At 41.9% G+C, this 123079-nt stretch overlaps 1 protein-coding gene across 1 annotated transcript; it reads left to right on the top strand.

Annotated features, from left to right (window-relative positions):
- The first annotated feature begins 11187 nt into the window (after window positions 1-11187).
- On the top strand, window positions 11188-119273 carry JAKMIP2 (janus kinase and microtubule interacting protein 2). The gene is made up of 22 exons (XM_030573443.1): window positions 11188-11366; window positions 72861-73131; window positions 76870-77367; window positions 83973-84182; window positions 85318-85416; window positions 90088-90234; window positions 93084-93224; window positions 94490-94546; window positions 96630-96749; window positions 98433-98561; window positions 99365-99448; window positions 100596-100658; window positions 102213-102311; window positions 104694-104792; window positions 105413-105466; window positions 106634-106699; window positions 107636-107704; window positions 108797-108874; window positions 110127-110330; window positions 111301-111366; window positions 113277-113349; window positions 118697-119273. The coding sequence occupies exons 2-21, from the start codon at window positions 73003-73005 to the stop codon at window positions 113325-113327; spliced, it is 2463 nt and encodes an 820-aa protein (XP_030429303.1). The 5' UTR covers window positions 11188-11366; window positions 72861-73002; the 3' UTR covers window positions 113328-113349; window positions 118697-119273.
- The last annotated feature ends 3806 nt before the right edge of the window (window positions 119274-123079 follow it).

The following is a 123079-nucleotide window of genomic DNA, read 5'->3' as shown; positions in this document are numbered from 1 at the left end:
AAACCCGCTGGCTTTCTCATGAGCGATCCTTGGCTGTTGTCTTAAAATTACTGCAATCATTATTACTGGCTTTGGAAAGTATCTACTGAGATGAGACAGATCTAAGTAGTGAGGCTGGTGTACTACTTTTGCTACTATGTTCATTCTGTCCTGTAAGTCTACTGTTGAAACCACGTGGGTCATTAAACAATACCATCCAGGCATCTGCTAAAACAGTAGTAGATCTCTGTCCACCAGTGGAACCTACATTTAGATGATTCAGAGAGCTATCCATTGAAAACGTACTGGAAGAAGTAAAGATTTCAGTTCAGAAGTTGACTAATTAGGGCACTTATATTAATTCCTTAAATGAAGAGGACAAGAAGTGGTTGTTAAGCCAGCTGAAAAAGTAAAGTGCACAGACTTGATTCTTACATCTCTACAACAGCAATTTATGGATTCTATCAACCTCTGTGTAGCTTTTATAGATGCCTGTCATAAAACACCAACAGCTGAGTGGAGTGAGGCAATGGAGCTGCCATGTGATCAGGACAGAATAAACAATTTGAACAGAGAGTGGAATACCATATGATGAACAAATGACGATTTGACTTCAACTTCTTCTTCATCATCACTAGTGGTTCAACCCAATTTTTGTGCTATGTTTCCTGGGATGAAAGAAGTAGGAATTCATCTCTTTCTATACCCAGTCACAACAGCTACAGTTGAGCATTCTTTTTCCTCATTGAATAGAATTTTGTGTTCTGAAAGAAGTCACCTTCTGCCTGATCATGAGCATATCATAAAGGACTGATCACATGAGAAGCTACCAAAAATGAATGCACTGCATTTGAAAAGTTCATTTACAGAGTTGTGCAAAATTACAAGAAGAAACCAAGAAGGATGTAGATATAGTGCTTCATAGTAGGCTTGCGTAGGCAACTTTAATTTGTGTGATGATTTCAAAACATGAGTTAAATCTAATAAAATGGTCGTGAAACATTTTTCAGTTTTTATTATGGTGTCATACATCCTACTTTTGCCCTAATGGTCTCACCCCACCCCCTGTATTTTTGAACACACCCCTAATTTCAATTCTGGGGAAAACACTGATAGTGATTCAGAACTTCCTAAAGATCAATGAAGAGCTCACCTCAGAGGTGTTGTGGCAGAACACCAACATGACAGTCACATGCTTTCTGACAGTGTAAGGAACTATCACTGTCTAGAAGTTCACTACTCCTGATTGCTACTGGTCAGTAGCTAACCAGTTTGGCGTTGGTAGATCAACAGTTTGTGCTGTTGTCATGGAGGTTTGTGATGCTCTGAGGAGGATGCAGCTGCACAGGTCATAAAACTTAGCAATGTGCAGAAGATTATTGGTGGCTTTGCACAGATGGGATTCCTGAACTGAGCAAGGGCTATTGATGGAGGACACACACCTAGTCTTTGTCCCCACACCAGGCCAAAGACTTTATCAACAGAATAGGATATTTCTCCATGGTACTGTAAGGCTGGTTGTTCACCAATATTAATCTGGGAGGTCTGGTAAGGTCCATGATGCCAGGATCAATAAAAACACAGGCTTGTCTGCTGGAATGAGCAATGGAATTTTTTCTCCCAGGATCCCTATGACCATTAATGGAGTTATCATTCCTCCTGTCATTCTAGGAGACCCAACTTACTCTCCGTTTCCCCAGCTGACGAAACCGTACACCAGACACTTGGACAAGAGAAAGAAGCAGTTTAGCTATCCCCTGCATAGTTGCAGAATGACAGTGCTGTATGCATTTGGAAGACTGGAAGGCAGGTGGCAGTGTCTCATGACGGGGCTGGATGTTTCTCAGCATTATGTACCTTGCATGACAAGTGCTTGCTGTATTTTTCACAACATCTGTGTGAGGGAAGAAGAAATCCTGGATGGAAGGTGGGAGCAGGGGAAGACTTTCAGAATGCTCTGGACAGCCAGAGAGGGTGCCTCTGCAAAACGCCCCAGGTGATGAGGGAAACCGGGTCAGGCAGGCATTGTCCTCCTACATTAGAGGCAGGGGCAGTAGTGGGTAATGAATGTGCTGTAACCAAAGAAATGACTGAAATGCATTTGTGTATTGATTTTTATTAGGAATTAATATGACAGACGGGATGTTATATAAATGATGGGGGGAGCTGTTCCTCAGTGAAATTTTTCAGCTGAGTTGTTAAAAAAAATGTATTGAGTTTATAAATAACAGAGGTAACGAGGCTGCTTGAATTTTAAAATAGTGAACAAGAACACAGCGCTAAAGCCTGTGGAACTGGGGCGTGCTCAGAGTGCGGAGTGCTCACAAAGGCCTGTAAGCTGTTCTCCATCTCTGGGGAGGGACTAGGCGGGGGGGAAGAGCTTGCTATTTGGTTGATTGAAAGGGAGGTCCCTGTATGGTCTCCATAGTTTGGTAAAATAGGGTGCTGGGCTTGACCTTTGTAGCAAAAGATACTGCATCACAGCTGTTTGATTCTGCACCATCTGCATCACGTGTGTCCCTTTCCAGGTCCATGCACGCCATTTTTTAGTGTTCCAGGAAACCTTCCCTTCACGTTTCTGCCTGCCCAGTCCTCTTGGGCTGCAGTTCTTTGAACATTTCCTCTCACGCCTCTTTTTTCCTTCAGCAGTTTGTCAGCCTCTCAGCGGGTGACAAGTCCCCTGTATACATGGATGGTGGCATTGCAGGTGCTAAGAGAAATTAAAAAAAAAAAAGAGTATGAATTGCCCCTGTCCTCGTTTCCATGCCAACAATGATAAAATGTTGATTTCACCATTTACATCTTCTCCTCTCACTCTGGGGATTGCTTCAAGATGGTAAGATGTTTTGAAAATTATTTCCCTCTCACATAGGTTCCCTGTAAAAATACTGGGGTAGGGGCTAAGTGGTTGAGGGTTTGGGTGGGCTTGTGATGATTTTGGGTGAGTGGGGGCCTATGGTTTGAGGTGGGTGGAGGGCTGGTGGGTGGCAGCAGCAGAAGGCAGGTTAGTAATTCCATGCTGCTGCAGGAATGGAAGCGACACACCAAGTAGATGGGCAGTCCTGGGTCAGCTGCGCTGCCTTGCAATGTGCATACCCACATAGAGCACAATCTTTGCTCTTAAGTTCTCCCGCTGATCCCAAGCATTTCAGAGAGCCATGAGTGTCTGATAATGCCTTAAAATACCTATGAATTTTGAAATGTCTCTGAAGCCTGATTTAGGTAACTTACACACAAAACCTCATTAGCTAAAAGCTGAGGGCACTTACGAAATTGTGAGCCAATTTACTTTTTCTATTACTCTTCTCATTCAGTTTCTGCTACTACAAGAAACATGCCTGCCATGCAATGCATTTGATTTGTTAGCCCCTGTGGTGCCAACATCTTGAACATGGGAAGGGGGTGCATGAGGGATGGAGAGAGCAAGGAGTGAGACAAAGCAGCTCGGGAGGGGGAGGGGGTTGGAGGCTATACATTTGGCTGCTGGTGGTAATATTGGTACTGCAGGGACATAAAACTTGATAGCTTTAGGGCTCCAGCATGGATGTCATTTTGAGCACCTCGTGGGGAAGAGGTTAAAAGCTGTATAGGTGGAGAGAGGCTCCTAGCTCCACCCAGCATGGCAATGGACAGCAAGTACTTGGGAAAATATTGTTGAAATCTCCCTATTCAGTTGTCTGTATGGGGTTCTTTCATATTCTCCAATTCTACCAGGTCATACAGTTCTTGGCTGCCCGGAAAAATCTCCTCTGGTTGGACCCTCTGATATAAGCGAGGTCAACGAAGCTTGTCATGGAGTCTTGGATGCTTTCTGGAAAACTGTTTACTATATCGTTCTTGGGTGCAGTGGCGACATTGCTTGCAAAAATGCAGCCTAGTTCCTCGTGTTTGAGCAGAGAGAGGGAGCATTACCGAAGGTTCAGTTCTGGTCCTTTGTCTTCAGATACTTTTGCTGGAACTCCTTTACTTTGACTTTACACTGGGTCCAGCTCTGGGAGTGCCCCCTTTTCTCCATTTGTTCTGACAGTGTCTTGTAGATGTGTGCCTTCTAGTGACTCTTCTGTAGATGGAACTGGATGTGCGGCTCTCCAAAGAGGGTAATGAAGTCTACGAGTCCTACAGGGGTCCATGCAGAAGCACAGGGGATCATGGCTGCTGTTATGGGTATGTGACTCTGAATGTGTGAACTCCCTTCTACCTGGTATTGAAAAGGGGCTGAGTGCCAGCATTTAAATGGAGACTTAAATGGAGAGATGACATCCGGTCAACATGATCCTGAGGCAGTGATTGTCATATGCAGACAATCCAATCAAAGTTTGAAGAAGTGCAGTGTGGGATAGCAATGGAAGGACTGCCAGCAGTGGAGTAGGTAGGAATACAACCAAACTCTCTGTGGAGTTACTCCTGTTCCAAGGAGGATGACTTACTGTGGCCTAAAATGCCAAATAATTGGCTTTAAAAATGATTGTGTGGGGATGTAAGGCACAAGAAGGAGAACGAACTGCAGTTACATCAGTATAAAAATCCCCTGTCTTGTTTTTCTTATGCACCTTCAGATGTCAGCAGCCTCTGCCACTTTGGGAATACTTCAACTTAATACTGCAACTCCCTGTGACTGTAGCCATCATTTCAGATCTGGTTACAATGATGGTAGACAAAGGCCTGGTCTACACTACGCGTTTAAACCGAATTTAGCAGCATTAAACTGATTTAACTCTGCACCCGTCCACACAACGAGGCCCTTTATATCGATATAAAGTGCTCTTTAAACTGGTTTCTGTACTCCTCCCCGACGAGAGGCGTAGCGCTGAAATCGGTATTGCCATGTCAGATTAGGGTTAGTGTGGCCGCAAATCGATGGTATTGGCCTCCGGGCGGTATCCCACAGTGCACCATTGTGACTGCTCGGGAAAGCAGTCTGAACTCGTATGCACTGGTCAGGTAGACAGGAAAAGCCCTGTGAACTTTTGAATTTCATTTCCTGTTTGCCCAGCGTGGAACTCTGATTAGCACAGGTGGTGATGCAGTCCCAAATCCAAAAAGAGCTCCAGCATGGACCGTACGGGAGATACTGGATCTGATCGCTGTATGGGGAGGCAAATCTGTTCTATCAGAGCTCCGTTACAGAAGACGAAATGAGAAAGCATTTGAAAAAATCTGCAGGCTATGATACAGAGTCCCCAGGCCAGTGCTGTGTGACAAGCGTAACGGAAAGCCAAAGAATCAAATGGACGCTCGTGGAGGGAGGGAGGGGGGACTGAGGACTGGAGCTATCCCACAGTTCCTGCAGTCTCCGAAAAGCATTTGCATTCTTGGCTGAGCTCCCAATGCCTGAAGGGTCAAAAACATTGGAGCCAGTAGTTCAGGGTATATGTTGTCAATTTACCCCCCTCCTTCCCCAAAGAAAAGGGGAAAAAATCGTTTCTTGTCACTTTTCAATGTCACTGTGTGTCTACTGGATGCTGCTGGTAGACAGGGTGCTGCAGCGCTAAACAGCAGCATCCTCTCCCCTCCCTTCCCTGGTGGCAGACGGTACAGTACAAAATGACTGATAGCCGTCCTTGTCATCATCCCGTGAGTGCTCCTGGCTGGCCTTGGTGAGGTCGGCCGGGGGCGCCTGGGTAAAAATGGGAATGACTCCCTGTCATTCCGGGCAGACAGTACAAAATGCTGGGTAACCGTCCTCATCATGGCAGCTGGAGCCTGAGCTCCATCAGCCCCACTCCCCCCTTTCATGTCTAAAGAAAAGATTCTGTACTCCCTGGACTATCATAGCAGCAGGAGACTGCCTCCCCCTCACTTTATCTCACTAAAAAGTCAGTGTTTCTTATTCCTGCATTCTTTATTACTTCATCACACAAATGGAGGGACACTGCCACGGTAGCCCAGGAGGAGTGTGGGAAGAGGGAAGCAACGGGTGGGGTTGTTGCAGGGACACCCCCTAGAATGGCATGCAGCTCATCATTTCTGCGGGATCTCTGGGGCTCTGACCCGGAGCAGCTGTGCTCTCTGGCTCTCTAGTAGACTTGCCCCATATTCTAGGCAGGACTGTCTCTGTTTTTAGACAAAACATAAAGAAGGAATGACCCGGGGAGTCATTCCAATTTTTGTCCATGCGCCCCCGGCCAACCTCAGCGAGGCCAGCCAGGAGCACCCATGACAGCAGCAGACTGTACAAAATGCTTGATAACCATCATCACCATTTCCCAATTGCAAACGGTACAAAATGATTGAAAACCATCATCTCATCGCCAAAGGACAATGGCAGACAGTGCAATAGGGATAGTAACCATCTCTGCTACCTTGCAAAGGCAAATAAATGCTGCTGTGTAGCACTGCAGTACCGCCTCTGTCAGCAGCATCCAGTACACATACGGTTTTACAGTGACAAAATGCAAAACAGGCTCCATGGTTGCCATGCTATGGCATCTGTCAGGGCAATCCAGGGAAAAAGGACGCGAAATGATTGTCTGCCATTGTTTTCACGGAGGAAGCATTGAGTGACAACATTTACCCAGAATCACCCGCAACACTGTTTTTGCACCATCATGCATTGGGATCTCAACTCAGAATTCCAATGGGCGGGGGAGACAGCGGGAACTATAGGATAGCTATGGGATAGCTACCAACAGTGCAACGCTCCAGAAATCGACACTAGCCTCGGTACATGGATGCACACCGCCAAATTATTGTGCTTTGTGTGGACGCATGCACTCGACTTTATACAATCTGTTTTACAAAACTGGTTTATGTAAAATCGGAATAATCCTGTAGTGTAGACATACCCTCAGGGTTTGATATGCCAGCTCTAGTCAGGAGTAACTGCACTGAAATCAGGGAGGTTACATTAGTGTAATCCTAATCAAGCCCTCAACAGAGAAGTATTCCTGGAGAAAAGGTTTTGCTCAGAACTGCAGCATCTGGGATTTTACCCCATGGTTGCTATGAAAGTTGTTAGTTAATGTGAATTAATCTATACAAAGGCTTTAAAGTGAAGTTCCATACAAATACTAAGTGTTAATGGGTAAAAGGCAGGGCAGAATTTGGGTTCCTGGCTCTCATTTATATGTTGGTAAATGTGGCAGATGCTGTTCTTCTCTTGGCTAGCTTGTTACTGTCAACAGCTAGATACGTAACTTTTTATGACCTCTGAGTCAGAAGTTTTTTGCACCAGGATTTACTTGTCACTAAATCCTGGTTGTTCTAAGAAGGATCATAATGGGGTGAATTTATTGGCAATGATCCATGTGGACCATGAGACATACATAAAGACAGAGACAGAAGCCACTACCCACTCTACCCAACAAGCTTTTCTGGTGGAAGCCGTTCTACCCTCAAGGCTGCAGAATTGTACAACTAATTATAGGCCCTTTATACAAAAAGTCAGAATTTAGCCCTGGATTCTCTTGAACCAATTTGACGTAACAAACTTCCCCATTCTGTGTATTCCTACCAATATGACTTTATGAAGTACGAATAGTGGATGCTATGTATGCAATAACCAAAAGGCTGGTTTCTCAGGTAAAAATCTGAAGTATGAGCCTTTGCTTTAGAGAAGTAGCAGTTCTTTAAAAAAGCAAATTGCAGTTCTATCCTGCAAAACGTTACCTTGGGACTGAAAATCCACAACAAGATGAAACAAATCTCTTTGGGTGTGTGCACCAGATGTACTTGCAATTTATTATGCAAGTTTCAGCTGCATGATTTCAGTCATGGTGTCTGATCTGATTCCCAAGATAGTCAATGGGAGGTTTTTCTTTGACTTCAATAGGAGGAGAATCAGGCCTCAAGTATGGCAGTGTCTTATTTTTCCACAGCAAAATTTGATGTTTTAGTACAGGGGTAGGCAACCTATTGTGTGCCAAAGGCAGCATGCAAGCTGATTTTCAGTGGCACTCACACTGCCCCGGTCCTGGTCACTGGTCGGGGGGGCTCTGCATTTTAATTTAATTTTAAATGAAGCTTCTTAAACATTTTTAAAACGTTATTTACTTTACATACAACAGTAGTTTAGTTATGTATTATAGACTTGTAGAAAGAGACCTTCTAAAAATGTTAATGTATTACTGGCACACAAAACTTTAAATTAGAGTGAATAAATGAAGACTCGGCACACCACTTCTGAAAGGTTGCCCACTCCTGTTTTATTAGTTTAGCCATATGGACTCCATGCTATGGGACTCCTTGAAAATTTACTCCGGGTCTTTATAGCTCAACTTCTTTTTACACCCAAGACCTTTTATTCAAAACAATAGTACTTGGGTCAAAATATACTCTGTTACCGTGTAAATCCAGAATAATTCCATTGAACTAATTTCTGAATTCCACTGAAATTGGACACTGTCCTTTTAGCTATAGGATTCTTTAGTTTACAGCTAGCAGTTAACAATCCGTATGCGCTTGGCTCATGGATGAATTACAACATCACATGCTGGACATTAATGCTCACTCCTTTACTCTTGATTTAATGTTTAATTAATTGTGTCCCTTATTTGTCTGTGAATTCTTAGTAAAACATCTTGTAAATGTATCAAGAGTCAGTGTATGAATGAATATTGTATAACATAATATGTTAAAAAATCCGTTGCTCAAAAGTAGAGACTGACCTGGAATAGTAAGAGTGCAGTGGTCACCATCAGAAAGTCAGTATTTTACCAACAGACACCCCTTGGTGATACCTGCGTTACTGTAAAATATGTCTGTGCTTAAAACAGGCAACAGCTAATGGTGTTTTAGATACCATAATATGGTACTTGAGTAAACAGTCACTTTTAATAGCAACCGCTGTAGTCAATAAAGAAAAACATAGAAAAAAATCTCTATTCAGAATATGATCTTGAATAAATATTGCACCCAAAAAACTATATTAAAAATGCTAAATTTGCAAAGTCAAGCTCTTAAAATTAGGAAATACCAGCATTAACGCTGTCTATTCAACCTTAATTTAATCCCTTTATGTGTATCTCTTATGAAACAGTTACATGATCATATACTACTTTTGCCACAGGACCTCTGCCTCATTCAGTGCCCAGGGCGGGATGGTGCTCACTGAATGGGTAGCTATTTCTTTTTATCCTCATCATTTAGTGTGTGGCCGCATTAAACATAGTGAGGGACCAACAAGCTAAACTGATGTGATTTATTCACCTAAAAATTTTCTTGCGACATGGTATATTTTTATTGTGCATTCCACTAGGTATTGTGCAGGGTGATGTACAAGTAAATACTGCATAATTCCAAGGCTTTTTGCTAACAAATGTAATAGGTTGGTTTTATTCTAAACTGTACTACTTATAAAGAGAGATTTTCCTGAACAAAAACCTTAATCTGAGTCTGACTTGCTCTCCTCACCCAAAGTTTGGAGTTGTTCTGATCCAGATCTGAACTTCATAGCTGCCTGGCTCCCAGAGCTGACTCTAATCTTTCCTAGATGGGTGTAAATCAGGAATACCACCACAGAAGTGAATGGAGTTAGACCAATGTAAGAGCAGCGCACAGGAGATCAGAATAATCCTCGATCTCTATAGGGTGAAAACAGAAGAACCTTAAAAATAAACTTTGGGGAAGTTTGAATCCAGATTTGGATTTTGCCTGATCCATCAACATTTCCAAGTATACATGACACAGCAAGGTCCTGACCCTTATCCTCAGTTGTTGCTGAGGAACATACAGGACATTTCAGAAAACCTGAGGGCAAAAACTGCCTTTAAGCCACCTGTGAGCTCCCTGAATCCCAGGGCCTGATACAGCAGCTGGGAGCCCTGCTCCCTTCATCCCAGTCCCATATGCACAGGGATATGAAATATCCCTGTCCAAAAAATACTGTAATCTGGTACTGACACCAAACACTGCACTTACTAAATTCTTACCTCAATGTCTGAGACTAATCATATTGAATATTGTGCTATAGCGGTTTTCAGAGTTTCCTGGTTCGTGATCCCCCTCCCACTCAGCAATAAATAAGGGTAAGGTGCTCATGACCCCCGATAATTGTTTGCAACCCACCCCACAGCATTGAGGGTTGTGATTCCTCGTTGAAAACCCACGAGTCTTTGTTAAGAAATCCTTAGTTATAAATAAGATCCAGCATCTGTAGTACTGGTCCCCACTTTGCACCTTACATGACAGAGGTTTTGGCCCGCACTGTAGAATACAGAAGTACTTCAGATTTTACTGATGTGGAGGTGGCATGTGGGACTGCCTGCCTTTTGCCAGGGAGAGGAGGTTGGCTGAGGGGGTTTCCTGCAACTGTGGGCCTATTTCTGATCCTGCCTTCGCTCATGTATCCAGGCAGAGTTCCTCTGGGCAGTGTCTGCTGGCTCCCTTAATGCCTTCGAGGAGCAGTGGGTGCTGTCCGGGGTTCTCTGCTCGGTGTCCCCTTCAGGTTCGGTTTGACCCTGTGACCTTCACACCTGCCCCTGTTAGGTTTTTGGTTGTCCCCCATAATTATTTGAGTTCCTGGACCTTGTGGATCCTCCCCACAGGCTAGGGGAGGGTCCTCTAGCAGTGGGTGGTCTTGTGCCCACCCACTTCCTGGGAGACACTATGAGGACCCTCTTGCAGCTGTCCAGCCTGACTTTGTTACACTAGATGTCTTACAGGTTGTCTCTCGCTATATATGTTTCAATAGCTGTCTCTCTGTTCATCTGCTTAATGAAATTGCCAGCTCCTCACTACTTTTCATGTCCTTCCATTTGACCTTTGCAAGGCTGCGTTTTCCCGCTGGCCTCCTCCATTGCACCTTCATCACCCGCATTTCCCAGTGCAGAACAGCTTGTTGTGGGCAGGCAAATACCCGCTGTTCCCTCTTGATGTGTGGGATTCATGCCCTTGACGTGCACACACCCAACCCCACAGACTCAGCTAAGGAAGCTCTCCGAAATGAGACCTTTAGTGTCTGTAGGGGGCCCTGCTTAGACCAGGGCAAACTTCAACCCTTTTGATTAGCTGTAATGGCCACTGAAGTGGTTCTCCCTTGGCTGAAGCAGCTTCTGGGAATAACCCTCAGTCTCTCCCTGCTCTTCCATCCCCCATCTCCTCCCCTTCCCTCCATCTTTTATGGCTGTTGCCATGGAGCCTAGAGAGAGCTCATCGCTGCAGCAGTGGAGGGAGGAGGAGGCAGCAGTGCCTTCTGCAATCCAGGTTCTCGCTCAGTGAGCTCATCACCCGCCTTCTCCTAGGAGGGAGGTGGCTGGCTAGTGCTGCTGCTGCTGCTGCTGCTCTGGGTGGGCGGGTGGTTTACATCCTCAGCATCACCAAGCAGAGAAAGGGGGGAGGGAATCCCAGCTGCTGCTGATGTTGGGCTCTGAAGCAGCCTCAGTAACAGGGAAAATGGATTCAGCTTGCACATCCCTCGCCTTTCAGCATCTTCTCCTGGTTTCAACATGGTGAGCAGCAGAGCCAGCACTGCCTTTATTTCTGTTATTCATTAATGTGGCGGAGGGTCATTATTCTCACCCTGATGATGTATTTTCTGATCTGGTTGCTCTGAGTATCTTCATTATGTTTGTGAAACAATGACTTTCATCTGAGCTATTAGAGAGAGCATGGGGGCTGGAGAGAGGGAGAGATGGGAGGGATGGAGTGAGAGAGCTGGAGATATAGAAAGATGGAGAGAGGAGAAGGTGATTAGGAGAAGTCTGAGTAAAACAATGTTCCAGGAATTCATCTTAGCTAACCTCATGCTCTAAATACACACCCTCCCTTTTTTTGTCATCTTCTTTCCTTTGCTGTTACAGAATGGGATGCACTGAAGATGGTTGTTAATCAGAAAAAGGAAGGTATTTTTTCAAAGGGCTTAGTTTGATCCTCAATAACTCACAGATACTGGGGTTGGGCCTTAGTGAAATAGCATTTGGTGTAGTAAGTGCAGCTAAGCCAAGAGCAGCATAGAAGGAGCCACTCTGGTTAATTTGTTTGCAGCACAGATTTACCTATTTTGTTTTTCTGTGGCTTTGTGTGAGGTTTTATTTTGAGACTGTCTTTTTAAAAATGTTTCTATATAGATCTTGTTTTTGTGGAAGGGGGGCTGTGTAAATATACTCACACATTGAGCTGCGTGTCTTTGTATGTACAGTATATGTGTTGTTTCACTGCCAGTAACTGAAGAAACATTCCAGTTGGGGTGGTGTATGATTTATTCTTCAGTTACTGAATTATTGTCCCTTGGTTTCATTATGGCACTTAGGATAGACCTATATCATGCATTTGGTCTGTTTTATGGCACTAAATACTAATTTGTTCCTGTCTTCATTTGTTTCTATTAATATAAATGGATGTAAGATACTGAACATATACCTTATGGCCAGGGGATGGATGCATAGATAGCTCTAGGTATAGATATTAAAAGTTTAAATTAAAATCTTAGGAGAAAAAATGTCAAACCATATTTTTAAACATGTGGGTTTGCACTCAGAAGTGTCCCATGCACCATTGTACCAGGAAAGGTCAGATTCTCCTTTCTAAATGCCCTGCATTCATTGCGCCAGATTCTGCCTTGATGTACACTCCATGCACAGCTTGAACTCTGGGAAGCATGTCAGTGTCATGTGGGGTCCATTTTGCCCAGTAATACTGGATTTTATCCTTCAATCCTGGCTCAGGCGAAATTCCCATTGTTCAGGCCTGCTGTTCTGTGTTCATTACACCAGTGTACAAATGCCAAGCCAAAATCAGCTGTGTTCTAAATGTTGACATGATTTACATGCCTGCCCAAATTCTGATTCCTGTTATGCTGGTATAAATCCATGGTAATTCCATTGACTTCAATAGGCTTATACATGGTGTGGGTGAACTCATATGTATATACATCTCTATCTCAATATAACGCGACCCAATATAACACGAATTCGGATATAATGTGGTAAAGCAGTGCTCTGGGGGGGACGAGGCTGCGCACACTGGTGGATCAAAGCAAGTTCGATATAACACAGTTTCACCTATAACGCGGTAAGATTTTTTGGCCCCAAAGACAGCGTTATATGGAGGTAGAGGTGTAGTAACGTAGCTTGCAGTGATTTGCAGTGGGCCTAAAAAGTGAGTCTCATATAAATGGATTTGGGGACTAACTTCAGCCCTGGTACAAGCAAGTGCAATTAAGTGAATGAACACTACACCCAGAATCAATCCCGTTTTCAAAAGGGGTGAGTCTGCACTTCTGGCAGGTTCACCCTCAGGTGAGAGCAGGAGGCACTTCCAATGGGAACAGACAACTTCATCTCTGTCGGGAAATTCGTGGGAGTCCCCCCAGCAGAGGTGACTAAGAGGAGTGCTGACTCGGTGCATCTGGTCATGCCCTTTCCCAGGACAGCCTTGTTGACTTTTGGAACTCCATCACCTACAAGTGGATCCTCTGGAGCTCTCCATCCCTGTAACCTCCCTCCTGTTGGACTTGCTGGCTTGGCCAATCTGGCAGGGCCTACACTGGTTGAGGCTGGTCCTGGCTTTGGAGTTGAATTTGTCCACCTGTTTGTGCAGTGCCCAACACAGCCCTAACTGGGATCTCTAGGTGCTATTACAATACAAAGAATAGGTAACTGCCTTGGGCTGGATTTGCCCCAGCATCTTTCAGTGTCCTCTGATCATATTTTCCTTCTGTGTCCAGTGATTATTTCTAGCTCAGTAAGCTTTTAAATACAGGTCTTCTGTCACCCTACTCTCTTTTGTTTCAGCCTCTACTTAATGGGAAGATAACACAGGTGCAGCACTAGAATGTGGTTGTGCGTAACAAACAACAGGCTGTTATCATTTATAAATGCATGGTGGGACCATCTTGACCTTTTATTATTATCAAAACTTTAATGCAGCTGGAAAGTGGATGCATAATTTCTCCATTGTTATTACAAAGGATAACTGACCTCATGGTATTCAGGTCAGAGAAACATTGTGTAACTCTACTGACAGGATGATGCCAGAGTCACTTTCAGGTTTCAGGTTCTATTACCCATTCTTTTCCTTTTATCCTGTTATGTGCCAATTAATATCACTGTTTACAAATGCATAAAATCATTCCTCTTACCATAAAAAGAGAATAGGCTAGATTCTGATCCTGCTAACGCTGGTTTAAATCAGGTGTAACTCTAATGAAGTCAGTGGATCTAACTGTGATCTCACACTAGTTTCACTCCCAGTATAATAGAGTCACTCCTGATTTACATCAGTGTAAATGAGAGCAGAATCAAGCCTATTAGCGGACCAATGTGGTCCAGTGGTTTAAGCATAGAAATTAGTAAGGAAGGAAGTTCTAATCCCTGAACTGATACCAACTCCATCTGTGGCTTTGGACATCTCATAAACTCTGCTGCCTGTGAAATGGGCAGATAACAATGACAAATTTACTGGGAGAACTGCTGTGAGGACTAATCAGCTAATGTGTACAGAGCGATTGAACACAGAAAAGTGCTAACTGTTACAGAGCTTGTGTATTCACTGGTTGTTTTACATACTGACATGGGGGTTGGTAAAACAATCAATTTATTTTGATTTGAATCTAGTTTGATTTGCTTGAAGATAATCTCTCTAGCGGGGCTAGTATGTGGAAAATTATTCTTCCTGTGACACACTGAGTGTGGAGTGATGTGTCCAGAGCATGCTATTAAGGGTAACCCATAAACATGTAATTTCGGAGGATGATTCATAAACTGACTCTGCTTAGTTCACCTAGGGGAATGCTGCAATCTAGCAAGTGAACCAGGTGAAACTGCATGTACAATTTGAACAATGCTGCTAAACCTGCATCTGCAGAGGACCTGCAGACAATGGGAACCCCAGGAACAGGATGAAATGCTAATGCTATGTTTACTGCATACATTCCAGTGTCACCTGGTGTGGAGTACTAGTGGCTTCAGGTTGACTGAGAGCTCTGTGGGGATAACTTGAGAATCAGGATATCTCCATCTTTACAGTCACCCTGGAGCCACTGCTCCCCATAATCCCTCCCCAAACACAGTAGTTCTTGACACATTTCTTGTTCTCCTCACGGGGTTCTTGGACTTGACCCTCACAACCCCATCTCCCAACTGGCAGGAGGAGGAGGGAAGGACACAGTGAACCATGACCTTGCACATGGGACCTCAGTCATACAGCTTTGCAGGCAAGACCAGATTTGCTCTTGATTCCGAAATGATTAATACGGTTGTCAAAGGAACAGAATAATCTGAACCCACAACCATTGTCTTGTATAAACATTGAAACAAATCTTGGCCTCTCTTCGTTAGCTTTCAAGGCTCCAATTGTAATTCAAATCTCATGTTTCTGCTGCAGTGAGGCCCAGGCAGAAATACTATGTATGGGAATTCTGCCAGTCCCTGCTGTGAAAGTGGAATGTGGGCAGGCCAGGCATATGGAGAAAGTACGACCTGGGAACAGGGGAGACACAAATTCACATCTCAGTGGGTTGCATCTACATGTTAGTAGCAGTTTCATCCCAGGTTCTACTGGTCCCTTGTTGTGTGTTAAGGGGAAACACTCATCACGCAGGTAGATGCCTTGGAAAAAGTCCCTTTACTCAGATTTTATTCCTGGAAACAGAATATGGCCCCTTTGTGACATCACAATCATTTCAATATGTTTTATCCTAAAGTGTGTTGGGATTGGATCCTAGCATATTGGGGATATTATTGTACAAGACACCACTGAAGAATCTGACATATGAATGCTGGCCTCCTCAGAGACACAGGAAGAGGATAAGGATATGCGCCTTCTGGGAACTCACTAGCAAATGTAGCAATGGATGCCCTGGTGCTCCCACAGACAGAGACTCTTTTTCATGCTGTGAACAAATTCCTGGAGTTCCATTGGGTCAGTGCATCTTTTGTATTTCCTCAGCTACTTGGCTCGAGTCTATGTAACCCACTGGTGAGCTTGTGCTAAAAGTCCGCCACTGTCCTTGATCCATAGAGAACATGAGTCTGTTACAGTCACAGTTAATGAGACTTTGCTCTTTGCTTCAAGTTGTAGGAGCTCCTGCTTGTTAGCTTTGGATGTCCCCAGTCCTATTTCATAGACTCAGAGACTTAAAGGCCAGAAGGGACCATCTTGCTCATTTAGTCTGACCTCTTGCACATCGCAGGCCACAGATCCTCACCCATGCCCTCCTGTAATAGACTCAGAACCTCTGGCTGACTTTCTGAAGTCCTCAAATAATTATTTAAATACTTCAAGTTACAGAGAATCCACCATTTATTCTATTTTAAACCAGTAAGTGACCAATGCTGCAGAGGAAGATGAAAAACCTACCAATCTGATCAGGGGAAAATTCCTTCCCAACCCTAATATGGTGATCAGTTAAACCCTGAGCATGTGGGCAAGACCCACCAGGCAGATACCTGGGAAAGAATTCTCTGTAACTCAGCACCCTCCCCATCTAATGCGTCATCTCTGCCTGTTGGGGATACTTGCTACTAGTAGTTCCAAATGGGTTACATGCCACTGTAGGCAATCTCCTCCTACCACCCCCCTCCATAAACTTTATCAAGCTCAGTCTTGAAACAAGTTGGGGTTTTTGCCCCCACTGTTCTCCTTGGAAGGCTGTTCCCGAACTTCACTCATCCGATGGTTAGAAACCTTCATCTAATTTCAATGTTCTTGTGTCAGCATTGGCATTTAACTTGTATAAACTCCTCTCCCTCCCTGGGACGTGTCCCTCTGATGTATTGATAGAGAGCAATCATATCTCCCCTCAGCCTTTGTTTGGTTAGGCTAAACATGCCAAGCTCCTTGAGATCCCACCACTTAAGGTACATTTTCAATTCCTCCGATCCTCCTAGGAGCCCTTTTCTGCACCTCTTCCAGTTTGAATTCATCTTTCTTAACCATGAGAGACCAGAATTGCACGCTATATTCCAGATGAGGTCTCACCAGTACCTACTGGTAGTACCTTGCCTTGGTATGTTGGTGGCTGTCCCATTTACCTGCCAAAATAACCCCGTATGGTATTTACAAACAGTTTTAGCACATGCTTTTAATGGGCAGCAGGTTTAAAACAAATAAAAGGACGTTCTTCACACAGTGCACAGTCAACTTGTGGTACTCCTTGCCTCAGGAGGTTGTGAAGGCTGGGACTATAACAGGGGTTAAAAGAGAACTGGATAAATTCATGGAGGTTAAGTCCATTAATGGCTATTAGCAAAGGTGGGTAAGGAATGTTGTTCCTAGCCTCTGTTTGTCAGAGGGTAGAGATGGATGGCAGGAGAGAGATCACTGAATCATTACCTGTTAGGTTCACTCTCTCTGGGGCACCTAGCATTGGCCTCTGTCGGTAGACAGGATACTGGGCTAGATGGACCTTTGGTCTGACCCAGTACAGCCATTCTTATGTTCTTATGTTATGTTTTATAATTTATCTATGGCGGAACTAAATATTATGTCCTCTCCTCTCACATGGTCTTGACTTGCTGGAGTTCAGCCGTGAACAGCCAGCAAGATGAGAGAGCAGGAGGAGTCACAGAAAAACTACACATTTTAAGTAAGGCTCCATCTTGTAGAATCTAATCTAAATTGGCGTCATAAAATATTTGCACCCAAATGAAAAGCAAATGCCCATATTACACCTTCCTTGCAGTGCCCCCATCCTACTTTTAGTTATAATTTTCTATATTAGCATTCATTTTATTGATTGACTTCATTTTTATTTACTACCAGTCACAACATGCAATTGACAGGGATCACAGGGCCAAAAGAGATTAACATAAAAGATGTGATACTTGTTATTTCAATGAGACATGTGGTACACGTCTCCTTCATAAGTGTTCAGTACAGTAAGACCAAATTGGTCTGTACTAAACAATAAAGAGCAAAATTTATTTTGTACAATAAAGAGCAAAACTGAAGAGATGAAAGCTAAGTAGCTTGAGAATGCAAATGATAATTTCCTCTTTTTTACCAAATTCAGGAACTTCTCACTTAAAGTCGTCCCAGTTCAAGTTTTTTCGATGTTAAGTTGCTGATCAATTAGGGAACGCGCTCTTTTAAAGTTGTGAAATGCTCCCTTCTAACCTTGTTTTGAAGCCTCTGTTTTGTCCACTGCTTGCAGGAAGAGCAGCCCGTTGCAGCTAGCTGGTGGGTGGTTGGAACCAGGGTGGACCGGCAGCCCCCCTATCAGCTCCCTCTATCAGCTCCCCACTCCCCTAAGTTCCCTGTGCAGCAGCTATCCCTCCCCCATTGCCATGTGCTGCTCCTGCCCTCTGCCTTGAAGCAGCTCCCAGAGACTCTTGCTTGCTGTACTGGCGGAGGGGGGAAGAAGAGGCTAATGTCAGGGTGTCCACCCCCCACTCTCCTCCTGCTCCTGCACCCCGCTTACCCCATCTTCCATAGAGCCGGGAGGGACACACTATGATGGAGGGAGCTTCTAGGCAGTAGCTGCGGGTCTCAGGTCTCAACAAGCTGATTTAATTAACAAGGCAGTGTACTTAAGCCTGGGGTCAGCTACTTAAAGGGGAAATGCGCATTTTTTCTCTCACATACAGGGTGTGTGTCTCTGTCTGCCCTCCCTCCTTTCCTGCTGCTTTGTAGAGTGTTCTGAGAGTTAACCCTTGAGGGCTGAGTCAATTACTAGTTCATTTAGCAGTAAGGCATTCCCTGGGAAATATCCAACCCTCTGACTCCTCCACCTCAATCAAGCTTCACTATCATCATCACTGTGTGCTAGTATTAAATTGTTTGTTTAAAACTTATACTGTGTGTGTGTGTATATATATATATATATATATATATATATATAGTCTTTTGTCTGGTGAAGAAAATTTCCCTGGAACCTAACCCCTTCATTTACATTAATTCCTATGGGGCAATTGGAATCACTTAACATCGTTTCGCTTAAAGTCACATTTTTCTGACATAATGGAGGAAGGCTTCTTTTCTGACTTGCCTCAGTTTTACTGTAGTGAAACTCCATTCATTGCAATGGACTTATGCCTGGTTTAGACTGGGTTGAGAGCAAAGTCAAACCTAAAGATTTGGATAAAAATATGCTGAATCAAACTCCACAAATGTTGGGAAAGCTTTTCTGGTAGTATTAAGGTGAGATAAAAGCTACTCATATGAGCAAAGGTTGAAGAATCGGGCCTCAAATGTAAGAAAGGAGGGCTGAAGTCACTATGATGCAGAGTAATAAGAATGCATAAATAAAATTGCAAGACAGCAAAATAAATAATTTAATACCAGGCTACAGCTGAATGCTTTGTGCATGAAATGTATTGGATCCATGTTCTGAACTAGTACTGTTGGTATTAATTAGCATTAAGCAATAATACTGGGAGACAGGACTCCTTGGTTTCATCCCTGCTCTGCTACTGATTTGCTAAAATTCACTCAATCACTTTTCTTTAAAATGGATATAATATTACTTCCCAGATTCATCTCTGTAAGTCTTAATTATTATTTGTAAAATCCTTGGAGGTCCTAGGATCACAGGTGTTAGGTAGAAATTATTATTATAATCATTACTTTATTTTATTATTGTTATTCATATATTTGTTTTAGAGTGAAGAGGGCCATATAAGAACCTAGGAAGCTAATTGTCTGCTATCAGTCTATTATTTCTCTGATCTAGGAACATATTTTTCATTCTTAGGTTACCATACTTTTATGTCACGCATAGATAAGCCACTCATCTTATATTTGAGCTGTTGTTGTATTGATGTTCTCTGCCTCTGGCATTGATCAGAGACAAACTGAATTGTTATTTTTGCATGATCAGTCAGTAAAATCTGCCATAATTTCATGATTCCTTTTTTAACAGGAGAAAATATATAATTCCACTAAATAATAAAAGCCTCAGTGTAAAATTATTTGTATACCGATTTTAAATGTAAGAACAGCTAAATTTGCAGACAGGGTTCAGCAATTTATAGCTAAAAGAGTGATTGCATTAATTAGTTAAGCTGGAAAACTCTTTAACCGTACAATTTCATTTAAAAGAATAGCTAATAAGCACTTCACTGGTGCAACTGAATAGTAAGTAGACACCCATCCAGTTTTACTGGTTAGCTTTACTGACCCAGTGACATTCATGCCACATTCATAGGCTTCTCTGTGAGCAGTTCCTTTTTGAATAGTTTCATATATTTTTTGTAGGTTACGGCATGACCTACGTGTTGCCTCTGTCTTAGAATATATGGTCAGCATCTGTGAGGTGGCCTGTATTACTATAGGGAACAAAATGAAGGTGTAAAGATCTTCTTTGGATATTGGTATAGGCTGAGGTACATAAACTTTGTTCCTATTTAAGTTCTTCTGTAGATATGTGGGAGAAGAGAATCATAGAATATCAGAGTTGGAAGGAACCTCAAGAGGTCATCTAGTCCAACCCCCTGCTCAAAGCAGGACTAATCCCCAGATAGATTTTTGCCCTAGATCCCTAAATGGCCCCCTCAAGGCATGAACTCACAATGCTGGGTTTAACAGGCCAGTGCTCAAACCACTGAGCTATTCCTCCCTACTTCCTGCTGCTGATGCAGCTAGCAAGAAAAAGTACATTTTGGGCACATGCAGCCTTTGTCTTGAATGCTTTTTAAAATTTGATTTTAGATGCTTTGTCACGACATGTATGGACCAGATTCTCAGTGGGGGTAAATAAGTGTTGTTCCATAGCTATGCTGATTTATGCCAACTGAGCATTTGACCTGTAATCTGTTCATAAGCTGCTCTTGAAGACTAAGACAAATCATACATCAAGTATCAGAGGGGTAGCCGTGTTAGTCTGGATCTGTAAAAGCAGCAAAGAATCCTGTGGCACCTTATAGACTAACAGACGTTTTGGAGCATGAGCTTTCGTGGGTGAATACCCACTTCTTCAGATGCATGTGGTGGAAATTTCCAGGGGCAGTATATATATGCTAGCAAGCAAGCTAGAGATAACGAGGTCAGTTCAATCAGGGAGGATGAGGCCCTGTTCTAGCAGTTGAGGTGTGAAAACCAAGAGAGGAGAAACTGGTTCTGTAGTTGGCAAGCCATTCACAGTCTTTGTTCAATCCTGAGCTGATGGTGTCAAATTTGCAGATGAACGCAGCAAAAAAACTTCAGGACCAGACTTCAAAGAGAAACTGCTGAGCTTCAGTTCATCTGCAAATTTGACACCATCAGCTCAGGATTGAACAAAGACTGTGAATGGCTTGCCAACTACAGAACCAGTTTCTCCTCTCTTGGTTTTCACACCTTAACTGCTAGAACAGGGCCTCATCCTCCCTGATTGAACTGACCTCGTTATCTCTAGCTTGCTTGCTAGCATATATATACTGCCCCTGGAAATTTCCACCACATGCATCTGAAGAAGTGGGTATTCACCCACGAAAGCTCATGCTCCAAAACGTCTGTTAGTCTATAAGGTGCCACAGGATTCTTTGCTGCTTTTACACATCATACACTGTGATCATCTACTTGTCTTTACATATTTTATAAATAACGCCACATGCTGTTAAGGATAAATGATTTGTAAAACCACTTCATTTGCCACTTTATATTATTTATTTATTTATTCGTTGACATCCAAATTGTGTTGGTCTTACTCACTAGATCAGGGCAATTGAGAGTGAGGATGGCATAATGAGGCACTGGGTTTTTCTCTGGTTGGACAATGAAATTGTACAAGTCCATTAGTTGAGTAAAGACTCCCTACTATCAAATATTTAGTGGAGGTCTTTTTCTGTGAGCTGCCTGTAGGGTGTTTGAAAAAAGTATTCCCTAAACAATTAAATAATTGTGAGCTATGTGGTGGCGGTGGCGGCAGCGTGGCTCGGCTCCAGCCGGGTGGCATGGCTGTAGCACAGCCAGCCACCAGTGCTCCAGGCAGCGCAATAAGGGGGCAGGGAGCAGTGGGGGTTAGCTAGAAGGCAGGGGAGTTTGGGGTAGTGAGGAGGGGTGTAAATAGGGGTCAGGGTGGTCGGGGGAGGAACAGGGAGTTGAACAGGGGCAGGGGTCCCAGGGGGCTCTCAGAAATGAGAAGAGGGGTTGGATGGGATGGTGTGGCTTGGGGGCTGTCAGAGGACAGGGGTGTGTGGGTGCGGCAGGGGTTTCGGGGAGGCCATCAGGGAACAGGGGGGGTTGGATGGGGCAGGAGTCCCGGGGGGGCAGATAGGAGGTGGGGGCCGGCCCTCCATACTATTTATGAAACACAATGTTGGGCTATTGCTACCATAGCATATCTATCAAAATCAGATGTAGTCAAAGTAAGAGTGTACATGCCCACTAAGGCTTGAGCTGAACGTTAGTTCTGTTATCATTTTGTTTGTGTCTTCATTAATAAAGCCAGAACCCAGGAAGGGGTTAAGTCAGTGACTTGGCATTATACGTGTTTTCTTTAGAGCAGGTTAGGAAAGACACCTGCTGACAGCTATTTGCAGGGCTGGCACTTCCATTAGGTGACCCTTGGCGGTCGCCTAGGGTGCCAGGATTGGGGGGCACAGCATTTTGTGCACTCCCCATGGGGCGCACAGGAGCTTCTGGTTCCGCTCCTGTCACGCCACCGAAGAAGGACCTTCTGCCGACGTGCCGCGGAAAGCAGTGGCAGGCAATTGAGCAGCTCAGTGACTGCCGCTGTCACCTGCGGCATTTCGGCGGAGGGTCTTTCTTCGGTGGCACGATGGGAGTGGAACCGGAAGCTCCCGTGTGCCCCGTGGGGAGTGCACAAAATGCCGCCCCCTGAATTCTGCCTAGGGCCCCAGAAACCCTGGCGCCGCTCCTGGCTATATGATACAGTAATAAATGACCATCGGGCCAGAGTGCACTCCACATAGGGGCCAAAAAACTCCACAATGTCACTTTTGTGGAGATTCCACTGCATCTTTTCATCAGGGATATGGGGCTTGGGGCTTGTTCCTCCTTCCCCATGGATGAAACCAGGGGTTCCATACCACAGATCTAGTGAATCCCTTTGGCTGTCCTTACAGAGTCCTCCACATTAGTTCTGGGCCCCCTCAGAATCTGACCCAGTTCTTGCTTAGCCCTTGGAAACCCTATTTATGGGGACGCTACAGCACAGAGCAGCCTTGGCAGGAACATACTCTGGATGTATTAACTTTCCTACAGCCGTTCTGCTGAGTGCAGGTCTGTGGATAATGTACATCCCCACAGCCCTCTCCCCAGCGTACTCCTGGCTTTCCACCTCTCTCTATATGTAGCACTTTTTTGAGCCTAGGAATAGGGATAGACAGCAGGGAAGGGGGAGAACCAGGAGCAGAAAGTCCCTTTTGCATGCAATAGTGCTGTCGCTAGAGTTTGGCACAGAAGAAAGAAATATGTGGAACCCTAATGTCAAGAACAGCCCAATTAAGTTCAAGTATCTTCCCAAGTACAGTGTCTTGATAAGCTAAGAATGCACCTTCAACAGGAGTTATGCAAGACAGAGTGATTTCTAAGCCAGCACGTCTTCTCATTTGCATAGAAATCACTCTTTTTGAATATAATTGAATCACTCTTCTTGAATCTAATTGCTGTATTTCTGCCATGTTTGTGACATTCCAGATGGTGGCCCCCACATTTTCCAGGCCAGGGTGATGTCAGATGGGTGACTGGAATAACGTCTACCAGATTATCCAGTCCCATGGTAAAACCCATGGGAGGAGATGGTTGAGGAGAAAATCACCCCAAAGATTCTCTAGAAGAAGGTTGCCCTGTCATCAAGGTTGTCCATAAACTTGGTGGTCCCAGGAGATCCATAGGATGCCAGGGCCACACTCATGAGTGTTCTGTGCCTACACCATGACTATGGCCCCCAGTAACCCATCACCACTACCACCTTCCTGACAACACAGCTCCAGAGACTCCTCTGGTTTCTGCTGCCTCCCAGGATCTCCACCAGAAGCTACACAAGGTGGATAATACAGTCAGCAGCTTTAGTTCTTTCCTAACACATTTCCACAGGCCCAGAATGAGGGTGATGTGCATCCACCTGGTCCCACCCACGCCCTGACCACTCCTCCTCCATCAGCCCACCCACCAGAAACAGGGAGGACCACATGAAAGAGTCCTCTTCCTGTCCTAATCCCAGCTGGACAAACCGGGCCTTGATTGGAGAATTTTAGAAAGATTAACCTAAAAAATTTGCAAGTATTCTCCAAAATTCTTTATAAAATAAACTAATCAATGTTTACTTGATGCCTGTGAATCAGCGAGGAAGGCAGATCAATAAACTCGCCACAAGATGTATGTGCTCTGCTGTAGCAGCACTAAACTCTCTTGGTGGTTGGTTAGATTAGTCCCATTAACTCTAAAGAACCTCAGTGTGATGACTACACTTTTACTGTGTATTTTAGTTCTAATGAAACTGACTTATAACACTGAGTAGAGCTAAGCAGGACTGTCATTTTTTTATTACAAAAAGCTGGAATATATTTTTTCCTTTCGTTTTTGTTCCACGGCAATGGATAAGTTCCAGCCAACATCCTGTCTTATCTGGGGTTATCCTAACAATTATTCACATGCTTCTATAACACTTTTCAGACAAAGAGGTTGAAAAACAAGATGTGGTTCAACTATAAAAAGGGATTCGGGGGCTAATCTTGCAAATCTTACCCATGAGAGGAGTCGTAGTGAGTTAGACGAATAGATTCTAAGGCCAGAAATGACCACTGTGATCATCTAGGCTGATCTCCTGCATAATACAGGCCACAGAACTTCCCTGAAATCATTCCCGTTTGAAACAGAGCCTCTCTTTTAGGGGAAAAAATCCAACTGTAATTTCAAAATGGCCAGTGATGGAGAATCCACCACAAGCCTTCGTAAATTGTTCCAATGAGGTCAATGGGACTGCTGACCCAAACAAGGATTATCTATGTGAGAAAGGGATGCAGGAAAGGGATTGCTTCCTAAGAGCAAATCCACTGTCCAAACACACTGGCCTCAACAGAGTTAAACAAGTGTGCATGAAGGCAGCATTTACCTGGATTATTTCTGATGATCCTTGATAAGGAAAGACACTAGCTTGACTCTCAATGCCTAGGTTGGGTTTGCAGGGCTGGCAGTTAAAAAACCCGCCCTCATTTGTAAGGTGAGCACACTTAACATGTAGTCAAGGAAAGACAAAAAACCATGGAGCTTTACTATGCCATTGTTATAGTCATATTTCAGACTAGAACAGCACGTCAGCTAAGCAAGCATCTAAATACTCTGTAAAGAGGAACATGTGCTTCTATTACACACATGAGGAATCTGGTCCAGAGAACTGAAGGGATAGCTTTTCAAAGTTATCTAGGTGCCTAAAGATGCAGATAGGCATCTCCTGGGCTTTTCAGTCGTACCTAAGCAACTGTGCCTAACTCCCATTGAAAATCTGGCCCAACGTGATTTCACACATGGAGTCTAGAAACTTTTTATTTCCCTTTTTGTAACCAATTCACATTTCTGTATGTTGAATGACTGTAGTCCACTTCTCAATATATCTAATGCTACTGTCACTGCCGGGTGGAGGAAGGGACCTGTGTCCAATATGCCCTCTGAAAAGATGCAGATAACATTTTGGCTTCTGTTTTATCCCCAGAGAATACTAGAGTGTTGGTTTAACAGATCCTTACTGAGTTGCTGCTAGTAACAATAATGCCTCTGCCCTCTTTTGACAGTTTCCATGGAGCTAGAAGCAACTTGGAAATTTGGTGTTCAAACTTTAGTGCAGGAGCCAATGGTAATCTTGGCATGTGTAGTAGGTCTGTGGCAGAGAATTTGTATTTGAAACTGTCTTCTTTAAACTGAGCCGTGAATTTAGTAAGAAATTAGACTACAGGAAGTTGTGAATTTGAAAGAACATTAAAGCATCTCAAGCACAGAACTGTTGCAATAATAATAATTAATAACCCGAAACTGAGGCTAATTAAGATTTTGCATGTTGGAGTGAGAGGTTGTGAAGATATACTTACTGAAGATCTGTATTTCTGCATTAGGTGATTAAAAAGTATGTAACCTGTAAACTCATGTAATTTGCCGGGTTCTGGGTATAATCTCCTTTAATTCCCTGTCAAAATCAAAACGGAGAACAGATTTGCCAAAATGTTTGCAGATCTTTAGAGTGACATTGGGCTGATTCTGGGGTGACCTTGTGGTACTGATTTATGGCTTCACACTGAAATTATGAAAGATCATGGTTTTATTCATTATATCCATTAATCACTTTATCACACTTTACGGTGAAAGATCAATACCAAACCAGTTAATAGTTCTTTGTCCCAATGTTCTGACAGGCTAAAGGCACCATTAAAGGCAAACATTATAAGGCAGAGCACATGTGCAGCGGGGTGTAGCACCTAGAGGTTGAAAGCAAATCCAGGTGAGATTTGGCAGTTTAGATTGAGTTTTGCTTTAGACTGTCGCTTCATTCAAACCTGACAATCAAATTGAAACTCTGGACATATGGACTGACAAAAATAAGCTCACCAACCTCCATGAATGTAACACTTCTGTCCACCAGTTTTCCAGAGTTCCAGATAGAACTCCATTGTCTTCATGATATATTTGTATTTGAGGCATTGGTTCCAAGAAGAACCTTTCTGTTACTAGTGGAATATTATACACCGGGGATGTTTATTTTATATAATAGTACTTTAGAGCCCAAATGAATGTATAAAACCACAAATCTGAGGTGGGGATTTATATAATGTGTAGGGCCAAATTCTTTGATGGTGTAGATTTGGGTAGCACCTCTGGCTTCGGTACAGCTGCACAATTGTATGCTAGTGGATAATTTGGCCCATAAAATGTTTAAATTTTAATATTTTTCAACTTATAAAATGATGCACCTTATACTAATGTCTGTAACTGCAGATGCTTAGATGTTAACATTTGCGTTAAGTGGCAGTGAGTTTATCAAGGATTAACAGCATTTGCAGCATGGAATGTTTAATTTCAGGCCAAATCCTGCAGCCATGAGGAACGACTCATGCTGAACTTCGTCAGAGTTTTGCCCGAATAAAGTCTCCAGAAGCAAGTGCTTAGTTTGCTTGGTGTGACGGAGATGAGCCTGAACTGCCAAATTTGGATCCTAGATGTGGAATCAAACTTTCCCAAAGATCAGAATAGTGGAGCAGCTTGAATCTGAGATGGATCATTATAGTGGCTAGCATTCTTTGGACCCAGTGTTTTGTTTCAGGTATATCTTTAATGGGAGGGTTGCCCAAACCGAGCCATGAAAGAACAGTACAATAGCAAAGTTGGTAGGTGGAGTTCTTGGTTAGTGTGTTAGTCATTAGCCTGACAGGAGTTTAAATGCTGGCTCAAGTCCCAAAGGAAAATGAATTTGGTCTCATTACAGTCCCATTTGTTCCCATTACAAAAAACCACCTCACAATAGTAGAAATGTCAATCTGTGCTCCAAAGAGGCCCAGGATTGAAATAACAGGAGGTACACAAGGGGACTGAAATGATTTGGCAGAGCTGTGTCAGAGGAATTGTGCACAGAGTCTGCCTCCACTATACCTGGCTCATGTCAGTGCTTCCTTTCAGAAGCAGGAAATTAAAATATTACTGAACTGCAGCCCAGGGCCGCCCAGAGGATTCAAGGGGTCTGGGGTCTTCGGTGGCTGGGGGGCCCTGCTGCCAAATTGCTGCCGAAGACCCAGAACTTTGGCAGCAGGTCCCAAGGTGGAAGAACCCCCCACCATAGGTCTTCGGAGCACTTCGGCGGCGGGTCGTGGAGCAGAAGAACCCCCTGCTGCTGAAGACCTGGAGCAGAAGAAGCTCTGGGGGCCCGGAGCGGGTGAAGAACCCCACTCCAGGGGCCCCGAAAAACTCTCATAGACTCATAGACTTTAAGGTCAGAAGGGACCATTATGATCATCTAGTCTGACCTCCTGCACAATGCCGGCCACAGAATCTCACCCACTCACTCCTGTAACAAACCCCTAACCTATGTCTGAGTTATTGAAGTTCTCAAATCGTGGTTTGAAGACCTCAAGCTGCAGAGAATCCTCCAGCAAGTGACCCATGCCCCATGCTGTCGTGGGGGCCCCTGTGGGGCCCAGGGCCTGGGGCAAATTGCCCCACTTGTCCCCCCTTCTGGGCGGCCCTGCTGGAGCCTGCTTCTAGTGAATTCAGATGGAGTGAAGCCCCATTTATATGGAAGAAAAATAAAATGCCACTCCTTGTTCAGTGAAAGTAAAACAAGAAGGTTCCACTGTAATAGACTATAGATCAACGAGCACGGGAAATGCTCATCTAATTGCCTGTCTATCTTACAAATTTCTAATGCATTTATCACCAGAGTGATTAAGGTGCTGACTTATCCTAAGCAATACTCCTCCTGGAAGTTTGTACCTTTTGTAGGATTAATCAGAAAATGGAGTTACAGTTTCATGTGGACAGTACTTTGTGTATCTAGAAATAATTTTCTGCTTCTGAAATACTAGGACTGGGTAGATTTACCATTGTGTTACACAGGAAAATACAACAGGATGCGGAAATTCTGTTAGCAGTGCAACATTGATCTAATTTCCATTCGGAAATACTTTCACTTTGATTTTCGTGCTAACATCCTTTTTTCTAGTGCAGAAACAGAAGAAAAGCTTAAACCTTGAACGGAAAAAAAAATAAGGTCACCAACTGTTTAATGAGAACATTGATTCTTTGGTGCCCACTGCTTGCATTTCTGTTCTATTGTCCCTTGGTTCAGACATCAGTGCAATTACTGAGCTGTCTCTCTCCCATTCCCCCACCTTCTTTGCTTTGTTACCTTCTCACATAGAAAGGTTAGAAGGAGGCAGACTTAAAGCAAATTATTTTCCTTAAAATTTTGGGTGCCTGCAAATATAGTTATCAGGAAAGAATATGGACATCATGCCAAACTGTATTCTGTCATGTTATATCTTTCACTGTTGAAGAAAAGGATTAATACCTTCAGTGGGCTAATACCCTCTAAATACTCTGGAGTAGGGACTGACCATCATGCTGAACTGTGAGATGTGTTTTGTGCTGCTGATATTGTATTCCTTCACATCGAAGAGCTGAAACTGGCCTCTTCCTCAACAAATCCTCTGACTCCATCAGAATCTATTTTTTTCCCCTTAGGCCTCACAGTACCAAGCACATTGGTATAAAAAACTAGTAGAATCATGATATTCACATTACCCTTGTCCATCACTAGAAGGAGAAAATCAGTATTTGCATCAGCACCCTCAGTCCCATACCAACCCGAACCTGGAGAAATCTATGGAATCCAAATGTAGCAAGGCACCAACTCATCACCACCTCAGTAACTTTCCCTGCAAACAGGACATTCAAGATAGGACAGTCATCACTGGCAAGGCTGAGCATGACCCTAAGCATGTTTGAGTATTATTTGAAGTTTGCTATCACGATGTTCGGCACAACAATCCATGTTATTAAATGGGCCCAGCCTCCTCCAGCTCATTTTGATCATCCACAAGGGGTATGAGTACATCTTACAGGTGGCTAGGTCAGGTGCAACTCAAAACCTCAGGAAGCAAAAGTGGGGAAGGTTAGTCAACATGCCTGTCATTTCCTCCTTTTAGCTCTGGCAGTGCTCCTAGGGAAGTGACATGTTCAGCCCAAATCTAAGAAATAAGTTAATGCATAGTCACAACAAAATCTACTCAACTGTGTTAGGGTCCTGTGTTTCCTTGAGCCCACGTGATGCCATCTGGCATTCACTGTGACTTTTACCCAACCATAAAATCCAGCCAAAGAAAATTGGATCCAATATCTAGCTGGCTGGAATTTAGAATAGAGCTGGTTGAAAATTTTCAGATGGGAGTTTTCAGCAGGAAAATAGAGATTTCAGAAATTGAAACATTTGGTAGGTATGTAGTGATAAGTCAAAATTTTGATGAAAATGTCATCAAAGTGTTTTGTTCTGATAAGGTCAAAGTGCTTCATTTAGACTCTAGTGTTATGACTTTTAATATATTGTATTTTATATTGCCCACAGTGCTAAAGTCAAAATAAAGTGTTTCACCCTTATCAAAAATGAAACCTTTGGTTAAGGACGTTTTAATATATAGAAAACAAAAATCTGGGGAAATTTCTTTTTTGTGGGAAATTTCTACTTCTTGTTCTGATTTGAGACCAAAAAGGAAATTTCAAAATGTAGGCATTTCCTATAGAATGGAAATTCTGTTTTTGACCAGCTCTAATTTTGAAGCCTTCATAAAATCATCTTGGGTTTGGCCTCTGTCCTGGAGGACTTCTTTATTTCTCATGGAGAAAAAAGGAAGAGCCCTGAGCAACATTCATTATAAACGTTTATTTTTGCAAACAATGTTTTCAGAAGCTCAGTTTAAGAAAAGGCCTTAACAAAGAACACTAACAACGGCCTGTGAGAGAGAGCGAAAAGGGGGAAGGGTTAGTCTCTCAGTATTAGTTGTCTGGTGAACACATGATGTTGACCAGAAGCACATACTTATGGGGTCATACCCAGTGGTGTCACAGTATTAGGGCCAATACTAAGGGTAGGTGCTGTATTCTGAAAGGCTGAGATAGTAATACCTTGAACTTACATAGCTTTATCGGAGGATCTCACCTCAAAGCAAGGTACATAATATTTTCCTCGTCACAATGGGGACACAGAAAAGTAAACGGAGTGGCCCAAGCACACACAGCAAGCCATTGGCAGAATTGAGAATAGAATACAATTGATTCCCAGCCTCTTTGCTCTTAGTACTGGAGATGTTACCAAATGTTAAACTGCAGTACTTTTTGCTCCCTCGTTGATAACCATCCATTTGGAAGTGAACTTACCTTTAACATATAGCGTAATGCATCCTTGTTTCCTAGCCCAACCTTTCTACGCCCAAATTTAACCTGAGTCATTACTGAGCACATGGTGGCCTCTCTTTTTTATTGTAGCCACTGACTGCCAGCATATAACTGCTTTGTAAAATGCTTCCACATGGCTTTAATCCAAAAAGAGCTACCATATATAAAAGAGCATGTGGTTCTTTTTTTTCTGTTTAATGCTTAGAGACTCAAAAAGCCACAGAGGCAACTAACCCTCTCATCTCCCCTAGGGCAAATGGGTGCACTTTCTGGTCAACAAGGCCATTCATTTCTCTTGTGTTCTTCTGTGAACAAGCAGCACTCTCAGAGACACCAGTTAAAGGGCATTTATTTGCTGTCAAGTCATTTATTCATTATGTGCATGTCTGAGGCACATTAATGACTGAGAGATATGCCAAGGAAGAGCAGTTAATGGCCAGTGGAGCGATTTATTTTTGTTCTGTGTGTGCGCAGATGTGTTTTTAAAACACCACATGCCACTGAGAGCCCTGGATGGAGGATATGTGTTTGTCAAAAGGGCCATATATTTTCTTTTGAGTCTTAAGAGAAGGAGACGTGAAGAAGATGCTTACAGGCAAATTGAGGCCAGCCATCCATTTCGTGTCTGTGGAAGAGGTACATATAAGCTGCCCAATAAGACTCCTTTGTTGGCTAATATAGACAGTTTTTTCCCATTTTTATAGTTTCAGGTGAAGGTTGTAGCCATTTAAATGGAGCCCAGCAAAAGGACAATCACTAGCCGATCAGAAGCACTCACATTGGGGTATATATATGATTCCAAAAAAGAAAAATGTATAGCCCCTGACTACCACCTCCTGCCAATCCCTCCCCCTCCTCTGATGTCCTCGTGCACAGGAGAAAGACAAGAATGTCAAGCAATGGCCATTCTAAACACCGAACTTGTAAACATTCTAAACACCGAGCTGCCACCAATGGCCTAGGAAGTGTTGGGCAGATCAAATCTTAAGAAAATGTAGGGCACAACCATACAATGGCAAATGAAGGGAATGTATGGTCCAGTTTCCATCTTTTCCATCTCCATTACTTATGATTGGGTAACAACGTAGCACAGAGATCAGCAACCTTTGGCATGCAGCCCATCAGGCAGGACAGGATGGTTTGTTTACCTGCAGTGTCCACAGATTCAGCCGATCACAGCTCCCACTGGCCGTGGTTCACCATTCCAGGCCAACGGGCTGCGGGATGTGGCAGCCAGCATATCCCTCAGCCCACACCGCTTCCCGCAGTCCCCATTGGCCGGGGACGGCAAACCGCAGCCCTTGGGAGCTGCGATTGGCTGAACCTGTGGACACTGCAGGTAAACAAACCATCCCAGCCCACCAACAGCTTTCCCTGGCGGGCTGCCTGGTAAAGATTGCCAATCCCTCACGTAGCAGTAATCCTGTTGAACAGAGTGTATGAAGAACAACCCAGCCAATGCCGTGAAAACATCCAGCATAGTGAAGCGGGGAACACCAAGGGTTAGGTGAATCTTTTTGAACCTAGCAAGAATAAAATCACAACCTCCACTTCTATTTCTACCTTCATCACTGTTGATCACTGATGGCATCTTAGCACCATATGTGGTGGGGCCCCAGAAATCCTAGCTGCTGTGCAGCTGCCCCACCTGCAGGGGGTATCAGGACCCACAGATCCCCATTTTGTCACAGATATTTTTAGTAAAAGTCAGGGACAGATCACAGCTTCCATGAATTTTCTTTATTGCCAGAGACCTGTTCCTGACTTTTAGTAAAAATATCTGTGACAAAATCTTAGCCTTATTTATGAGTCATAGGTACCCTTTGTAAAATGGTGAGAGCAGCAGGGAAGCAAAGAATGTGCTTTTTATCTCAGTATTAAAACGGAGAGGAAAAGATCAAAGGACAGCAAGGTCAAAATTACAACTATGTCTTCATCACCTTCATAGTTGGTAGACGAATGGGAAGATGTATTTGTGAACTATCTATTTGACAACTCAAGGGGAAAATGTGTCAAATATTCGCTGGATGCTATTCAAAAATCTATAGAACTGGATGAAGAGTGAAAAATGTATTCATGATAATGTATTCAAAGAGAAATGCAAATTAATTGTCAAAATTATTTAGAATGAATACTTCAACCTTCTCTAGCCAACTTCAGTGTTGTTGATTGTTGTATTTTATTTTTGATGAAGGGAACATTTTGCTGTGAGATTGGTTATGTATGTGTTCAACTGGCCTCTGTTGGGTGAAATCAGAACTGCTCAACTATGTGTCACAAATGCTCTTTACTGTGATCAGCTAATGGAAATTCCCCATTAGGTCATAGAGTAGGGAACTGGCAGAAGGGGATGTCAAGAAGGTTCTAAACCTGACACTGGAACTAGCTGTGATATAATCTAAATCATGTAGCGGAGTCAGGTGCAGGGCCGGCTCCAGCTATTTTGCTGCCCCAAGCAGTGAAGGAAAAAAAAAAGAAAAAATAGACAAACCCAATTGAGCTGCCACTGACGTGCCACCAAAGAGGAACAGAGGGACTGAAGGACCTGCTGCCGAATTGCCACCGAAGACCAGGATGTGCCGCCCCAGCAACGGACAGAGTGCCGCCCCTTTCTATTTGCCAACCCAGGCACCTGCTTCCTTTGCTGGTACCTGGAGCCGGCCCTGGTCAGGTACAGTCCTTCTTGTCACATTAGTTCAAACGGCAGGACAGGATCAGATTTAAGGGAGTCACAGTTCATCTACTGTCATTTTAAAAGAATACTTTTGTCTTCTTTACATTTAAGTAGGTTAAATGAATAGGTACAGATAACAACTGAATTCCACCAGATGTTACAGTCAGATGGCATGTTCCAATTACTCTCTTTTTTTGGTAAAGTGAATTCTACAGCTACATTCTTGAAATAATCCAGATTGTTAAACTTTAAGCAGAAATGAATTGTCTGGATAATAGAACTGAACTTGATTTTCAGTGTAAATTCATGCAACCCCATCTTTAATTTTCTTTTCTACAAATTCTACCATCATTTATACCAAGTAATTCCATGGACTTCAGAAAAGAGACTCTGGTCTTATACTGGTGTAACTGATATCAGAATCTGGACTTTAATAAATTAATTGCTACAGGGATCATGAAGGATTCCTCCTATATACAGTATTGTGCAATTGGGCCAGGTTTACTTTGAACTGGGCCTTTTCCTGAAGAATCAGGTATCATGTGCTAAGGACAGGACACTAACTTCATGGACCAAAATTACAACCCAGCTAGGATCTATGGTATCTCCTATTACAAGAGTAATGGATTAAAACCAAGAATTGGGTTGACAGTGGTCTTAACTACCTGTTTTGATAACTGAGACTACAGACTAAATCCTCAGCTGTTGTGAACTGGTGTAGCTTCATTGAAGTCTATTGGTTTATACCAGCTGAGGAGCTGCCCCTGCATCTTTAGAAATGTGCAAAGAATAAGTCGAGACTCCCTGGACCCATGTGGGGAAAATTCTGCTTCTTGAGGGGTGCAGCATTAGATAATACTTCAGTGACTCAAATATCTCCTCAATGGCAAAAAGACTACAAGAGCAGATATTTTGCCATGAAAAATAATATTCATCATAGTGTCTTCCACTCATCTTTTTCCTACATGCCCCTGGCTTTGTTTCTTCAACAGTTTAGACCATTACTGGAACAATTCTGTGTGTGTCACTATCAGTCTTACATATTTGCACCCATATCACGGAGTCAAACTGCTGGAAAAAATATCACTTGAAGCTGTCTGTGACTGTCCTGAGACTGGTATCTGGGGTCAGCGTGAAACTTCACTATTGAATTTGAATTGGGTGCTTGAGACTTACTATTGTTACGTTCAGAGGACTATGCCTAACCATTAGCATTACCAGTATCCCACTTTCACCTGTGCTGGAAAGAAACTACTTTGCACACCGTGCTACATACCAAGTAAGGGTGGTCAGGCATAAGATCTGAGAGGAACATTTCTCCGCAATAGTACTTAGCCTTCCTTTTCCAGTTACAGAGAGTAGCTCTGTTCATGAGCAATACATGAGCCCTCCAAGTTTTATTATAAAATAATGGGTATTGTTGTTGTCAGGGAGCAGTGAGATAATAAATGATAATTCTTTGCAACACTGAAATGCAAAAAATGTTCTATTTATTGAGCAATGTTCAAAACAAAGTACTTGAGATATCATCATGTGATCTGTGTAGGCTGAGTCCTGAAAAGCCAGCCTATATGGATGTTCTTTTTGTTTGTAAGAGTATACCGTGGTGTCTTTTCATGATACAACCACTTTGTAGCATTCTGTTGCTGCTTATGTGCCACCTTCCACCTGAGAGGCTGTTGCTGGAGCTTGTTAAGGACTTTGATATGTCTTCTAAAATCAAAATACAACGTTAGAGTAATTATCCAAAATACTGCAGCATTTTGGAATATATTGTTGAATACAATATCTATGCTGAATACTATATATATATACACACACACACATTTATTTAAATGTAAACACTTTATAAATGTAAAGAGGACTGATCATCATTGTCCTAAATACATTTACAATGAATAACTCAAATGGATGAACAGAGCCCCAGCATAGGATGTATGGCAAAGGTCAGGTCTCAAATGGAGGGAAGTCCATAAATAAATTTCCTTCTAAGCTGATGACATCTCAGTAGAGTAATATATATATACAGGGGTGAGATTTATTAGCTCTCAGTCCCTCTGCCATAGGATACTTTGGTATTGCACCTTAATGGATCACAAAGTCAACATACAATTGTGGTCCTTTCATAGGGACTTGAATTCACAGTCCTCCTGTGTTTTCTCTGGTCTGGTTTCCAATATCTTGTAATCCAAATCATGCCTCCATTTTGGCAACATTCATAAGCACCACTCCAGTGTCTGTCATTAGGTAAGACTTTAATAGGTGCTGGTCTGCCCTGGGCATTTTTCCTTGGTTGGGATCAGTTTAATTACAGTGGAGTTCATGCACAGGCTTTTTTTTTTTTTTAATCACCTGCCCTTTCCATTGCCTGCAAGGATAATGTGCTATTAAAATACAAAGGCTAGAAGAAAATGAGCGAGAGCAGAAACGGAAGTCACACCTGGTTAATACTGGAGCAATTCCAGATGTTTCACCCATGTAAGTGAGATTACAAATCAGCCCTAAACTGCGAAAAGTAGATTGTTGGTTGGTTGTTTAATCTGGATTTTAACAGAATTAATTTACTGAAAACCTACTGAGAACAGTTTTCAAAGCCTATTGGTTGGTGATTTCTTCTATAAAACCATGTTATAAACTGAAGGTTGCAGGAATCTTTAGTGCTTGGGATTAACTGCGTGGAATGTGGTTTTTAAGCGCCTTTTGCAATATGAGTAAGAAATCATTAAACAACCAGGATGGAATAATTTGGGGGGGAATTCACTTTAAATGCAATACCATGTTCCAGCTGCAGAGAATGCCATCTGTGTTGCAGAACATAGAGATCGGGTGCTGTTATTTGTCTGCCACAAATACACGTATGTCACAGACAAAAGCAGAAATCAATGGGAGATAGGTGCCTAAATATCTTTGAGGATCTGGGCCATGGGCATTTTACTATAGTGGTGGTCAGCAAATGTGTATAAGGCCACATCTGCTCTTCTTGCTCCTGAAAACCTCCCTTTGACTTCAGAAGGTGTTTTGCCTGATTCAGGGCTGCAGGAGTTTTCTGTTTATGTTTCACTTCTCTAATGCCATCTTTCCAATGATTCTTCTTAGCTCAGACCCCAAGTTTCTCTCCTATCTGAACCTGAGGAAGAATTTGTATTTTGGGAGAAGAATGAGTCCAGATGGAAGCTCTCCATTTTCTTCATAACCCAGGATTCAGGAGACACGTTATGACTAGAATTAGCAAATTACCTGTTTAAATCTTTGTACGTTGATGGGATATTTCCCTTTGTATTTGATAACAGAGAAAACACATATTTGGCTAGGCTTCTTCATCATTTCCTCTTGCTGTCTCTGAGTTTTGTTTTTCTCATTCTGAACTGTTCCTGTCTGTATCCAAACAACTGTCAAAACATGTCTATGGTTACATGCATCTTCTATAACTGAACTCCGCTGCAGTTAAATTGCACTAATCAGAATGCTGCTGAATAGAGAGCAGAGATGTAATGCAAAGAGATGATTCTCTCAGGCTAAGTGGCCTGTGGTACCAATGTGCTTTCACAATATACACCACTCACAAAAAAGAAACAAGTGCTTGATATATGGCATGGGGAGTATGTTTAGTTTAAATTAAAACGTGTTTGTGCTAAATGATGTTTTAGTGGCACTCCATTGAGAAAGGAAATTAACATGGGTTATTGTGTTTTTCAAGTGTTCGTTAGGACTGCTGAAATATATAGATTCACTCTGGGGGAGCTATGATTTCTCAGGCTCTCTACTCACCATTCACTGTGGTATTTTGGTATGATCTGAGCACCATTCAAAGAACAAGAAGAACATTACTGAATTAACTGATTCATTTCTGGGGGTAATGGGCAGTACAGTTGACTGATATTCTGTGATTGAATGCTATTGTATTATTCTTCCCCAGATTCCCAGATTGGTGCTGTAATAACACTGTATATTCACTTAGTTTAGGAGAAAGATTGTTCCCACACAACCCACCCCTACCCCCATTGAAGTCAATGGCAACATTTCCATGCACCAGTAAATGGAACAGAATCAAGTGCCTAATCTGAAAGACATTTGCCAGTTCAAGGCCCTGGTCTACACTGGAGGGGGATCGATCTAAGTTACGCAACTTCAGCTACATGAATAACTTAGCTGAAGTCAGCGTACTTAGACTTACTCACCATGGTGTCTTCACTGCAGTGAGTTGACTGCTGCCGCTATCCCGTCAACCCTGCCTGCGCGTCTCGTGGCGGTCGAGTACAGGAGTCGACGGGAGAGCGCTCGAGGGTCGATTTATCACATCTAGTCTAGATGCAATAAATCAACCCCTGCTCAATCAATCGCTGCTCACTGATCCAGGGGGTAGTGTAGACATACCCCAAGTTGCCTCATGACATTTCCAGTGGAGATTTTAAACCACCATTTGACAGCCTAGGGAGCAACTATTAGACTGGACAGATCTACAGCAGAGAAGGAAAATTGACCCCTTCATTTTTACAATGGCTTAGTGGCAGGTTATTTTGCCCCGCTTTTTCTGTGATTTTGATATACTGGGAATCTTTCATGTTCAGTGGCCTTCAAACTAGGCAGCTGTTGCATAATTAAGGACACCGTTTCTTCCTGTTCTGGAGAGAGCTTTACATTTTTCTCCCTGTAATGAGGCCTGCAGGGAGATAAATTAAAGACAGATTAAATGACTGTATGATGGATGCAGTAGAGACTAATGCTTTATCCTTCACAAATACAAACTGTGTATTTCAGCAATTGTATAAATGGATTGGGAGCTTCTGGGGTAACAGGGGAGATCCCTCTTTCCATCATGTTTGTATTTGGATCAGTTAAAATAGTTTGCTAATATACGTTTTGGGCAGGTTTTAAGATTTTTATGGCACGGAGCTTATCTTTCTATTTGCTCTGACATACACACCTAGGAAGATATATAAATAAATTATTATCTGAACCTCCTTGAACGTTGGGGAATTGGTGGGGCATGGGGTTGGAATTCAAACCTGGATCTGAATCCAAATGTCACAGCTTCAGGGTGCTTGATACATGGATCTGAATTCTTCAGCCCAAGCCACTCTCTCTGTATGCATTGGGCTACATTCATCCATGTATTTTGTTCCCTTTGCATTGCACTGGCAAATAGAGCTGGACAGGAAATTGTTTTCCTGTCCCATGGAAATGTTTGAGATTTTGAAAAATTTTCCCATCTTGAATTGGGACGAGAAGTCAAAATCTTAAAAACAAAATCACAAACTGAAAATATAGGAATTTTTTGGGAGGGTGGGGGGACGGAGGAGGAGCAATTGAAACAAAATGCTTTGATTTTGACCATTTTTTTTTAACTGAAACTACTTTCAATTTTGAAATAGAGAAATCATTTCAAATTGGAAAATTGACATGTTTCATTTAGACAACATTAAAATGAATCATGGTGACAATTTCAAAACTTTTTTTCTTTTCAAATTTTTTCCAGATGAGAAATTCATTGAAACTGAGCCTTGCCCATGGAAAGTTTTGGTTTTGACAAATCAGCATTTTCTGATTAAAAAAATATATTTTTGTCTAAAAATTCCCAGCCAGCCCTCCTGGAGACTGGAATCCCAGTTTGACTTTCTGGATAAACCACTTTTGTGGCTGTTTTGTGGTGCCAGAGTATCACAAACCAGCTGGAGCAGATAGGTGAATCTGGCCCATTGTTCAGAAGCCTGACTGAGTTGCTTTGGTAGGGTGACTAGTGCTCCGTGCGTGGGCTGCTCCTGCTGACTAACCCCTGAATATTGCTGTCATCTCAGATGCATGGTGGTGGAATTCTGGAAAGGAGGATTAAAGGGCCTAACAAAGTGATGCCTTCACAGGACTTTGTCAGATCCAGAAAAGAATCTCCTCTTACCCCAGAACCAACAAGAAGAAAAGATAAAGCCAACAAAATATTGACAAACAGGATTTTGAACAGGGAACCTAAATGAATCTCACTGGTTTGTTTGATGTTTTGAGTCATCTATATTAATGTTCTACAGCAGTGATCATCAGAGCTCAATGGTTCAGGAGCCAAATTAGCAATCAGTGTTACTTAGAAGAGCCACAGAAGGGTAAATTCATTGTTTCATTTACTACAGTTCTATTCATATTTAAGCAGTACGACAGGAGAAATATTTAGTTTCTATATAGCTATAGCTCTATATTATTCTCACCGCAAATAAGTTAATAACTTAGTGCAAGTTGATAACTTAATTGGTTAATTACATAGTAAAAGCATCCTGGTTGGTTAATAACTTAGATTGGTTAATAATTAAATCACACAGTGTTTTAATATCATGTGCTGCAAAGAGCCGCAGAGACACATTAAAGAGCCAGTTGGGGCTTATGCGCCACAGTCCCGAGTATCACTGCTCTAGAGCATCAGATAATTATTATTTCTTATGAGCTTCATTACTGAGTTTGGGAGAAAATCTGTGGCCTGAAACCCAGTTAAAGTAACATACACAAATGGATCAAAGTTTACCTGGATCTGCCTTCACAATGATTACTGCTCCTGAATGCCGCACTCTTGACCTTATTCCTTGAGCATTATCCACTCCCCAATTCCCTATCCTTCCTTTTTCAACCCCTTCCCCATTTCCCAAAGCAGTCTAAGCATGTTTTAGCCCTGAATGGTAACAGTGGTCATATCAGACAAAAATGCAATAGCACACCAGGAATGAAACTTAGAGCTGTCTAAAATCCAAAATGTACTATATGCAGTCCAGGATTAAAGGTGAAAACATCTCCAGTGATTATATTAAAGTCTCTCATTTTGCAATGCCTTGCAATATTTGGAATGTAAGAGCTTATCATTCTAATGGTATACAGCCTTCATTACTAGCCTTGTGACAGGTTTTAAGATATTGCACCTTAAAAAATAAGTCATGGGAGTTAGGCACTTTTGCAAATCCTACTAGATGCCGATCTAAAGCTTTGGGTGAAAATCTGGCCCTGAATTCCATAGTAGATTGTAGCTATAAAGGACTCATCCTCTGAAGCTCAGGCACAGAGAGGGATGCACCATACACACTGAATAGTGAACGCTTTGCTGGATGCTAATAAGCACTGATGAAAAAAAAGAATATTTCAAGCAATGATTTGTTTAAAGAAAAATATTATCGCTGGGATTTTCAAAGATGCCTAGGGAAGTTAGGTGCCCAGTGACTGGAGGTTGATGTATTCATCTTTTTGGCTCAAATTCTGTTAAAAATCTAGATGATGAGAGAGTCACAGGACAGTTGACTTCTTAGCATGCGTACTTGGCTATTGTGAGCATTTATTTATCATTTTTTTAAAAGCTCCACTGGGTTTTTTCCAGTTTAGTTTGATATTAATGTGGCTGTTCTCATGGTTTTTCTCTTTATCTGAAATGGAGCAGAAAAATGGAGCTTGTTTTTTTATTTTATTTGGCACTTTTGCAAGTGCTATTTATGAGCAGAGACTTATTGATTGACTGCATTGAGTCTAAACAAATCAACCTCGTAGCATTCAGAGTTAAGTTTAGCTGATCAGACACTTTGCTTTACCCTAAGGAAAGGATTATTGTTTGCAGTCACATATTATAGGGCTCTCAACTCAGCCTCCAGTTTTATGGGCACAGTCAATCCCATATCTAAAACTGACTATTTGTTCCTGCAGTTGCACATAGGTGCTAAAAAGGAGCTATATTTAAAAATCAAGCCCGTTGTCCTTTTAAAGAAAGAGTTCTTTAGTGAGTCAACTAGTTTTTGGAAATAGCTCTGAGCTAAAAAAAACCTGAGATTTGAACAATCACAAACAACAATAATACAACCCAAAATCTTGCAATTGGCTCCGAACACCATAAGGGGCCAGACTCTGGACCTGAATATGACTCAGACTTTGAGATTTCCTAAATTCATATCCAAGCTGGGCTCCAGAGTCTGGTGGCTTGCACCTGTCTTCTATAGTACGGTCATATGGGTCTCTTACAACTCTAAAAACTAGGGTTTTCTGAAAACACTCTGAAATACACAGGTCTGCTCTCGCCTGCAGCTGTTCCACATCAGAGTTTTCTCTGGATTATATTGCAATATCCTTAGAGTTAGAGCTGAAAAAACTTTTCTAACAAAAAAATCCACCAGCTCTACTTAAAACTGAGAAATAACTCACTCCTTGAATAGCGTCACACTCCTTGAATACCGTCATTGAAAGAATATACTTTGGGACTCTGGCCCTCTATGATTGAATCAATGTATTTCTATGGACATTTATGACTCCGCCACTGGTTTATAGTGTTCTTCCTTGGAATAGTCTCTGTTAGCTGCATCTCTCTCTCTCTCTCTTTCTCTCTCACACACACGAGAGAGCAAGGACCAGTGCTAGCAGCACAGTGTTCTGCTTTGTCAGCACAAGACCCTGCTTTGGCGCACATTAGGGCTTGCATAGCTCTCTGCAGCCTGACGTTTTGGAGAGCCAGTTAAAGTAGATAATGGGGTGCGCTGGCTTTGGAGGAAATCGCTGTGCAGAGGTGTTAACTGGCAGCAAGTGGCTGGGAGAGAGAAGATATGGGTGATGAGATCACAATAACGGTGTTTGTGTGACTGGAGAGCTCCCTTCTTTTAGCCACAAAGCTAAAACCTCCTACAAAGGTTGAAGTGCTCTATGTGTAAGCTTGCTTGCTTTGAAAACCAAAGTCTATGCCCTCATGTTCCTATTTCAGGGTATAAATGGGATTAAATGCTGAGGGCTGAGGCTAAAATCTCCCCCCTAGACAACTGCAAATTGGCATGGTTTCATCTCCCACTAAGGCACTGAGCTCAGGTGTCAGATCCCACAGGAGAAACTGGGTGAATGGGGGTGGCTAGACATCGCTTTCTTCCATCTTCTATTTGATACTAAGCCCCCTCATGAAACAAGACTCAGAACCATCAGGAAATCATAATTCAGTCACCAGATCCTCACCTATGGTGTTATTGGGATTACAAGTCCCTGAGGTACTTATATTCTTATTTTCTTTGTTGTTTCATTCTTTGCACATGGAAAATTAATTTTATGCTGATAGCATGATTTTAAAATGGAAATCAGTGATACTCCTCTTTTGTTCTGAGTCAGGCCTCTGCAGGAGTCGTTTCAACTGGTTATACGCAGAGTATTCGACAGTGGACGGGAAAACAACAGCTACATGAAAAAAAACATGCAATAGTTTGTTTTAGGCCTGGACACTTCTTTAAACTATTTTGATCAACGGTGGTAGGTTTAGGGGAAAGGAGGCAGCAAAGTTTATTCATATGAAAGCATTTAAAGAAAAATAGCAAGTGCTTCCCACCAGCCAAAAATTGGTGACACCTAAGGCTACGTTTTTTAAAAATAAGCCCTTAACTTACCCCGGAGAGGTGTGTGTCTCTGTTTGTGTCTGTGTCTGCATGTATGCATTTGCACACACAGGCAGGAAAAAAAACACTCATAACTTTCTGTGAGTTATAAGCACACAACCGTATGCACCGAATGCAAGTGCAGTAACTTCTTAGCACCTGCACACAGCTAATTTTGCATGCATAAATCAAGAATCTATTTTTTAAAATGGACCTTGCATTTGAGCTGTGCAAAAAAAAAGCTAGCACACTGTGCAAAAGATAAGATAGCATCAATCGTTTTCTTTACCATACTTTATTTTTATTAGAAGAGGACAAGAAAAAGGAAGGAATGGGCAGAGGAAGAAGGGGCTGTGCAAAAGTTGTATATGAAAATGATGACCCCATATCTTTTCCTGGATAAGGCCCCAAGCAATTTACATCATACAAACACAGGCTTTAGCAGTCACATGTACAAACTAGAGCATGCTCCCCTGTGGCTGTTGGATTAGTGAGAGCTCATGCATCTTCCTGCTCAGCTAAACTTATCCACAAAGAGTTCAGTGTGATCACGTTTCTCTTGTGCCCATACTGTTTTCAAAGCGGGAACATGGAGGCATTTCCCACCCCTGTCTTATTTGTTATAAACTAAACTAAAATTAAAATAAAAGAGAAGCCAATCTCAAGCTTTAAACCCACCTAATAAAGACCTTCTCCGCAGGGGCAGCACAGCAGGAACTATCCAGACCCTGGGTTGCCAAATTAATATTCACTGTTGTAGTATCAGTTGTTAAATACTAACAGGAGATGACAGGCCATTAACTAGTGCTTAGCACAGTTGCTAAACAGAAGTCACTGCACAGGTGAGTCACTATGGCCTGGCAGAAAAGGAATCCTTCACATGCGCATAGGTTCCCAGGAGCTTACCTGAGGTCCCGGTGCACCCCTTTTATCAGGGGACTGAGACGAGGGGTCTGCATACTTACAGATCCACTGTTCACTACAATCCACATTTCTCACTAAGGAATGGATCCTGAACAGCATCTTCAGTGCATTAGTGTGATGAGACTTTCATGCAGAATCTCACAGTCTTTCTTCCTACTTCTGGGCTCAATTAACCTTTTTTTGTTGTTTTAATTAGAGAAGGGGAAATAATCTTTGTCAGTTGCAATGTTAATCACACTCACTTAGCTCAGCTGTAGCCTCTTCTTGCTGTATCTCAGGTGAAGGAGGTGCCCAGAGTCTTGTGCTGCCATCATGTTGGTTTGGATTTTTATTTTGCTGAGTTTTTAATACGCTTGCAATTTTACAGCTTGGCAGCTTTGGTGACCAAACACTCTCTGTTTATTCACAGACCAGGCAAGGCGATACCCACTTCCCCTACTCTACTCCCTACTGGAGGAAGGGTTAAAGGATAGTTCAGTCACTACGACCCATTCAGTCCCCGGTCTGGCTACTGATACTGCTAAGAAGGGAGTCTAATTAATGACGACAGCAGTGGTGTTTGTCACGTGGGCACCTATCCACTAAAGATACAGTTGAAATGCTTTCATCAAGGCCACTAAACAAGCCAAACTTTAGTTACCTACTAACACAGGCTGGATCTGAGCCTAGAGGTGAAGGCCTCTACTGATATTGATCCTGAAGCCATCTGTCTTGGGACATCAGCCAGTGACAGTAGCCAGTGGCAGATATTGGGGGGGTAAGAGGGAGAAGGTATATTATTCAGCAAGTTGCCTCTTGCATCCCCCTTTGGTCAATTGTCTGTAATTGTCCTGTGCAGACATAAATGTCCCAGAGCAGCAATATTCAGGAACTGCTCATGCCTCTGTGTGCTTCGGGTTGACACAGTCAGAATTTAGCTCCTAGTTAGCAGTCATACAGCAGGCCTCCATGTACACCAGCACAACGGTGCTGTGCTTCACTACATATGTGCTGAGTGAGCGCACAGGACAGTGTTTCATATCAACGAGCCACCCAGACCTCTCCCAAAATGCAATTAGATGGGTTTGCCTGGAAAAGAAACATCCTGCTTAACGGATGGTAATTCAAAATGGAGCAACAATGCTACAGGGACCTCTGGATAATAATGGAAACAACTGACACAGAAAAGGGTGATCAGAGCCAGTTGGCAGAATGAGGTAAAGATTCAACTGTATTTGATTAAAAACAAAGCCATAGCCTCCCCCTGTCTCCCCTGTCCAGAGTATGCATTGAAATCATAAGTGTTTTAGGGCCATATCACCTCCTATGCAGGCTGGGGGATAAGGTACCACACAGGGTGCAGGAAGTGAGTTGCCTTCGTATTCTACCTTTTCAAGGCTGTGGATTGTCTCCCCCCATGAGACTGGCCCTCAAACCAGCAAAGTCCACTGAGGTCTATGAGGAATCCGTAAAGACTCTGGCTCTGCACTAGCTCCCAGCTCATTGCCTGCCAGGGAGCAGTGCAGGATTCATGTAGCAGTGAGAAAAAACTTGTAAGTTATGAGAAGTTCATCACTAATTGACTCACTAACATCCCACCGAGGGAGGTGCAAGATGTGGAAAGTCCTTCACATCTCCGTGCAAATGAAGAGAACAATTGCCTGCAGAGGATCTTCTGAGGTTTGAGAGCGGAGAGCCAGTGCCACACAAGTGGAGTTCTCCCATTTCATTCCCTTCATTAGGGTTTGCCAGTTTTTCATCCTCTCCACCCAAATTAGGGTGATATGCCCCTTATTCTCTCAAATATATGAAACCCACTTGTGTGAAAACACTATAAGTAGGCACAGCCAACAGCAACTAACTATAACAACTCACTCATCACAGGTTATCACTGAGGATAGAACTCAGGATTTCAGCAGCAAAGTACGGATTCCACCACTTAAACTAGGAGAGAAATTCTGTGATCTAGCAACAGTAATAGATGGTTTTTCTGTACGTGCACCAGTCAGCACATTACAAAACCAACAAAGAGCTAAAGTTGGAAAGCCACAGTAAAAAATAATAGAATAAAACAAATGCCAAATAGAAGAAGAAAAAAGTAAAGACTAGAAATCAGAAGGAAAATAACTGAGGTGGGTGATATCTGTTGAAATGGAAGAGAACAGAAAATTAAAGGAGGCTGGAGAAAAACTGCCAGTAGATTTGCTCAGCCAGTCATATTTCTTTTACATCTAATGCTGAAGATTACAATGTACTTTCCTCCAGGCACTTGCTTTTTTATGGCTCATTCTGCTCTGGGAGGTGGCACAGCATTGTCTGCACACTCAGTGCTTGTCATACTACAGGACTAATATTTGCGTCAAACCTCTGGAAACGTAAATAAAAATAAACTTCCCCTGCCTGTTTGTATTATGTAGCTGAATGTGAATTGATCCAGGAAAAGTCTGAGACTTTTAATAGACTAGCAATGCTAATTAAGTGCAAGTGAAGCCATGATCTCTCACTGAAAAATTCACCACGCCTTGTAGCAGTGTGTTAATATTTCTCATAAGAAGCACAGCAAATGCTGCAGGGATTCATTTAGATTTCCAGGGACGCTAGTGTTGTCACAAATCCAGGACTTGCTTTTAATCGAGCATTTTAGGGGTAAATTCTACGTTAAAACAGAATCTTGCTGCTTGCTGTTGTGTCCAAACTGAATTTATCATGGTTTGAGGAATGGGCTTAATCCTGTAATTTTGGATTGAAATGATCCCATGGGATTTCTGGAAGCAAACAAGTATTTCTGTTTTGCTGAGCTGAAAGTTCTCATGTCTCCAGAGGGCTCCTGGAGTAATTCCCACTGATTACCATGACACACGCTTGCAGAGGGCACAGCTGATCTATAGCAACTTTCAGTGCTACTGTATGGTCATGACTGTAGTAGATGTTATTGTTATTAGTCAGTTTTCTTATAAGGATTTGGCAGACCTTTCAATTGCTGGAGATGCTACCTCTATTTAAAACGATAAAATGTTGGTGAGGGCCCCACACTGAAGCTTAGGAGTGTAGTGAAGATTTTTAACTCCCTTTATTTTATTTGTATAACACCAACATTGTAGTGTGCTGGGTACATTACAGTCAGGGCTATAGTCTAAGGCCCAGATCCTCAATGTTCTTGAGGCACCAACTCCCTTTGAGAGTCTGGAGCTAAATCCCTTCCACAACAAGCTTAAAACCTGATAATGCATGTTGCTGAGTGCCCTCAATTCCCACTGGCTTCTTTGGAGTTGAGGGCTCTTAGCATTTTTCAGGAGGTACTCAGCAATGGGTGGGATTGGGCCCCAAACACGTCCTTCCCCAGCTACAGATTGCAGAGAAAGCACTTCTCAATAACACTGCTCTACAGCCAAAATGCTTCTGAAATAAATGTAGTCCAACTTTACTAATTCTGGGTCACTGAGAACGAAAATGATGCTTAAAATTGTTGATTGGCTCTAGTTTTCAAGATATGCTATTGGGTCAGTATATACGACCCTTGACTTGGGAATGGAGGAGGATAAGTGAGTTATAAAGGGAAGGGATCTCAATTTAAACCAGAAATGACTAAAATACATCTTTGACTGGATCTATGAATAAATCTATGACTGGGTTTGGACAGTACTTGCTTTTTAGGCAAAACAATGAATGATGCAATCTGAAGCTGGTATTGCCTCATACATGATATGAATTGCATCATGTTATTCCTAGAAGTCATGGATGATGCAATCATAACGAAACTTACATCACTCTACTGAACAAATTGCCCTATATCAGCTCTAGAAATCATACAGTGTCGTGCTCTCTTCTTTGTCAGTGTTAGATTTTGCAAAGGGACACATTTCTGTTTAGCCAAAGTGAGCAGAGATGCCTCGTACTTGTGTGAAGAGTGCAGATAACTTCTGCTATGTTTGTGGTGAAGTGACTTTTGCATCACAAAAGCACAGTATAACCACTATGGTTAAGAAAGCCTATCACCTTTCTTTTGGCTGCAAAATTGGAGATCAGGACAAGAGGTGGGCCCCACACATATGCTGCAAGACTTGTGCAACAAATCTTCACCAGTGGTTGAACAGGAAAAGGAAATCTATGCCTTTTGCAGTGCCAATGATTTGGAGAGAGCCAACAGATCATACCAGCAATTGTTACTTCTGCATGGTGCCTCCAGTTGGGAAAGGTGTGTCAAAGAAGAAAAAGTGGACTGTGCATTATCCAAACCATCCATCAGCTATACGCCCAGTACCCCACGGAGAAGGGCTGCCGGTTCCTGATGCACCAGAATCATTCTCACTTGAGTCAGATGAGGAAGAGGAAAAGGATGAAACTTCTGGTCCTGAACCATCAATGTCACAGGACCCACATTTTCTCCCATCCTCCTCCTCTGAACCACACCTCATAACACAAGGTGAACTGAATGACCTTGTCAGGGATTTGGAACTACCCAAGAGTAAGGCAGAGCTGTTGGGCTCCAGACTACAGCAGTGGAATCTCCTGGCAGGCAATCAGGGCAAATGGAGCCCATCAATGCTTGCAGACTATTGCTGGACAGTGACAAGAGATGCTCCATTTAATGAATACAAGAGACAAGCCAAGAAGCGCCGAGTAGACACTGAATAGGACTAAACTATGTACATAATAGTTTTTTGCCTTTTGTTTCATAATAAATTTTATTTATAGAACCCTTTTGCTGATTTTTAAAGTGTTACATAAACAGGACAGGTGAAATATTATAATGTAAAGCAACCATAAACACATGAAAAGACCTAGGTTTACAATTTATGATTAAAACTCTACTATCTACACAATATACAGAGACATAAAATGTAAAAACTTAAATATCTTAGAAACAGTAGCCAATCAGTTGTTTTAAATGTCATATTTGAATTCAGCACATCAAAATATCACATTTTATCTCTGAAGCAGACGACTTCTCAAAAATTGTAGACCAGTGTCATTCAGTTGGCACTGTGTCAAGCCCCCTCACCCATAATTCAGCACAACACATTCTAATGCACCAAATGCTCTATTCTTTCCTCGCTATAGAAAAGGGGTCAGCAAGGAAGTCTGGGAGAAGCAAGAATTTTGAAATCCTGAGCCTAGAGTTTTTCAGGATATTGGCACGTAGTTCAAGTTTAAGGCAGTCAGAGAATTGTGACTGAGAAAATTCACAGTTCCCTTTCCCCACCCCCATACAGACAAGAATAGGCCAGTTTGACAGGTAAAAGAACAGCTTTCAAATGAAAGAGTTGATTAATCCTCTTTAGTTACACTGGTTGCCAAAGGAGTCACTTTAAGGCAGCTATTCCACACAAACACACACACCCATACAACATAAAGTACACCTCTAATGAACTCTTAATCAAACCTTTTCAATGCACTTATAAGTTTGCTCAAGCTAATTCACAAAGCAGGCCAACAGAGCCTAGAGGAAGCCATTTGGAATTGCACATTACAAAAATGACTTTAGATTCTCGATGGTAGACTGGCCACCTTGCTGAGGTAATGTATAATATATTTCCTCCTGTTGTGGAACTGCCCCTGTACTAGTGCATGGCCTCTATGGTAGGTAACTAGAGCATGGTCACTTTGACCTTTCGAGTCTGATAGCAAGGAGATAATTTCAGGGAGACGTGGGCAACATGAAATTGTGGCAGCTTATGTGACTGCTTTTCACTTTACAGTACTTGCTTGATTTTGAAGGTACATCAATGCACAAGTGCTAATTGCTCAGGCTTTGCTTGACAAGGTGCTGTATGATTATTCTAATTTAAACACCAAATTGATTGTTTCTGTGTAGCTTAATCTGAACATCAGCTATTCAGAATCATACTAGATTATAAGAACCTGATCTAAACAGTACTGAAGCCAATGGAAAATTCCCCTTGACTTTAGTGGGCTTTAGATAAGTACCATAATGAATAGGGCTGTCAAGCGATTAATTTCATTGCGATTAATCGCGTGATTAATCGCACTGTTAAACAATAATAGAATACCATTTATTTAAATCTTCTTGGATGTTTTCTATATTTTCAAATATATTGATTTCAATTACAACAGAATACAAAGTGTACAGTGCTTACTTTATATTTATTTTTTATTACAAATAGTTGCACTGTAAAAAACAAAAGAGGATATTCATCCATGCTGATGACAGGTTCAGCTCGATAACGATCCAAAGCAGTGCGGACCGATGCATGTTCATTTTCATCATCTGAGTCAGATGCCACCAGCAGAAGTTTGATTTTCTCTTTTGGTGGTTCGGGTTCTGTAGTTTCCACATCTGAGTGTTGCTCTTTTAAGACTTCTGAAAGCGTGTTCCACACCTCTTCCCTCTCAGATTTTGGACGGTACAACAGATTTTTAAACCTTGGGTTGAGTGCTGTAGCTATTTTTAGAAATCTCACATTGGTACCTTCTTTGCTTTTTGTCAAATCTGCAGTGACAGTGTTCGTAAATCAAACAACATGTGCTGGGTCATTATCCGAGACTGCTATAACATGAAATATATGGCAGAATGTGGGTAAAACAGAGCAGGGGACATACAATTCTTCCCCAAGGAGTTCAATTAATCCACTATTGTTTTAATTAACACCATCATGGAAGCATGTCCTCCAGAATAGTGCTTGAAGCATGAAGGGACATATGAATCTTTAGCACATCTGGCACGTAAATACCTTGCAACTCCAGCTACAAAAGGGCCATGCAAACACCTGTTCTTGCTTTCAGGTAACATTGTAAATAAGAAGCATGCAGCAGTGTCTCCCAGAACTGTAAACAAACTTGTTGTCTTAGTGATTGGCTGAACAAGAAGTAGGACTGAGTGGACTTGTAGGCTCTAAAGTTTTACATTGTTTTGTTTTTGAGTGAAGGTATGTAACAAAAAAAATCTACATTTGTAAGTTACATTTTCACAATAGAGATTGCACTACAGTACTTGAATGAGGTGAATTGAAAAATACTGTTTCTTTCGTTTATCATTTTTACAGTGCAAATATTTGTTATAAAAATAATATAAAGTGAGCCCGGTACACTTTGTATTCTGTGTTGTAACAGCAGTCAATATATTTTAAAAATGTAGAAAAATATCCAAAAGTATTTAATAAATTTCAATTGATATTCTATTGTTTAACAGTGCGATTAATCACAATTAATTTTTAATTGCAGTTAATTTTTTGGAGTTAATCACGTGAGTTAACTGTGATTAATCGACAGCACTAATAATAAACCAAACTGCTCTCAATTACCAGTGTAAATCTGGAGTCACTTTATTGAAGTCACTGGCCATTCTGCATCCTTCAAACTGCTAAACACAGAAGGGATGATTTCCTGGGACATACACAAGGTCAGCCTCACAACATTTCTCAGCCCCTGCCCTTGGGGATCCAGAGGGACCTAATCCTTGAGTTCTATTTCAAGGTTACTTGCTGAGTAACTTTGTGCAAGTCACTTAACCACTCAGTCCCCCACTTTCCCCTGCTGTCAAATGAGTACTAGACCTATGTAAATCTTTAGTTATGGAATCTGAAATCTAACAGAACTCACGTGGCTTAGGGTTTCATTACAGGGTTCACAGTACTTCTGAAAGAATCCAGACCTGATTTTCAGCAATGTGAAACCAATTTATGGTTTTTCATGATTCCAGTGTGAAACCAGGTTAAAAACAACTCTGCAGTTTCAACTAGTTTTCCCTTCAAAGCAGAACACAGCAGGATGAAACTGAAGATCAGGTTTGCAAAAACTCCAGTTAACCAACCTCACCGAGTTTCACGTGGCTTTCACAATCATATTTACCCACCTCTCCGTGATTAAATAATGCTTGCAAAGAGCTCTGAGATCCTAGGAAGGAAGGCATGATAGAAGTGCAAATCTGTGACCAGCTAAGACATTACAGCCCAGATTCATCAACATACTTAGGTGCCTAATGCCTATTGAGTTCAAGGCACCTAAATACCTTGTGAATATGGACTGTTTTTTGTCATTGTGCTGCACACCAGTATCACTCAGAAGTTCACAAAGGGGATAGACCTCAGAGCCACCTCCTTCAAAAACACAGAAGAATCTACTATAAACAGTATAGGACCTATGGCTCAAAATGGATTAGTTTTAATTCTATTCTGTAATGGCCATTAGTGAATATATATACTAGTACTATACACGGTACTTTTATAATTGGGGCTCAAACCTGCTCCCTTAAAACTCATTGACCACGTTGACTCTAGTTTGAGATGCAATTGGGCTGTAACTCTAAATAATAAAGCTGGCATATGAGTCATTGAAATATCTTACAGAAGATTATTTTTATTTGCATTGTACTGAATAGTCTACACTACTGAGAAAATATTTACTGGCATCTTAACTACCGTTCTTTGTGTCTCTCTATAACTCTGAAATTATAGGCCATTTTTTTGGTGCAAGAAACTGAAATTTCATTTAGTTGCATGAGAATTCAAAAGCTAAAATGTTTTCACTAAAGATAATGAGCTATATTACCTTTGCTGGTGCTATTAATATACACATCTATTGAAAAGAATATGTATTATTGCTTCTTTTATTTGGAGAAACTTATATTTATGGCTATCTAAGGGACTTTCTGTCCTAAACAATAGCCAGCTGCATTGCTGAAACATGACCTTGTGGATAAAGGTGATTACAAGTAACAAAACACAGAAGCTTTAATGAATAAAAAATAATGGCCAGATGTTTCTGCAGAAGGGGAAACTGCTCAAGGTGATAGATTTATAATCAAATTTCTCAAGGATTGGTGAATCATGACTGGGGTTAGGCTCAAAATTCATAAAAAGGATGTTCTTTAATTTCAGTGCTGCTGGAATCACATACACCACTAGGGTTGAATTTACTTTGCAGAGTTAATTTTCTTTAATGACTTGGGAATGGTTAATCTCTGCTACCTTTTTCAAACCTTCTGCCTGCAACCATCTCAGATGTGTGATGGTGGCAGAGCTGTAATTGCAAGACTCCACTAATCTTCTGCTATCTTCCTGGGTGTATAGCAACTTCAGAAACTTTTAGGGGATCTTTAGTGTGGCACCAACCTCAAGAGAATTACTTGTTATACCCAATTCCTGCTTAGAAACCCATCAGAAAATATCTGGAGTTATACTTATCTCATAGAGCTGGAAGAGACCTTGAAGGTCATTGAGTCCAGTCCCCTGCCTTCACTAGTAGGACCAAGTAGTGTCTCTCACAGTTTTTTTTCCTCCCAGATCCCTAAAATGGCCCCCTCAAGGACTGAACTCTCAACCCTAGATGTAGCAGGCCATTGCTCAAACCATTGAGCTATCTGTCCCCCCAAAGTGATATGCTCCTTGGTGTGCCCCATCTCCAGCTCTATTTAATCTGGCAAATCAAAAGCTTTTGTTGCAGGCATTTCAGAACAGGTAGATGGTAATCAGCATTCGTTTCAATGAGAGAAGGATGGATGAAGAACAGTTGTGTACTGATCAGCCAGCATGCCATGCTTGACATCTGTCTCATCCTTATGTTTTACAGTTTTCTCCTTCTTGTCTCCAGTGAAGGCGCACACAACACTGATCTCCCATTACTGTAACACCACACCCATGTTTTCCCCATTTAATGACTACAGATCAACTAAAGCATGTGTGTCCTTTAAAGGGCTTTTAATATTGCTAGTCACTTTTGGTTTTATGAAATTTACTTTTTCTCAGTATTTTGCATGTCAAACAGAAATAAAATAACAAACGGAATTACTACTGTGAGATCAATGAATGGATGACACACAGTATTTGCTGGAACAATCCTTCAAATTTATGTCAGCTTTCCATGGTGCCAAAAAGAAATTCCCATGGAAAATAATGCACCCCTTACTTACTAATTTACTATTTATTACTGTACAGTGCTAGGCACCTCAGAGCACAGCTAGGAAGAGAAGATCTTTTCCCTGGAGAGCATACAATCTGATATTGGACATGACAATGCCTATGGAGATAATGAACGGTACAGGCGTTAAGATGACAAAGGAAAAGAGTCACCAGCAACACTATCACACACTCAGCTTAGTCACGTAAATGACAGGGTTGTTCAGCAACAGAGGATAGGGAGGGAATTTTTATTTGTATAAAGGTTGAAATAATTGTCTCACCTATTGAGGATGGCATGGAGGATGGTGAGTCTTAAGGAAGGATTTGAATGAGAAAATGAAGAGGGGAACGTACTCAGACATGTATAACCAGTTGTGCTGGGGTCCCACTGGTTCCACCCATTCCACCAGCCTGGGTTTCCTATCTATGCCAGACCCTCAAGCCTTCTCTAGCACACACACAGGTAAAGCCACACCCAGCTGCAGACACAGACTGAAATAAGCTCTGTGTGGGAAGATTCAGCTTGGGGAATTACTCAGCACTCACTTGCACACCTCCTTTGGAGTGTAAACCCAAAATAATATTGTCTTGTGCTGTATAAAAAGATCTGCACAGCACAAGCTCATAAAAATTTGCCCTCTCCCTCAATGTGGAAAGAGATATGCACATCTTTTGGGCCCACCACCCCCCTTACCCCAGATATGAACTGCACAAACTGGGTTTTGAAATAAACAAGTAATAAGTTTATTAACTACAAAAGATAATTTTAAAGTGATTATAATGGGTAGCAAACAGAACAAAGCAGATTACTGAGCAAATAAAACAAACACGCAAACTAAACTTAATACACTTAAGAAACAAGTTACAACATGTAATTTCTCACCCTAAATGTTGTTTTAGCCAAGTTGCAGAGTTTCTGTAGCTCAGAGTGTCAGTTATTTCTCTTAACAGACTGGACCCCTGTCTCAGCCTGGACTCAGCCCCTGCCTTTCCCTTCAGATGTTTTTAACAATCTTCCTTCTTGAACAGGGAGGCAACGGAGAAGAGTCCTGTTGGCCTTACTCCCCAGCCTTAAATAGAATTTACATAAGACGAGAACCCTTTGTTTCCAGTGGAAAAACACCAGCAGTGTCCACGGTGGTACTCTGTACCAAGTGACATCATCAGATGACCCTGCAGGGTCAAAGTAACATCCCAGGGAGCTCCTCAGGGAGATTAGTATCTTCAAAGTGCTATTGTCCTTCTTAACTGGCTCATTCAGGCTGATTGCCTACTGTCTGCTGGGTGTTCCCCCAAATACACACACAGTTGTAATTGTTACAAAGTCAACAGTCCTAACCTCAGATACAGAAATGATACACACATAAAAATTGGATAAACACATTCAGTAGATCATAACCTTTTCAATGATACCTCACATGACCCATCTTGCATAAAACATATCTTAGTTATGCAATATTCATATCATAACAATATTTCTATGACGAATATGGGGTGTAACGTCACAATTAGAGATGGACAGACTTTTAGGAAATATGGATACAAGCTTTAAAGCTCAAGTAATATTGAAAATGTAGCGTCAGAGGTGGTGGAGAGGAAGTAGATGAACAGGAAAAAGGAACACAATTTGCACAATGGCCCAAGGTCATAAGCAGCAAAATAATACATGATAATTGGAGAGACTGTTGGAAGAAGAGCTATCAAATCATACAAAGAAAAGAAGTCTTTAACCTGGGCAGTGCAGTACATGGTATAGACACATCAGACTGCCCCAACAGCTTGGCCTAGGACAAGCATCCATTTTCTCAGTTCCTTTTGGCTCTAAACAAACAGTGCCTTTCTGGATTCAATTTCATCCACCTGCATTGAAACCTCACCCTCTGAGGCTGCCCCACAGGGCTGGATAGTAAAGCTGATAGCACACAGAAGCATCAATGCTTCCTTGAAACAGAGGGCAAGGAAGAAGCAAGAGCAATAGGAGAAGCAAAGAGAGAATTCAGTGCACTGGGTCAGGAGACAGTAAGTGAATCTAAGAGATACAGCGTGATCATGTATGTGCCCATTGGAGCCATTGACCATAGGCTGAGATGAGTCAGAATTGACACAGAGCCCCAGGGTTAAAATCAGAACACAACAGCAAGAAGGACTTTCCCCTCTGGGGCCTTTCTGGCACATTTCCACAAATGCTTGTGCGGCATCTTGCTCAGGGTCATTGGTCTAGGAGTACTTGGAATAGGTCAAAAAAGGAGAACTGGCTTCATCAAAATCACTTAAGACAGAAGTCTAATGAGCCCTGAGAAAATGACCATGACAAAATAAAAAATTAAGTGACAAATGATGACAGTTTCCCCATTTGCTGGATCACTTATGTTTGAAACTGGAGACTACAAATCCTATATTCTGATTGACTGAGTAGAGTTCGATAAATTCTAATGATCTTAAGGACAAGGATAAGAACTTTGTTGTGGACACCCAGATATAGAGAGGAGAGGAGATGAAAACGCAAGAGTGTCTTATTCTTTCTGCTGGTGTGTGCACGTGTGTGCGTGTGCACACGTCTAAACAAACTCTGCTGCTATCTGCTCTAACACCGGGTGGGTATTTATGTATTCTAGTCCTAACGCTGTTCTCAATTTGCTGAAATGCTGAGCTGGCATTTTGGCAGGTACTTTCTTTCTTCCAGTAATCACAGAAGCACAGAAATTACAGATGGGAAAGGTCAGTTAGGTCCCATCTAGTCCTTCACCCATGCAGCAGTGTTGTTTTTACTATACTCTCAAATATTTTGACCAGTCCTGTTTCAAATTACCTACCTGACAGGGGGTCCCCGTCATTCCCACCTGGACACTCTCCCACCATTAAGACCTCTTTCTTGATATGCTTCTTCCTGAATGATCCCTAATGTAAGTACCTGGGAAAGCTGACAAAACGGAATATCACATCAGTGCAAAAAAGGATTTGGTTGCCCTATTTTTAAATTGGCTATTTTTCCTACCTGACCCTACTCAGCTACTTCTTTTTGCATTCTGCCCTAAGCAGCATTTAAACCACGTAATGGTAGCACTTCAGCTGAACACTGATCCTACAATATCTGAAATGAGGCACAATTCCTCGTAACAAGAGCTCCCTGGCACACATCACACCAGAGTAACACCAATTGTCACTTGATATGCAAGCACTTGGATTTTCTGTGCACCTCGTGGAGGGCCCCAGTACCCTGGGATACACATCCTGTCACATCTGTGGCTTCAATGTAATGCTGGCGACACCTCTGAAAGCCCTTTAGAATTGTCATCTCAACAGAATGTAATTGCCTTGAGTGAAAAAAACACTAAGAGATTTTGGATACCTCTGTGCCATTGATTGGGGGAGGGAGCCATTTGTGCATGTAACAGCCTCCTTCCATATGCATGGAGTGTGATCAAACTTTGAAGACCTTGGGCCTGATTCTGCACTCAGTTACACCAGTTTTGTAACATCATAATTTCAGTGGAGTCACACCAGAGCAAAACAGGATAAACTCTAGATCCTTTTTTACTAAAGGAGAGAATAATTCAGTTAGGTGAAAACAAATATTTTGAATATATATTGAGACTTTCACAAACGCCCACAAGAGGATGCACAAATTGCTTGACTCAAAACATGCTAAGATTCCCTGTGAGGGATGAGCTCACACACCCCAGGATCCATTTGCTAAATTTGGGCGATGTACATAATAATTTCAGATAATTACTTGTAGATTTCAACAGTCATACATTGACAGAGACCCAGATGAGGCCTACTGATAATGTTGTTTAATGCTATATCTTACCTCAGGTGGTATTTCTGTTAAAATTCCACCAGTCCTGCATGAAAAGAGTGTCCTTTTCTTTACAGGTACTCAATATTACTCAATTAAATTCATCCTGCCAGGCAGGAAATCCTCAAATGGTCAGGCAACTTAAAGGCCCAAGACTACCTGTGACATCCTTTTTATGTAATCTATATGTTCGTCTTGAATAGTTTCCTTTTCCCACTTCAGTTCCGCTTCTGATGCTCTGCAGACTTTCAGTTTTCTAGTCTTAGAAATGTCATCAAGGTCAGAATAACACTTTGTACATCACCTTCCTGGTATTGCTTATTTAAAATCAAGTTCCAGGGAATGCCTTTTTTAAAAGGGACACTGTCAAAATTGAGATCCCCAAAATGCCTCCCTCTTTCCCCAACCCACATATTGACCTTCTCAGATCTCACAAGCAAAGCAAGGCCATATTGGGAAGACGCATGGCTGGCACCCTTCCTAGAACAGTGAGCTGTGCTTTACAAAGCAATGCTGCTGGTGTGGTAGTTGGCATTCTTCTGTCTGAATCGACACTGAACCATTCTCCCAGCACAGTGGATGGCATTTGTTAAAGCGATGTAAAACCGAGGTCTTGACTAACCGTGATCATTAGTCGCAACTGGATATGGTGTTCTTCTTCAGCTCCTCCCCTAAACAGTTTTGTGGTTTTGATGTGCGCGTTTAAACAGCTGCTGCATATCAGATCAGAGGTGGCTGCATTTTAGTGATGGATAGCTGGATCTTCCTATGCTTGTAAAGTGTCTTTGAGATCCTTTAGGACAAAAGAGATTGTATGTATGTAGCTATAGACCCATTGAGCTAAATTGTGAGTAGTCGTGTGAAAGTTTACTGGCAGCAGAGAGAGAGGAGACAGTGCTTTCTCGTCTTGTGCACGTGCCCAAGAGGCTCTTCTGAGCCTCCCTCACCCACAGGCACCTGATCATGCCAGGAGATACATGCCTGAAACTCCCATTGACCTCCTAGGATGATTGGGCATCTATGATGAGATAACTGGCTCTGTGAATATGGGGAAAGTGGTGGATGTGATATACCTTGACTTTAACAAAGCTTTTGGTACAGTCTCCCACAGTACTCTTGCCAGCAAGTTAAAGAAGTATGGATTGGATGAATGGACTATAAGGTGGATAGAAAGCTGGCTCACCTGCTCACCCCATCCCCCCTCCCTCCGTCGCTCGCTCTCCCTGACCCTCACTCACTTTCACCAGGCTGGGGCAGGGACTGCAGTGCAGGAAGAGGTGTGGGGTGCAGGCTCAGGGAGGGAGTTTGGGTGTGGGATGGGTGTAGGGTTGGACTCTGGGAGGGAGTTTGGGTGTGGGATGGGATGAGAGGTACAGGCTTTGTGAGGGAGTTTGGGTGCAGAAGGGGGTGCAAGCTCTGGGAGGGAGTTTAGTTGCAGGATGCGGGATCTGGGACTGTGTTTGAGTGCAGGGTGCAGGCTGTAGGCTGGGTCAGGGGGTTGGGGGGCAGGAGAGGGTCTGGGGGTCAGCACTTACCTCAGGCAGCTCCCGAAAGTGACTGGCACACCTCTCTGGCAGTGGCTTCTAGGCAGGGGGCCCAGGGAGTCTCTGCACACCGCTGCCCACAGGCACTGGCCCCGCAACTCCCATTGGCCACAGTTCCCAGCCAATGGGAGCTGCAGATTCAGCGCTGGGTTTGGTGGCAGTGCACGGAGATCCCCTCCCCAGGTGCCACAGGGAGGTGCCAGCCACTTCTGGGAGCAGTGTGGAGAGAGGGCAGGCAGGAAGCCTGCCTTAAACCTGCTGCGCTGCCAGTGACAGTGGTGGCCAGGGGCCCCCAGGCCCTTTTAAATCACCCAGGCTCCGGGCAATGCCCCACCACCACCCTAGTTGGTGGGTTTGCCTCCTGAGATCTCTTCCAACCCTAATCTTCTATGATTCTATGATTTCAAGGACTGCCAAAGGCTAGAACCAACAGCAGTGTTCAGTGGCTAGCAGAGCTAAGAGAGGATAGCAGGGAGCAGCCTTTCTCAGCAGGGAATAGGGTGACCAGCCGTCCTGATAAAATCAGGACTGTCCCAGTTTTTTTACACTCACCCATCAGGGTCTTCAGCGGCAATTCAGTGGAAAGTCCTTCAGTTGCTGACAGTCTTCAGCAGCATTTCGGCGGCAGGGACTTCTATCATTGGTGGCAAGGTTTATTACCCACTGCCAAAATACCACCAAAGACCATTAGCGACTGAAGAATTCTTCGCCGAATTGCTGCCGAAGGCCCGGCCGGGTGAGTGTAAAAAAAAAAACGCCCTCACACTCCCTTCGCCCACCACTCCTCCTGCGGCAGTCGCGATTTTTTCCCCTTACCATCTGGTCACCCTAGCAAGGAAGTTTCGTGTGTACTAGAAATTCCAGGCTGGATTCTCCTCCCACATACACCCAGCGTAGCTCTACCAATTTTAATAGTGTTATTCCCAGTTTACACTGGTGTAAGTCAGAGGATACTCAGGCACTCAGATTTTAAATGTAAGGTTGCTGTTACTTTAAGGGATGGAGGTTATATTCGGAGTCCTTCAGCCTTAACAAATTCCCTTTAGAAAACAAAACATGTCTTGGGCAGCCACTGAATTATTTGAATGCGAAAATTCTGCTTATGCAGCAGATTCAATTCCAGGGCCTCGCTCCCTCAGAGTTATGATTGTTTGGCCTTCCACTCCAGGCAGTTCAGGAGGAAAAAAATATGCCTTGTCAAGCTGAAGTGCAAATTCCATCCTATTGCCTCTCAAGCCCACCACCACCACAGCAATATGTTTCTGCAGCCTGGCAGGCAGTGACAATTACCTCCATTTGTTTGTGTGTAAAAATCACAATGGATGACAGGGCAGCCATGTGGGACATTCAATTCCTGTGTTTTCAAACTCTCCCTGATGCTCTTATTGTCTGATATTGGCAAGACTGCACAGCAATTTGTCAGCCCTGACACCAGGAGAAAAGAGGACCCAAGCCTTTCACAGACATCCACAAATGGAATGTGTGTTCCTTTTCGTCCAGATGTTTTCTTATTTTTAGCATCATTTTGAATGGAGATATTTCATTATCAATCTTAAAAAAGGATCATTGGGAGACATCTGGCTTTTCCCACCACTTACCCAGTACTTTTCTTTTGTTTGTTGTCTGGAAAACACTGAATTATTGCAAAACCAGCTTTACCACGCATATCAGCGTCCTATCATGTAACATCAGATAATAGATCCAAATTCAGGGAAGCACTTAAGCACATACTTTGAGCACGGGTGTTTTCCTGATAGGGATGCTTTCCAGTTGGACCCCTAATGAGTGACTATTTTTAAGTCTTAAGCCCTTCCTTCTTCCAACCTAAAAGTTTATATAAACTCTCTGACAAATGTTTATGTCTCACATTAATATTTAAGAATCCTATACATTCTCAGCCATACAAGGACAGGCATTGGCAGCCAGCAGGCCTACAGCACAGCAATATCTGACATACCAAAGCAGGCATGTAAGACCAGGGAAGTGCTTATAAAATTTTCCCTTATTCTATGTGAAAGCAACTACATCATGGATTTTGCATCTCCATATACTCTCATGATTCACAGTTACAAAATATCAAGGACCTTTTAAACACCTGCGGGGCGGCCGGAGCGGCAAATCAGGAAAAAAAAAACTGCCAGGTGCCGGCAGCCAGGTTGCAGGGGGACTCCCTGTGCTGCAGACATGCAGCGTAGTGCATGCCTGGTCTAGTAGGGGGAGGGGTAGGAAGCGGGCAGAGAGAGAGAAGGAGGACGGCCAGGGCTTCAGCGGGGGGCTTGCCATACAGCCCCTCCCGTCGCACTGCCTGCCAGGAGGGCTCTGCACTGCTCTGGTCGGCTGGGAGGGAAGAACGCGGGCTGCCCTGCTGAGTTTGCTGCAGGGCGCTCCCCTCCTCTGTGCCACCACCCTCTACAGGGCGGCCAGAGTGGGGAACCAAAAAGAAAAAAAAGGGCAGCCAGAATGCTGCCCCTTGGAATCAGCTTGCTCAGCTGATGCCTGTGCAAGGCATGCCCAAAGCAACTGATGTTTGAAAGGCAATTAGAGTGGCACTTTTTTCTATTCCCTCACTATTTTATTGTATGTACTTATATATCAACCCCTCCTCCATTACAAGAAAGAGATTAAGTCAAGCATTGCGAAGTTAGGAAATGACAGATCTGAGATTGCCTGGGCAACCTTATTTGCCCCCCCCCCACCTTGTGCGTATGCATCATGGTAAAGGCTTTAGTTACATAGCTTCACTCAGAGCACAGAATGGACAGTGTCACTTAGGGTACATCTACACTGCAAACAATACCCAACAGCCATGAGTAGTCAGAGCCCAGGCAAAGTGACTCAGGTTCATGGGGCTCATGTTATGGGGCCCTGGTCCTGAAACCAGCAAAGGGGTCTCAGAACCCAGGATCCAGCCCAAGCAGTAATGGCTACATTGCTATTTTTAGACCTGTAGCATCAGCCCTGCAAGCCCAAGTCAGTTGACCCAGGCTCTGAGACTCGCTTCCATGGCGGGGCGCGGGGAGGGGAGGAGTATTGAAAAGTAGTATTCAACTTTTTTTTTTCTTCTCATGTTCATTGTATGACCCCATGTCCTATTTACTGCACACTACTCAAACCCTGTTCAAAAAACCAGAATTACTCATTTCTTCATGGCCTTTTCAATGGCACTCATCACTGCAGTATCCAAATGCTTCCCAAATAGTAATGGATTTATTTTCACAACACCCCTGTGAGATTAGGAAGTATTAGTATCCCCCTTTTACAGGCACAGAGAGATTAAGGTCAAAAATATCCACTGATTTTGGGTTCCCAATCTGAGAGACACATAACCTGATTTTTCAGAGCACTTTGAGTTATTTGCCACTTCATATGTCAAAGTTCAGCCTCCACTGACTTCAGTTGCAGCTGTGAATGTCAGTATTGCAGATCAGGCCCCAGGGTCTCAAGTCAGACTCTCAGAAATGAGGAACATACTATTAGTGATCACCTGTGAGAAGTTTAGTTCAAGTGACTTGCCCAGCATCACACAGGAACTTTGTGGCAAAGGCACAGTTCTCCTGGGCACCATTCAACTTCCTTATGCATGAGATCATCCTTTCTCTTCATGCATTCCCCTGCCTTGTTCATTGTACAACAAATGAAGACAGGGGTCCTACACTCAACATTCTCCTTTACTGCATCACACTGACTCATCCCTAGGACAGGTTTATCCTGTGCACTTAATGAGGCAGGGGCCCAGGAGAGAAGAGCATATGTAATCATGTATTTAAAGATTGTGTCATAATACATACACATAAGGGAGCCCAAATAAGGTTTTCACTATTCAGGTTTCTCAGCACAGTCCCAGTTTCCCCCACCAGTCCCATTCTCTTCCTGCACATGTTCCCAATCTCCCAGCCAAACGATGAGCAGTTCCCTTCTTCCAACCCAGCTGCTTGTCCCTGATCCCCTTACGCAGCCAGTCCCAGTCCCTGCCTTCCTGGCTCCTCCTCCTCCCATCCATATCTCTACTGCTCCCAGCTTTGGGTAAGCTAAGTCCATGCACAACTTTTGCTGTGTAGACATACTCTTATTAACAATGAGGGTCTCACCCTTTACCTTGTAGAACTCCCATTCACTTCAGTCGGTGTTGGATGAAGTCCTAAATCACAAATGTGTCCTAGCTCGCAAGGTGGATTTCTACAATATCTTTCCTCCTGGAAGCCTGCATTCAAATACTGCTTGGGACCCATGGAGTTTGATTGCCTGTGTTATATGTGTAAACATAACAAGATTGGAACACTGCTGCAGTCTAGTTGTAGTATCAACATACAGGACAGTCTCAAGCTAGTCCGTTGAGGATATGTGTCCATGTCACCAGCATACCATGCAAAGTGAACCAATACATCTTTTTTACCAGATTCAAGTCAGTAGAGTCCCACAGGTATTACAGATCTGTATGCTTATGCCTTCATGGTACAAATCCACCATACTCTGTAGCCTTTTGGAACTATTATTTCTGACTGTCTTAACTTCAATAAGCCCATTAATTCTCCCTACATTTTGTAATTAAAAAGAAAACTCCAAACAGACAGAGGTAGTTGAAAAATGTTCCACAAAACATTTTTTTTCTGTCAGAAAATGCAGTTTCATCAAAATGGAAACATTTTGTGGGACCTTGTCAATTTTGACAAAATCTTCAACAGGAAAAAGGCAAAACAATTTGTTTAGACTTTTTCATTTTGTTTTCTGTTGTTTAAACATAATACATTAACTATAATTAAAATAACATATTAATTATCATGATGTTATATTATCAAAATGAAGCAATTCAATATTATCCAAAGGAAATATTTTGATGTTTCAGAATTTTTCAGAATTTTTATTCCACAGTTAATTTTGAAATTTTGACAAAACAAATTCTGAAATGTCAGAATTCCCTGCAGAATGTACATTCCAATTTCCCCCACTTTATTCACGAACAATACTGTGCCCTTCTCTAATGGCCCCTTTCAGATAGGGGATTAATTATCACCCCTTCTTACAGATCCAGAAATTGAGGCACAGAGAGTATGTCCATACTGCAGTATAAGACCAGTGTTCAAACTCAGGCTCAAGACTAACCCCCCTTCCATGTACTCACAAATTGCACTAACCTAGAGTTAGGACCAACAGGATGGAGCGGTTAAGCCTGAGAATATGCCTATATGGGGATAAAAAAATTCCAGTTAAGGGTCCCAAAGCTCAGGCTCCAGCCCGAGCCTGATTCTACACAGCAATTTTTAGTCCTCACAGCCCAAGCCCTATGAGTCCAAGTTAACTGAGCCAGACCAGCTGCAGCTGTGCCACAGGTATTTTATCCCCTTGTAGACATATCCTTAATCAAGCCCTATTCCTTTGCAGTGTAGATGCAGCCCCACTCAACTTGTGCTCTGAGAGTCCACCAAAAGTATCCCAGAATCCCACAGGCCAACTTTCTTTGTCCTCTGGACAGTCAAGTTTGGTGGACAGTCAAGTTTTCCCTCATTGCACCATGAAGAAAGGACTAGGGCAGCCACATTTTGGGAGAGCTCTAGGAAGTATGGGATATGGGCAGTTGGACTTGGGCCCACATAATGCAGTGTAGATATTAGAGCCCCAGGTTGGGACCCAGGGTTCAACAATTCCTAACCAGAGGTTACAAATTTGTGTGGCTGCTCAAGCCATAGGTTAACAAACCCAGACTCTGCTCACTCAAGTTCTATTAACCCTGGGCTTACATTGCAGTGTAGACATACCGAGAGAGGTTGAACATCTGACCAAAAGTCACAGAATATGACTGGCAAAGTCAAGAACAGAACAATATCACCTGATTCCTGTGATGTGCTTTAAGCCTACAAAGTTAGCCATTCCTCAGTCCTCCTCACAGCACAGGGTATAACAAGTGAGGCAAAGAACAAGTATGACAGCAGCTACAAGTAATGAACCCCAAAGCTCCAGGGATAGTCATATAATTTGAAATATCACAAGGGAGAGACACTGTAGGCCTAAACTGACCTCTAACTAATTTTCTGCCTGCCTAATGTTCTTAATTCTCTTTCCAATACCCTTGTAATATTTTTCATATTTGCTTTTTCCCCCCTCCAAAACAGCTACTTCTGCAGGGTTTTTTTCCTCTTTAAATACAATGTTGAATGCCAGCAGCTAACTCTCATATTAACTCTTATAATAAACAATCCATTCGGAACGTGCAAGAGTAGAGAAAGAATTTTTATAAAGAAACCGTTCTTTTTCAGTCCTCTACAGGATGGTTATGAACAGCAGTAAGGAAATAAGGATTATTTTTTTAGATGGAAAGGAACCACCCTTTCCATTGTACTGTAGCCATGTCGTGCACCTCTGAGAATTTTGCCAGTTGCTGCTCATTTTGCAATAATTTCCTTTTTTTAGGCACATCTGACATGTTCAAAGCTGGCCCGTGAGAGAGATCATTTTCTTGTTATTGGTTGATTGCAGCTTCGTTTTGATTGCAAACTGCTCACGATGACAGGCTAATTGCCATTCTGGCCTGTTGGACGAGGAAAAAAGCCTGCCACAAAGGCAGCTTGGCAGGCTGTTTTTCACGCCCCGAATTATTCCTGCCCCATCATCCAGACTACTTTATGGAGACTACTTGGTGGGGAATAGAATGAATCAGATTTCTTTGGTTAGTGATGATTAGTGCAAGGCCATACGCTGTTACTTTGTTTGTGTAAAGCAAAAGGGGTTTCTGAGACTGGGGAGACAGCTGAGCTGCATGTAGCCAGATTATTTCAGTGGCCCAATTAACAATGTTAATTTTGACTCAGCATCTCTGAAGAAACGAGACCTTGAAATATTATTTTAAGAAGGGAATTTTATATGCTGCAAATACAGGAGAGTATTTCACTCTCAGATTCGTATGGTAGGGCTTAGCCTTCCGGATGTGTGCAGCGCTCCTATGGATATCAATAGGACAGCTAAGCTTGTAGGGTGAGCATAATATCACGGGGCAAGCCCAAGATGTTCTGAGGGAAGCACTTTGACCATGCTAATTTAGGCCCCAATCCTGCAAAGATTTCTGTGCATGTTTAACTTTACACATTGTGATTAGTCCCATTACTCACCGTTGGAGCTGTTTGAAAAATGGAATTTCTGTCCCAGGGCTTTGATTCGGAGTACCATGATGCATTGCCTTTCTGGAAGACTTGCTTTAGTCACATACAAGTTATTGGGCTCCATACAGGAGTAATGGGATGAAAGTCTATGACCTGTATTGTGCAGGACATCAGACTAGATGATCTAATGGTCCCTTCTGGTCTTAAAACCTATGAACCAGTGGTATGTTATAGGGGAGTGAAATGCGAGTCAGGATTCAGGTTCTAGTCTCATCTCTGTCACTGACTCCTATATAACCTTGGACCCACACAGGACAATTTTTTTAAACTTAGTTTCCTAAAGTTAGGCACCTCGATCCATATTCAGGCACCTACTTATGTGGCCTGATTTCCAGAGGTGCTGAGCACCTGCAGCTACTATTGACTTCTACAGGAGTTATGGAAGCTCAGCACCTCTGGAATCACTTATTTCCCCATCTTTGCCCCAAAACGTGAATACTAATTCTTGCCGATCTCACACGGCTGTTGTTAAGCTTTGTTAATTGATGTCTGCAAAGGACGCCGAGATTCCCTGATGAAATGTGCTGTGGAAATATAAAGTGTTGCTTGTAAGCTTGTCAGGTATGTTTTACTGGTGATCACTACAGTAATTCAAGAATTAAAAATGATCAGAAGGCCTGATGGCTTCCATGTGAGGCACAATTAAGGAGTTGTGTTGCAAATGGGACCCTTTGTGTGCATTATTTATATTAAAATGCTTTACCCTGTAGTTCAGACCTTACATGCAATGTTTCATCCTGTTATCGATGTTAGCATTTCAGCTGTAAACCCCTGAAACATAGATCTTAGAATGGAAATGCTGACAGACAAACTGTAGAGGGATTTAGGGCTCCACTACAAGAAAAGGTGCTAACAGAGGGCCTTGGATTAAACCGTGTGGTACACTTTGGGGTAAATTAAAGCACTGTATGATAGGCTCATCTGTGGCTATACATTGAGTTCGGCTGAACAGGTAGTCAAGATGATGTCTGAGCTGGTTAATACAAAGTGGTGACCTTACTGAAAACATGAATGAGATCAATGAAAAGAGCAGCACAGACAGGGTCAGTCAGGAGTTATGAGCTAATGGGATTTATCAAGTGCTTTAACTCTTCATTTCAGTCTCCATCCCTGCATGGGATGAATTGATGCCTGACTAGAAGTTACTTACAATTTTGTCAAAGTCCAGCTAGTGAGCAACTGAGAGACAAATGTCTCAAGATTTTTGACAAAGGAAGCATTGGACTGGCCTGTGATTAAGACCTGTCCTAGCACATTTTCTTGTAATTGGGTTTGGACAAAGCTTGACTCTTTCTTATTCTTAATCTCATTGGCATAGATTGAAAGGTGAACACCATCACACAGCATCCTCTACCTAGCATTACATTATCATACATGCGCTCTCATTCTTTGGGACAACAGGATGCACATTTCTCTAAACTGAGTTCTGAATTTGCACTCATTGATTTCATTGACAGTTTTACCTGAGTAAAAGTTGAGCGAAGACCTAGGATTTGTCTCACTCATAAAACTGTACACCTAATTCAATGAGACCATTCACAGGCAGTAGGTCCAAAACTCCAGACCTTTATCGGGAACATAAAAGCTTAATGTCAAAGAATCTCAAAGTACTTTGTTATGTTAATTATTTAAGCCTCACAACTAGACCTGGGCAGGAAATGGTTTTCTTGCCCTGTGGATATTTTCAAGAGTTTGAAGCTTTTTCCGATCTTGAATAGGGATGGAAAGGCAAAATCTCAAAAATATTCACAAATCAATTTTTTTTCCATTTCAGGTCAGTCAAAACATTTCATTTCAATAATTTCAGAATGTTTCATTTTGATTTTAACCTTTATTCTTTTTTAACCTTTTTGCCCAGTCTAATTAGCTTAAATTTTGAAATGAAAAGTTATTCTGACCTGGAAAACCTGAATTTTTCACTTAGAAAGTGTCAAAATGAAACATTTTTGACCATTTTGAAATTTTTTCGAGTTGGGAAATTCATCGAACCCAGCTCAGACTTGCAAATAGCTTCAGTTTTGATGAATTAGCATTTTTGATGAAAAAATTACTTGTTGAAAAATTCCCAACCAGCTCTATTCACAATGCCTTTGTGAGACAGGTTATTATTATTATTATACCCCTTCTATTGATAGGAAAAGCAAGGCATAGAATTAAGTGAACTTTCCAAGATCATACAGTAAAGCACTCAGTTGAAGGGATGGGAAAAGAACACAGGAGTCTTTATCAAAATCCCTGATCTAACCACAAGACCACATTGCCTCTCTTCAGAACTGCCTTTGATCTGGAGAGGTCAGTATTAACCTGGCTCATGTTACTGTAAATTTTCTTAAGTGCTACTGCAGACAGACAGTCTAGCCATAAGGTTATCTGCACTATGTATTCAATAGATATTCTTAACTACTTTTGTGGATTAGACTATAGCACAACTCAACACCCTAAATCTGTCTCTGCATTAATAAAACAGTGAAAGTGAAATTTACCAGAGTATCAGAATGTTTGTATCAGAAATGCTGCTACTTCTCTTTTACAGGCACTGGTAGTTTATTCTGGACTTCTAGCAGAGCACGTGACTATCACAGATTATGTATTCAAGATCTCTGAAAATTGTCCCTAGGGTGATTAAGACAAGAAAAGGCAACAAGTTGCCACTGAACGCTAAGAATTTTGTGCAGTTCAAGTGCTAAACTGTGTGTCTGCATGCCCCAAATATCCATGTAGCCAGGGATATTTCAGTTATTCTTCAAAGTGAATATCAACCAATATCATTATCAACCAAACTGTTTCCACCACCAGTAGGCATGCCAGCTAAATCAAATTCAGAGAAAGGCTGTAAAGTGGACAGAATGTGGCTGCTTGCTTCCTAGTGCGTTGTTACCTTTGCTAATAAAATAAATACTATTTTATTGCAGGTAAGGTAGTTTCTGAATGTTATTCTACTGCAGTACTTCTGGAGCTTGAAATCCCAGTTACCACTTATTATAATGATCTGTTTGTAGGGAAAGGAGTGTTTTTAAGTATGTTTTGGTATTGCACATTTAAAATTGCATTTGTAATAGATCAGGGCTGCGAGAGGATTTAAAATGATTTTTCTGAGCTGGAGACAATTATAGTCATTCTTTCTTTGTGTTTTCCTATTGTAAAGTAAAAGACTCCTCTCTGTGAATGCCCACAGACCACTGGCTCAGCAGAGAGGCAGCTGGAGGCCACAATAGATTTTAAAAGATGGAGATAAGCAGAAGCATGTTGGAGTGTAAGGCTCTGGCTGCACCGGAGAGCTTACAGTGGCGCAGCTGTACCAATGAAGCTGCACTGTTGTAAGCTGTCTAATGTCGCCGCTCTAAGCCAACAGGGGAGAGCTCTCCCATTGACGTAATTATCCACCCCCATCGAGCGGCAGTAGCTATGTTGGCGGGAGAAGCTCTGTCCACACCAGTGCTTAGGTTGGTGTAACTTATGTCACTCAAGTAGGCGCCTCACTCACACTCCTGAAAGATGTAAGTTATACCAACATAAGGGGTAGTGTAGACATAGCCTCAGATGAAAGATCTTGGAGAGGCCAGCAACACAATGGGATTCTCTGCAGGAGGTCTGGAAGTTGCTCGCAGCATGTTGGAAGGGTCCGGGGCCTGTTACATGTTGCGGGAAGATCATGGGAGTATAATGGAGCTGGACACCTGAGGGGAGAGATAGATCTTTAGAGCTGGGCCTCCACGGAGATGTAAAACTGCAGGCACTCTTAACCTGTGCTTACAATTGCACCAGTTTGTTGTAGATACTTCACTTGATTTGTGGGAGCAGAAAAACAATCCCAGAGCACTTTTTATGACAGTAGTAGAGTTAAAATAAAAAGTTATCAAATTCTGAATACAGTTGAAGAAATTGTGATCAGCTAATGAGTATGGTGTGCCCACACTGATAGGCTAAACCCATCCAACACATTGTTTTGAATTATATGCTCATCTTGATTTTTTTAAAGATACAACATCCGTCCATCCCAGGATAACAGTCTTTGGAGAGATGATAAAACAGCACATGCAAAATATCTCAGGACTGTAATACTTCATTGAATATGTCCATTGTGCTGCTAAGAGTTAACACTGAATCCCAAGATGAAATGACATATCCTTTTTATGACCTTCCTTTTCATAGTCGTGTACCTTTCAATCTCTGAAGATCCATATTTTCCCATTCCAGAGAGAAAGTTATTAGTGTGAAAGATGTCAAAAATAAGCAGTACTTTGCCATCTGGTCATTATTTATTAAGTTTACTGAATCTAGTAAGGATGTTACCAAACCAGCTAGCGTAAAGCCCATTAAGTCTATCGATTGTTAAGAATCCATAACATGCTACTGATCTTACTAGTGATTACAGTCTTGGGACACAATACTCTACACACTTACTTCAAGACTCAGTGCTTACTGAGATCCATTGATTTCAGTTGGAATTTCCCACAGTAAGCACTACACACAATAGTCAGTTTGGGAAGGATTCGGCCCCAAAAAACAAATTCAAAGTTACTCCATGAAGTAACCCTTAGCAGAATTTGGCCATAGGAATTGCAATTAGTTAATGTGCTTGTAATTTTTGTATTAATACTGACTATATGAGTGTATTGTATTACTGCTATACTGGATTTATATTCACTGTCATTGCTTGGGTCTTGTATATCCAGTTCCTAATCCATTATGAAACAATCTTATAGACCCTGTGGCTGGTAATAATGCTTAGCAGCATTTTAAGATTTGTAAGCAAAGTAAGTGGCCCAGCCCAATGCATTAGCTAAAGCTTCTGTTATCTCAGCAGTTCAGTGTGTCATAGCAGTCTCTGTAAATTGCTTGCTACCCAAATGCTCAACCCATGTTTTTATCTGCATAAAAAAGATATAATGAATATTTGATAAACCAATAGGGAGGAAATTAGCCCTTTGGAGGAGACTAGGAATTTATTTTGTCATGCCTCATTTTAGATCCTCTCTTTACTTTCACATTTCTAACCTCAAGTGGTGCTCCTGTTGCAGTTTAACATGATTTTCCTTGCTGTGATTCCAGCCTGCTCTATCTTCATACACAACAGCTAGCAGGGTAGCACTGAGACATTCCATCTGTGTAGCAATGATACGTTTAATCATCATGCTTTATGCTTTCAAGCTTAAGTATCCAAAGTATCTCATTCCTCAACTAAAAGCATCCATCTTTTACAGACTGCTGCCTTTCTATGGGAGGCTGACCTTAAAGTACCTCAGCACACCACAGGGCTACTCCTGCAGGACTGTAGTCAGTGATGCATGCCAGCTGCAGTATTATTTGTGTTTGAGTCATAGGATCACTTTCAGCCAATCAGAACAGTACTTCCTACTGTAACTGCAGTTCAGGTCTTTAAAACAATCACTTCTCTGTAGGGAAGCGTCACCTGTGAATTTTTAATCTATTTTGTTTCCTGCTTAGCTCGTAGACTGTTTTATTTCTCCAGCTCAATCGCTTGCATGGTTAATCTTGAGAAAGTTCAGCCTTTGTTTAAGCCCAGGCATGTCTTAAGGCATTAGCATTCATGTGTCATCGGCAGTCAGATTTTCACATTCTTAACCATTCCCATCTCCTTCGCCTCATTTTCTGAGCTTGAGCTGGACATTATAATGTCATCCCTGCTGTGCTGCATTACAACACAGATGATAAGAATAGGCCAGTTATACTATGCCGATTCCAGAGTAGATTTTCTTTCACAATATTCACCCACTCCTATAACAAGCATGAGTCTCAATGTACTGTAATCTTTGGGCTCCACTCTGATCTCAGTCACACCATTGCAACTCCACTGGAAACAATGCATTGGTGTAACTGAGAGCAAAATTAGACCTTCTGTCTTCTGTTTTGCATAGGCATTGTGCAGGAAATACTGGCTGGATTCTGATCTTGGTTACAATAATGTAAGTCTAGAGCAACTCTATTGATTTCAAAGGAGTTACAACAGCATAACTGGGAGCGGTATATGGAAGCTCAGTTAAAATGGAATTAGAGGGTGACATTTTCAGGATACATTTCGTAATATACAAGTGGAAATAAAAATTAACTCAAGGTAACAAGAAAGAATGCTAGTTTTTTCACTGCATGACAAAATTACTAATGCTTATTGGGTTATTTCCCCCAAAAGGTGTCAATCACCCTTTGGAATCGTAGTCTTTGTCTCTGATTCATCTAGAGAAGTGGCAGTGGGACTACCTGTTCTCCAGTACCTATGGGGAAAGTTAACCCTGGTCCTTGCACAGGTGACCAGGAGAAAGGATACACAGGGGAGGATGAGAAACACAGCCAGTACACACTCTGCTATGCTAGTCCTGGACTTCTCCAGATCACCAACCATGTCAATGTGTATGTTGGCTTTGTGCTGTGAACAATTGTCGTGTAGGACTTGGAGATGCTAGGGACTTAATGGCCATGGAGCTGGCACTGCCAGCATGCCTATGAAGGTAGCCATCCCATGTCAGGATAGACACACTGATTGATGAGGCAATGTGGAGGATGCTTGTTCTGCTGCTGCCAATGCTGTGCTTATTCTGCACACACCTCTTTATCCAAGGCTTTGAATCAGTGCCAACTACCAGAACTAAAATTATTTTTAAAAATCTCTCTCTTTGCTCAGCTACAAAAATCCTTATGAAACAAACTGGCTCCTACTTCTTTGTGGAATGCCCCCTGGAGAAAACAAGAGGGAGGACACAGCTTTGCAAGCCATTAGGCATGCCAAGCTCACACATAGCGATTTGATTGTGCTAAAATCCCCCTTGCAAGTCCCTGGATAGAGGTCATAGTGTTTGGAAAAAAGAACTATTGTCTTAATGTTTTGTAGCCACATGAACCCTTGTGATGCCACTGACCCACTTACAAATAACTGTCTTATTTCTCGCAGGGCTTCCAAAGCGGCTGAGGACAGGACCTTAAGGAATGTCACACAGTAGGTGCTGAGACAACTTGCACTGAACAGAACAAACAAAGATGGCAGTCCCTATTTGAAAGGAATTAAAGGCGTAGATTCTCATTAGGAAGAAACAATGTCAAAAAAAGGACGTAGCAAGGGCGAGAAGCCTGAGGCACTGATTGTTGCCCTGCAGGCTGCCAATGAAGAGCTCAGGACCAAGCTAACAGACATTCAAATTGAGCTGCATCAGGAGAAATCGAAGGTGAGTGAAGAGTCAGTATTAAATGACAGTATGTGCAAAGGAGAAAAAGATCTGGAAAAACTATATAACAGAAAATCAAGGCAGGCACATATTTTTTTAACCAGAAGACAGGGCCTGATTCTTCTGTACTTACACCATTTTTATCCTGACTTCAATGGAATTACGCTCTATTTACAAGGGGGTAAGTTAAAGGAGGCTCAGGCCTATGAAGAAGTTTGTTGACCTCAAGATCCTGGCTGCATTCCAAGTAGTTAGATTTATCCTGCCACTCTTAAATTTGGTGTTAGTCCTGTGACTGCTATGTTTTTCATTTGTTATCTCTGCCTACTGTGTAGTGTTGCTGTGCATTCTCGAAGGACTTATTTTGGCCACGTCAAAGAGGGCTGCATTTCACTAGTGAGTGAAGTGCTCCATAAATATATAATGTGTGATTCTGTGCTGTGCCTCTAAGGCTATGTGCACTGAATTATAAACCCCGGTCTATGGCACCCAGGCTTGTGGTACAGGTGTTTCCCAGTTACCTGAACTTCCACTCTGCATTAAAATTGCTAGACCCAGGTCTCATAATCATGCTAACGCATCCATGCAGCACTTCAGAGTCAGACCTTCTGACTCTGGTTTGCTGCTTGAGCTGCATGCACACTGCAAACTGTCAGCAACTGAACCCAAGTCACAGTGGGACTCTGCCTCTGAGCCATCCCCGAGCAGGGTCCTCAGACCCGAGTCCTACCCAAGTCAGACTAATCTGTATATGGACAGAATGGAGGCTTGGGCTCAAACCTGAGTCAGAGCCTCAGTTTAATGTGCAATGTAGACCCTACCTTTAGGGGGGGAAGGTCCCCAAGGGGAAGGATCCCACAGTTCAGGCTCCAGCCTGAGCCGAACATCTACAAAGCAATTTTTAGCCCTGAAGCCCAAGCCCCACAAGCCTGAGTTAGCTGACCTGTGCTAGCCACAACCATGCTGCTGGTGTGACAATACATGGGTGCTCTGGAGTCTCCAGTGCATTGCCAGGTGCAATTCAGAGTGTTGCTTTTGTCCTATAAAGTCTTATACATTGAGAGCTAAGTGTCCCTTGGATGCTAGGGAGACAGTGGCCCTCTTTAGTTTTAACAAGGTGTTCTTTATGAGCAGCAAAGAACAGAAGTCCCATGTTATAGTTGTTGTTGATTTCTTATCCCGAATACTGAGTTTACGGCCAATGCTGCCCAGATGCTAGCCCTCTGAATCTGCCAGTGAGTCACAGCAGCAGTTTCAAAGGGCAGCATTTAGTGATGTGTTGTTTTTTTTTCCTGTTGATTGTCATTGAAACCTGTGACAGAAATTCTTTGACTGCTTCACAAATAAGCATGGCCTTGGCAAACAAACCTAGGCTAGGCTGCTTGTAGCATCCAAAACTGAACAATACCAAGTGCTTTAGCCTCCATCGGGTCTTTTATCGTGAAAGACTTTCTTATCCATATATCAAAGCTAATGGCAATCTCAGAGGCCCATCGGCCAGGTGAGTGGAAATCAATTTCTTTAGTTGTAGCAGAAACAAGATGAAAGAACTAATAGACAGTTTGGGGTTATCTGAAGTGCTGATAATCTCTAGGGGTGTTTCTCCCCTCACCCTCCAGTGAGATTTATAGCCATTAATTGCAACCCATTTTAACATGGCAGGATTTGCAAGCAGCAAGAAAACTGACACAGTCGTTCTTTTGAATTCATCCTGCATCTCAGACTTTTACAGCAGGCTGATCTCAGAACCTGGAACGGCACAATGGTTTTTCAAGCCTTGGCACTGATGTCTTAGCACACAGGCAGGGATTAGCTTCTCTTCTTAGGAACCATAGGCTGGCCGCCAGGAACTTGAAGCCATAGTGAGTTTCTCTCATGCTTTCCACTTCATTTTCTCACTGACCCTCTCTGTCTTTTGTTTCCACTGTAACCCTAGGCTAATAGTACAGTAGCTCCACTATGGTATGGTGTTAGCTGTCAGGGAGGGCTGTAAGCACTCAGCCCCTTTGAAAATCAGAGCACTCGTATTTTGTGCCTAAATACAGAGCTTGGTGCCTAATTTTAAACACCCAAGTTTGACAACTTTGACCTGGGCTGTTGAAGAGCTTGGTGCCCTAAGAACGAAATTGAATATGAGTCAACAACGTGATGCAGTTGTCACAAAGGCTAATACCATTCTGGGGTGTATTAACAGGAGGGTCGTATGTAAGGGTTGGGAGGTAACTGTCTCACTCTGCCTGGCACTGATCAGGCCTCAGTGGCAGTACTGTGTCCAGTTCTGGGCACCACACTTTAGGAAAGATGTTGACAAATTGGAGAGGTTCCAGAGGAGAGCAACAAAAATGATAAAAAGTTTAGAAAACCTGACTAAGAGAAAAGGTTAAAAAACCTGGGCATGTTGAGCCTTGAGAAAAAAAGACTGATGGGGAGACGTGATAACAGTCTTCAGATATGTTAAGGGTGGTTATAAAGAGGACTATGATCAATTGTTCTCTATGTCCACTGACAGTACTTAATCTGCAGCAAGGGACATTTAGGTTAGCTATTAGGAAAAACTTTCTAACTCTAATGGTAGTGAAGCTCCAGAATAGGCATCCAAGGGAGGCTGTGGAATCCCCATCACAAGAAGTTCAAAGAACAGGTTGGACACCTGTCAGGGATGGTCTAGGTTTAGTTGGTCCTGCCCCAGTGCAGGAGGCTGGACTTGATGACACCTCAAGGTCCCTTCCAGCCCTACACTTCTATGATTCCATAAGTTGTTCACTGGATTTTTTTTTAAGAAGCCCTAAGAAACACACTGCTCAGTTTTAGGATCTGACTAATACTTGTCAGGATAACTTTGGTGACCTGAAACTGAAGTGAAACTGGACTTTTAGGACTCTTTTTTCCCCCTTGGAGATATATTTTGGTTGAGAATATATCTGAGACCACTTGGGGACAGAATGGAAGAGAAACATGTCACCTCAATGCATATTGCATACAGCATTCTCTAGCTTTAGCATATCCCATCCTTCAAATCAATTATGACTGTAAGCAGGCACCACCATGGCTCCTGGAGGGCTTTCAACTGAGGTAGTATTTTATTAATTATCATCATTATTATTGATTTTTTTATCTTTCCTTGTCTTTCTCACGTTAAAAGGTTTGCTCACTCTCTGATTCTTTATGGTATTTTTTAAAGGAAATTGCCAAGGGAGTTTTTATCATTTTTAAATCCTTCCTTTCCCTTCAACTGGAAATAGTAAGCCTGTCTTCTTCAATTCTTATTGAAATCTCTTTCTTCATCAAGTTGCATTCCTTCATTGCATGTTCACATGAGTTTGATTTGTAGGGTTGCTAACGAGCTGTAAAATGCACATACAAGTTTGTTGGATAAGGTTAATGAAGATTATTGGGTTGCTCTATTCTTGCAGGGTGGGTCGTTGCACGGGCAACAGGCTTCAGTCATTTGTTTTAATGAACAGCAACGAAGTACTTGTGTTGAGAAAAAATATGTAGGGACAAATGCTGAAGTCCTCACTGAGGAAAAGCTCCTAATTAAGTTAATGAGACTTTTTGCCTGAGTAAAGACGGGATAAAGTTGAGTAAGTCCTTTTGTCATACTGAGGGTGTTGCAGGAATCGATGAGTATCTCAGGTGGCTTCCTGCCCTGAGTTGCAGGAGTGTAGGGGTACTTCAGATGGGCATGTTTTATAACATGTTTCTGGCAGTTGATTTTCTTTTCTTCTCAACCTGTAGGTCAGCAAACTTGAAAGAGAAAAGATTCAAGAAACTAAGCGGATCAGAGAATTGGAGCAACGCAAGCAGACTGTGCAGATCACTGAACTTAAAGCCAAACTCCATGAGGAGAAAATGAAAGAGCTGCAGGCAGTGCGGGAGAACCTAATCAAACAGCACGAGCAGGAAATTACTAGGACGGTTAAAGTCAGAGACAGTGAAATCCAGCGCCTCAAGTCAGCACTGTACGCTTTGCGGGACGGGAGCAGTGACAAAGTAAGGACAGCGCTGACTATTGAGGCTCGTGAAGAGGCCAGGAAACAGTTTGACTCCGAGCGCCTTAAACTTTTGCAGGAAATTACTGAACTAAAATCTGCCAAAAAGCAGGTGGACGAGGCCCTTACCAACATGATCCAGGCTGATAAAATCAAGGCGGGTGATCTTCGGAGTGAGCATCAGTCCCATCAGGAAACCATCTCTAAGATCAAATGGGAGAGTGAAAGGGATATTCGCAGACTGGTTAGTAATCTCGCTATGCACCAAACAGCTGGGGTGACTCCTTACAGCCTTGTTGATTTGCCTCTAATGCTGATAGGTTTCCCGTTCAGTCAGACCCAGGCAGTGCAAATTTTGCAAACAGATTAAAATACTCCCAATTACCACATCTCTCTCAGAATCAGGTGAAATGAAGTTGTTGGGAGCTGCTGATGTGAGCTACTCACGGGGCTACTAGAACCCAGGAGGAAATATGCAAATAGTATATTCTGTAACAAATTGGTAGTTTGTGTGTGTATAAATAGATACACACACATGCACGCACGCACACACACACCACTGCTGCCCTTTCTGGATGGAATCAGAGCTTCTCCCTGCTATGGCCCTATACTGCTAACAGGAATTCTCTTTTAGCTCGAGTGGTAGGGCCTGTGCTTTGGAAGTAGGAGGCTCTCATTGGACTCGCTGCAGAAATATTATACCTGCCATCTACAGCAGGAGACATCAGTTGCTTTTGTGCTACCCATGGCCACTCAAAACTTCACCACACCAGCAGGAATAAACCCCAGATCTTCCTTACCTGAAAACACCGGTCCCCAGCCCTTGGGTTACAGGAGAATTTCAGTCTGCAGTATAGGGCGTAAAACATGCAGATTTATAGCTTTACCAGATTAGTAGATGTAACACCTTTGCCTGGCTTAACTCTTTCTATTAGTCTTTCTGTTTCCTCTCTGCTTGCCCATGTGTATGTCTTTTTCAAACATTTTGCTTAGGGGAAAGTGGAGTTCTCCTCCCAGCTTGCAGAGCAGCAGCAGTAGCTCTATCACAAAGAAGACTGGAGTGATGTTTTTCTCTGCAGTGACTTTGTCTTTCTAGCAATCTGACACAAAATTAAACCATCTGCACTGCAGGTGCTGGGTGTTTTAGCTAGAAGTGGGACTGAACAAAAGCCCTCAGCGGTACATCCCTGAAATCCAAACCCAGCTCTATCAGACTCTGTCAGGGCCGTCCTTAGGATTTATGGGGCCCTACGCAGTATTATTAAACTGGTGCCCCTATGCCGGATGGCAGCCCAAGCTCACAGCCTGATGAGGGAGGGAGAGGAGGGACTTGACAGCAAAGGATAATGAGATGCCCAGCCTGCCTCATGGTGGCGGAGAGTCACAGTTCCCCGCAGAGACTTCCATGCACTCTCCCTCATGCAGAATGGACATGAAGAAAGTACCTAATTAAAAGCACTAAAATTTGGGAATAAAAAATGTCAGTCACAGGTTTTTTGATATGCCCTGAAGTTTGTCAGAGATTTATTTGCAAAAACTTCATAGTAAGGGTGAGTCAGCTGTCCTGCTGAATACAACATTACATATAATGGAATACATGATGCAGCTTTTCTCTGTTTTACATTTTCTTCATCAGTATTTCTAAATTGAATTTATATTTTAAATGTACTCAAATCTTAAGCCAGCATTCCAGATTACTACATATTTAACTCATCGAAACAAAGACATTCTTTTAAATTAATCAGAGAGGTTTAGTGTGTTCATAACAATGTTCATTGCTTTTAGAAAAAGGGAACAGTAATTTACTTTGTGTGATCTCCATAACAAGAGACATGGTTATGAAATTTCACCAACTTTAAAAAAATATGTTTCCAAAGATTTTAGGTATAACAAGGATTTTGTCTTACTAAGGTACTGATTTTGCTGGAGGGTTCTTTTAAAACTAGTTTGTCGGCTAGTCAGAAGTAAAGAAAGGGAACTCTTTGTCCAGCTATCTGGAAGGGAAGGACTGTTGTCCCTTTAAGGGCTCTCTTCACTGGGGAGTGGGGGGAGAGGTGGTGAAGGGATGGACAGAAAGGACAGGAAGACTTGGAAGCACTTTTTTTTAACTATAGTAATTAAAATGTGCATTTTAGATAAGGGAGGTCTTTTGAAGGATTTATTTAAAAAACTATGTGTGAAGATCCACACATTTAAGGCTAAAGATGATTGTGCATCTAAAACTCTGTGCAAGCATTTTTTAGAAATATGATTTTATAATCTTCACCAGCTCACTAATGAAATATTTTTAAAGCAAATTTTAAACTAAGGTCCTGTAGACAGACATGTTCTGTGTAAATATTACATTAATGCACAACTGTTTTTGTCAGTAAAGTCAGAAACTGACAGTATAAAAATTTATTTGGTCATAAGCTTTCGTGGACATCTGATGAAATGGGTTCTAGTCCACGAAAGCTTATGCCCAAATAATTTGTTAGTCTTTGAGGTGACACAAGGACTTGTCCTTGTTTTTGCTGATACAGACTAACAGGACTACCACTCTGAAACCTGTCAGTATATACCTTGGGGTTGGCAAATGCCTGTTAAATGGCTTTATTACCCCTTGAATGTCTCTTTAACAGTTTCAATGTTGCGCTAATAAGTCTGGCAGGCTGGAGGTTTTTTCACTTTTAACTACTAGATTCCCTCCCAAGGAAGACTCACCAGGATAGAACAGCCATCTGTGGGAGCCTGCAGGAAGGGTCAAAACAGGGATAGGAAAACAAGAGGGTGGACACTAAGACCCAGTGGTACCCCAGATTTTCAGGTGCCCTACGCAGCTGCCTATGTTGCCTATGCCTAAGGACAGCCCTGGACTCTGTCTTTGCAGACATGATCAAGATCCTGCCTTAGGGCTAGTTTGTGCCATTGAGCCATTGGACTGTGTAAGGAGCTGTGCAGCCCCAAGGGACAGCTCTGGGATAGACGATGCCTCAGAAGGCACAATTCCTAGAAGAGTGCCAGGAAGTGCAAAGGGAGTGTGTGGGGATCCCTCTCCATACTCCTGGTCCTGCCCCCCTCTACAAACCTCTTAGCCTCTTTTGGGCAAATTACACAGAGTTCGGTGACTGACTGTTCCTGGTTCTTGCCCAGTGTGTTGACAGAGCGAAAAGGCTTCATGTGCTTTCCTTCTTCTACCAGCATTGTCCCAGTCACCAGTGCTAAGGCCAGGCACAGTCTGGCACCTAAGAGTGGGCTGAACAGAACCACTGGATCCAAACACCCCAGAACTTGGCGGGGGGGTGGAAATCTAAATCCAGATTTGGCTGCTGGGGCCCATCCATAATTGTTAATTATATGCAACATAAAATCAAATTAATCTTCAGAAACCAGCAGCATGCAATGTGAAGGTCTCCAGCAAAGAGGAAATACTGGTTTTTGCCACATTGCGGTTTCCTCCAGATATTCCAAGAGGTTTCCTACATGTTACTAAATCTCAGGTTTGTATTTTCAACAATCAGAAGATTTATCGTGCTGGCTCAGAATACTGGACCATCAATTCCCTCTATCAGTGTCCAAACCTTGTGCTGCAGAAGAAGATGGGAACAGAAAGCCATGCACCCAGTCAAATGCACAACACTAAGCAGCACTTAGATATGCCGGCACTAGGTACTTCATTATTTCAGATTAGATAGATAGATAGATAGATAGATAGATAGATAGATAGATAGATAGATAGATAGATAGATAGATAGATAGATAGATAGATAGATAGATCCCATCATCAGCATGGACACATGTCCATTGGAATGGTGGTTGAAGCATGAAGGGACATATGAATCCTTAACGCATCTAGCACATAAATATTTTTCGATGCCAGCTAAACTGTGCCATGCGAACACTTGTTCTCACTTTCAGGTGACGTTGTAAACAAGAAGCTGGCAGCATTATCTCCGGCAAATATAAACAAATTTGTTTGTCTTAGTGATTGGCTGAATAAGAAGTGGGAAAGAGTGGACTTGCAGGCTCTAAAATTGTACATTGTTTTATCTTTGAATGCAGATATTTTTTGTACATAAGTCAACATTTGTAAGTTCAACTTTCATGGTAAAGAGATTGCACTGCAGTACATATATTAGGTGAACTGAAAAAATATTATTTCTTTTGTTTTTTTTACAGTGCAAATACTTGTAATAAAAAATAAATATAAAGTGAGCACTGTATACTTTTTATTCTGTGTTGTAATTGAAATCAATATATTTGAAAATGTAGAAAACATTCAAAAATATTTAAGTAAATGATATTCTATTATTGTTTACCACTGTGATTAATCGCATAATTAATCATGATTAATTTTTTTAATCGTGCGATTAATCACAATTAATTTTAATCACTTGACAGCCCTTATTATTATTATACATTAAATTTAATCTAAAAGGAAATTGGAATTCTAGTTGAACTAATAATATACTTGCAATGCCCCAAACATGTGTTTGATCCATTAGTGTCAAGAGAAGAGTTGTATTAGATATTACATGATTTCTTACTGCACGTTGTGGTTATGTCTCTGTCTGCAGTTGCTACCTACCAACTTTTTTAATACAAATGATAGTATGGAAAGATTTTAAACAGTGGAGGGGAGCAATGTTCTCTGCTTTAGTCTTCATGGTGTCATCAACAGTTATAAAAACAACACAGAAGGTCAAATTCAGTGCTGGGGCAAGTGGCTACAACTCCACTGGCTTCAAAGAGTTATGCCCACTTGCAACAGCAACAAATTTGGTCTGGAAAGTTGAATTCACAATTTGGCAGGTAAGCACAAAAGAATAGTGATTTGAACATTCAAATTAATTCTTTTTTCATTTTTAAATTGGTGGGCTAGACCCTAATCTGGGGTAGATCACAATATTGCCATTACCCAGTGTTCAGAAAAAATGAGAAATCAGACCCCCGAAATCAGGAGACTGGTTTAGTAATCATGAGAGTTTCAAAATAATGAATGTTGGGTTCTTTCTGGTTGGCCTTTTGCTTTTTTTGAGCCTTATGGTTCTCTTGTGTCATATTTTCAAGCTTTTCTCTTAATCCTGAGGACTAAGATCTTCCTTTTTTTCTTAACTGGAAGCTCAAACTCTCACACAATGCCATGCCTCCAGGATGTGAGTTTTAAGATAAACAGTAAATAGCATGAGACTCACAACAAAATTGTGAGAGCTGGCAACACTGATCAACTCAGCCCAGACCTGGATGAATATTCTGTGAGTGATTTGGTATTTTAAGCAGAAAAATAATCCCTTTTTAAAGCTTTTGTTTGTATAAGTATCATGCACTAGGTCAGACTTCGATCTCATTTACGCCAGTGTAAATCCACTGTAACTCCATCGGAATCAATGTGTTGCATCAGATTGACATGTGTGTAACAGAGAGTAGAATCTGGCCTAAGGTTAACGCCAGTGTAAATCCACTGTAACTCCATCGGAATCAATGTGTTGCATCAGACTGACATGTGTGTAACAGAGAGTAGAATCTGGCCTAGGGTTACCACCTGTCTGGATTTTACCTGGACAGTCAAGGTTTTGGCTTCTGTGTCTGAGTGCCATCTGGCCCATTAATTTGAAAATATACTTTTGGGAGGATTTCAGTATGCATGAAAGGTGACAGGATCGGTAAATATCTTTGAGGCTCTGGGCAAAATTCAGCACAGTCAGCATTCTGGTTTTGGGGAAATGACTCGTGTAACTTTCACAGGTTAACATGCATTTTTTCCCCCTGAGTGTTTTACAAATTCTGAGTCACTGAATTTCCTTAGGCTCAATGGCATTTAGCTGGCTCATACCTATCTTTAAAGTTTTCAGGGCTTATGTGCAGTGATCTTATTCTAAACGTTAGTTACCCCTTTCTTTTCTAGTCTTCCAGTGTAGCTGCCTGGATAGCAACAGTCATCCAGATTCTAGTGAAAGGAATGAGACACTTCAATATGTGCCAGATCTGCCTGGAACATTAGGCAGGAGTGACACAGCTAATGAAACTTATGGACCTTGATTCTCCGTTCATTAGAATGACACTGCCAGTAGGGAGCAGAGAACGAGGCCCCTAGACTGCAAGCCTACTAATAGAGGGGACAGATCCTCAGCTGATGTAAATCAATGAAGCTGTGTCAATTTACACCAGCTGAGGATGTTACATCTGTGCAAAATGAGTTTGCAGACCATATCCTCAGCTGGTGTGAACAATATAGCTCTATAGCTAGAGATCTAGCCTAATCATCTTAATTTTGGTTGTTTTACACTTACTTTGAACTGGTCCTGGTGCAACACCATCAACTCTGGTCACTCTAGCTGGAACTTTGGTCTTCCAGAGACTGTGCATGTTAGATGATGATGAAGGTGATAGACTAAACTCTTGGTCTGATTTTCAGAGAAGGTGAGCGCCCACATCTCTCATGTACATCAGCAGGGGGTGAAGGACCTGCGCACCTTTGAAAATCAGTCCATATTTTGTGCATAGATGTACTTCTATATCATTCAATGTATGGCCTTTGCTCATCATAGACTGACTAATCCAATGTGGTAACTATTTGTTTTTTATGATGTTGAGGAAGTGTGTAATCCATGAGTTTGGTGAACTATCTAACAGCAAATACAACAGTGAACATAAGGTGACCAGACAGCAAGTGTGAAAAATTGAGATGGGGGTGGGAGGTAATAGGAGCCTATATAAGAAAAAGATGCAAAAATCAGGACTGTCCCTATAAAATCGGGACATCTGGTCACCCTAGGTGAACAACAACGGTAAAGTGATCTCTTCTTATTCCTGCAATGCTGACATTCTGTTAGGCTTGTGCAGTAACACTGCTTTTATTTCTTAATTCAGATGGATGAAATCAAGGCTAAAGACAGAATTATCTTTTCCTTGGAGAAAGAACTGGAGACCCAGACGGGCTATGTTCAGAAGCTCCAGCTGCAGAAGGAGGCTCTGGATGAACAGCTCTTCTTAGTGAAAGAGGCGGAGTGTAACATGAGCAGTCCCAAACGAGAGATCCCAGGAAGAGCAGGAGACGGGTCAGAGCACTGTAGCAGTCCTGTAAGCAGGTTTAAATGTAATCCAAAATACAGACAAGGACTTTATTTGGGTTGCAAAATATTTTGCCTAATTCCTGCATCATTTTCATGTTGCTATAGTAGTTAAGCCTCACCCTGTGAAGTGTCTTCTAGTGGTAATTCTAATTACAGGAAATAGTTCTTGGCATAGGAAATGTCTGCTGGACTAAACTATTCAGGGCCTATTTCTTTACTTACACTTTTGTGCAAAGCAGATTTAAGAAGATAAAGGCAGTTGAGAATAACAGTGTTTTCCTTGTTTTCCAACCTGAGGTTCTTTCTGAAATAACCCTCCTAAGTAGAGTTGTTCAGAAAATAAGGGGGAGAAGGGTGTTTCTGAGGAAAATTTCTACAAAAATAAAACATTTTTAGTTTTTGTCAAAATGTTCATCAGAAATTTTTAATTTTTAATCAAAAACAAAACCGGAATTTTTATTCCAACAGCTGAAAAATGAAAATTTTCATCTGAAAATTGTCAGAAACCGAAAAATATTCCCATGGAAAAAATGTTCAAGGAAAGCAGGCACTTTCTGAGAAAATTTTAAATCAACAATCTAATTTTCTATCAAAAAAGTTCCAATGGAAAATTTTTGACCAGTTCTGTTCCAGTCTAGTAACCCCTTCTATGAATTTTCCTCCTCAGATATATCTGCCAAAGTCCAAAGGAAGCTGTCCTCAAGGCTCAGTGTTAGACCTATCCAAGTTTCTTCCTTACAAATGTTTGTTTCCCTTTGCTTTGAGTAGTTAATGCTTCCTGAGCCAATGAGTTCAAACCAATGACCTGATCTTGCACCTTATTACACCAGTGCACACTGAATGTAAACTGTTGCCAACAGAATGGCATGCCATTTGCACCCATGTTGCACATGAGTCAATGACACACAAGCTGCATTGGATAGGACAGAATGAGGTCCATGCTTTTTTAACTTTTGCCCAGTATCTCAGTACTTGTGACAGACATTGTAAATGATGTCAACCTTACAAATGGGTTTAATTGAATTAGAAAATGATGGTGTGTTAGTCTTCTTTGTGAACATTCCAATCCATTTGTTTCTTGTCCAGTGGACAGTTTCAGAGGAGCTAGAAACTAATTGTTCGTTCTTTCTTTCAATTTACAGGATTTACGCAGAAATCAGAAGAGAATGGCAGAGCTGAATGCCACTATCCGCAAGTTGGAGGACAGGAACACACTGCTTGTAGATGAACGAAATGAACTGGTGTGTGCTATTGTCTGTGTCATATTAGGGATGCGAGGAGCTATAAGGAAAGGAAAGAAGAGGAGCCTCCAAGGGTGTTAGAGGCAGAGAAAGTTCATGCTGTGACCACCCACTACCTCTAGGGCCCAAGGGCATGAGGGGGTTGGAAATAGCATTGTGATACTCAGGTAGGCTCAGCTGCCTCAAGGTCTAAGCCAAAGACCACTGAAGGCAATGGCAAGTGGCTTGGGATGAAGCCCTCGGACATTAGTCCACCACATTCACTGCCCTCCTGGTATTTGCTGTCTTTTGTGTTTCAATTTAACACGCTACCATTCTGTGTATCATGGAATGCCTGAGAAAACACCTCAGAAAGCACAACATGGTAGCTCATTACATTTAAACCCATGAGGCAACCGTGAGCTGCCAAATGAATCTAGCTCCTGCATCTCCTGGCCCCACTCATCCCAGCCAAGGGGCCTCCTCAGAGGGCTCTGTGGATGATGGTTACATTAGAATTTCTGTTGGGCTCTACGTCTCCTGCCAGTCTACGGCTCAGATCCACAGTTCATAGGGGTCTAAGCTTAATCTGCCACAGATCAGACGATTCTTGAGGAACCTACCAGGAAATTTCACAGTAACCCTGTCAGCCAATCTGAGATGGATTTCCTGTTTCATGGTGACATGTTTTTTCTAGTTCTGCTACAGACGAACAGCCCATAATCCCTGAACTCCAGCAAGGACACTGTGTCACAATAAATAAATTGGACTCATAGGGCCATGATTCAGATCTCACTAATTAACCATTGACTTCAATGGAGTTACACCAACATGAGATCACAGTCAAAATTGGTGAGCCTTTCTTTATTCGCTGCCTTGACCTTTTCATATCAGGGGCTCCTGAGCAAACAGCAGCATCTGGTTAGTATACTGTAAATCAAAGACTGACTGTTTTTCAACATTTTTTGGCATATAAGAATAGCCAGCTTGAGGACAGTATACATAGCAGATCTATACAGAATGGTTTACAGTTTTGCCTGATTTAGGAGGTTAATATTATTAATTTGGATAGTAGGGGCTATAGACTCATCAATTGATCTGATCAAAAGATAATAAGGTTTCTGTCCCAGAATCAGGCTACACAGAGTATGCAAAGGACCCTTGGGGGTATGACAGGACGCTCACACTGAGGCAAATATAGTCTTAAAGACTTTTATTGAGATAAATGGAATTATAATTAAATAGTAATTAAATGGTATTATATAGTATAAAGCTTTTGATTAATACACTCACACCCTTTCTTGATGACCTGGTGATAAGAGACAAAGGACCAGCCTCGCCTCAGGTTCCTTAATTCTTGAGTGGGAGGTGCACAGTTTAAAAGAAGCTAGAGCTAAGAACTATTGCAGCTTAGGGCTTGTCTACACTACCGGCCAGATCAATGGACAGCGATTGATCCAGCAGGGGTCAATTTATCGTGTCTAGTATAGATGCGATAAATCAACCATCGATCGCTCTAGCATCGACTCCCGTAATCAACGAGAAGCACAAGGGGAATCGATGGGACAGTGTCTCCCACTCACACACTACAGTGAAGACACCGCAGTTATTCACATAGCTGAAGTTGCGTAACTTAGATCGATTCCCGCCCCATGTGTAGACCAGCCCTTAGAGTTTTACTTAACAAACTGATTTAAAACTTAAAATTAAACTAACAGACTAATAAACAAAGAACAAAGAAGCTTGGAGTTTAGAAACGTAGAAAACAAGCTCCAAAGCACAAAACTTAGAAAAACCCTTAGAAGCTTAGAAGTTTAAATACTTTTTTGGCAAGGTGAGTCACCCTCTTTTATAGGGCTTGAGCACTCAGGTCCTCCTTCCATGTCCAAACTTAGTGTTCTCACCCACAGAAATGCTGGGGTACACTTACTCCATAGGCTGATATGTTTGTGTGTATTGATGACATATACATACATATTAATGACATTAGATCATTCTTATATTTGTTATTTTTGTCCTTCCGATTATTTCAGTTCTTTCCTTGTGGTGTACTTGTTTACAGAGGGTATGAGCTTCGGAAAGTCCCCTATGCCAACTAGCTTCAACACATCCTTTATCTATCTATGTTAAAGGCGACAGCCATATATGGACCTTATGCCTTAACTCGTCACTTTTTATCTAGGTGAATGGGCATAGACATATGTATACTAACTTTGCTATCTGGGTGAAAGGTCCCAGACGTATGTAGGCTAACTTTGCTATTTGGGTGAAAGGTCCCAGACATATGTAGGCTAACTTTGCTATTTGGGTGAAAGGTCCCAGATATACGTGTGCTAACTTTGCCTTAATTCAACATACAGAATGTGGCCTGTGGATCCCTTGTGTTATAGCCAAACTACTTTAATATAAACCTATAAACCTATTATAATAAAACAAACAATCAAAACCATAAGAAAATAAGAAACCTATAAGAAAAGTTATATAGGCAAGCAAGCAGGCTAGCCCTAGAGACTACAGCAGTAAATTCATTCCTTTATCAGATTGACTCTTAGAATGGGATAGGTATGCCTTTAAGGCCTTGTCTATACTTTCAAATTGGAGCTCATTAAATCAGCCCTGGGCGCCCTAACTCCTGACATGTCCACACTGGCAAGTCACTTAGAGCACTCGGACCCTGCGGCTGGAGCGCTCCTGGTAATCTACCTCCACAAGAAGCATAAAGCTTTCTATGCCTGCGCCGGGGTGTCAGTGTGGATGACGTGTTGCATTGCTGCGCTGTGACTGGCCTCTGGAAACATCCCATAATCCCCTGAAGTCAAGTGGCCACTCTGGTCATTGTTTTGAATTTGGATGCAGGTGTGCGGATATCCCCTTTTAAAGCTCTGTTTCTGACAGCACGCATGCTCATCTGCTCTGAGAAACAAAGCAAACCATTACTGTGGAATGCTCCTGCTGAAGAGGCAGGTAGGGGTGTGTGTGTGTGTGTGTGTGTGTGTGTGTGTGTGTGTGTGTGTGTGTGTGTGTGTGTGTGAGAGAGAGAGAGAGAGAGAGAGAGAGAGAGGCACAAGGGGTGAGGGGTGGTGTCAGGTTTCCCCCTTCCCCCCTGCCACTGTCTGAACTTACAAGACAGCATGCTGACACACTCTGCCCCCAAAACACACTATCTTCCCCCCCACATACACACAACACACTCCCTGTCACACTCCTCCCCACTCATTTGAAAAGCAGCTGAGCAATCTAGTAGGATGCCCATGGAACAATGGGATTGGGAAACCTGCATCATGTGATGCTGTGCCTGCCCCATTAGGCGTTGCAAAATCCTTTCCAAACCATGCTGCAGCCACTTGCACACTGGGATAGCTACCACAATGCACTGCTCTCTGTGGCGTTGCAAGAGCTGCTAATGTGGACATGCTCCACAATCACAAGGAGCACAGCGTGAACACACAGCAGCGCTTTCCCTGCTGCTGTCCCGGAGGGCTGGTTTAACTCCCGGAGCTCTACATCTGCAAGTGTAGACATAGCCTAAATGTACATCAGTGCTTTTTGACCTTCAGCATTTCTGCAGTTGTGGTAAGAGATTAAGGTTTTGAAAAGCAGAGCTGTTTCCATTACGTTCATCATGGAAGCAGTAACCATAATTAACTCAGTATGTGTTAATATAGATATCTTGGGTGCCTCTATGGTATTAGTTAATTAATACTTGTAAATGATGTCTTACCAACATTTTGTCTTAACAACATTTCAGTAATACAGCAAAATGCATTACTTGTATTGATTTGATTATGTCTCTCTCTCAAAAACTCGGCTTCTAAAAGATTATACCATTAACATTCACTCTACTTTGCTCTTATGCATATAAACTTTTAAATTACTGAAGTCTTTTTTAATGAGAAAATGCCACTTCTTTGAAAATGACTCTAAACAGACCTTAGATAATGGGCGTATTTATTAAATAATACAGTATGACTAAGTACTGTGCCATGGAAGGAAAACACCCAAAGGACAATGGAAAAGGGACAAAGGACTTGATGTCTAAAATGTGGCAACTTGAAATTCCTCCTTCCCAGCCAGAAAGGATTGTTTTGTTTTGTCTTTTTAAACAGGAACCCAGTGTTATTCAGTGGAACTATCCTGTAAGGAAGGAGGACATTTAAGTGGATAGGAATATAGACATGGGAATATTAGAACATGCTGCTATCTACAAAAATGCCCTATTGCTGTTAAGCAATGGTTTGACTAAAATAAACTTACTGTTTTATACAAATATATATGGTCTGTTGTATATCAAGGGCCCAAGCTATGGATGTGATATTTACTATCGGCATGACTTGGGCCTTCAAGGACCAATCCAATTCTTTCTTTTGGTAAGGAAGTCAGTATGATACAGTCAACAGGTTCTATTCCCAGCTCTGCTTCTGGCCTGTGGGTGACTTTGGACAAGTCATGTTGTCTCTCTGTGCCTCCATTTCCGCATCTGTAAAAGGGGGATAAAGATATTGACCTCCTTTGTACAGTGCTTTGAGAGTGCTATATAAGAGTTAGATGATATTATTCTGTCAGTTCCATTTCATACTTTTGTTCAGGGCTTTGTTGGGACAATAGTCACCTGGGAAGGAGAGAGAAGGCAGGAGCCCATAGCGAAGGAAAGAAAATCCATTTTTAACCTGTCATTATTATTCATTATTACAGTTGAAACGTGTTCGAGAAGCTGAAAAACAATGCAAACCTCTCCTTGAAAGGAACAAGTGCCTCACCAAGAGAAACGATGAACTGACGCAGTCTTTGCAGCGCATGGAGGAGAAACTCAAAGCAATCACAAAAGAAAATGTAGAAATGGTTGGTATTGAACACCAAGCAAAGATCTGTGTATATATGTGCACTTCCACAGGCTTTGAAGTGGTCTTTCATAAATTAGATTTACAGGCCTTCACCATGAAAAACAGCTGTCCCCTCAGTTCATGTCTTACTGTGAAATTTTCCTTCCACCCAAGCCTGGCTGTAATTACTTTATGGAAGGGAAAATATTAAAAGCTACATTTTCAGCCATTTTTATGTGCACATCTGTGGCAGATAAAGAGCATCATCTGCCTCACAGAACCCCCACACATCAGGCATTTGGACAGCCTGGTGCATGCATCATTTGTGGGCATAACTAGATGCATATGGAAAAGTGGGCATACAAATGTGAGGTCTGGAGCTGTAAACTGCACCACAAATGGAAGGCCTGGAGCTGTAAATTTCACCCCAAATATTTGTTCTATTGTGTTTGGTTGCTGTACTTTTTCACATGTGGGAAAAGCTCTCTTCTTTACAAGTCCATTAACATGGAACTGCTGCAATTTTCAGAGGGGGTATAACACTTCCTCACACTCATTTTGGTGTTGCTTTGGCATTAATGAAATCCACAAATAACATCTATGGCTACAGCCAGAAATAGTGCAGCCAGGTGCTGAGCAGCCTTGCCTCACGTAGCATTTGCTAATGTATCTCATCCCTGATTTGTGATTTCCACTGCAGATCGCTTGAGCAGGCTGGTTGCTTTTTCATGTGGGTGCTGCTCCACTGGTGATTAGGATGAGACTATCAGATTCATTTTACTTTCTTCTGCAAGCAGGGATTTGACATCCAGCTTAACAGAGGTTAAAGTTACAGGGTTAATCTACCCTAAGACTGTGTAACCAATCCATGTCCTGCAAACAGACAAAATTAGTGTTGACACTACAGACATTACAACACTTGTTCTACAGCTCTACAGACTTCTACCCTTTCCACTCAAAGAATTCTCCCTCGTGCTTTCTGTGTGCCAGTCACTAGAGGGCAACATCACATATATTTAGATAGTAGGGCTGTCTATTAATTATAGTTAACTCATGGGATTAACTCAAAAAAATAATCACAATAAAAAAATTAATGGCAATAGAATACCAATTTTTCTACATTTTCAAATATGTTGATTTCTATTACATCACAGAATACAAAGTGTACAGGGCTCGCTTTATATTATTATTTTTATTAGAAATATTTGCACTGTAAAATGATAAAACAAAAATTGTATTTTTCAATTCATCTCTTACAAGTACTGCAATGCAATCTCTTTATCTTGAAAGTGTAACTTACAAATGTAATTTTTTTTGTTACATAACTGCACTCAAAAGCAAAACAATGTAAAACTTTAGAGTCTACAAGTCCACTCAGTCCTACTTCTTGGTCAGCTAATCGCTAAGACAAATAAGTTTGTTTACATTTATGGGAGATACTGCTGGGTGCTTCTTATTTACAATGTCACCTGAATGCGAGAACAGGCTTTCACATGGTTGCAAGGTATTTACATGCCAGATATGCTAAACATTCATATGCCCCTTCATGCTTCAGCCACCATTCCAGAGGACATGCTTCCATGATTATGTTAATTAAAAAAATAGTGCATTAATTAGATTTGTGACTGAACTCCTTGGGGAAGAATTATATGTCCTCTGCTCTGTTTTATCCGCATTCTGCCATATATTTCATATTATAGCAGTCTCGGATGATGACCCAGCACATGTTTGATTTACAAACACTGTCACTGCAGATTTGACAAAATGCAAAGAAGGTACCAATGTGAGATTTCTAAAAATAGCTACAACACTCCCCGACCCAAGGTTTAAGAATCTGACGTGCCTTCCAAAATCTGAAAGGAACGAGGTGTGGAACATCCTTGCAGAAGTCTTAAAAGATTAACACTCAAGTGCGGAAACTACAGAACCCGAACCACCAAGAAAGAAAATCAACCTTCTTCTGGTGGCATCTGACTCAGATGATGAAAATGAACATGCGTCAGTCTGCTCAGCTTTGGATCGTTATCAAATAGAACCCGTCATCGGCATGGACACATGTCTTCTGAAATGGTGGTTGAACCATGAAGGGACATACGAATCTTTAGCGCATCTGGCACATAAATATTTGTGACACTGGCTACAACAGTGCAATGCAAATGCCTGTTCTCACTTTCAGGACATTGTAAACAAGACATGGGCAGCATTATCTCCTGCAAATTGTAACTGAACTTGTTTGTTTGAGTGATTGGCTGAAGTAGGACTGAGTGGACTTGTAGGCTCTAAGTTTTATATTGTTTTATTTTTGAATGCAGTTATTTTTGTACATAATTCTACATTTGTAAGTTCAACTTTCATGATAACGAGATTGCACTACAGTACTTGTATTAGGTGAATTGAAAAATACTATTTCTTTTGTTTTTTACTGTGCAAATATTTGTAATAAAAAATAAATAAAAAGTATACTTTGTATTCTGTGTTGTAATTGAAATCAATATATTTGAAAATTAGAAAACATCCAAAAATATTTAAATAAACGGTATTCTATTATTGTTTAACAGTGCGATTAATCACAATTAATTTTTTTTAATTGCATGATTAATTGCTACTAATTTTTTTAATTGCTTGACAGCCTGACTAGATATTCTCATGCAGAATAAATTACAATTTAACTCCCTGACATTCTCTCTTTTTTATAATTAAGGGATGGTAAAGAGTAGTAATATCATGACAATTTTGTAGCTGCTCCAGATTTAAAAGAACATGAAAACATTGCCTGATTTTTTTATTCCAAAAGGGGGGATTGTAAAATACTGACTTTCACTTTATCTTCCTTTCTTTCTATATATATATATTTCGTCTTCTACACAGAGAGAAAAAATGACATCACACCCTCCATTGAAGAAATTAAAATCTCTCAATGACTTAGATCAAGCTAACGAAGAGCAAGAAACAGAGTTTTTAAAGCTTCAAGTTATAGAACAACAGAACATAATTGATGAGTTAACAAGGGTATGTCTAGCCCATCAGGAATTAAAAGCAATCATATCTAACTGACATCTTCATCTCATAACAGACAGGATTTGAGTGGTAACATTTTAATAGGAAGAATGCTTTATTATATCTAGGATCTGAATTTTAAAATCCAGTCTCAGAGTACAGTTTTGTGGGTGCAATTATGTGTGGGCCCAGTTTGTGTCATTTTGTAGATATGTGTAATCCAGTCATCAGATGTCTAAATGACAATTAGCTGTAAGAAAAAATTAGTTGAAGAAAGAAGAATGATGTCTTATTCAAAATCAGGTCCCCAGTGAGTTTCACAAAATGATATCCTAAAAATTTACATGTTCAGTAATATAGTTCCAGGATTCAATAAAATAGAAAACAGCAATCCTAAAATAGATACACTAGTTGCAGAATGTCTTTTACAATTAGATATATGCAATGCAGTGCAGAATATAGATGCAGAGTTCTGTATAGGGAAGAGAAAAAAAATAAGTTTGCAGATGAGAAATAAAGTGACTCAGAAAGAGAGAGGATTGTTCCAGATTTTGGAAACTGAAGAGGGAGAAGGCTTTGTACCCAGAGCGGGAAGACTGGTTTTAACTAAGAAAACAGGGGCCTCTCCCCAGTTTTAGCCTTGCCAAAAGGATACATTCTTCATTGCACTGTTCACTCCATCAGTAATACTGTAGATCTGAATCTCGGGTACATCAATGAGGTTAAGAAGTGCTGATGTTAGAATCCCCTTAACAAGCCTCTGATGTGACATAGAAGCAGATGTTGTTAGACAGTCATTCATTAGTCATTTGGATATAGCTCTTAATGTTCAATGCCCCTTTCCAGGACATTTGCAAGATGATATGAACACAATCAGATTCCAAAGAAAAATCTGTTGCATCTTCTAAAACACCCTGCTCGGGACACCAACATGAAGTCAACTGTAACACAGCCCAATGACTTTGTGATAGACAGAGATCAACGATGCATCTGCAGACAAGGCAAATAGTATACTTCAAGTCTCATGGCCCCGTCCCACTCCCCCTGATGACCAGGCCCTGTACAAATTGTTTAACAGAAATGACAGCTACACTACATAAGTAAATAGCTGGAGCTTCTTTTCAGATGTCATTATTCCTGGTCACCCTTTTGACCTTAAATAGCAATGCTCTGCACAAAGAACTAGGTCCTCAGCTTGTGTAAATAACACTAACTCAGTTGAAGTCTATGGAACTATGAAATATTGGATCATGTAATTTCTTAACTGTATTTTCCAGGATAGGGAAAAGCTGATTCGTCGCAGGAAGCATAAAAGAAGTTCAAAGCCAATTAAGGTGAGGGGAAAACTAGACTGTCTTACTGTAATAATGCCAGTGGGGTTTTCAGGAAAACAATCAGTGAAAACCTCAGGAAACAGATGATGTTGGGTTCCAATAAGCTCCCTTAGCAATGGAGTTCAAAGGAATCTGAATTTCTTTGGAAAAGCTTTTAAATCCTATTTTTCCTTTAAAATAATATAATTATTTGCCACCTGTTTTTCTGTCAATACCAATTTCAGGTCCTGTTGGGATCAGAATTTTGTCCTGAGAGACTCTTCAATCTGTCTGCTGTTAATACTTATACTGCAGGGCCAATCCTGAAATCCTTATTCACGCAAAACTCCCATTGACTTTAATATTCTTGTGAACTGAAATCCCTGGCTCCGATCCTAAGCAGCACTCAGCTCAGAAGAGAAGAAGGGTGCAGAGGCCTTAAGTCATTTGTGGTGCTCTGATCCTCAATCTAGTCCAGTCCAGTCCAGTCCAATTCCTGGAATAATTTAGAGCAATCCGAGGGATGAGCTAATTTACACCAGCTGCCAGTGCTTCCATCCACTGGATTTAGGGAACCCCCAGCCATGTCTCCTGTGCCTTAGAAACTGCTAGGTTAGCTCTGTGCCACCAGAGGACTCTCAAATGGCCAGATTCACCAGGTTAGGGCAACTTTTTTCCACCAGAAAAATGCAAGCCTGTCCTGTCATTCAGCAGAGTCAGGCCCAATAAGTCCTATGGTAAATTGAGGTACTGTCACATAACTTCATTAAGGATTTTAACGTTGCACACAACAGGCAGATCTGAGGCTAAGGAATGAACCCAATGTGTCCATTCTTAACTTTATTTCTAAACAAGCAACCAGAAATTGTACTGCTCAGCAGGGTATGGCAGTGCTCTTCATTCCAAAAAAAATACACATACACAAGGATTTCTCAGTATCTTTAAAAGCAGCAAAGAATCCTGTGGCACCTTATAGACTAACAGAGGTTTTGGAGCATGAGCTTTCGTAGGTGAATACCTACTTCGTCAGATGCATGTAGTGGAAATTTCCAGGGGCAGCTTGCTTGCATATATATACCTGCCCCTGGAAATTTCCACTACATGCATCTGACGAAGTAGGTATTCACCTACGAAAGCTCATGCTCCAAAACCTCTGTTAGTCTATAAGGTGCCACAGGATTCTTTGCTGCTTTTACAGATCCAGACTAACACGGCTACCCCTCTGATATCAGTATCTTTAGTTCATCCCTTCTGCATGATTCAAACAGTGGGGATTTATTAGAGGACTGTAATCTGACAGCATTAGAAGAGAAAAGTGCTGTAGTGCAAGAGTGCATCTTAAATTCTTACTGAGCCATCTGTCTGCATAACTATTCTACTGTGTGTGCCAAGCATCAAATGCTGAAATCAATTCCCTGAAATCCAAACCTGCTGGTTAAGCAGCTCTACCATCATAGGATGTGACTCATATTTTTTCTGTGATGTGTTTGATTCAGTCTAGATGGCAGGATATTCAGCCTTAACCAAAACATGTAGTGTGAACAGCATTCTCGCTGAGGTAGCAGTTACCACACCAGTTTTACTTTCGTGTAACTCCACTGACTTATTCAAGATATACAGTGAAAGGAGAATCAAGTTCATCATCTCGGTTCTGTACAACAGGACACCTCTGGTATTGTGACATTCTCCTTGCAGACAGGACTAAAAGATGGTGGCCTTGCTCTGAACAGCTTTATATAGTAACAACATACGATTCTATTTCCTTCAAATGAGGGAGAAGGCTTCTCTCTTGGGATATTGATACTCTCTGATGCTATATTGTCTGATAGTTTTAGACTACAGGCCAGATGCTCAATGGATATGAATGAATTAGCACAACTCCACGGACCTCAGTACACCCACTGATGATATGGACCTATGTTTGGTTCCTTTCAGAGGGATCTGGTGTTTGGAAATGCAACTCATGGCTCTTCTTTCATGTCTTGTGGTTCTTTTAATGTTTCTACCAAAGTGTTTTTGGAACAGGCTAACACTGTCCCATATACAACCCTGTGCTGTTTGCCTCCAAAAGGAGTTCAGAAACCACATGTTCTTCTTGTTTTAGAGACATATAGTCGATACTGTTTTTGGCTATGATGATGACTCCATGGACTCTGAAACGTCATCCATGGCCTCGTTCAGAACAGACAGAACACCAGCAACCCCAGACGATGACCTTGATGAGGTAAGAATTGGCTGTCTCGCTATAATTGGAGCTAGATTTTGAAGAGAAATTAGTTTTCAAAACAAGCCACGGCCTCAAACATTGGGTGTACAATGGGTGCTGAGCTCTTCTGTCAATTGGGCCTCAGTTTTGGATATGGAGATCTTGAAAATCTAGCCCTGAGCTCTTTGGAAATCTAGCCCCTAGAGCCTGCAATAAACAGCACTAAATATGCAAATTATCTGTACTGTTAAGTTCAGGTTTCATTTCTTTTCAATTACTTTGTTGAAAGGTACTTGTAGCTGGTACTAGTCTGGCCAATCAGTTCAGCTGTCATGTCCACCAGGCAGGAAACTGAGCCCTGAATCAGTTCCTTTGGGTAGTTCCACAAACTTGCTTTTCCCAGTTCACCTTGAATATCCATGGCTCAGTCCTCCCCCATCAGTTTTTCAGAGTCCACAATTCTCTCCAGGCCCTGAAAGTCCTTAACTGAGATCCCAGCATTGTACTTCCATTAGTAATGAACCACAGACATTCTCATGTACTGATATCATGAGCCTCATCAGGGACAGAACACAGGGGCCTTCAGCACTAAAGGCAGAGAATGTACCACCTAAGCTGAAGTAGAGCTCCTTTACCTCCCTGGTAGTGGAAGACAGGGGAAAATCCACTCGAGGAAGCCATGATCCCATGTACAAGCAAGCCCATGCACTACAACATGAACGATGTAGTCATTCCAGAAGGCACCCACAATGGGGCAGTGGTTAGTACTTCTTAGGAAAAGGTACCCAGATACAAAAACTTCCTATCCACTCACAGTCCTTCAAGCATTGTGCGGCAGGGAGGATTTGGGGGACAACAAATTTGTTTGAATCTGTACGTCTCATTGCTGATGCAAAAGGTAATGACAGGCCTTGAGCCAGAGTCTACTCTCACAATCTGGAATAATTCCACAGAAGTCAGTGAGCCATATTTACTACCTAGATCCCTCTGGCAAGCGCAAGTCAAACTTGGTGCAGGAGGGTAGCAGTATAATTTGCCCACACCTCCTGCTTTGCCAGGATGTACAGGCCAGAAAGTGGCAGGGGCTAGCTGAGAAGGAGGCCAGGCCAGAACACCCAGCAGATGTGCTGATTCAGTGTATCCCAGCCCCAGCCTGATTCTAACACTATGCTCATGGACACAAGGCAATGGCAGTCCCCCTCCAGGAGTGAATCTCTTCTCAGATTTAGCCGCCCTGTCAGCGCAGAGAGTTACAAATTGTATTTTCCTGTGCCTGAACAGGAGAGTCAAACCTTCTTAGTGATGTGGAGTTACTCTGGATTGACATCAGTGTCACTGAGAAACATGGTAGAAATCTACAAAGCCTTGTGCTCCAAGCAGCCCTTGTCTGTTTTCCTGACAACTTGCTAAATCTGATATATAAGTGATTCCAGACCCAGAATGGCCAGAATCTGAAATAGACCACCACCATGAGTTTCTTTTATATTAAAAATCCATAAAAATATTTTCTAAATTCCACATCTTTACCACCACTGCAATGTGCTCATTACCAATCTGCTTTGACTTAAGCACTCTGGTTGACAATACATGGTAAAATTGGAAACCTACGTTGGCCACAACAAGCCACATTTTAGGCACTTCTCTCCTTTGCAATGCTCCTGTGTCTGCTGCTTATACAGCATGTTCTTTCTGTTCATATAGAGTTTAGCAGCAGAAGAATCAGAGCTGCGATTTCGACAGCTAACAAAAGAATACCAGGCCCTGCAGAGGGCATATGCATTACTGCAGGAGCAGACTGGAGGTATCATAGATGCTGAAAGAGAAGCCAAGGTCAGTCTTTGTCTGAAGGGGTGGGGATGTGTTCAGCTGCAACTAGAAGCCAATGCAGACAAACCTCCCAAAGGAAAGATCAAAGTGGCATCTAAGACACGGTTGCTAAATGACAGTCTCACTCATTTGCAGAACATATTTAAAGGGGCAACATTATTAAAGATGGACACGACGGATGGACCCATAATATGCTATTTACCTGCTGAGCCAGGAAAAATGGGTGATTCTGTACATTGGTAAAGACAGTTCCCCTTTTTGTGCATCAGAGTGCAGGTTTTTGCAGGCACAAAGGACACCCGTAGGTTTTTGTGGGTTCAAACATTTCATCTTCTTTTGAACATGCGTTTGAAAGTCTTTAACAGGTGGATGTAGTTATTCTGTTCAAAGTTGCTAATTATCCAGTTTATATTAAATCTTCCAAGACTAAAACATTTCCCATCTGTAGTGTGGGGATAATTTATTTCTCTCACCTTTTTCCTATCTTGTCTATTTAGAATGCAATCTCTGCAGAGGAGGGACTGCCTCTTTTTGTGGTTTTGTACATTATCTAGCACAATAGAGCCCTGATCTTGGTTAGTACTACTGTAATACAATGAATAGCAATTAGAAGATTTGGGGCCTGATTCTCCACTGCCTAGGCCCTTGTGTCATAATTTATGCCAGTGCAAACCAAGTGTAACTCGCAGTGTTTTACATTCACTTTGTAGGAGGCCAGACTGCTGTGCTCAGTTTCCTATGCATTGAAAATCCAAAAAAAGGTATTTCTGCATGTTACCATTTAACAGTGTAACTGACTTTAACAGGCACAGGAGCAGCTCCAAGCAGAAGTCCAGAGGTATAAAGCAAAAATAGAAGATCTGGAAACAACTTTGGCACAAAAAGGACAGGTAGATGCTTCGTAGTGGGTATTTTCTTTTGTTATTTTGGACTGTAGCTAATCTCTGCTTCTGCTCGCATATGCATGAATCCAGGCATTCAGAGGTCCTGGGTATAGTATCTTGTTTGCTTCATGAGTTTTGCAGGACAGTAGCGCAACAAGCAGTTACTACTGTGATGTAGCGATGCTTCCGGGGCTGGGTTTAGAGTTCTTAGTGCACAGATGAGGATTAGATTACAGTTGTCCTTCAAGAGACCCTGGAGAATTTTTAGTAGTGGTAGCCACTAGCAAAATAAGTGCTTTGTGATCCCACTCCAACTCAGAGAAAAGATATCAAAGAACACACATCCTTTCTTGTCATGTTGAGAGGCAGAGACATTATTATAAACAATATTTTGCATTGCTATAACAATTTCTGGGCCTGATTTTATCCTAGTAAATCTCCATCAAAGTCAATGGAGTTACACCAGATTTATATTGATGTAACAGAGATCGAACTCTGGCCCTTGATTTTTCAGATCTTTACAAAGCCCAATTACAGTTTATTTAAAGTCCTTTATAAATACATATTAATTAAACCTCAAAATCCCAAAGTTGTTGGGGAAGAGGGGGAATCACTTCACCTACCATTAAAGTGCAGACTTCTGGGTAGAATATCACATCTATTTAACACCACACAGGATCACTGCAGAACAACTGAGGACAGGAAATGAACATTGACTATATTTGAAACTGCAGTGGGAAGTTAGGTTGGTAGCAGGCTGGGTGGGACAATGAGATTAATACCCTTACTCTTACAAAATGTGCCATAGGAACCACAAGTGTTCGTGATCCCATTGTACATCCCAGTACAGTAACAGCACGGCTGTGACTCCATCATGGGGCATTGTTTCTATACTGGCTAAAGGGAAGGAGCACCACATTCTAATGAAAAGACTTAATGGGTTCAGAAGCTTTGCTACTAATTTATAGATTAATATATTGTTATGAACACACAGCTACTATAGATTCTACCTCTGTTCGGTAGAAAAAAAGCCTATCACTGTAATATCCAACACTGCACATTTGTTAATCATGTTCAATTTCACGTGGACTCCCAGGCTAAGCACTGAAATAGGTACCCAGTTATTATATAACAGTGTTACTTTACCAAACAGGATTCCCACTGGGTAGAAGATAAACAGCTTTTCATTAAGAGGAATCAAGAGCTTTTGGAAAAGGTAAGCTCTATGGCCTCAGGGATTTTTAGGGGGTACAATATGCATACACATTATGGATGTGGAATTTGGTGCTTATGAATGTATTGAATGGTGTAGGCAGACTCTGCTATTCTATTCCTAGATTTGGTCACACAGCTCTTCATACATAGCCCACGCTTGATATGCACAGTCCCTGCAGCAACACCGCTACTCCAAACCTGGGACAGAGACTGCCAATCATGTTACATTATGCTAAGTCTCTACCGTTGCTATCTAAGGCTGGATATTTTGATCCCGTGCTTAAAGAAGTAAAAAAACAGTGTTTCTAGAAATAAAAAGCATTCCCTCCTTGTAGCATCAGCACTCTTTACTACGGGATATATATCAGGAAAATTTGTCAACAGTGTCTAAGTGAATTAGGAACCTAAGCGCTCTTGATTTTCAATGGCTCCTAAATCACTTACATGTTTTTGAAAATGTTACTTATAATCTTTTAAACTGAGAGTTTCAAAAGTGGTGAGTGAAGATCCTCCTTCCCATTGAATTTCAGTGGTTTGGGGGTTCATACAGTGAAACCCCGCTACAACGTGATGTTTGGGGTCCAAAAAATTCCATCACGCTAAATGTGGGGTCGCGGTATAGCGGGGTTTCAAGCCGGTCAGTTTCAGTCAGTGGTCCCCAACTCGGTGCATTGAAGTGCACTGCCTAGTGCCGTGCCCCTAGTGCCTAGTGCCCAGCGGGGAGAGGAGCCGCGGCCCCATGCCTGCCAGGGACAGAGAACTCCGAGGCTGCGGGCGCCAGTGCTCTCTGTCCCCAGCAGGCACGGGGTCGTGGCGTCTCTCTGGCTTCAATAGGAGCTGCAGCCCCACGCCTGCCGGGGACAGAGAGCACCAGTGCCAGCAGCCCTGGAGTTCTCTGTTCCTGACAGGCACGGGGTCACGGCTCCTCTTTAAGCCTGAGGGAAGCTGCGGCCCCGTGCCTGCCAGGGACAGTGAGCACCAGTGCCCACAGCCGTGGAGTTCTCTGTCTCTGGCAGGCGCGGGGCTGCCAGCTCCTCTTGAAGCTGGAGAGAAGCCGCAGCCCTGCACCTGCTGGGGACAGAGAGCACCGACAGCCTCGGAGTTCTCTGTCCCCAGCAGGCGCGGGGCCGCAGCTTCTCTCCCCTGCTGGGCACTAGGCAGGGGCATATCAATGTCCCGGCGGGCACCATGGCATTGGGGACCACGGGTATTAGGCCTTAAAGGGGAGCCAACTTATGATTGCGTTATATGCGATTTCATGTTATGGTGGGGCGCGTTATTGCGAGGTTTGACTGTAATTCCTTTGAAACCTCCAGCCATTGCATTCTATGAGCTTTATAGAGTTTGTTTGTTTTCAAAGTTCATCTGTAAAATAAAGTTTGATCAAGGTAAAACAGCACGTTTGGAAATATCTTCCTATGTGGGGTTTTGCACTGTTTGAACCCTCTTAATTCTTTGAGCTGCCAGTTCCTATCTTTGCGTTTTGGTTTGTTTTTGAAACAATCAGTGGTTTTGAAATGGCAGCACAAACCATGAACTCAAATATTTCTACTAGATAGAAAAACTGGAGGCAGACAACAGCCGATTGCAACAGGAGCTGCAGGATGCCAGAGACCAGAATGAACTGCTGGAGTTCCGAAATCTAGAGCTTGAAGTAAGAAATTGCAGTTTATCATTCTCGGATGAACAGTTTGAGTGTCTGACTATAGTTAGAGCAGGGGACTGAGAGTCAGGAGACATAGGTTCTAGTCAGAGGAGACACATGGCGGAGGCACATCCCCTCCATCCCGCCCCCACCCTCGATTTGCTGCTTGGCTTGGACTGAGCATGCTCACATGGACCGAGCTTGCTTAGTAACATCTGCTAAAGCCAGTGCCTTCACTCTGCCCACCCACTATTGGAGGTATGGTTCTAGTCTTGTCTCCACTTCTGATTCACTGTGTAACTTCAGGCTTGTCACTTCACCTCTCTGTGTCTTAGTATCCCAATCTGTAAAAGGAGGATAAGGAGTTCCCCAGATAAGAGGCAAATTATTATCATTATTGTTTTACACACAGTAGTGTCAAAACCAGGACAGTGCTTGTGATGTTTTGTTCTATGATGGTACAGCGCCTAGCACATAGGGTCCTGGTCCTTAACTGGCACTACTGCAATACAAATAATAACTAATAAAACAACAACAACAGAGTCTGCAGGCAGAAAGTACCTAGACTAGCCAACCAAGTCCAAACACTGCCATTTTAGCAGCACTATACCCCCACTCAGGCCATCTCCACTTGATAATCATCTCTTATTATGACTTTAACAAGAGTCACCCAAGTTTATACCAGGGCAGCCTAGAGGATTCAGGGGGCCTGGGGCCAAGCAATTTTGGGGGCCCCTTCCATAAAAAAAAAAGTTGCAATATTATAGAATACTATACTATACTAGAATACCTGTGGGGCCTGGGGCAAATTGCCCCACTTGCCCCCCCGCCCTCTGGGCAGCCCTGGTTTATACCCTTACTGAAGGAGATACTCTGAAGATGGGTACGCCACTGAAGTTCAGGTTCAGTGTCACTCATGGCAAGATGAGGAGGGTGACTCTGAGCCTATTCTGCCCTTTCTATTAGTGTGCCTGGATCTGGGTTTAGTTGTGCTTACCCTGCTTATGGAGTCCAAGAAAAATAATCCTGCTTTGCTTTGATTTTCCAACACTATCCCTGTTTTCTTCTTCTACTGTGGTTTTCAAGTAATGTTTAGGGCTTCATTTGCTCACAAATCAGGGCTTGTAGGCATCTCAGTCCTTCCCTAACTCCCACAAAGAAGAGTTGTGACAGATCCTTCCTGATAAATCTTGCAGACAGCCTCAGCTGTCAGCTGTGTTTCTGTTTGGTATAAAACTAAATTGACAAATCGCTCAATAAAATGTCCCATAAACTAAAATACATTTGCAAGTTAAATTTGGGGACCACTCCGCTCCCTCCTATGCATAGAAACCAGATAAGACATCTACATAAAATCTTTTTCCTATTGGCCTGAGTCCCATAGAGCTGGACAAGTATTGCAAAATATGTTCTGTGAATATTCATACAAATTATTAAATGGATCAATTTGTTGTGTTCATACTCACTTTAAAATTACTTTCCACAATTGTTATAGTGAATGAGTTTGCAGGGAGGAATATTTGCGGGAACAGCAAATTCTAACAAAATAATGGAGTTATAAATGTGAGTATCCTCACCAGAAACCTGATTCTAGGCCAGGCTATGCCTACACAACAGCTAGGAGGGTTCTTCCCATCATGGGTAAATAGACGTGCACCGGCTCTACTCAAACTCAAACTCACTCACTAAAAATAGCAACATGGCCACTGCAGAATCGGGGGTGGGGGGGTGACTCAGGCCAGCCACCTGAGTAGGTACCCAAGGAGTTCAGTGTGATTGTACTTGGGCAGCTCACCCCAGCTGCAGTCCGGGCTGCTGGGAGCACACTGCTGTTTTTAGCACGCTAGCTTGAGCAGAACTAGTGCATGTCTGTCTAGCCATGCTGGGAAGCGCCCCTCTAGCTGCAGTGTAAACATACCCTAAGCTAAGAGTTACACTCATCTAATCAGGGGATAGAAACATAGCCTGGGATCACATGTCCAACCAAATTAATCAGCACAGCTTGAATTTTGAATATTTTCAGAATCTACAGACCAAGAATTATTCATCACCATTATTTGGCAAATAATTTTGGATCACAAATAAGTCTAATGAGATAATGAGCTGCTCCCAGACAATTTGAAATCAGACAAAAGAGACAATCCATCAAATAAATTATTTGCTGCCAAATATTTGCCTGGGTCTAGAATCCCATACCACTTAGCACACTGCATTTTTTTCAGCCCTAGCTAAATTATAGTGCAGTTACTTTTGACTTTTTTATGAGGTAAAGAATCGACACACTGCAAAGCATGATAAACCAGACAGTGAATGTGTTATTTAATCACTAGATGTTCTACATAGCTTATTCATTCTAACACATTCTCCTGTGCATTTCCAATATGTTTAAAGGAAAGAGAAAGACGGTCCCCACCCTTTAATCTCCAAATCCACCCATTCTCAGATGGTGTAAGTGCTCTCCAGATCTACTGTATGAAGGAAGGTGTCAAGGTATGTTACCATCACTATAGGCAGAGCTTTCGGCTCCATCTTTAACTAAGATTGCCCAGCATTTCCCATTATGAGACCCTGTTTTCTGTTGTTTAATACTTTGCCAAACTTTAACCATGTGGCCTGACTATTAAGTAAGAGCTTGTCTACATAGACATATCCAGGAAAATTAATTAAAGGTGTGACTTTGAAGTGGATTAGTTAAGCCACATTAAATCCATCTGTGGATGCTATTATTCAGAATTAAAGTGTTCTTAGTTTGGTTTATCTTAGTTCACTTAATTCTGAATGAGGGTGTTCACACAGGGGTTTAATGTAGTTTAATTAATCCACTTCAAAGTCACACTTTTCATCAATTTGGATTAATTTTCCTGGATGTCCCCATGTAGACAAGCACTAAGAGTTCAAGATGTCTCAGGGGAATAGGATCCCTACCCATATTGGTAATCACTGGTTCAGAGTAAGCTGAAATCAGCAGGGTCGGTAAATCATTAATATCTCAGGGCTGACTATTTGCTATTACAAAATGTTTTGTTGATCTCAGTCCTGTTCCCAGGGGCCAGATACCACCACCATGATTAAATATGCATCTGACACCTTTATGTTATTCTTTGTTGTAGGATGTCAGCATTCCAGACCTCATAAAGCAGTTAGACATCTTGGGTGACAATGGGGTAAGTCAGAGTCCTGGCCAGCTTTCCTGGTAGGCTGATACCTTGTAAAGTAGCACCAGTAAAATTAGAGAAAAGTATGACAGTGTATTTACCATATGATTATTTGTTAAAGAGTCAGGTTATAAGGATCATTCTAATAAAGGGTCTTGTTATTTCCAGAAGTTAAAGATTTGTGGGAGCTGGGGGCATCAGGGGATTGGTAACTGGATACCAAGTCTTTAATCTCTGGGTCACCAAACTGAATATAGCTCCAGTCTAACCGTCATTGGTATTTGATAGTCATTTTGTAGCCTGTGTGAACTGAATTGGTGGTCTGAGCTGACCACACCACATCTCAATTAGCCTTATGGTACCCCTACTGGCAACTTCAGGAGACAGACCAGGAATTAAATGAGCAAGAATATACATTATCCCATGGACCCTGAGCCTGCCAGAGCATGGTGGATGGTGTGTCAAAGGGTGTTGTAAAGAAAGGTCACAGTGCTGCTGCCTGTTTAGTCCCTGCCATATGACAGACGTCAGTCAGTTCCCAGGACTGTCAAACTAGCCCCTTTTGACAGCGCTAAATTGACTTTTAAGAAACTGTACAGGAAATTCAAATGAGAGCAATGTCAGTGCCTACTCAGCTATGGACCTCACTCATGCTGGTGTAAATCAGAAGGAACTCCACTGATTCCAATGAAGTTACACCAGTGTAAATTAACCAGTGAAACTGAGGGGAGAATCAGCTCATCCCGTTTATAAGGAGTCTAGTTTTATTCTGAATTTCACATCACATACCTTTGGATTGGCATGTCCAGTCAGTGTGCACAGGTTAGCATTATGCAGAAAGGCAGAGGTTGTCATCTTTCCCAAGGTAGGATAGGGTTCTCAAAGGGTCCTTAGGGAGCTAGACACCCAGCTCCTATTGAATTTACATGGGATTTGGACACCTCATGTGGTCAGGTTCCTTTGAAGATCCTAGCTATAAATAATCAATAGTCTGTACACTCTTGTTAATGTGCTTCTTTGTTTGTTTCTGTAACGCTCTGTGCAATATATGACAGAGTTCCATGCAAACCGTGGAAAGTGAGAACAGAATGTGGATTTTCTTCTAACAATATAAATATGCTTTTAGAAAACTGCTATCCCTTCCTTAGCTTGGTTTTCTTCCTTTTCACTTTACAGAATTTAAGAAATGAAGAGCAAGTGGCTATCATTCAAGCTAGCACTGTGTTATCCTTGGCAGAAAAGGTACAATTTCTGTGGTGCTTGTCTCTCAAGTATATTCATTATTAAAGGCCTATTCTGCAGTAAAAAAGGATTGCTGGAATACTTTAGCTGGCATAGCTTATACTGCTTCCCCAAAGTCAATAAGCTTTCCCAACAAATGCACTTTATTGCAGGTATAACTGCATCCACACTAGAAAAGGTTCCTCGATAGAACTGGTATAAAAGAATCACACCCTCACTGACATTACCATACCTGAAGAAGTTTCTAGATTAGCTCTATCCTAAGCTATGAATTTAGAGCTGTAACAAATTCAGCTTCCACACCAAATGTAATTAGTAATTAGAGGAAATGTATGGAAAGCCATCGACCATATATGGTAAAACTAGCAATGGACTGGAAGGCTGAGATTCTCTAAGTCACCTAAGGGATATAGACACACAATTGCCATTGAAGTAAATAGGAACTGTGTGTTAAAACCTCCTACTTGGTTCTGAAAAATCTCATCTGAAATATTTCTGTTTAAACTGATTTGGTTTTGCAGCTCAGTAAAAGGAGTGACAAAGGAAAGAGTGGCATAATGCCAGCACAGCCAGCTCTTTGCCACTCAAGGGTTCCCCCTATGCCAATGGAATTTCCAATTAGCTGTCGAAGCCATCTGTAAAGCTATTTTGTGCTATAGTAGCACAGCCTTAGTAAGGGGATCTGGCCTTCTGCTTACTGTAGTCAGGCAGAATAGAGGGGAAGCATTTTGGCGGGGTCCTGTTTGTCATTGGGCACTTTAGTTGCAAGTGCTGTGGGTTACATCTCTGTAGGGTGACCAGACAGCAAGTGTGAAAAATCGGGACGGGGGTGCGGGGTAATAGGAGCCTATATAAGAAAAAGACCCAAAAATCGGGACTGTCCTATACAATTGAGACATCTGGTCACCCTATATCTCTGTGTTTTGCACCCTCTAGTGGATCCAGCAGATTGAAGGGGCTGAAGCAGCTCTACACCAGAAGATGATGGAACTGGAAAGTGACATGGTAGGCAAATGTTTTTGATATCTATCTGTAACAAACCACTGAATATATCCAAATATTTGGTGTCCCAGAGAGTCAGAAAAAATCATCTTTTGGCAAATAAAATGAATTATATCTTCTTGATCACTGGTGAATCCATAACATTGTTGTTATTAATTTGCTTTGCATTTAATAATTGCGAGAGAGTGAAGTGGGATTTTTCATGATTAAATACTATCAATGTTCATCTCTGATCCCGTCTGTTTTCACCTTTACATGGTGCTAATTGGTTATTATTATGGATATAGGGCTCAGAGTTTGCTGGGTGCTTTTCAGACAGGCAAATAGTCATGATTCTTGCCTCACATTGCTCACAGACTAAATACATGGCATGTATCAACTGGCATGGAGAAATTTAAGTAGAAAAAGAAACCCTGAATTGTAACACTGTGTTGTTTAAACCCACTTTAAATCAGGGGTAATCAATTGTTTTTTGTAAAGATCCAAATTTCTTGGTCAAGGTATAGACAAGGTCCAGACTCCAGAGAAAATAATAAAAAATAATGACAATAAATAAAATAAAATAAAATAAATAATAAATAATAATAATAAGTAAATTAAAATATTTTGAGGTCTGTTCAAAAGCATTTGGCAAACCAGATTTGGCCCATGGTCTGCCTCTTGACTACTCCGGCTTTAAATCCTTAATATTTTAAAGGCCAGGCATTCACAGCTGGATTGTGCTTAGTATAACTTCAGCAAGGTCAGGATTTGGCTTCTCTCTTAGTCTCCTTAACTGGAGGAAGTAATATACCTAAAAGATTAACAAGTTTGCATGGATTGTAAAGTAATCGTAGCGGTTCAAATTCTGGAGTTACTCCAGTATAGACCAGAGCACATTTCTACTCTATTACCTTACCAAAGCAAACATAATTGTTTTTCCTTCAGACTTTGCTAAATATTAATCTGATATTAACAACCATGCAAAGTCTCCATTACTGACAGACCTCATAAATTCCTGCTCCCATCAGACATCTGTGGTTGATCAAATAATACTTTCCATGGCATGTCAACTAACAAATTCATTTTTTCTGTCAAAATTATTATTCATTGTAGGAGCAGTTTTGCAAAATAAAAGGTTATTTGGAGGAAGAATTAGACTACAGGAAGCAAGCTCTTGACCAAGCATATATGGTATGTACAAGGAAAATGCTTCAGCACATGCCATAACAGGACACAGATTCATATTGGTTCAGGGAGAGTGAGGGTTTTGCACATCCTTCCTCACTTTTTCATATCTGCCTTTCTCTATGCTGCTAAACCACCATCTTGCAGTCTGCACAGCCTCGACATGGTACTTGGCCTCTTCACATCATGAAAGTAGAAACTCTTCCGAGTTAGCAGTAGATGTCGTTCATTAGTCACCTTGCACAGTTGGAGTCTTGCAGACAAACAGAACTAGACATGTGCAGGAATATTTAAGTATTTCCTTTAGTGAATGTCATAGCGCAGGAGTGGCCAAACCGCGTCTCACAAGCCACATGCAGCTCTTTTACAGTTAAAATGCGGTTCACGTAGCCTCCACATCCCCCTCCCCTCCATTCTCCACCTTCCAGACTGAGGGGGGAGCTCGGGAGCTCTGCCTTGCAGCAGGATGGTGGGATAGGGGCTTCTGCCCAGTAGAGAGGGGGGTCTCAGGGCTTCAGCGGGAGCAAGGTTGAAGCCCTGAGACCTGACAGGTGTGCCTAGCTCTCCAACTTCTGAAAATTGTCATACGCAGCTTGGAGGGTCAGTAAGTCTGGCCAGCCCTGTCATAGTGAGAAGATAGCATACCACAAATTGCAACTGATTTTATTGGAAAATACCAACCCAGCAAAATCTGTTGTATACAGGGCTTATACCTGCCGAGTGCAGCTTTGGAGTGTTTCATGTATAAGAGGAAAGGATAAAGTGATGAGCAGAGAATGCAGGGCTACTCAACCCTGCATTAATGAACATGTTCATGTATTAACAAGACTAAGACTTGAGAGAGACAAATGTGTGTCCTGGCATGCTGATCTCTCACCCGTATTCCTTTTTAACAAAGATGGTCAAAACAATTCAAAATGTTAAAGTCAATGAAATTTTCCTCAGTATTTTGATCTGTGATTTTAGAAAAAAATGGTGAAAATGCTCATGAAAATTCCAGTTTTGACCAGCACCGTAGCTGGTTGAAACATTTAACAATTATGAATTTCAATGAAAACATCATTGAAAAAAATGGACATTTTTTGCCAAAACATTGAAACATTTTTTACCAACTCTGCCTTTCAATCTTGCATACCCTTATACCTAGGAAGCTTCTTGTATGTATGTAGACACCTGAATCTACAACCAGAAAAAAAATCCCAGCTATATTTAGTACAATGTTCCATCTCTAACCAACTTTTGGTGTTCCATCAACTAGAGAATCCAGGAGCTTGAAGCTACCTTGTACAATGCTTTGCAGCAAGAAACGGTGATAAAGTTTGGGGAACTGCTAAGTGAAAAGCAACAGGAGGAGCTAAGGACAGCCGTAGAAAAGTTAAGACGGCAGATGCTGAGGAAAAGCAGAGAATATGACTGCCAGATTCTTCAGGAGAGGATGGAGCTGCTACAGCAGGCACATCAGGTTGTTCCAAGATCTTAGAACAAATACATCCATGCTGTTTTGCTGTGTAAGAATGCAGATTATGGTCCAATGTTTCTCCCTAGCTTATGAGAGATCCTGGTTCAGTTGGCCTGGTTTTCACTGCTGAGTTGTCTAGGGCATATAAATACCTGCACTATGCATGCAAATGCAGGTTTCACTATCTTCTTTGTGGAGGCTGTGGGAATATTTTGTCTCTTAAGATTCAAAACCTAACAATTCTCTCTTCCTATTTCCTGTTTCATGAATCCAGCCTCATAGCACAAATCTCAAACATGTTATTGGGCTCAATGCAGGAGTGACTGGATGAAATTCTCTGTCCTCTGTTATGAAGAAGGTCAGACTGATGATCTAATGGCCCCTTCTGGCCTTAAAATCAAAAGCGTTCTTAAAGAGTATCCTACGATACGTAACAGTATCAGTGTCAGCTATGAACAGTGCACAGATAAGACTGATTTGCATAAATGCTGGAACTAGGGGCCACACTCCCTGACTGAAGTGGTTTCCATTATATACAGGGGTTATAATTGGGTTCTATGGCTCTCAGCCCCCTCCCCCCCCCGCATCAAAATTGTTCCAGCACTTTGATGACTTTCTTTAAAAAGGTGGTGAATGGGATTTTCTTTCTACTCTCTTCCGTTCCTCCCCTCCCAAAGTGGGCAGTTGCAAATTGATCTCTCTGGGACACAATCACTGCATTTAACCCGTTTCATTTTCAGAGATCCGTGTGCGCTGCTGTGGGCATGGCAAATCAAGGGGGGGGCCAAGGAGGAATAGTGGTGACAAAGGATTTCATGCCAATGCAGAACTGGCTGGATTCCTTAGTTGTTCATTTCCAGGATCTTTAAAATTCGCCCCAAGTGGGTGATTTGTTCAGCTGAGCAAAACAATTAACATTTTCTTTTCTGTGCATTCAGAGTCTGGAGTTGGTTTGTTTGCTTTATATTTCTAGAGGATCCGAGATTTAGAAGATAAAACCGATGTCCAGAAGAGACAGATCAAGGACCTAGAGGAAAAGGTGGGTTGTTTTACATATTTTAAAAGAATCAGATCAGCTTTATTGGGTTTGAGACAATTTTTTTAGACTAAATCAAAAAAAGTATTTGCAGACCTAACTGGACTATGTTAGTGTCTCTCTTTCCCCTTCATTTTCTTTCCATTTTATGTCTTTCATTTTATCCAGATAATCTCAGATCTGTTTTTCCCCTTCCTGCAAACTCTCGATTCCCTGAAGGAAACAATACTTTTATATTAAATTATAAACATCTTATTTAAAATATGATTATGTGGCAAACGATGTTGAGGCGGATGCTGGGGTCCTTACTCAGTTATTACTCAAGTCTCTTTATATACAGGCAGAACTCCCATTGAAACCAAGGTGAGTTTTGCCAACATTAAGAATTGAATGAAACTGAGTTAAGATTTCCAGATTGTGTCCCTTATTTGTACAAGTTTAGGGCCAGATTCTGATACCATTACCCATGTTGAAATCAGTGGGGACTGGAGTAAGATACAACACAATGTGACTAAGGTTACCAGAATCCTGCCCTCTAACTGAACTGTGGCATCAAAATAAATTGAAGACTTTTTGCTTATTGACTTTGTATATACGTTCCTGAAATGAAACACAGTGGGCCTAATCACAGGTTCACTGCAGTCAATGCAATTGAAACCCAAAATGCACTAGGCAGCCAACTACCCCTCTACCCCGATATAACGCGACCCGATGTAACATGAATTCTGATATAACGCGGTAAAGCAGTGCTCTGGGGGGGGTGAGGCTGCACACTCCGGTGGATCAAAGCAAGTTCGATATAACACGGTTTCACCTATAACACAGTAAGATTTTTTGGCTCCCAAGGACAGCGTTATATCGAGGTAGAGCTGTAATTCAAAAGTTGCTAAATGGCTAGAAGATGATCCCACCTTCTGTCCCTGATGATGAAATAAAGTCTGTTGTGGATCTGAATGCTCATTTTTGTCTTCACAACTTCCTTTAAACTATGTCTAGAGGAACATGACCAATTTACTTAACAAGCAAAACAAAGCATAATAAATAATAAATCTCAGGGGCATTGAAACTGTGACAGAAGCCAATTCTTCCCCCCCAAAATCTAGTCTAACAGTAATCTGATTAATAATGGAATAAACATATATTTTAACCCCTTAGCTACGCAAACTCTTGTTTTTCCACTTTGCTGCCAAAGTTTCGGTGACGTTTAATAGAAATCAAGGGTATGAGCACGAGTATATAATACATTCACAGGCAGAAAATGGATCAAAAATGGGAGTGTATTACCTTGTAACTATTGATTTAAAAAACAAAACAAAACTTGTGACATGGTTCAATGGAGAACTGTGATGGAAGACATTGCATGGCCACATTTTCAAAGGGGGCTTCAAACCACAAAAATTCCCATCCCATTAGAAGAGCAAGGATCGTGATGGAAGAGATCCATGGGTCAGTTATTAATAGTTCAGTATGAGGGATATGTCTGATTAAGGTCAATGTTACATCATGTATCCATGATCTTAGCATGTTTACTTACTAGTATGAATAGTGGGCGCCATTTTAGAAACCAGGTGCCAGATGCTTAGTTGGTGTAAATCAGCACCAGTTTGTGACTTCAGTGACACTACATTGATTTAAAGCAGCAGGAGATCTGACCCAGTGTTGCTATGTGGTGTTGGGAGCATTCATTTTGCTGGTGAGTTTAAAAAAAAAAGATACAGTCTAGTTTTTTCACACAAGGAAGAGGGATTGGTATTTGTAGACAACTGGAAAACATGTTTTCTGCATGCATAATTATTTCAGATCTCATATTAAACTGAGTTTATCATTGTCATATGAATTGCAAAGAGAACTAGCTCTGATCCTTAAGACGTTACAGCAAGATTTTTTTTTACATAATCTTTTTTCTTCTGCAGTTTCTGTTTCTATTCTTGTTCTTCTCTCTTGCCTTTATTCTTTGGCCTTGATGTCAATGTGCCTCTTGGAAAGGTAAGGCTGCTTCATATATTTCCATGAAACTAGTGTTTGTCCCATAGATTTGTATGAAATGAAGGCCAGATCCTCAGTTGATATAAGTTGATCTGGGTACACTGACTTCAGTGGCGTTATGTCAGTTTATGTTAGCTGAGGTTTCTGCCTTGAGTTTTTAAACTTAACAGTCTTCAGATTACAGAAGGAAGAATGGCAGTCTTGTGGTTAAGATACAGGACTATCAAGCAGTTAGCACATTTGGTTGCTTCCATATCTTTGTTGCCTCCAGACTGGATTATTGCAATGCACTGTTCAGAGCCCCACCTGAAGAAATTCAAAGTGGGGCTGCACAGGGAACACATTTCACCAGTTCTCCATTTCACACTGGCTTACACAGTTCATTTCAGGTGCAATCCAAGGTGTTGGTTATAACTTATAAGTCCTTTATGGTTTGATTCCTGTGCGTCTGAGAAAAGCCTCTCTCAACCTCTGTGTATCTGAGAGAAGCCTCTTGCTCAGCCCTAGCAGCTGAGATCTACTGATAAGCTCAAGACAATAGTCCTTATGGCCTGTTCCTGCAATTCCTTGCTCATGTGAGGAGTGCTAACACACTAAGAGCCACATTGACTGGGATTCCATCACCGTTGGACAGACAGAGCCCAAATTGGGTGATCTTCAGGGCACATCCCAATCCACAGCATTTTTTGATAGGTCTATATCCCTCGCTCTTCCAAACAATTGACTGTCCCATTTTGGAGTTACCAACATTTTAAATATATTTCCTGGCTCTAGCAAACAGCTTGTAGGGGATTGCATTGTGGTATCCCAGCCACTGACTGGAAGTTCCAGACCCAAGACTTCTGAAAGATGATCCAGCACAGCAGCTGGGACATGTTTTGAGGTTATTCACAGTCAAGCTGGAAGGGCCTGTCGAGTGGGGTCCTTCAGGGATCAGTTCTGGGTCCAGTTCTGTTCAATATCTTCACCAGTGACTTAGATAATTGCATAGGGAGTATACTGCTAAAGTCTGCGGATAATTCCAAGCTGAGAGGAGTTGCAAGTGCTTTGGAGGATAGCATTAAAATTCAAAATGATCTGGATAAACTGGAGAAATGATCTGAAGTAAATAGGATGAAATTCAATAAGGACAAATACAAAGTAGTCCACTAAAAAGGAACAATCAGTTGCACACATGCAAAATGGAAAATGACTCCCTAGGAAGGAGTACTTTGGAAAGGGACCCGGGGGCCATTGTGAATCACAAGCTAAATATAAGTCAACAGTGTAACACTATTGAAAAAAAAAAGCATATATTCTGGGATGCATTATCAGGAGTGTTGTAAGCAAGACATGAGAAGTAATTCTTCTGCTATACTCTGCACTGATTAGGACTCAACTGGAGTATTATGTCCAGTTCTGGGCACCACATTTCAGAAAAGATGTGGACAAATTGGAGGAAGTCCAGGGATGAGCAACAAAAATTATTAAAAGGCCTAGAGAACATGATCTATGAGGGAAGATTGAAAAAATTGGGTTTGTTTAGTCTGGAGAAGAAAAGATTGAGAGGGAACATGATAACAGTTTTCAAGTAAATACAAGGCTATTATGAGGAGGAGGGAGAAAAATTGTTCTTGTTAACCTCTGAGGATAGGAAAAGAAGGAATGGGCTTAAATTGCAGCAAGGGCGGTTTAGGTTGGACATTAGGAAAAACTTCCTAACTATCAGAGTAGTTAAGCACTGGAATAAATTGCCTAGGGAGGTTGTGGAGACTCTGTCACTGGAGATTTTTAAGAGCAAGTTAGACCCTGGGGGTACAGAGCGGTCTTCTAGGGGATACACCAGCTCAGTTAGATATTTGCCTAGTTTTACAACAGGCTACATAAAAAGCACTAGAAAAGTCAGTGCAAACTAAAATTTCATACAATGACTCGTTTATACTGCTCTATATACTACCTTTGCCAGTCTTGCAGTGTGGCGCATCTAGCATGCTGTGCGAATTGCATTTTGCATCAGCATTAGCACTGACCAGGAAATGTACTTTGTGCCAGCAAAATTTTCAAAAAAATCAAAAAGTTTTCATTTGCATTGAAATTTTTGTTCAAAAGTTTTCAGGTTTTTGAAGAAAAAAATCCACAAAATTTTAAAAAATCCAAAAATGTTGAAAAAATGAACAATTTTGGCTTAACAAAACCCCCAAAATGACTGACAGAAATTTCAACATTGACCAAAAAAAAATGCCATTTTTTCATTGAAAAAACATTTAGAGCTGGTTGAAAAATTTCATTTCAATTAGCACAGGAAAATTCCAGCTCTCAGTTTAGACAGATTAATGAATATTTCATGAGAATTTAGATATGTTATTAGTGTGCCAGAGAGAAAGGGAGGGGGGATTTTCAGATATAGAAATTGGACGGAAGAGCCACAGAATTAGAGTTTCAGAGTTTCAGAGAAGGGTTTTTCAGGAGCCGTAGGTGTGAGCCAACATCTTTAGAAATACACATTCCCTAAATTAGAAAACTGCGCACAGTTTCTAAATGAGATTCCTGACTCCTTATTGTCTGAGAGCCTGTGGAAATCTTTTAAACATGCCCTTTAACACTGAGTGGCTGCCTGCCAGAATAAACTCTTCAGAGAGTATTTGTATGCCTGGGTTACATGGCGACTTTCAAATTACAGTCTCCTAATTATTTCCACAACATATTGAAAGTCAGTCTGAATTCCTGCTCCTAGACATGTCACCTCCCCCCTCTGCTTTAGAGTAGGAGATGAAAGCACAGTCACATGGGAAGAAAAAATCAGAAGCAAAGTTGAGTACATTGTAACCACCATATTCAGTAATTGTATTTATGCTGGAGTGACCTATAAGGAGAGCTCGTCCATCCAGGTAATGTCTGGCTAGAGAAAGCTGATGGAGTGCTTCAGGTTGGAGCTTCACATTAACAGTCCAGTAGAGACCATGCAGAAGATTATCATTTCTGTTCCTTTGCACACAGTTTAACCCTATAACCCGTAAGTGACCCATCTCAGATTTCTAGGACATAATGGAATGTTTGCCAATTGCTGGACTCAGACTTGAATTCTTAGCTGTACTGAACTCACAGAGCCAGGGGAGAGACCAAACCATTTTTATGCTTCCCCCAGTCTAATGGATTGGCTGGAATTATAGTGGGCACCCCATGTAAATCAGAGCACCATTAAGGCTAATCTAATTTATATTGGATAAAACAATTACCTAGGAACCATTCCACTGGATCAGGATCCACCCACCTCTATCCCAACACATCTTACCCCACACCCTTTGGCTGATTTTACAACAAGGCTAAATTCAGCTCTTATTTACAGTGGTGTAAATGAACGGTAACTTCACTGAAATAATCAGAGTTACTCTATGTATAACACCAATGTAACTACAGCAGAATTTTGCCCAGTGGAGTTACTCCTGATTTACAAGGCTGTGATATCAGAATCAGGCCTACATTTCCCTCCCTTAGGGAACCATAAAGTCTAGGTAGTCTTCAGGCCCAGATGCTCAAAGGTAGGCGCTAGATTGTCTAATATGATTAGATATCTATGCTCACATCTTCCTTCTGTTGCTCCTCTCTGTGCCTGAGGGTAGCTATGGGAGCTGTGTCCAGGTGGCAAAATCTGGCATTTCTAGGATATCCCATCAGATAGGTAAAGTCCCATCCAAAGAAGAGACTCGTTCATTTGTTGTTTATCCATGCAGAAAATTAGGATCTCATACCCATGCCCAGCCTGCCAGCCTTCCTATGAGCAGGGAGAGGGATTTAGATCAGCAGGAAGGAGAGCAAAGTGAACTTTACAGCTCAATCTGGGTCAAGAACAGAAAATCTGCCACGGCAATGGAAAAATTATAAAAGTGCAGGGGGATGTCAATGCAGAACATACAGAAAGGGCTTCTTCCAATTCTGTCTAAATCCCCCGGGTGCAATTTGTACCAACTCAGTCTAATCTCCCACCCTGATGTGCTCATTCCTTACTGCAAGCAGGGAAGATAGCACATGAACATTTTGGGGGAGGTATAGGTAGCCCTGAGAGAGGCGTTGGCAGACAACTCTGCATTATCGGATGGTAGCATCACTGTAGTTGAGACTGACATACTATTTAACAGCTGTTTTCAAAGTGCTCTAACATCCACATGCACACTCAGATTGCCTTGAAATTTGAATTGCCTCATCAAGACTTAGGGTAGGGTTAGTGGTGCAAATTTGGAGTCATTTGAGTAAGGGGTCCCAAAGTAGTATCCTAAAAAAATCATATGATATCAATATTTTATGGTTCTTATAATTTGGTAGGGGGAGCACATGAAGCAAAAGGATCAATGTCCTTGCCAATTGCCATAGTACTCCTGGATACTAGTTTTCTTAGATGCAGTAATTTTTAGACTTTAAATAGATCCATTTGTAAAACTTCCTTGACGTGTAGCTGGAGACCCATTTTATGTTAAAAAAAGAGCATGTTTTTCCATACCTCTCTTTACAGTTTATCATCTCCTCTTCCCTTAAACAGCTGGGGGCATACAAAGCTGAAATTTCAGATGAGGATTCATGGCCTCCTAGGGTCAGTTCAGCTATCACAGCTGTTGCTTTCAGGAATGATGGGGACAGAGTTACGAAGAAGGAAATAAAGTGCTTGAACGAGAGAAAAACTGTAGAATCTATTTGTGCAAAACTCTCGAGAGTCTGTTGATATGAGATTCCCCTAGTTGAGATGGTTTAGGAGGGAAAGGTGTGTATGTGCAAGGACGTTTGGTTTGCATGGATTTTGCACCCTGTGAATTTCACTCTTTTTCAGAATTTAAATGGACCTGAAACCCCAAAGCAAAACTCAGAAGAAAAATGCCAAGTTTTTCCTGGTTTTAAGCAAAAGTCCATAATCCTTCTCAATCAGTAATAAGCAGCATGGATGGACTCAGAACTAAACCGCAACTTGGTCCTGATTCATCCAAAACACAGTCCAAGTTCACTTCAAAGTTTCATGAACAGAGGACTTGGGGGTTGTCCTTAAACCAGGAGAGTTCCACCTGCTTTCATGTCTCTCTCCCTGTGGAAGTTTTAGACAGCTCTGGTAGAGCAATTTGGCTTAAGCCCTGCTCCATTGAAATCAATTGCAACATTCCCATTGACTTCTAGGGTATAGAAGTTGGGTTCTAAATCCTTGCCTGTGGTAGCAGAGGGATATAGCTTGCTGTGTTGAGGAATACCATATGTTAGATTCTTGACTAAATCCTTTCCAGCAACGGAAAATCTCCAAAACCCGTGGGCAGGAGGGAGGGAGTGATGGACAGATAGATGCAATCTCTCCACTTAGCTAATACAGATGTTTTTCTTTTCTATTTTGTAGAGTGCCAGACTACACAGATAAGTCCTTAGAAAGGCAAATGCTTCCAAACCCATGAAGAGAACACTGTTTACACCAATTTAAAAATACAACAACCACCTGTAGCCAAGACTACAACCACCATGTATTTTAAAGCCATTATTCAAGATTTGTTACTTGACAGTTCCTGTCTAAAGCTACAATATATGCTGCATTTAATGAAGTTCTATATGTCAAACTAAGAAAAAAAGAGGGGGGAGAAACAAACTGTGAACATATTTAAAAAAATTAAACAGAATCAGCAGATGAAGTACAAATGGGCCTTGGGCATGGAACCAAAGTTACAACAGAATAATCTATCCCTGCTGTGCAGGGGGATATTAAATGTAACAATGACACCCCATGGAAAAAAATCAATATTAAAGGGACAGAGCAGGAGAAACATTTTTTCAAAACTGTGAGGGGATATTGATAATAAAATATTCAATTTGAATCATCCGGTTTCCTTACTACAGGGGCTCTCTTTCTCCTTTTGGTTTTAAACTCAGGAACAATGACAGCTGCAATGTGAACAAAAGTAAAAACATACTCTGTTTTGTTTCATGATGGGCGGAACTGGGCATCGTGTCGTACGTGGTGGGGATGTTAACATATCACCAGCTAGGAGGGCAGACGAAGGGAAGAATGTGGGTGACGGACCTGATGAGGATTTCTGACAATGCTGTAGCCTTATCTTTCTTATTGATCCATCCATAAAGAACAGCACGTACATTGTTAGATACTTTTCATACATTTTAAAGACTGACACACTGAAGAAAGGACCACACTTGATTTCACAATTACTCCTAACGTATCTAGGATCACTGGAATGGGGTTGAAGAAAGAAATAATGTGTCGGGGGTGGGGGGGAGAGGAAGAATGCCTGTGTTATCTAATCCCACAGAACACTGATTTCCAAGCTTGTCTAAAACTGTACGCTAATGAACATGTGAAACAGTTATGAATATTTTGGTTTTGTTTGTCAAAGTGATTTTGTCAGCAGGCTTCCTGACAAATGGTACATGAACCAAAAACAGGTAATAGCTGGGCAAAAGCATCTTTACTAGACACAGGACAAATGTATCACTTGTCATTTGTCACAATTAAGGACCGGTAGAAGCAGTTTGCCTTTCGATGCAACACTTATCTCCCTGTTACAATGCACAGGACTGACCTTACCCCTAGGGAATGTCTACAATGCAACTCTTAACAGCAGTGTGCAGAGTGCATACACTGCATGCCCCCCTAGCACAGGGTCAATAGCAGTGTAAGTGAGGCATTGCTTAGGGAGTAAAGATATGCCAGAACTTTAGGGTACATACCCTATGCAGCTCTCTACACACCCAGGCAGTGTTTTCCCATTTATACTGCTATTTTTAGCAATGTAGTGTCCTGCTGCCTTCCTGCTGCAGACAGGAAAGGTTCTGGCAGGGGAGAGGCAGTGGGGACAGGCTCCTGCACCTCCCTGTGGTGGGGAGAAGCTCCGGCAGCAGAGAGCTGTTGGAGCCTTTCCCTACCCCAGAGAAAAACTCTGGCAGCGGGGGAAGGTTCATGCAGGAGGAGGCATCAGGGAAAGGCTAGCTAACTGTAGTGTGGATGCAGTCTGCTTTTCACTGAGGCATGTGACTACATGGACCCCACACACTGCCCCAATAAGTGTGCCATGTAAACATATCTGCTTACCTGAATAAGGCTCTTACTCACCCATATAGTCCTATTCATATGGCCAAACCTTGAGAAGTGCTGAACTCACATGGAGAGTTAAATTCACCCCAATGTGACGTGGGGTGGAGTAGAAAGGCAGCATTATCTAATGGCTGGGGCACTGGAGTGGGAATCGGAAATTTTGAGTTCCATTCCCCACTCTACCACTGACCTGCAATGTGACTTGGACAACTAATGTCATGCCTCTGTTTCCATTCCCCTTTGTTTATCTTGTCTATTTCAACTGGAAGAAATATCTCTTCTTATGGTTTTGTACATTGCCAACATAGTTGGGCCTTGATCTTGGCTGGAGATTCCACATATTGCTGTAATAAAAAAAGTAAGGGCCAGCACACAATCTGTGCATTACTTAAGCCCTCAAAATGGGTCTTAAATAATACCTACTTCTTATACAGTGCTTTTCATCAGTAGATCTCTAAGTACTTTTCAAAGGAGGGGAGTATCATTATCATCCCCATTTTATAAATGGGGAAACTGAGGCACGGATAGGATGACTTGCCCCAGGTCATCCAGTGGGCCAGTAGCAGAGTTGGGAAGTCCAGAGTTCCAGTCCAGTGTTCTATCCACTTGAATTTCATAGAGAGTTTCAGGTACTTGGCATCTCCCAAGGTCTGCCCCACTGAGGCTGCTCAAATGTGTAAGCACTATTCATTTGAGTAATTGCGGTATTGTATTCCATTCCATTCCTTTGTTTCCTGCATGCCAGTTTGGAAGCTATTTGTGAATGGCTTTTTCTCCTTAAAATAATTTAAATTACAAAACAACCTCATCTTTTTAAGATTCTGTTCTAGCAAAGAAGTCCACTGAATTCTGCATCAGGAATATGTTTGTTACAGGCCAGTAGATGGACATGCTGGAAAAATGCAATTTCACTGCATGTTCTTTGTTCAGAGGAAACCCTGCAGTAGAAGATTATAAGCAGCAAGTACCATATGTGCTTTCCAGAGGTGCTACTAGCAATATAGTATTGCAGCTCCGGAGCCAGAACCATTGAGAGTCTCCCACAGAATTATGTCCTGTTTGTATTCTTGAACGACCTTTACAAAATCTTCTCTTTGATTCTGTTTCCTTTGTTCTGTGGCAACACAAGTTAATTTCATACCCATTTGTCACACAGGTTATGTCGGCACTGCAATTAAAAACCCGCCCCTGCCCCATGCCAGCTGACTCAGGCTTGTGGGTCTGAGGCGAACGGGTTGTTTAAATGCAGTGTAGACATTCAGGCTTGGGCTGGAGCCCAGGCTCTAGGACTCTGCAAGGTCAGAGGGTCCCAGAACTGGGCAGCAGATGGAGCTCAAACATCTACACTGCAGTTAAACAGTCCCTTAGCCCAAGTCAGCATGTGTCTAACTGCACTGTAGAACTACCCACAGTGTCCTGTGAAATCTCAGGCCAGGCACTACTGCCAACAGAAATAATAGGCTTCAGTTAAAGATGGCAAATTATGGGCTGGACCCATCAGCCCTCATTCAGGTGAGTAGTGCCAGTAAAGTCAATGGGCCTGCTCACAGGAGTAAGAGCTACCAGATCCTGCTCTGCATTTTGTGATGTTGCATTACCTCATGATAACCCGTGGCCTCGGTTTTCTACAAAATGATTTTTTGTCTTACCCAAGACCATTTGGTTTCTGTCAGTCAAATCAAGAGTTTGTAAAGCAGAGAAAAAGTTAAGTTTCAGAATAAACCTTTGACTTCCTTTGGGACAGACTTCTCCATTTAGAACTTCTGAAATACACTGCACTTCCCAATGAGTCTTTGGCTCCCTTCTGCACTCAGAAACGCATCCTGTTTCGGTTCTTGTCTCTGATTGGCATGTCTCATCCCTTACAACTGTATTGGCAGAGTTGACAGGTGCTGCATCGGTCATTCATTCTCCTCTTTGCCTTTATAAAAGAACTTATACGAGCCTTGGCCGGTGGTAAATTTGAAGCTGCATAAATAGAGTATTTTTAAAAAAAAACTATTTAAATGGCACTTGCACACTCATATCAAGAAGATCGATATCTAACAGCAAGACCAAGCAAGGTGCTGAGTGCTCCTAGCTCCTGTACTGGAGATGCTGAGCATCCTTATAAAAAGTTACTGCAGATTACTATAGTAACAGTTACTGCAGTATCACTATTGTACACTATAGCATTTGGGCCATTACTGTACCATGCTGTGGTACTTCTTTTTTGTAAGGGCCCTTTGCAGGATTGAGCCCTAAACACTCAGTTCTGCATGTGTTATTGCCAGGAGCACATTTGTTTTATAGTATATGCAAGCTATTGCATATATGAAATTGCAAGAGTAAATGTGGAGGCGGGAGTGGGAGTGCCTTTGAAAATGTAGTGCAAAGGGTATTTCCATGTGAACTGCAGCAAATTCAAACCCCACCCGAGCAGACTTGTTGGAGGTTCACATGTCCCTTACCTTCCTTCGATGCAATCCATGCAGATGTCATTTATTCACTTACAGTGTACAAAATGGTCTGATTCTGATCTGTTACTGGATACTACCATGTATTTGCTATCTACATGTGTGTAGCTTCAACTTAATACATTGTGTCTGTTTGAAATGCTCATGACTGAATGGATCAAATTCTGTCCTTAGACCTGTGCAATTCCATTGACTTCAGTTGGGCCAATGAGACTATATGGGCCTG

The sequence above is a fragment of the Gopherus evgoodei genome, chromosome 8 (assembly GCF_007399415.2).
Source record: "Gopherus evgoodei ecotype Sinaloan lineage chromosome 8, rGopEvg1_v1.p, whole genome shotgun sequence".
NCBI lineage: Eukaryota > Metazoa > Chordata > Testudines > Testudinidae > Gopherus > Gopherus evgoodei.
The sequence above is the reverse complement of the archived record's forward strand: the minus strand, read 5'-3'. Positions and strand labels throughout refer to the sequence as shown.

Bases quoted from the DNA above. Each gene is read 5' to 3' on its own strand.
- JAKMIP2 (XM_030573443.1), top strand. From the start codon at position 73,003: ATGTCAAAAAAAGGACGTAGCAAGGGCGAGAAGCCTGAGGCACTGATT. The intron at 77,368-83,972 runs GTTAGTAATCTC...TTCTTAATTCAG, and splicing joins AAAGGGATATTCGCAGACTG to ATGGATGAAATCAAGGCTAA. The intron at 84,183-85,317 runs GTAAGCAGGTTT...TTCAATTTACAG, and splicing joins CAGAGCACTGTAGCAGTCCT to GATTTACGCAGAAATCAGAA.